The sequence below is a fragment of the Cervus elaphus genome, chromosome 26 (assembly GCF_910594005.1).
Source record: "Cervus elaphus chromosome 26, mCerEla1.1, whole genome shotgun sequence".
In the NCBI taxonomy this organism is placed as follows: domain Eukaryota; kingdom Metazoa; phylum Chordata; class Mammalia; order Artiodactyla; family Cervidae; genus Cervus; species Cervus elaphus.
In genome coordinates, this window is record NC_057840.1 from 21,733,782 (window position 1) to 21,877,960 (window position 144,179).

At 40.1% G+C, this 144,179-nt stretch overlaps 2 protein-coding genes across 2 annotated transcripts; both read left to right on the forward strand.

Annotated features, from left to right (window-relative positions):
* Positions 1-7,360: 7,360 nt before the first annotated feature.
* PEX7 (peroxisomal biogenesis factor 7) lies at positions 7,361-83,101 on the forward strand. Its single transcript, XM_043888410.1, has 10 exons — positions 7,361-7,674; positions 9,454-9,511; positions 10,545-10,695; positions 22,047-22,124; positions 22,512-22,620; positions 35,809-35,915; positions 37,521-37,634; positions 39,592-39,647; positions 64,277-64,376; positions 81,311-83,101. The coding sequence occupies exons 1-10, from the start codon at positions 7,545-7,547 to the stop codon at positions 81,377-81,379; spliced, it is 972 nt and encodes a 323-aa protein (XP_043744345.1). The 5' UTR covers positions 7,361-7,544; the 3' UTR covers positions 81,380-83,101.
* A 5,372-nt stretch (positions 83,102-88,473) lies between these two features.
* SLC35D3 (solute carrier family 35 member D3) lies at positions 88,474-92,030 on the forward strand. Its single transcript, XM_043888399.1, has 2 exons — positions 88,474-89,304; positions 90,303-92,030. Exons 1-2 carry the CDS (start codon positions 88,863-88,865, stop codon positions 91,130-91,132), a joined length of 1,272 nt encoding a protein of 423 aa, XP_043744334.1. The 5' UTR covers positions 88,474-88,862; the 3' UTR covers positions 91,133-92,030.
* The last annotated feature ends 52,149 nt before the right edge of the window (positions 92,031-144,179 follow it).

Here is a 144,179-nt window from a genome sequence, read left to right on the forward strand (position 1 = left end):
ATAGGCTCTGGGCATAATTATTCACTAAATCCTTACAGCAAGCCTAAGGGCTGTTATTGTGTCCATTTACAGAGAAGGAAACTGAAGTGAAGTGGCTTGTCCACAGTTGAACTGAGAGTGGTGGGACCTGGATTTCAACCCATATTTCCTTAGTTCCAAAGTGTTCTCAGCAATATTATTCTGGGTAAAACTGAATATACATAATTTCAAGGAGATTAAGAAACTTCTATATTATTAAAAAGCATGGGATAAAATTATGTGTGTTTATGGAATGGTCTACAAGATACACTGTGAGAATTTTTAACTGATATTTGCATATGGTAAAAAATTAAAAGATGAAAAAATATCCAGTGACTAGTAAGTCTTGATTACTAGTCCAGTGTCTTTTCCCTTGCTTTCCAGTGGCAACCACTATTATAAGTTCCCTTCTGTTTCTTTTCAAAGATATTCTATGAATTGAATAGCAGGACATGTACACACATACACATATTTTGAAGACACGAACGGTGGCATATTAAACACTGTTTTTCACTTTGCTTTTTTTGGTAAACAGGATATTTCTCTCTGAGCAGGGGCACTGAAAAGTTAGAGTGAGAAGGAGACTGCTTCTGTGTATGTTGTAAAACATATATGCAAGAAAACGTGCATATTCTTAATATTTGGATGAAGATCTTAAAAACAAATAGTTAGATTTTAAAGAAAACTAATTCAAGGCCATTTTGTATCTCTTTCTGTGGCATCTTTCTACATCTTGAGGAGAATGATTTTCAGCATCATTACTTTCTGAATTAAGCTTTGGGTTATAATGCTACCTAAAATCAACTCACATCTAATAGGAAATGTTATTCTGTTGTCTATGAAATATAGAATCCAAATTTTGGGATAACATGTGGCAACATCAAAGTAGTCTTACTTTGAATTAAAAAACCTTCATACAATAACTTTTCTTTATGACAAGTCTTGGAGTCATGATAGTAAAAGATAAAAAGAATTAGAATCTACCACACTTATTTTACGTGTAAGAGTACCAAAATGTAAAGCAATAAGTCCCAAAACGTAAAAGAGAATCTTGACATTCAGCCTACTGCTGTCTCCATTAATAATAATTATCCTTGTAAATATTTTATTCATTAAATTTGTCACAAAAAGGATATGATCCATACAATCCCCCAAAAAAAGAAAAAATAAGAAAAGCAATTACAACTGTTACAGATGATATTAGATGTGTGCTGTTTTCATATTTGGAAGTTAAGTTCTAGAGATGAGCTACAATTTCTCGAAGTATTCAACCTTGAGGGGGAATTTGGAAGAGGACAGAGAGTTAGTTTGTGGGATAGGAAAGCAAAAGACTTTTCCTGCGTAGGGGGTAGCATTAAAGAACACCCAGAAAAGTTAGTGGGTGTAGGGAACAAAAGGATCTTTCAGAAGAAAGCTGTATGCAGCAATCCGTGTTAGTGAGATGAGAGAAGGGAGATTTTATTTTCTTTTATAGCTTTTTGAAAGTTTTCTCTCTGAAGGGTAGTGGAGAATAAAATTAAATTTTAAGGCCTTTTGATTTATTTAAGAACATTAATTGCCATTACAGTTCGTTTTTAATGCACTAGACTTCCTATAAAATTAAGACTATTTTTAGAGCCATTTTAGGTTCACAGCAAAACTGAGGGGAAAGTACAGGAATCCCTATACCTTCCTTGCCCTGCACATCCATTGTTTCTCCCACATCAACATCCCCACTAGGTTGATACCTTTGTTACAGTTGATGAACCTACAATGACACATCTTAGTCACCCCAAGTCCATAGTTTACATCAGGGTTCAGTCTTGGTTTTGTACATTCTGTTGGCTTGGACAAATGCATAATGACACGTATCCATCATTATGGAATCATACAGAATATTTTCGCTGCCCTAAAAATCCCCTGTGCTCTGCCTGCTCATCTCTTCCAACCCCTCCCTCCTCTCCCGACCCAGCACCCACGGATCTTTTTATTGTCTCCATAATTTTGCTTTTCCAGAATGCCGTAGTTGGAAATCATACAATATATAGACTTTTCAGATTGTCTTTTTTCACTTAATAATATTTATATATAGTCCCTCCATGTCTTTTCAGGGCTTGATAGCTCATTTATTTTTAGTGTTGAATAATATTCCATTGTCTGGATACACCACAGCTTATTTATCCATTCACCTATTGAAAGACATCTGGGTTGCTTTCAGGTTTTGGCAATTATAAATAAAGCTGATATAAACATCCCTGTGCAGGGTTTTGGGTGGACATAGGTTTTCAACTCCTGTGGGTAAATACCAAGGAGCACAACTGCTTGATTGTACAATAAGAGTATGTTTAGTTTTGTAAGAAACCACCAAACTGTCTTTCAAAGTATTGGTACAATTTTGCACTCCACCAGTAATGGATGAGAGTTCCTGCTGCTCCACAGTCTCACCAACATTTGGTGTTGTCAGAATTAGACACTTTGATCATTCTTATAGGTATGTAGGGGCTTCCCAGGCGGCACCGGTGGTAAAGAACCTGCCTGCCGATGCACGAGATGCAAGAGATGCGGGTTCGATCCCTGAGTCAGGAAGATCCCCCGGAGAAGGAAATGGCAACCCACTCCAGTATTCTTCCCTGGAGAATTCCACAGACAGAGGAGCCTGGTGGGTTACAGTCCACGGGGTCCCAAAGAGTCAGACACAACTGAAGCGACTTAGCACACACATAGGTGTGCTAAGTGTACATACACATAGGTATGTAGTGGTATCTCAGTTCTCTTAACAAACCTCTAAGTCACATGGCTTCCAGATTCCTCATTGCTCTGCTTGCCCTTCTCAAGAAGCTCTATTTTATGAAGAAACTGAGACTCAAAGAGATAAATTATTGGCTTAAAAACATACTGTCAACATCTGCGCTAAAATGTGTATTAAGCATTATTTGCAATGAATTGAATTCATCTTCTTCTTCTTTTTTTTTTTTTTTTTACTGTGAATAATGCTGTACTTTAACAAATGTTACAGAGCCCGGGGGCTATGAGAAGAATGCTAGACAAAAATCTAAGATTCCTCTTTCACATGAAAGCATGCCTGCCTTTTTTAACAGTTTTGAAGTAAATCAGTGTTGTTTCTACTCCTCAGTTAATGAAAAGGGTCACTTTTGAAGAACACGCTATTTTCCTGAGCTAAGAAATCCAAGGCAGGTAATGAACATACTAAATTTTCAAAGTCTGATATTCACATTTAAGATGATCTTGTATATTCCTTTTGTACTTGCTACAAAAGCTGAAGCCCAGGTGGCTAAAGGGTAAAGAATTTTCCTGCCAATGCAGGACATGCAGGAGATGTGGGTTTGATCCCTAGATCCGGAAGATTCTTCTGGAGGAGGGCAGGGCAACCCATTCCAGTATTCTTGCCTGGAAAATCCCATGGACAGAAGAGCTTGGCAGTCCAGGGGGTCGAAAAGAGTCAGACATAACTTAGCAACAGCGCTAGCAAGCGCAAGCTGTTTCTTTACTTGATCTTATCTTTCTTAAGAATATGTAAACACATACACTGCATATTTGCCTGAGAGAATGAAATGTATGTAGTTACCTAGGTTTGTGTTCATTGTAAATGGTAAGATTTATGAGTTGCTGAATCAACCTTACCAAGAACCCGAGAAATGAGCAATTTTAATCTGTGATTCCTCCCTGAGGTCAGCTCTAGGTCATCATATTCTGAGTCTTTATGCCACTTAGTCATGATGGGAATTACAGTTGACCTGGATTTCCTCATTGACATTTCCACGTCATTAGCTCCATTTCATTCTAGACTTAAGCAGCAAGAAACTTCTGCTGTTCTTCTCAAATATGCCCTCAAATTTATAGAGTCAGAAGTCCCAGCCAAAAGTCACACCACAGACATTTCTGGCATATGATTCACCTATTGGGACTATGTAGGCACTACTAGTAAAGGAATTTTTCACAGGTCTCCAGGGTGTACTTAACAAATTAGAACCAGTTCTTGCTAATTTAAACTCATTGGACACAGAAAAGTCTGAATTAGCAAAATCTTTAGTCACATCCTTAAGAAAACCTTTTAATTGTAATAATTTCAAACACAGAAAAAATCACAAAAATAATACATGAAATGCCCATATATCTTTTACCCAGATTATCAAATTTTTAACATTTTAAACCACACTTGTTTTATCTTTCTCTCTATTGTGCCTGTCTATATGCTTCATTTTTTTCCTGCACCATTTGAAGAGTTATTCCTTTATAATTCCCTTTAACTCTTTTTTTTAATTTATTTGTATTGGTTGGAGGCTAATTACTTCAGGATGGGGAACACATGTAAATCCATGGCTGATTCATGTCAGTGTATAATTCCCTTTAACTCTTATTACTACTTAAGTATTTCCTAAGAATAAGGGCATTCTCTTATACAACCAGAGAACAGTCATCAAATTTGGGACGTGAACTGATACAACTGTTTTTATCTAACTATCATTTATATTTTTCAAGTATTCCAATAAGGTGGGCACGACGGACAGCAACTCTATTTACCTCAGTCCTCTTTGCTGTACAGAATCTTAGAGATCAACCTGTTTAATACCAATGGGTGTGTGCTAAGTCGCTTCAGGCATGTCCAACTCTTTGTGACCCTATGTACTGCCAGGCTCCTTTGTCCATGAAATTTTTCAGGCATGCATACTGGAGTGGGTTGCCATTTCCTTCTCTAGGGGATCTTCCCTACCCAGGGATAGAACCTGTGTTTTCATGTCTCCTGCATTGGCAGGCAGGTTCTTCACCACTAGCACCACCTGGGAAGCCCGTTAAATACCTATAAATGTTTTCATTTTTTTCTTCCCTGAGCTCCAGAAACATCATACTTTCATAAGCAGTCAATCTGAAATTAATATCAACATTAGAGAATGACTGTAACTACACTGCATTCATATAATCCCAGCCTAAAAACAAAGAAAATTAGAATTTCAGGCTGGCCTTTCCTGCAGAATTATAAATGTGCAATTCCTGTTTGGTTTTTGAAATATTTAGATCAGTTTCTCTAACCCTATTATAGTTTTCAAGACCACCTAGGTAGAAATGATTGATTCAGTTGAAACTTTTCCATTTTACATAGGAAGAAACAAGAATCTAGGCAAAGTTTATTGCTGAAAACTATAGGGCGAATTGAAATCAAACCTCAGTAATTTTTGTCCTATAGCCTACTTGTGTTTAAAAGAGGAATCTTTAAATATTAATCAATTAAAAAACTCACTGGTAATACATTTCTAGCATTGGAATTTCAGGCAGTTCTTAACAGGAAAACCAGGTCATTGGTTGATTAGAGGTAGGGGTAGCTTTGAATGAAAAGAGGCACAAGAGAACTTTCAGGTTAGCTAGGCTTGGAAAATACCCTAGTAGGTTAGACTCTAGTTAACTAGTTTTCCCTGAGAGCAGGTCTTATTAAGTCATATTTAAAAATGGTTCCTTTTCTACTCCTTCTGCAGAAGATGTTTTGTTTTGTTTTTTCCTTCTGATATTTACTATGAGAACCTGGCTACCCTCCTAGGAGTAAATCTCACAATATTGTAGAGTGTAACTCTCTCCCATTAGCATAATCTTTGTTTACATTCTTACCTTTTGCTGGAACTATTGCTAAAGTCTTTTAACTGGCCTTCCTATCCCCAATCACTGTCCTCCAGTTTTGTGCTGCTAGAAGATCTTATAAAATGAAACTTGGTCATTTAATTTCTCGCTTAAGAAATGATGGTGACCCATTGTTTAAATTGCAATATTAGTCAAATTCCCTTGGTATGACACACAAGAGTCTTCATGACACAACACTAGTCTCTCCACCCAATACTCTTCACTATACCTCTTCCCCGTGGCCAGGCTGATTCATGGCAGCTATAGTCTCCTATAGATCACGCTGTTTTAGGTCTCTTGTTGTTCCTGCTCCTGTAATGACCTCCATCTCCTTGTCCATTTAAAGGAAACCTTATCATCAACCCGCCTGCGAATGCTGGCGGTGTAAGAGACTCCGGCTGGATTCCTGGGGCGGGAAGATCCTCTGGAGGAGGAAATGGCAACCCACTCCAGAATTCTTGCCTGGAGAATCCCATGGACAGAGGAACCTGGCAGGCTACAGTCCATGGTGTCACAGAGTTAGGCATGACTGAAGCAACTTAGCGCTTATCATTATTTACACAAATATTACTTGCTTTCTGAAGCTTTTCCTCCTGTCCCCCATCCTCCAACACTGACAATTAGTTTTATAAAAAAAAAAATAGCCCCTATATCTTCCTCATAGCACCTACAGTATTTTGGTTACACTTAACTGATGACATGGGGCTCTATTTTCTTGCTTTGGAATCCCCAGTGCCTAGCACTGCACTTGGTGTATATTTTAAAGTGGCCATATAACTAGGTTTGTACTTGTTGACCTGGCTTAATTATTAACTGCACTCTCTTCCACTCTCAAAAGGGGCTTATTGGCAGATAAGTACTATATGGCCACTCTCTCTATGGTATAGATCTTCCCCGGTGGCTCAGCGGTAAAGAATTTGCCTGCAATTCAGGAGCCACAGGTTCGATCCCTGGGCCCGGAAAGATCCCCTGCAGAAGGGCATGGCAACCCACTCCAGTATTCTTGACTGGAGAATCCCATGGACAGAAGAGTCAGATATGACTGAAGCGACTTAGCACACTATATTGGTATGTGAAGTGAAAGTCGCTCAGTCATGTCTGACTCTTTGCGACCCCACCAGGCTCCTTTGTCCATGGGGATTCTCCAGGCCAGAATACTGGAGTGGGTAGCCTTTCCTTTCTCCAGGGGATCTTCACAACCCAGGGATCGAACCCAGGTGTCCCGCATTGCAGGCGTATTCTTTACCAGCTGAGCCACAAGGGAAACCCTATAGGGTGTATGCCTGGTAAATATTTGAATGGATGAATGAGCCTTCGTTTTTCTTAATCAGCTCCAACATCTGAGCAGTTAATTCTATACAACAAATATAATGAGAATTTAAAAAAATTTTTTTAAAGTTAGTTGCTAATGATGTCTCTTTCCTGAGCTTCACGCCTGTGGATTTAACTATGCCTTAAGTTTCCCTGAGGAACAAATCACTCAGTAGCCTTTCGGACTCGCGGCATGGTTTCAGACTTTGCTGTAACTTGTCTCATTTTGTAATCATCAACCACATTCCCTGATGCCAGTTTTTCAAAAGATCAATGAATTAATAAGAGCCAGATAGCCCGCGGTGGAGGCTGAGACGTAAAAACAAAAGGTGTCAGAATCACCACTTAATCCTTGAAAAACTACCTTCAGGTTTAATTCGTTACAGCCGGCGTCAAGCATTTGTTTTGCCCAAAACAAGCATGGCCTCCATCAGAGTCAATTCCCTTTCCCTTGGGGACCAATCGAAATCTAGCATTCAGGGCACCCGGTGTCCTCACTTCCGCCTTGGCTGCTAGAGTCTAACTCCGGTAGCGAGTCCGGACGGTCCGCCTCCCATTCGGAGCGGCTTCGGCGGCCAAAGCGGCCAGGGCCGGAGTCAGCGAGCGGGATGAGCGCGACGCCCGGCGGAGGCGTACGGACGCTGCGGGTGCCCGGCCGCCACGGCTACGCCGCCGAGTTCTCCCCGTACCTGCCGGGCCGACTGGCCTGCGCCGCCTCGCAGCACTACGGCATCGCGGGTGAGGCCGGGTGGCGGCGAGCCTCCGGGGCGAGGGCGGGTTCCAGCCAAGCTCCGGCTCCTCCCCGTGGTCGGAAATCACTTCCGACTGTAGACGGCGCCGCGAAAGAACGCCAGGGGTAGCCAAGGAGTTGGCTGGCTTCCTGACCGCTTTTGTCCAGTGTGCGGAGTTGGTCTAGAGTAGAGTGCCTCACCTCTCCGCTTACTGTGCGGAAGCAGGATGTGGAAGGTGCCTAAAGCCCGTAGATCTTACTGTTAAAAAGCGCACCAGTTCCTTCGCCCGCATGACACACACCCCGCCGGGTACGAGTGGCTCTGCGGAGAGCTGGCTGAACCCGTGTGGCTCCTCCTGCCGGTCCGACCGGACCCGCAGCACTTGGAAGACGGTCTGCAGGATCACCCCAGTACCGGCTAATTGGACCACATTCACCACAGGCTGTGCGTCCTAAGGATGCACCCTGTTCAGTTCAGTTCAGTCGCTCAGTCGTGTCCGACTTTTTGCGAACCCCATGGACTCCCGCACGCCAGGCCTCCCTCTCCATCCCCAGCTCCAGGAGCTTGCCTCATGTCCATCCAGTCGGTGATGCCATCCAACCATCTCATCCTCTGTCGTCCCCTTCTCCTCCTGCCTTCAATCTTTCCCAGCATCAGGGTTTTTTCCAAGGAGTGAGTTCTTCGCATCAGGTGGTCACAGTATTGAAGCTTCAGCTTCAGCATCAGTCCTTCCAATGAACAGACGCTAGGAGTTTCCCCGCAAGAACCAGCAAGAAATTCATCAAGCGCTGAGTCCTTTGTTGTCTCGGGAGGAATACAGATATATAGAGGCAGTTAGAGGCTCAAGTTAATTGTCTCTGATTGAAAGGAAGGATTCCTTTCTTGATTTTGGACTTTCTTTTAATTCATTTCCTAGCTATTGTTTACACACTGAAATTCTATGAAACAATTCATTGCATAATATCAGATCGCGATAGTTTTTTTTTTTTTTTTTTTTCCGGTAGAATCATAGTTGGAAAAAAAGTGATTTCTGCAGCTCAGAAAGAGAGAAATACTTGCTTTTTATGTTTTCACCATTAACTTTTAGTGGTTGCAAATTCAGATTTGCAATACTTGCCCACCTTTAAGGTTGAAGACTCGTGAGTTTGTAATGATATTTTAAATTAAATCCTTAAAAATCTCTCTAAAAGGAGTTGGTATGTTTTTCAAGTCAATCGTGTATAAATAGAGCTTTGTTTTTTTTTCTTCCAACCGTGTAACAAATATCTTTTTAAAATACACTGATCCTTCAGTAAAATAATTCCTCTTTGGTAGGTAATGGTATATTGTGTACAGCACTTTATTGCCAAGTATGTGGTAAAATCCACCAGGTATTTGTTTTAAAATCACACACAATGTATTTTAGGTTTTTTGTGGAGGCAGTGTGATGTATTATAGTAGAAGGGGCAGTCCCTGGTGTCTATAAGCCTGAGTTTTCTCACCTGTTTTCTCACATGTTTTCTCATGCATGTTTGGGAGGTTTGTGTGCATGTCATCCTGGCCATAGAGGATGCACTTAAATCTCTCTCCCCTGTTGAGCTGTGTCTGGAATCCAAGCTTCGGTGAGATAGTAAATTTAATATTTAATTAATGAAGTACAATGTAGAGAGACAGAAATGGAGAGCACAGTCCTGATCATTTTGTTTATGTGGTTTCAAGAAACTTTAGGGGAGAAATTTGTGACTGTAGTATTGTTCTCAGTTCTTGATACCCCTTTGCCTTGACCTCAACTTTTTTTCTCCTTTAGGCAGTGGAACTCTGCTAATATTGGATCAACATGAATCTGGGCTTAGGCTTTTTAGAAGGTAAGATGGTTCTATTAAAATTATATCTTTTATATATATATATCTTTGTGATCAGTAAGATGTTGTAATTTGTAATATAAAAGAGCTTTCTTTTATGTAAGTTATAAAAGGATTTGCATAATGTAGAACTGATTTTTGCCATTAAGTTGTGATTATGTCACTTCTAAATCTCTTGTTCAGTATTCACTTATCAGTGATAAAACTTAGACATACAAAAATGTGAGCTAGTTGGTATCCTGTTTGACATTCCTATCTTTGCTGTCTTTTTTTTTTTTTTTTTTGATTTATTTATTTGGCTGCATGAGTCTTAGTTGTGGCACACAGGATATATGTTGTGTCATGCAGAATCTTTTGTTGTGGTGTGTGGCCTTAGTTGCCCAGAGTATGTGGGATCTCAGTTCCCAGACCTGCATCCTCTGCATTGCAAGGTGGATTCTTAACCACTGGACCACAAAGTCACCTTTGTGTCTTAGTGTAGGTTAGCTTTACTCATTCAGGGACTAATTATTACCTCTTTCCCTTTCTTCGTTCTGTACTTTTCTTACCTATGTGACTGTTAGACTCATTAACACCTCCATCAGAGTTCGTCAAGGGGGGAGAAAGGAAAGGAAATTTCCTCAGAAAATAACTACCTGCTGATACCTCAGGTGAAAGATTTATGGGAAACACTGAAATTATTGATCTAAAGTGATATTTTCAAGTGCTTGCTGATCCCTCCTTTGAACCACAGAACACAGTGAGCTCCCAAGTGTGGCAGCGTGTTCTCACGTAAACGGTGCCATATTTCTAGTTGGAAGCCCTGATGTTAATTTGCTGTGCCGTTCTCTGGCCTCGTGCCTGGGCTGTTCTTTTAAGGTTCTCTGCACTTGTTTCAGCATCTATCAAGTGCCTCCTCCACGAATCTCCCATATTTGTGAAGACATTGTGAGATACTGTGTTAAAATATGTGATCAACTGGAAAAAAAAAAGATTGTTATTGTATGTTCAGCTGCCTATGTAACTAGATTTTTTGGTTTTACTTTTCCTGGTGTAGCTTTGACTGGAATGATGGTTTGTTTGATGTGACCTGGAGTGAGAACAATGAGCATGTGCTGGTCACCTGTAGTGGCGACGGCTCCTTGCAGCTCTGGGATACCGCCAGGGCCACGGGGCCGCTGCAGGTCTTCAAGGAGCACACTCAGGAGGTAGGAAGGATGTCTTTCTGGGCTGATTATTTTTCTTTGGTTGAAATCCATTTGGGGGTGGACACATGGGGAAATGTCTTCAGGGGACAAGAAGTCTTAAGTTTTAGTGTTTCTTGTACATGTTGGTTGTCACTGGTTGTTTGATTATCCAACCATCAAGTACCTCTTGGACTAAGGAACTGGGAAAGAAGAAAAGGTCAGGCTTCTCATTAGTCAGTAAAAACGCCTCTGGTAGGAAGTTTACTGTGGCACTGTTTCCTCCAGAGGTCCATTACTGTCTTTAGGCTTTAGAAAGGCTATGCCTCCATACACTGCCTTAAGATAGAAGTAGGCGGACTTTTCACCCAGACTTTGTAAGACTTGCCTTTAGGGCTTCGCCAAGGATTTTCAGAATATATTTAAGCATGAGCATGAAATCCTGAATATAAAGCAGAGCTTACCGAATAAGTTTAAAAACTAAATCTCGTTCATGTACTAGATACTGTCTGTGTATATGGGTAGCATAGAAAGTAGTTTGGTTTTCAGTCATATTAAAATGCATATATACTTTTACTGAACATGGTAGTAAAAATTTTTTCCTTGGGTGTGTTTTAAAAATTTTCTTAGTAGGTCCTTCAAATGAAGACTTGCAAATTTACTTTCAAATTTGTGTCCACCACAGTTCCTGGCTTCAGTAAATGCTTATTACATGCAAGAGTGTTAGTTTTTTGTAATAGCAGAGTAGTTATGTGAAGATTCTAAACGTCATTTTCATCGCTCTAGCTATTAAAAATCATAATTTCTGAGATTGTGATGAAAATAATAGAAAATTTCAATTCTTCCATTTATTTCGTGAAGGAGGATCTTTGAGTAGATGTAGTTATGAATGATTGTATTTTGATAGAACCACTGAACACTAAGACAGCTTTGATAAAGGAGGAACTTTAGTTTTAGGATGTTCAGTGCAAGAATCCTCACAAAGCAGCGTGTCCAGAATTCAGTCGTTTTTGTGGTACCTTCATAATTTGTACCATTTCCATGTATTACTTATAGTTAACCGAATGTTTTTTCTTTCTTTTTTAAAATTATTTTTCCTCTCAAAAATTTTTTCTTAAATCTTTGGGCCTTGTATTGCCTATCTATATAAATTCTAGGGTTGTAACTAACAAATCATAAAGTAATATATCCAGTTATGTTAAACCGGAGATACTGATTTAATGTTTTCCTTTAAATGAACTTTACATTGCTATTTCACTTATCCTAAAACAGCATGTATTCGTGAAACCATGGAACTGATGGCTAACTTAGCATGTACATTTATTTCATGTATGGTAAAATGAATACATAATAAGATTAAATGTAGGTACCAGTTAAAATCATGTCTTGTACAACCAATGACGTGTGTGTACTGCTACAATTCTGAAAAATACTGTTCTAGAATGTTCTTTGTGATTGCAACTCCATCTTTACTTCATCTCAGTGAAAGTGAATTTCATTGTCTTATGTGATGACTTATTTGGCTTTGTTTTTTGCTTATTTTTTGACTGTGGTGGCTGCACACAGGCTTTCTCTAGTTGCAGCAGGCAGGGGTTCCTCTTCTTTGCGATGTGCGAGCTTCTCATTGCAGTGACTTCTCTTATTGCAGAGCACGGGCTCTAGGCACATGGACTTCAGTAGCTGCAGTGCGTGGGCTCAATAGTTGTGGCAGAGGGGCTTAGTTGCTCTGTGGCATGTGGGGTCTTCCCCAACCAGGGATCGAACTCATATTGCCTGTGTTGCAAATTGGATTCTTAACCGCTGAACCACCGGGGAAGCCCCTCTTGGCTTTTTGATTGCTCCATTGGTTAGACAGTTGCTTTCTTAAAACCAAATCTATCTTCAGTATCAACCCACTATTGCTTCTAATGCCTTCCTCTGACATGACGAAACCAAGTCCTGTCCCCCCTTGCAAGGAGAACCCTTAGAAGTAGCCATCATGCCCTCTCTAAGTTTTCTCTCTTCCAGACTATGCATTTGTATTAATAATTCCTTTGGCCTGTCCTCAGGTCATACAGTCTCTTTATCTTTCACCCTCCTGGTAAACCCCTTTGGGTAATCTCCTGTTTTACAATGTTGCTTTTAACGTTGTAAGCCTAATTTATCCCAGAAATATGATTATTGGTGTTGAACTTTTTATGACTTTGCCACCATGATCTTAAGCCTCTAGTTCTAACTTGGTCTACTTAACATGGTTGTAATATTTTCTTGAGCCAAGTTGTAGTGCTGGGTTACTTTTAGTCCACTTGTAAAAAGTACCTCGATCTTTGTTATTTGAGTTACTGTTAAACTAGTACTTTACTAGTTTTTTTATGTAATTATATAACTGGTTTTTTTTAACTGAAGACATGTTATTACTTGTTTTTTCAGACTTTTATTCTAGGTTGTCCTTCTTCATTTTCTTTTCAAATGCAATTTTTGATAAACATCTGTATCAGCTGCCTTGGCCATTAGAATAAGAGAAAACCTGAGTAAAAATGCATTGAACAATCAGAGTTTATTATTTCACATAACCAGGCATATGGAGGTGGTATGGGTCCAGGTTTGGTTAATTTAGGCTTGACATTGTCATCAAATACCCGGTTTTCTCCCACCTTTCCACCCTGCTCTCCTCAGTGGGTTTCTTTATTCTTACACTCCCTATGGTTCCAGTTATTAGGTTGCTGCAAACGTAATTGTGGTTCCAGACCATGAATTTTAAATCATTATAACTAGACTCTTTAAAAAAAAAATCTTTATTATCAAAATCAGAAGCATTAAGAATCAACACATTTTTGCCATGAGAAAAAACTTTATTCCTGTAACATAAAAATCCATGCTTTGGTGGGATGTAATGAACTCTTGGAAAGCATTTTCTGCCTCCTGCTGGTTGTGGAAGTGTTTTCCCTGCAAAAAGTTGTTAGGATGCTTGAAGAAGTGATAGTCAGTTAGTCAGCGGTCTGGTGAATATGGTGGGTGAGGTAAAACATTGTAGCCCAATTTGTTCAACTTTTGAAGCATTGGTTGTGCAATGTGCAATTGGGCGTTGTCAAAGAGAAGAATTGGGCTGTTGCTGTTGACCAACACCGGCAGCAGGTATTGCAGTTTTTGGCAGGTCTCAGCTATTTGCTGAGCATACTTCTCAGATGTAATGGAATTCAGAAATCTCTAGTGCATCAGACCAACAGCAGACCACCAAGCAGAGACCATGACCTTTTTTTGGTGCAAGTTTGGCTTTGGGAAGTGCTTTGGAGCTTCTGTGTCCAACCACTGAGCTGGTCAAGGCTCGTTGTCATATAGAATCCACTTTTTGTCACACATCACAATCCGATCAAGAAATGGTTTATTGTTGCATAGAATAAGAGAAGGTGACTCTTCAAAAGAAAATTGTTTTGATTTGTGGTCAGCTCATGAGGCACCCACTTACTGAGTTTTTTCACCTTTCCAATTTGCTTCAAATGTTGAATGACCATGATCAACATTGAGTTTTTGGCAGCTTCTTGTGTAGTTGTAAGAGGATCAGCTTCGGTGATGGCTGTCAGTTGGTGGTTGTCATCTTCTGATGGCTGGCTACTATGCTCCTCATCTTCAAGGCTCTTGTCTCTTTTGCAAAACTTCCCGAACCACCACTGCACTGCCTGTTAGCAGTTCCTAACAAATGCGGGCCAAATGCGTTGTTGATATTGCAAGTTGTCTCCGCTGCTTTATGACCCATTTTGAACTTGAATAAGAAAATTGCTTGACCTTGCTTTTTGTCTAACATCATTTCCATGGTCTAAACTACATATAAACAGCAAGTAATAAGTCATTAGCAAAAAAACATAAAGCAAGAAATGTGCATTTAAATGATGTATAACATAACCGCATTTGTTTAAGAATGGATTTCAACATCAAATGGCACATTTCGACAGTGCAAAAAGCTCAATTACTTCTGCACCAGCCTGGTATCATCTCACCATATGCCCAGTCTCAACTCTGGTCACTTGTGAGGGAAACAAGCCACCACTCGTGTGCTTTCACCTGCGTAAGATCACCCCTGGAACGAGTGAGGAAGGGACAGAGCTTTCCCTGAGGACAGAGCTGTGACTCAGTGAGCAAGGTGAAAGGGAGATTGGTGGTTGGGAAGGCACCCGTCAGCGCGTGCTGCAGTATTACTTCTTGTCTTTCTCATGCTGGTTAGTAAAAGTCAAACCACACCAAGCAGGGTGATGAGTGGAGGACTGTCAGGCCCTCAGAAAGGTCGTCCTCCATGAGATTAAAGAATTTCTGGTGATCGGCCTAAAAGCTCAGTATTAAAATACCAAGTATCTGGCATTTTTCATTAGAGAGAAATACAGCATTTATTTAGTGTTTGTCTCTTACACCAAGTATGCAGAAACACTTAAAAGGACTGATTTAAAATCAAACAGTTTTGCGGAGCTACTAAATATTCATTGAATATTCAGCAAACAGTGTTGAATAAATTAAGTTCAACCATTAGTTTTCTGATAGTCAGATGAACAGTCACTGAAGTAAAAATGAGACATCCAAGTCCTAGATGTATTTTAGGCCTAAAGGCATGAAGGTGAAATGAAAAGAAAGAAACACATGGACATTTTCCCTTTGCATGGCTTCTAAACTTAGCATCAAAGCAGGAATTTTCTCTATGTTGTTTAACTGTAGAGGCCATTGTGTCTTTTGAGCCCCATAGAATGCCTTTAGCTTAGCCTGCTGTTGAATATATAAGTGGAATGGAAGAATGAGAAAATTTTAAAAGATTCAGCAAGAAGGAGAAAAAAGTGAATTTAGAGTTTTGTTTCTGACTTCATGGCTTATAGCATAGTACTGTTGAGAGTGAGTTAAAGTGACTTTAAAGATGACAGATTCAGTTTAGTACTTCAACATCTGATTCTCGGTGTGCTTATTAAAGTTTTTAAAAATAGTAAAAGTTTGTCTTCATTGTCAAATAGGCGTATCAGTTTGCTGAAAAACTTTAATTAAGAGATATTTGATCCATTTAAAGTCTTTCATCATGAATTGATAAATAAAGAATGAAGGCATTTATCCTGCTTTTCCTGTATGAATTTCATTGTGGGGTAATCAAATAGTTGGTGTGGAAAATTTCTTGTAATAGAATCTTCCTAATACACTAGGAAGCTAAAAAAAAAGACTGAACTGAATGGAATCAAGCCTCTAGATCTAAATTCCAATTTAAATAAAATAAGAAGGGTAGAGGAAAAAGTTGAACACTACCATGAGGAAACAAGTCAAATTCAGAATGTAGAACATTCCGTAGGACCAATAACTTTGTTTCTTCAACAAATAAATGTCATTGGTGGGATAAGGCGGCAGGAAAACCATGGTGGGGAGGGAATTTTCTTAGATTAGAAAAGATTTAAGAGACATAACAGCTGAGTATAAAATGTGAACTTTGGATCCTCATTCAGATCTGTGTGTGCGTGCTCCATTGTGACCGACTTTTTGCAACCCCATGGACTGTAGCCCACCAGGCTCCTCCTTCCATGGAATTTTCTAGGCAAGAATACTGGAGTGGGTTGCCGTTGTCTCCTCCAGGGGATCTTCCTGACCTAGGGATCTAACCCACATCTGTTGCATCTCCTGCATTGGAGGTGGGTTTTTGTTGTTTTTTTTTTTAACCAACTGCACCGCCTGGTAAACCAACTAGAAAAGATGTTTTTTATGCAGTTAGGGAAATAGGAATATGGACTAAGTATTAGATGATGTTAAGAAACTGTTGTTACACTAGGGTGCGAAAATGGCCTTGTGCTCATGTAAAAGGTGGAAACATTCTTACTTCTGAAGTATTTGTGAATGAAATAGTCTGATGTTAAAATACTCCAACAGTCGTTCAGTCAGTAACGGAACAGATGAAATAGGATGGGTAAAACGTTGATAATGATGGATACCTGAGGATTTGTTATGCTGTTTTCTCTACTCTTATGTGCATTTTAAAATATCTATAATGGAAAATACTTTTTAATTTGTTTCATATTAAAAAAATGTAGCCCTTTCTAATCGCTCAGTAATTAAAATTCAGTGTCCCTTTCCTTTGTATTGATACAGATAAGTATGAACATTCTGGATATAGTTTTTATTTGATGATTTTTAATTAAATAGACCAACTTGAAAAAGGGCAATACTGTGTGGTAGATTAAAACTGAGCTCTATGGGAATTGGATTCAGTAATAGAATTTGTCCTCCTCAAACTGGTTTTGATGAGATTCAGATTTCATAATGCCCCACAAAGTATTGTTCCATTTTTTTTTTTCCCTTTTGCAATTTCCCAATTAATTTTCTTCACCACTACCAAGAGTAATTTCATAAGATAGGCCTTCAGAGGACCCTGTTTTTAAAGCATAGCTGCATATCACTCTTCTTTTTATATTTAACTTAACCATTTGCCATGTCCGCTTTTTGATTGGGAGTGGAGCCGGGAATTGGGACTGGGGAAAAGGTAGACGCGGAGACTAATGTGAGATGTACTTTCCATCCAGATTGCTTCTGTTCCTCATTCAGTCCAAAAACTTTGATTAACTCTGTCTGCAAGGAACTGTATAAAGCCTAACAGGGAAGACGAACAGGTCAGGCAAGGTCCTTGCCCTCTCTGGGAAAGAGAGGCTTGAGCTGCTAGGTTATCTCATGTGGAATGTAATACATGCTGGGAATGTCCAGAGTGCTATGAGAGGGGAGGATCTGGTCTGGGGGAAGGGACCAGGAGGCTATCCTTGAGTCTGAGGAGACAGTAGGAATGAACTATTCAGGTGGAGATGTCAGAGGACAGGTTCAAGGAGAAAGAAAGTGCTTGCTTGCAGGGGTAGGGCTGAGTCTGTGTGCCTGGAGCAGTTAGCATTTTGGCTGTTATGCTAAGATCAGTGGAAGAATACTGAAGATTTAAAACTTTTCCTATGATACATTTTGTGCATATAAAATATATGTGAGTTGTAAAAATACAGAGTGAGCACTTACATATTCATCATTTAGGTTAAGAAATAAAGCATCACCTGTACCATTGGAGCCCCTGGTTGCTGCTTCCCTTCTTCCCCTAGTTCTTTTCTCTGAGTCAGTCCTTCATCCTCCTTTTTTTCCCAAGAGCAACCATTATCCTGAAATTTCTGTTTATATCTTCTGTATTTTTCCTTTTAGTCTTATGCATATACTTGCACTCCTAATTCATGCATAGCTTTGCATGATTTTGACCTTTGGCTAAAAAGCAACAGCATGAGTGAATCTCAGTGTTGAGTGAAGATGGTAAGTTGTAGGAGCCATGTAGTAACCACGAGGAAGCCAAGTGGCAGCAGAGGATGAGATGGTTAGATAGCATCACCAACTCAATGGACATGAATTTGAGCAAATGCTGGGAGATAGTGGAGGTCAGAGGAGCCTGGTATGCTGCAGCCCATGGGGTCACAGAATCATATACCACTTCCCAACTGACCAACAGCAAATGGGTAATGGATTGGAGGTGAAGAAGAGTGGAGGAGGGAGCCGTTAGAAGCGTCCTATAGGGTAGGTGGTTGCTTACAGTTGATGGTTGTAGCCTCTTCAGAGAAGTTATATACAAACTCATGGCCCGTTGGAGTCTCGTCCCTCTGAACTGTTTGACCTTGCTGGTCTTAAGGTGTGATGAGCTTGTTTCCTACTTCAGGCTTGCTCTTTGCTTTGGAAACCTTTCCTCTCAAATCTGCAGGGTTCTCTAGACTTACTGCACTCAGGTCTCTGTTCAGAGACATCTTCACTGACCACCAGCAGTGACCTGCCCCCTCTCCACCCTTGTTATTATTTTCTAGTCTTCTTACTCTGCATTATTTTTCTGAATAGTTTTTTTTTTTTAATTGCAAACCTGAAATTATATACTTACAGCACATCTTCCCTTGCTAAAGTATAAGATCCATGAAGGCTGGTACTTTATCTGTCTTGCCTAACACTATACTCTTCGTTCCTTGTTCATAGTAAACATTTATTGAATAGATTTGACTTGAGATTGGGATAATGGAATCCAGTCATTCCTTTTTGGCTGGCTCCCAAACATCTCTCTTGCTGTAAATTTTTTTCAGGGCTTGAGGTTAATGCCCAAACCCTGTCCTTCCTAGACATTTCCACTTGACTATCAGGCTGTCACCTCAAACTCACCATGTCTAAAATTACACATTATCACTCTTCCTCCAGTCGTCCTGTGTTGTTAATGCCACCATCGCTGACAGTCCCCAGGCACAAAACTTTGGTGTTATCTTGCAGCGTTCACTAGTCCCCATCCCGAGGGAGCTTTATGCCCCCATTTATGTCTTTGAGGGAGTTTTTAGTCACTGTTTTCACCTCTGCCTTCTGCTATTGACATTTTAGCCAGCCTTCAGGGCCTCGCTAAGATTCTTCTCTTCTGGGCATCAAGCTGAATTTTCCATCCCACCAGCTTTTGTATTCATGGTCTACAGTTTTTGTGTTTTAAACACAGTATCCTGGCTTACACTGTTACATTTCCATGTCCTAGTATTTTAAACAGTAAAGCAAACAAAAAGTATTTATTGATTGAGTCACCTCTATCTCCTTGTTTTTTATCCCATTTTAAACCTCACCGCGTGTGAACGTTCTGTGCTCGGTCTTGTTGTCCTAGACCTTTTTTTTTTTTTTAAATTCCAAAGAATGGTATCTTTAATGAGTTTTTAAATCATTGTCATTTAAAGTTTTATTAAAATGTATCAGAAAATGCAGATATTATTTGTATATAAACGCATATTTTAAATCCCATTGAAGCCCACTCATTTAACCTCCTACAGCTGCTATTTTGTTTTGATGAAAGATGAATAGGGGATAAATAGAAAGCTATTTATGCTTTCAAACGGATCTACCTGTAGAGTGCCCGGAAAAATCTAGGTCTGTATCCATATTATCACCCAAATATGCAATCACTCAATACCTCAAGCATAAATGATGTTTCCTACCAAAAAAGAGAGAGAGAGAGGAGGAAGGCAAATTGCAGATCTTGAATTTGGCACATACTAAAGGAAAGCTCCAGAGAGAAGCCTGAATCATATTTGTTCTCAGACAAGAAGGTGCTCCTGTGGCCATCACGTAATGGATTCCACTTGTCCTAGACCTTGATGCTGGTCACTTTGTCCTGTGTCACACAGAAGAGCTGGCAGCAGCATAGTTTTCCTATGTCCTATCTTTTGTTATCATTGGGGCTGGATTTTCTCTGAGCTCTTGAAGTTTTAAAAATGAGAAGTCATAAGGTTTCAAGTCCTCTGTCACATTGGAGATGTGTAGGGGCAGAGGAGTCTGAGCTAATGACGTTAGCAGTAGCTCTTTATAATTACTTAGCAACGATGCAGGTTGTGGAGATAAATTTGGTTTTTTAAATCATTATATTGCAATGAGCACAGACTCTTTAGGTCTCAAGATCTTCTCTGATTGCCTCCAAGCTTGTCTTTTTCCATCTGTAAGTGACAGATGACTGCAGCACCTCTTTGGGTTTTGCTGGCCCCGCTGTGTACTTTATGAGCTACTCTGTTGCTGGGTTGTGATTTCTTTACTGTTCCAACTGCTCTTCTCTCTTTTGTAAGAATACAGGCTGCAGCTGGGCCAGAACTAGAGTGGTGAAGTGCTTACCTTGGGTATATAATTCAAGTGAAGTGAAATTGAAGTTGCTCAGTCGTGTCTGACTCTTTGCGACCCCATGGACTGTAGCCTACCAGGCTCCTCAGTCCATGGGATTTTCCAGGCAAGAATACTGGAGTGGGTTGCCATTTCCTTCTCCGGGAGATCTTCCTGACCCAGGGGTTGAACCCAGGTCTCCCGCATTGTAGGCAGACACTTTACTGTCTGAGCCACCCCAAAAAACTTCCCAAGTGGCACTAATGCTAAAGAACTTGCCTGCCAGTAAGGGAGACACAGAGACACGTGTTTGATCCCTGGTCAGAAAGATCTCCTGGAGGAGGAGATGGCAACCCACTCCAGTATTTTTGCCTGGAAAATTCCACAGACAGAGGAACCTGGCAGGCTACAGTCCATAGGGTCGCAGAGAGTCCGACAGGATTGAGGGACTGCACACAAAAAGCTCAGGAGTCAAGATAAATACTCTCTTGTGTTCATGCTAGTTTGCTTCTGTTGGTGTCAGACTCTTTGTGACCCCATAGACTAGAGCCAGTCAGGCTCCTCTGTCCATGGGGTTTTCCAGGCAAGAATGCTGGAGTGGGTTGCCTCCTCCAGTGGGTCTTTCTGACCCAGGGATTGAACCTGTGTGCCTTGAGTCTCTTACATCTCCTGTGTGGGCAGGCGTGTTCTTTACCATAAGCGCCACCTGGGAAGCCCTAAACAATCTCTTAATGCAGTATTTTTTAAATCAAAATTAACGTAAATCTACAATGAGCAAAATATCAAAGTTTTAAGTAAAGGCAGAATCAGTGTTACTAATTTTTTTGGTTTTAAACTCAGGTTCCAGTATGGCTAGGCATAGCATTAGGCAGCAGAGAACAGGTGACCCGTACTTTAGCCGCCACAAACTCCAGACAGTCATACTGCCTGCATAAATATGTTAGAGTTTTTAGATTCAAAATAAACCTGCTGGCTATTCACACTTAATGGCATATTCTTGCGTCTGGGGCAGGATTGCTTTTGTGAAGTTTAATTATGCACATAATTTAGTTGAACTTAGCTTCCAGTAGTGATCTGTATATGACCTGTTGTATCTGATAACAGGATTAGAACTGTTTCCATAAGTTTTCAAATAATTCACTTGAAGTGGTTTACTGAGAGCAGCATTAGATAACTGAAGCTGTTTACCAAGAAATCTGAAAGGAAAACCTCATTCCTATATGCTTTTATGAAGAAAGACTAAAAAAGGGATATTAACTGAATACTTTCTGATAAACATTGACCTGGCAAGTGTTTTTAGATGACTGACTTTCTAATCTTCTCTGATGTTTCTTCAGGGTGCTGCAGACAGTGATTTATTGGGAGGTTTAAACATATGTATAATTTGTTTTAGTGAAGAAGGTCTTGGAAATACTCTGTAGGATTCTCATCTCTGTAGAATGGAGTTTTATCTGTTAGGGGTAGGTCTAGGGGAATGGACACAATGACCTTTCTCTGACACCATGTGGAGATTTGTAGAACTTTGATCTTTTAACCAAGTGAATTAGTTGTTCTAACTGACTATTCTCCTATAAACAGATAAAATGTAATGTTGAACTTGATGCTCTTTCCCTTTTTTTTATTGAATTAATTTATTTATTTTAATTGGAGGATAATTACAATACTGTGATGGTTTCTGCCATACATCAACATGAATCGGCCACACGCATACATATGTCTCCCCCGCCCCAGCTCTTTCGCTTTATAAATGACACTTTTAAATGTTTTAGGTGTACAGTGTTGATTGGAGCCAAACCAGAGGTGAACAGCTTGTGGTGTCTGGCTCATGGGATCAAACTGTCAAACTGGTATGTCAGCATTACTGTATCTAAAACCAAATATTCCCTTCCCCAGAGTGTCCGCTGAAGTTTTTTATTTTCTAGAACATACTTCTCTTGCTTTTCAGTTAGACAGCTAATTTTCTTTTCAAAAAACATTATACTAAAGCATTTATTAGAGTTTAAAAATTTCTAATCTTTGAGCTATAAATTAATAATTAGCTCAGCTTTGATTATTTTGGCCTCTTAAATACTATATTGCTTTATATAAAAATATACTTTACATAAATCCTTGAGATATATGTGTATATTGTATGTGTATATACATATTAATATATATATGATATATATAGTATATATAAAGCATACATTTTAATTTACTTCTGTTAAGTAATTGATCTGTTCCTTTATTTGTAGTGGGATCCAACTGTTGGAAAGTCTCTGTGCACTTTTAGAGGCCATGAAAGTGTCATTTATAGCACCATCTGGTCTCCCCACATCCCTGGCTGCTTTGCTTCATCCTCAGGTAAATGATATTTACCAAAAACCTTGTTTGTGGTGAATGGTGGCCTCACTTTCCCCAGAAGGTGGCGCTGTGTACCTTAGGTTTAGAGAAGAAAGCATTCCTACTTGAACTCTTCAGACTATTTCATTCTTTCTCAGTCTCTGAACAGGAATTAGCCAAGCCTGCTTCCAGCCTTTTGCCTTAACACGTACTCTTTTGGTGAGGTGAGAGTTAAGGGACAGAGTGAGGACTCTGACATCAGACTTGACTGAATTTGGAAACTCTGAATCAGTGGTCGATTGTGGGACCTCAGGGTGAAGTGATGACTTTTCTCATCAGTAAAATGGGGCTAAGAATGTCTGACTTGTGGAGTTGTTCTCAGGATGAAATAAGGAAACACACAAAATGTCCCGCACATAGTTAACCTCCTTTGCTTGATATTTACCCCCCTTTTAGGGATATTCTCTTTCATTCATTGCCACTAAGCCATAGCAAGACTGTATTTGGTATGATCATTTTTCCTGTTTGCTTTTAATTTATATCTTCAATTCTAAGATTAAGTAGATACATACATTTATATATCTCTTTTTTTATGGATAGAAGTCATTTTATAGAAGTTTAAAAATTAGACTTTGTATTGTTTGCATGAGGGTTTACAAATTTGGTTCTTTAGGCCGATTCATAAATCACGTATAATCTGAACAATATAACATACATAATTTGTAAGAGAAACATCACACAGCTTGTCTGCAGTCCATTTAAAACAACATGGGCCACCTGCCAAATGGTCACTGAAATAGCTGTCCTCCTCTTCACTCGCCCCTGGCCGCTCTAGGGCACCTCTCCCCTGGCTATTTGCGCCTCTCTCATACCCTGCAGCCCTGCCCTCACAGCTCTTGTACTTTCATTCTTTTACCTTTTTTTCCCACCAGCCTAGCCTGTCATACTTCTGTGGTCCTGGCTTTACACGAACAAGTTCAGTGGCAGGGTCCTCCCAGAGGGTGATGGGGAGAAGAGGCTTGACACAGCAAGAACAATTTTCCTTTCTGTCCCTGGTTAGAAGGAAGAGTCATTTCCAGTGGGGAAACAGTACGTTGGAAGTCAGAGTTATATTCATGTGGTTTAGAATAGAATATTAATTCTTAGTAATATATCTGTCACACCATGACTTTTCATAATGTAAATTTGACAAGCACAACTATTAATGAACAAATATGGTTTAATTAATGATTAATTCTTTATTAACGGTCTGTCTTAGGTAGATCATAACCAGTTATGAATCTTTCCAAGTTGGAAACCAGTCTAGCTTCGTTTATTAGTTACTGAGCTGCTTTGGCTTAGATAGCTTTATCTTTGGTTTATCAGAATAAGGTTGCTAAGTCTGAGTAGCAGTTACAATAATGTGTAACATGTGTTAATTAATCATAAATGTTTGTGGTGATTGACAAGATAATATCAGCACTCCTTGTTTCTTGTATAACTATCAAAAAGTAAATTTATGAAGAGAAAACAGAAATGGTATCCCTGAAAATTTCTTATTTGAGCATATACATAGTAAAGAAATTCAGACAACACAGAATGCCAAATAAAAAGTAAGTGCTCATTCCCCCTCTCCTACAGAACTGCGGTTATAGCATTTTCTTGTATTCCTCCATAAAAAGTCTATGCCCATTCCAAAATGTATGTTCAAAAGATTTGAATTATTAATAGGGAAGGTATCTTTAAAGGCTGAATTTGCTTAGTGATGTTAGGTTTTACATGCTCATAGCTACAGAACTTTGGTTGTTGAAAACTGTATTTTCAAATGTTTATTTCAGGGCAGCAACATGTTATAGATTAGACAAACCAATAACGACAGCCTTCTTGGTGTAAGTGATGTCAATTTATTCTGATAATAAGAATTCTAATATTGTCAAGGTAACAGTTATTTTAAGATTTGGACCTGGAAATGGTATGTCGCCTCAATCTTTTAAATGTTTGCCAATCTGATGAATGAAGATGATACCTGATTGTTGTTTTGATTCGCGTATTTGATTACTGGGGAGAGTGAATACTTTTTGTATGTCACTTGGCTGCCATAGTTGTTCTTCTCTGAGTCACTTGTCCATGTCTTCGGCCCGTGTTTCTACTGAGAGCTGCTCGTTGTTGTTTTTCTGTGTTGATGTATGAGCTCTTTTTATATAGGAATTAGTACTCTGTATCTTATATCTGTTATAAATATTTCCCCATTTTTTTCTGTCTTTCAAACTATTTATTATATTTTAATTTTTACTCTGTTAATGTCAAAACTTTTTGATAGTCAAAACTGTTAGTTTTTTGCTTGATATAGCCAGGTGTAATTCGGTACATGTTATTTAATTCAACCATGTTAGTAAATAAATTATTTTTTTCCATAAGGCAGTTTGGGTCAGAATTTCTTTTACGTTCAACCAAAGATGTCCTGACTGGATGACCACTGTTTACATTAATTTCTAATACAGCAAAGGAAGGTAATGTCTTAAGCAGACAGTCTTTTTTCCTATTAAAGCAAGTGGATATTCTGTTGATAAAAGACTGTTTTTATAAACTATCTGTTTACAAAGTATGGATAGTCAAGTTTTATGATTATACTGCTCACTGTCTACACACAGTTCATCTTTTTCTGCTATTCAGTGTTACACACAGAGTATCCTATATATAGTATCCAGAGTCAGTATTCTGTATCCACACTACACAAAAGGCCAGTGTAATACAAAGAGTTGTGTGTGTGACTCAGCCCAAATAAAGGGCTCATATATATGCAATTCTGCCTGACACTTAAATCAACTGTATCAGTTCATGGTCTTGTCACTATCAGATGTATACATTGTAGGGGGCCAGTATTAACTAAGCTATCTCCACATCCAAGGCTTAGAATAAATCAGAAGGGATTTGATCAAAGCCTAGTACTGGACCTGTGAGCCATAACCTATGTACCTTTAAAAAACATTGAAATTAGTAAAGCCATTTTCTGCCAGCTTTTCTGATTTTGGAAACTCCTTGGAAGGTTTATTTATCAAGCATTTGACATTTTCCTGAAATATTTCTTCATGATAATTTTCCAACATTAGCTTACTTAATAAAGTTGAAAAGATGTAAAGCTTACCTCCACTCTACAAAAGGAGGGTTTGTGGCATAGTAAAAGCTGGGGTAAGCTCTAAAACTCTCACTGTGCCTTTGCCATTTCAAGAGAGACAACAAATTTGCTTCCCAAGTTGTGTACAGTGCACTTCTTTGCATATTTTCTTTGCTTGAATTGTTTTCATATATTTCCTATAGGGCATGTGTCTTCTTCAACATAGCTGAGTGCCTTACACAAGCAAACACTACAGTTTTTTGATTACTATTATATAAGCTATGGAAATAAACATATTATCAAAATTTTTAAAATATATTTAAGATTAATTTTGATTGTTGAAAGGGATATTGTTGGTGAATCATTCAGCTCTTAAGTGATCTGCATCACTAAATTAGCAACAGATCTGCTGTTGTCTGGGCACTGAAGTTACATTGAGCATGTAGTCCAGTGGGGAAGAGAGATGCTGAGGAAAAAAGCCTAGGGGCAGCAAGGATGAGGAGCGTGAAGTTCTCTGAAAAAGAGGTCACAGCACTGTGGTTAGGGACATGGACTCTGGAGCTGGACTTCCTGTGATCAGATTCTCCTTCCACTGCTCCTACATGGCTTCAGTCACACTCCTTAACCTCTGTCTCTTCATTCCTCATTTAAAAAATAAGAGTGATAATAATAACTCGTGTTGTGGAGTTTTGATGAGGATTAAGTGAATTAATTCAGATACAAGCTTAAAGGCTTAGGACAGTGCCTGGCACAGAGTAAGGCCTTTCTGGGTGGTGCCTCCTGTCATTCACATGTGTGCTCAGGATTCCGTGGGAACACAGCAAAGGATTCTGGAGCCTGAGTGGTCGGTTCTTGAGCTTGTCAGAATTGGCTGGTCAGAGCGGCTTCCCTAAGGAAATAGCGCTTCAGCTGCTACCTTGTGAACAAGTAGATGAGGAGATGAGAAGTGGGAGTAAAGCGATGAATGTGGAGAGCACAGGCCATGTCGGAGGAGGATTTGAATGGTCTTTGCATGTGTTATGTGCTGCAAGGATAGAGTCAGTGCTTACCTGGGAACTAAAACTCTGGGAACCAAGGTGAGGGTAACTTGCTCCAGGTAGAACCTGAAATGTATGCTTGTATAATCACATACCTGTCCAGTGATCCTGAAACCTGGCCCACCATCGCAGTCTGTTGCTGTGGTTTAGTTGCTAAGTCGAGTTTGGCTTTTTTGCGACCCCCATGGACTGTAGCCCACCAGACTCCTCTGTCCATGGGGTTTTCCCAACGAGAATACTGGAGTGGGCTGCCATTTCTGTCTCCACGGGGTCTTCCTGACCCAGGGATCAAACCCGTGTCTCCTGCATTGGCAGGTGGATTCTTTACCCCTGAGCCACCAGGGAAGAGGAAGCTTAAAAAACAACAGAATTCTAGCCTTCATCTTAGTCCTGCTGAATCAGATGCCTCTGAGAGGTATATTTTTTAATCACCCTAGCCAAGTCTAGTGATGAGCCTGATTTGGGAAACACTATGCTAGTCTGTGATGTTGCTCTGTTTAAGATGTCTAAAGAATAGCTTATTTCTGTTGGTGTGATGGAAATTTCGTGTTTATTTTTAATAGAAATATACTATCTCTTAAAAACTATAAAATGGTTTCAGTGCTGAATTCAAAGAAGAAGCAGTTTCCTAAGATTGAGAACTTGGTTTTTTTCCTGAGTTTTGTCAGTTATAGTTTGAGATATATTATAGTCTTTTATCTATTAATTCTCTTTGTTTTCTTGCTTACAGACAAGACTTTGCTATGAAACATACTATAATATTTGCATAAAAATCATCTCAACTGCAAAATTCATGGTTGAGGAACACAAAGTTGTAAAATATTTGTCTTCACAAATATTAAACATGATAAGCAGCTTATATAATTGGCAGTCAAGGTGTAGCTTTATGTCTAATCCTGTGGAACACATATAGCTAATTATATCATTCAACTGCTTATAACATTTATATTTTAAGGTAGTATATAATAATATGGGCTTCCCTGGTGGCTCAGATAGCAAAGAATCCCCCTGCAGTGCAGGAGATCTGAATTCATTCCCTGGATCGGGAAGATCCCCCAGAGAAAGGAATGGCTACCCACTCCAGTATTCTTGCCTGAAGAAGAGCCTGGCGGGCTACAGTCCGTGGGTTTGCAAGGTATTGGACACGACTGAGCAACTAACACTTTCACTTTCATGAGAATATAATATTTAAGTTTTTCCAAGAATTTGATCACTTTCAAAGTTGTAATACTAAATTTATCATTAGCTAAGTTAAGACAAACCAAAAGGAAGGCGTACTTTAAGATGTAGATCTTCCTTAGCAGAGTTCTCTAAGGGCATTGGTTTTGTTTAGTTCGTTAAAGTTTTATTCTTACATAATTCACATTTCCAAATTATATGAGATGGAAGGGAAGAATATTTGAGCTCTTTGAGGAGGATTAATATGAAGTAAACTTTCTTTTGAACCAAGAAAACTAAATTACTGCTATTACTGACTCCATATAATTGCATAAATCATAGCCACGCCTGAATGTGTGGAGTCCAGTAGTTTGAAAAAAACATCATTCTACTCTAAGAAAAAAGTCATCTGATAGGCATCTGGCATTTCTAATAAATTAAATTATTTGGGCCCAATATGAATCTTTTGCTGTTCATTTCACTTCCTGGCTTCAGATTCCCCGTTGACACTCTTTCTCCTTGCCCAGCTGCTGCTTAATGCCGCAGCTTGAATTACACATGGTAGTAGCCAGCACTTCCTGTGCCATATATGCACTTAAATTCACTGGTTCTGTTGCCAGTGGCGAGTCTGCAACTGATAAGAGAAGCTGGTAATTCAGGTGGGTCTATGGCACTGCCCCAGGGCCCTGGTAAACGTCTGGCTGACAATGAAAGGCCAGTTGTCTGGAAAATGCAATTAAAAAAGCAATATGAATATAGATGTCCTGGTGGCTAAAAGAGTTGAATGAGTCATGGTACCAGTTGGCCAGAAGGCCTCTCTCCTGCCTGGCAGACAAAGTGAGGAGGAGGAAGGTGTGCAGCAGAGGTGGGATTCTCAGCTCCCTCAGAGTGCTGCTCTTTCTTTGTGCTCTGTAAGTTAACTGCCAGAGGGGGCAACCTAAACCATGGTCTTTAAAAAAAAAAAAAACTTTGCCTGACTATGCTGGTGAAGAGCCAGAATATTGTCCCAGAGAAATTTGATATAGGCATCCACCCAGCCTTTGTGGTTGTTATTTGTTTCATCTTTTGTTGCAGTATGTAATATACACACAGAACAGTGCCTAATTATAGCATGATGAATTTTCACAATGAACACACCTGTGTCCTGGGGCTTCCCAGGTGCCACTAGTGGTAAAGAATCTGCCTGCCCGTGCAGGAGACTCCAGAGACCTGGGTTCTCAGGACCCTGATCAAGAAACAGAATGTTCTCAGAGGCCCCTCTTACATTCTTCCAGTCATTACCCACCCCTGTCCATTCGAGGGTGATCTCTGAACTGGCTCCTAATAGCATCGATTAATGTTTCCTGTTTTTATGTTGTCTTGGTTTCTTTTGCTTAGCATTATGTTATGTGAAATTCATCCATATTGTTGCTGAAATTACTAGTTCTTAACCTCCTAGTCCATGTTTATTGTAATGTTTTGATACTGTACAGCATCACATACACCCACAGAATGTAATTATTAGGATGAACATGAGCTCACTGAACTTTAAACAATGCTTTAGTCATGGTTATATAGCAGACTTTATGGTTTCAGACCTAATGAAGTGTTAGTAACTCAGTCTTGTCTGACTCTTCGCAACATCATGGACTGTAACCTGCCAGGCTCCTGTGTCCATGGGATTCTCCAGGCAAGAATACTGGAGTGGGTTGCCATGCCTACTCCAGGGGATCTTCCTGACACAGGAATTGAACCTGTGTCCCCTACACCTTCTGCACTGCAGGTGCATTCTTTACCATCTGAGCCACGAAGGGAGCCACTCAGACCTGATCAGTTCAGTTCAGTTCAGTCGCTCAGTCGTGTCCGACTCTTGGCGACCGCATGGACTGCAGCATCCCAGGCCTCCTTGTTCATCACCAACTCGGACACGACTCAGCGACTTCACTTTCACTTTTCACTTTCATGCATTGGAGAAGGAAATGGCAACCTGCTCCAGTGTTCTTGCCTGGAGAATCCCAGGGACGGGGGAGCCTGGTGGGCTGCCATCTTTGGGGTCGCACAGAGTTGGACACGACTGAAACGACTTAGCAGCAGTAGCATGTCCATTGAGTCAGTGATGCCATCCAACCATCTCATCTTCTGTCGTCCCCTTCTTCTCTTGCCTTCAGTCTTTCCCAGCATCAGGGTCTTTTCAAATGAGTCAGCTCTTCACATTAGGTGGCCAAAGTACTGGAGCGTCAGCTTCAGCATCAGTCCTTCCAATGAACATTTAGGACCTGATTTCCTTTAGGATGGACTGGTTGGATCTCCTTGCAGTTCAAGGGACTCTCAAGAGTCTTCTCCAACACCACAGTTCAAAAGCATCAATTCTTTGGCACTCAGCTTTCTTTAAAGTCCAACTCTCACATCCATACATGACTACTGGAGAAACCATAGCCTTGACTAGACAGACCTTTGTTGGCAAAGTAATGTCTCTCCTTTTTAATATGCTATCTAGGTTGATCATAACTTTCCTTCCAAGGAGTAAGCATCTTTTTATTTCATGGCTGCAGCCACCATCTGCAGTGATTTTGGAGCCCCCCAAAATAAAGTCTCCCATTGTTTCCACTGTGTCTCCATCTATTTGCCACGAAGTGATGGGACTGGATGCCATGATCTTAGTTTTATGAATGTTGAGCTTTAACCCAACTTTTTCACTCTCCTCTTTCACTTTTATCAAGAGGCTCTTTAGTTCTTCACTTTCTGCTATAAAGGTGGTGTCATCTGCATATCTGAGGTTATTGATATTTCTTCCGGCAATCTTGATTCCAATATGTGCTTTGTCCAGCCCAGCGTTTCTCATGATGTACTCTGAATATAAGTTAAATAAGCAGGGTGACAATATACAGCCTTGACGTACTCCTTTTCCTATTTGGAACAAGTCTGTTGTTCATGTCCAGTTCTAACTGTTGCTTCCTGACCTGCATACAGATTTCTCAAGAGGCAGATCAGGTGGTCTTGTATTCCCATCTCTTTCAGAATTTTCCGAAGTTTGCTGTGATCCACACAGTCAAAGGCTTTGGTATAGTCAATAAAGCAGAAGTAGATGTTTTTTTGAAACTCTCTTTGCTTTTTTGATGACCCAGCAATTTGTTGGCAATTTGATCTCTGGTTCCTCTGCCTTTTCTAAAACCAGCTTGAACATCTGGAAGCTCAAGGTTCAAGTACTGTTGAAGCCTGGCTTGGAGAATTTTGAGCATTACTTGACTAGCATGTGATATGAGTGCAATTGTGTGGTAGTTTGAGCATTCGTTGGCATTACCTTTCTTTGGGATTGGAATGAAAACTAACCTTTTCCAGTCCTGTGGCCACTGCCAAGTTTTCCAAATTTGCTGGCATAGTGAGTGCAGCACTTTCACAGCATCATCTTTTAGGATTTGAAGTAGGACAACTGGAATTCCATCACCTCCACTAGCTTTGTTCGTAGTGATGCTTCCTAAGGCCCACTTGACTTCACATTCCAGGATGTCTGGCTCTAGGTGAGTGATCACACCATTGTGATTATCTGGGTCATGAAGATCTTTTTTGTACAGGTCTTCTGTGTGTTCTTGCCACCTCTTCTTAATATCTTCTGCTTCTGTTAGGTCCATACCATTTCTGTCCTTTATTGAGCCCATCTTTGCATGAAATGCTCCCTTGGTATCTCTAGTTTTCTTGAAGAGAGCTCTAGTCTTTCCCATTCTGTTATTTTCCTCTATTTCTTTGCACTAATCACTGAGGAAGGCTTTCTTATCTCTCCTTGCTATTCTTTGGAACTCTGCATTCAAATGGGTATATCTTTCCTTTTCTCCTTTGCCTTTCATTTCTCTTCCTTTCATAGCTATTTGTAAGGCCTCCTCAGACAACCATTTTGCCTTTTTGCGTTTCTTTTTCTTGGGGATGGTCTTGCTCCCTGTCTCCTATACAATGTCATGAACCTCTGTTTTCATCAGGCACTCTGTCTAACAGATCTAGTCCCTTAAATCTATTTGTCACTTCCACTGTATAAATGTTAGAGATTTGATTTAGGTCATACTGAATGGTCTAGTGGTTTTCCCTACTTTCTTAAATTTAAGTCTGATTTTGGCAAAAAGTTCATGATCTGAACCACATTCAGCTCCTGGCCTTGTTTTTGCTGACTGTATAGAACCTTTCCATCTTTGACTTCAAAGAATGTGATCAATCTGACTTTGGTGTTGACCATCTGGTGATGTCCATGTGTAGAGTCTTCTCTTGTGTTGTTGGAAGAGGGTGTTTGCTATGACCAGTTTATTCTCTTGGCAGAACTCTATTAGCCTTTGCCCTGCTTCATTCTGTACTCCAAGGCCAGGTTTGCCTGTTACTTCAGGTGTTTCTTGACTTTCTGCTTTTGCATTCCAGTCTCCTATAATGAAAATGACATCTTTTTTGGGTGTTAATTCTAGAAGGTCTTGTAGGTCTTCATAAAACTGTTCAACTTCAGCTTCTTTAGCATTACTGGTCGGGGCATAGACTTGGATTACTGTGATGTTGAATGGTTTGCCTTGGAAATGAATAGAGGTCATTCTGTTGTTTTTGAGACTGCATCCAAGCACTGCATTTTGGACCCTTTTGTTGACTACAATGCCTGCTCCATTTCTTCTAAGGGATTCTTGACTACAGTAGTAGATATAATGGTCATCTGGGTTAAATTCACCCATTCTAGTCCATTTTAGTTCACTGATTCCTAAAATGTTGATGTTCACTCTTGCCGTCTCCTGTTTGATCACTTCTAATTTGCCTTGACTCCTTGGAAGGAAAGTTATGATCAACCTAGATAGCATATTAAAAAGCAGAGACATTACTTGGCCAACAAAGGTCCATCTGGTCAAGGCTATGATTTTTCCAGTGGTCATTTATGGATGTGAGAGTTGGACTGTGAAGAAAGCTGAGCGCCGAAAAATTGATGCTTTTGAACTGTGGTGTTAGAGAAGACTCTTGAGAGTCCCTTGGACTGCAAGGAGATCCAACCAGTCCACCCTAAAGGAGATCAGTCCTGGGTGTTCATTGGACGGACTGATGCTGAAGCTGAAACTCCAGTACTTTGGCCACCTGATGCGAAGAGTTGACTCATTGGAAAAGACCCTGATGCTGGGAGGGATTGGGGGCAGGAGGAGAAGGGGACGACAGAGGATGAGATGGCTGGATGGCATCACCGACCCAATGGGCATGAGTTTGAGTAAACTCTGGGAGCTGGTGACGGACAGGGAGGCCTGGCGTGCTGCGATTCGTGGGGTCACAAAGAGTCAGACATGACTGAGCAACTGAACTGAACTGAACGGAATTTGCCTTGATTCATGGACCTAACGTTCCAGGTTCCTATGCAATATTGCTCTTTACAGCATCGGACCTTCCTTCTATCACTAGTCACATCCACAACTGGGTCTTGTTTTTGCTTTGGCTCCATCTCTTCATTCTTTCTGGAGTTATTTCTCCATTGATCTCCAGTAGCATATTGGGCATCCACCAACCTGGAGAGTTAATCTTTCATTGTCCTGTCTTTTTGCCATTTCCTGCTGTTCATGGGGTTCTCAAGGCAGGAATACTGAAGTGGTTTGCCATTGCCTTCTCTAGTGGACCACATTTTGTCAGAAATCTCCACCATGACCCGTGTTATATGTTATATCAGACTTGATATAACATATAAATTTTTGAAATCTGGTGTACATCATTTAAACATTTCCTATGATTTTACTGGAAGCCCTGTGCTGAATTTCATCTTTTTCTCTGGCACTAGGCTTTGAGAGTCTGAAGCTTCAGGTGAATTCCATTCGCTGCTGCCATGATGATAAGGAATCACCTCTGCCTGCAGGTGGTAATAGTAGAACTTGAGCAACAGTAGGTCTTTGTAGAATTTATTAAAAAGCAACGCCAGAAGGGGAACGGATGCTTAAACAACCTCAGGACACATTGTCTAATTTGGACTTTTCTCTGCTGGGTGACTTGAGTGTGCAGGTCAATGTTCTCCATACAGTGAAGCACATGGCCACCAACAATTCCTCAGTTTTATATCCTCTAAATTCTCCTGTGTGAGGGGGACTAGCATTATTTTTTCAATTATAGTTCAGAAAAATCCCAAATATCTCCTTTTGGCCAGTCTAGCTGTGCCAGGGGCAGCTTTGTAAGGCAGATGTGTTTTTGTGTCTTTTGAAGTATAGTTGGTTTACAAAGTTATGAAGTTGCAGGTGTACAAAATAGTGATTCACAATTTTTAAAGGTTATACACCATTTATAGTTATTATAAAATATTAGCTATATTCCCTTTGTTGTACAATATATCTTTGTATCTAATTTTATACATGATAGTTTATACTTCTTAATCTCCTACCCCTGTATTGTCCTCCTGTCCTTCTCTCACCAAGCTGGTGACCACTGATTTGTTCCCTGTGTCTGTGGGTCTGTATGAGGCAGATATGTTATCATAGGTAAGGAAAGTGAGCGTCCAAGACATTAAGTATCTTGACTGAAGGTCAACAGCTACGAAATGATTGAGCTGGACTAGAGCTAAGCTCTGAAGCTCCAAATCCCCTATTCTTAAACTCTACATTTCATTACCACAAGCAGTTTAATTCTTATCTTTCTTAACTTGAAAAGAAATCAGAAAAAAATTGTCTGAAATTATTGAACTTAGTTAAATGACAAATAATTTTGAATTGGGATGATAGGAAATTATATATAGGTAGCTAAAGGAAATGTTTAAAATTTAATGTTTTTATATACCACCTATTAGCATATCTGCTCGGAGAAGGCAATGGCACCCCACTCCGGTACTCTTGCCTGGAAAATCCCATGGACGGAGGAGCCTGGTAGGCTGCAGTCCATGGGGTCGCGAAGAGTCGGACACGACTGAGCGACTTCCCTTTCACTTTTCACGCTTATGCATTGGAGAAGGAAATGGCAACCCACTCCAGTGTTCTTGCCTGGAGAATCCCAGGGATGGGGTCTCACAGAGTCGGACATGACTAAAGTGACTTAGCAGCAGTAGCAGCAGCATATCTGCTATATGCTAGAGACCATTCTAACGCTTTACAGAAACTTTATTACATGAAATGTTTTTCTACCATCCTCCATCCAGGCATCCTGAGGAACTAGTCTCAGAGACATTATACAGCTTGCGCAGGGTCACACAACTACTAAATGGAATCAAGACCATGACTGCCATCACACCGTTATTTTTTTTGCATTAACCTGAACTGGCTTTCTCAGATGATCGGTTATTGTTTGTAATTTACTTTTGATGGAGATATACATGTAGTCAGAATTTTTCACCTGGTCATTTCGTTGTTTCCTCATATCTAGAACATTTAATCAGGGTTGACATCTAGAACAGTTAATCAGGGTTGACTCTGCGCAGCTAGGTGGTATAAATCATCTTTGTAGTAATTCAGAGTACAGTCCTTACATTTTCTCCACTTGTTTCTTTCAAGGTGAAATCCATACCTTTGGATGGCCCTTTAAAATGTAATCAATGTAAAAGCTAAGATTTGAAATTATCCATTCTGATGTGGTAGACTTTGCACACATTTTACAGTAAAACTGTTACTGTTTTGCTTCCTGTAGAATATGCTGGTATAGGCTGCTAACGAGGATTTTCAGAGCCTTTTCCTTTCCTGAAGAAAAATGCACTGGGTGTGTGCTCAGTCACTGCTCTGCTTGTGTCCATGTGAGATTCAGATTGTCCTGCTTTGAGTAGATCTAGAAACTTAATATGGTGCCTTATTTTTTGTAGTTGTCACTTTTAGTACTTATATATTATCATAGTATAAAACAGTGTATATGTGTATATGACATACAGATGGCAGTGTCCTGATAATGGAAGTGGTGTGTTTTCCCCGACTTGTCATCATGGGTATCAAGCATCCAAGTGGTGTGATAAAGGGTGATCAAGTCTTCCTCTTTCACCAGGCGATCAGACTTTGAGAATTTGGGACGTGAAGACAACAGGAGTCAGAATTGTGGTTCCAGCACATCAGGCAGAAATTTTGAGCTGTGACTGGTGTAAATATAATGAGGTACCCTATCTGGTTCTATCCTGAGCTACTGAGCCCTTCCTAACGTTGAAATGTTCTAGATTTTATCTTTGTTTATGTGGACTTGGATAGTGTTTACGGGCCATTAAGTTAGATTCAGTCCCTTTCATTTCTAATTGATGATTGTGAGTGACCTGCATTAGCATTAATTGGATTTAAGTGCACATAAAACAGGCTGAATAAGAAACAGAAATTCTGAAAAGTTCAATAGTGCAGCCTTACTTGTTTGTTTGGGAAACTGCTTTACAATCTATGTAATTTTTTACTTTATTGCTCTTAACCCTGCCAATTTGTATCATCTTTTGCCTTCATTTTTTGTGCACTTTGCTATTGAGGCTGCTGAGCTATTTGTAACTTGATTTTTAATTTGACAGTTCATCGGTTTTAGGAATTTTCTGTTTCATTTTCCCTTACAAGCCTAACCAAGCTTCATGTTTCTGGAAGAGAGCAGTGTCCATTTGCAACCTTTTGCAACCTTCAGCTAACCATATGGGCATATGAATTAGAAATAGAAATGGATTAAATATGTGTTGATATGCCGTTTAAATATATTTATCTATCTGAAGTGGTCTGTTGACTGTTACAGTTAAGTATAACATATACTTTGTTTTTTTCCCAGTTTTAGTCAATGAAAATTAAGGGAACATTGTATTGGCTGAGTTCTTTAATTAAAAAGAAATAAATTAAAAGAAGATATAGAACATATTCAAAATAATACTTGATTTTAATAAAATTTTCAGTGCTGATGACTACAGTTCAGATCTCACCCATGAATTTTCCAAATAAGAGAATGAAATCGTGGACTGTATGTTATACTTCTGGGAATTCTAAAAAAGATGCTGATACACACTTGAGAGTTCTTTAAAATTTTTTTTAAAACAATCATTGAAGCTTTTTTAAAATGAGCTTATATTAAAGTCCAAAATGTTCAGACAATGGATAACTGCCCTGGTCTATGTGGAATGCGGCTGAGTGTGGACCCAGCTCTTGGCCTCTTCAGCCGTGAACTCTGGGTTCACCTAGGGTTCTAGATAGGAGACTACCCACTATTTGCATAAATTCTCAGATAGAGTTAGCTATTACATTAAGACCATGGTCCATGAGAGTTAGGAGCAATGATTGATTTAGAATTAGGTAAACAACATTTAATTTATACCTTTGCCCTTTCAAATATATGTGAATTAGCAGTCTCTTGCCTTTTAATGCCTGGTAGAAACCTCAGAGGATGCTGAAGAGACAGGTGGGCTCTTTTGTCTTTTGTAATTTTTAATAACTTGTGTTCTTATTAATATCGCTAAAAGTAGATGGAGAAGCTACAGTGTTGTTGAGACTAAGCCTTTTTCTCTTGTATGCTGTGTTCCTTCATATGCCTGAGGCATATTGAGTTCCTTTTCTTTCAAGTCATACTAAGTTTTGCTTTTGCTGTATGTTTTAACCCCTTTCTATAATGTTATGTAACTTTTCAAGAGTGACTCCTGGGTTCAGATTAAATAAGTACCAGAAAATAGACACTATTTCCAGTAGGAAAGCTTGGCTACTGCTTAATTGTAACGAGGCACACTTAACCTTGTTTTAAATTGTTTTCAGAATTTGGTGGTGACAGGGGCGGTCGATTGTAGTTTGCGAGGCTGGGACTTGAGGAATGTACGACAACCTGTGTTTGAACTTCTTGGTCACACTTACGCTATTAGGAGAGTGAAAGTAAGTTTTTATCTTTTCTTTTTCTACACAGAACAAAAAGATACAGTCAATGAAGTACATTTAAAAGGTGTTTAAGGGATGGGGTTATTGATTTTTTTTTAACATTTTGTTACCCAGTGAATGGTAGTAAACATTGAAAGCTAAAATTAGGTAAAATACTGGAATGATTATTGAGTGACTTATAACAATATAGTCAGGTGGTACTCAGGAGTGAATAAAAATGTTTTTCGCATTGTCATCCCCATGCTACTATTTCTTTTAAAACTTTATAACTATAGTAATTTACTTTTAGTATTATAGTCTTTATAATTTTTCATTCAGTGGAAAAGTTTATTTGGTTGAAACTTGTACAGAGAGGTGGTTAATTCTTTCTTTTCCCTAACATGATTATATATATGAATGTTCACAAAAGTTGTAGTATAGAAAAATTTCCACTTTGTAAATAGTAGAGAGAATTTTTTTCTCCTGCTTCTCCTGAACTTGTCAGGTTATAAAGTGACCAGCGTTAGTTTCCCAGTTTTCTTTTTGGTGTGTTGGGTGTTACTCCGCGGGGGCATTCTCTAGGTACGGCAGGCAGGACGTCCCATGTGGCGGCCTCTCTTCTCTGGACCCGTGGGCTCTGGAGTGCAAGCTTGGTAGTTGTGGTGCGTGGGCTTCGTTGCATGTGGGAGCCTCCTAGACCAGGGATCACACGTATGTCTCCTGCATTGGCAGGTGGAGTCTTAACCAGTGAATCGCCAGGGAAGTCCTTCCCAGCTTTTATTTAGGTAAATTTTGCTAAGTCACTGTGGAAAACATCTTATTAAGGGACATCTCCCAATTTCACTTTCGGTTTTTTACATTACAGATAAGTACCTTTTTGATCTTTTAATTAAGATAGTTATGTTATTCCTGTTTTAGAAATTCTAAATTGCAGTTAACATTTAAAATTTTTCTGGTTATAACTCAAAATATGAGACCCAGTGCCCAGATTTTTTTTTAAATGGCACACAAGGTTTGGTAGTTAAAAAATATTTTCTGTATATATTTCATAGTGCTTCTGAGAATGAAATAGGGTAAAATAGTGAAAGTGTTTTGCAAACTGTGAAGAACATTCAAATGTAAGTATATATGTGTATATAAACGTTAAAGTACTGGTAAGAAATATTCTGAAGAAATAAAATTACAGTGGGCAGCCAGTTAAAAGATGTATGTTAATACTTGTACATAACTTGTCTTTAAAATTTGCAGTTTTTGACCTTGATACCATTTTCATTAGATGTGATATACAAATAACATAAAAATTATTTAAAAACTTTTAACATTTAAATGTTTGATGCTTGTGCTAATAGCAGTCATAAAATGTATTCACAAGTTTGGTAAATTATATAATTATATGTATGAATCATCACACACTTATGTCCTTTAGATTTGTATAAGTTAATTTTGGATAGCCAATATGAAATTGTGCTTAATTTTTCCGGAATAGCAACATTCAGGGAATATTTAATTCTAAATAAGATTTTAAAAGCTTGAGAAATGACTTTCTTTGAAGAATGTAAAAACAACCATTTTCCCTGTAGGTGGATACTTAAAAGACTAAAAGATTTTTGCCTTGAATTAAAGTGTAATAAGGTTTGGAAAAGCATACTTAAAAAATTTTTTTATTGGAGTATAGTTGAGTTACAATGTTGTGGTAGTTTCATGCGTACAGCAAAGTGAATCAGTTATACGTATATATGTATATATCTCCATTCTGTTTTAGGTCATCTTCCCATACACGCCGTTAGAATACTGAGTGGTGTTCTCTGTGCTGTATAGTAGGTCCTTATTAGTTGTCTATTTGACATATAGCAGTGTCTGTACTTCTGACAGTCCTGTCTAGACTTTGTAATAATATTCATGGGAATGATCTTGTGAAGTACCATGTTATAGTTACAGTTAACCTCAAAAAGGATTTTTTTGTTTTCTTTTGTAGTTTTCACCATTTCATGCTTCTGTGCTGGCCTCTTGCTCCTATGACTTTACTGTAAGGTAAAATGGATTTTGATATGTTTCATTGTAAAACACCAAGTACCATTTGCATCTTTGTAACTTTTATTAAGGATAACATATTTATTTTGCTAATATAAAAATAATCTGAGCTGGACACATGAGAATATTTTCTACTGGGATTAATATTATATTTTCCTGTTTTTATGATCTGGTTACATGGATGAGTGAATTCTTTATTATTTAAAGATTTGCTTGATCTTTCTGTTTAAGTCTTTTTTCCTGACTGTTGTTCCTAAAGTAGTATCTTCCTATGCCATAGATTGACTAGCTAGTACCTTTTAAAATTTAGATTTCAAAAGTTGTGAAATCTTATTTGCTTAGGTCTAATTATATGAATCTTACGGCTAAAATTGATATTAAAAAAACATGAGCGAATGTATGTTTGTGGATGACTGTATGTATGTGTGTATACATGTGTATCTATGTATGAATATGTATATATGTATCTCTAATCATAACCCGAGTTCTGATCCCACACCACACAAGGTTCATTCTACTTTTTCTCCTTTTCTATATTTATAACTCCTGATTTTTATCATTTACAACATTTTTACTTACTTGCTATTCTAGAATTCTAGGAAAGTACTTTGGAAATCATTTTGTATCAATTCATAAAGATCTTTTTCATCCTGCATGATAACTCCTTTATGTACATATATAATAGTTTATTCAGTTATTCTCCTATATATGGTTATCTAACTTATTTCAAGTATTTTATAAATAACAGTGCCACAATGAGTAATAACCTTGTATGTGCGTATGTTCACATCACTAGAGAATTAGCTTCAGAATATATTCCCAGAAGTGGGATTGCTAAATTAAAAGGTAACGATATAAATATATATCTTCTGTTTTGTTATAAATTCCTATCCATGAGGAATATTCCAGTTTCCATTCCAAGCAATAGTGTTTGAGAGCCTATTTCTCTACCATTTAAGGATCATTGATTCTTTAGGGGTTTCCAAGTTCATGATCATAACATCTATAAATATAGTTTTACATCTTGAAGTTCTGATGCCCCTAATTGATTTATCTAATTGCCTTGACAGATACCTCTATTACAATGTTAAATAGTGTTATAGTGAAGTGAAATTCAGACGTAAATTGCAGAAAGTAGGGAAAATCACGAGACCATTCAGGTATGATGTAAATCAAATACCTTTTGATTATACAGTGGAAGTGACAAATAGATTCAAGGGATTAGACCTGTAGAGTGCCTGAAGAACTATGGACGGAGGTTTGTGAATTGTATAGGAGGCAAGGATCAAGACCATCCCCAAGAAAAAGAAATGCAAAAAGGCAAAATGGTCGTCTGAGGCGGCTTTACAAATAGCTGTGAATAGAAGAGAAGTGAAAGGCAAAGGAGAAAAGGAAAGATATACCAATTTGAATGCAGAGTTCCAAAGAATAGCCTTCCTCAGTGATCAGTGCAAAGAAATAGAGGAAAACAACAGAATGGGAAAGACTAGAGCTCTCTTCAAGAAAATTAGAGATACCAAGGGAGCATTTCATGCAAAGATGGGCTCAATAAAGGATGGAAATGATATGGACCTAACAGAAGCAGAAGATATTAAGAAGAGGTGGCAAGAATACATGGAAGACCTGTACAAAAAAGATCTTCATGACCCAGATAATCAGGAGGGTGTGATCATTCACCTAGAGCCAGACATCCTGGAATGTGAAGTCAAGTGGGCCTTAGGAAGCCTCACTGAGAACAAAGCTAGTGGAGGTGATGGAATTTCAGTTGAGTTATTTCAAAGCTTAAAAGATGATTCTGTGAAAGTGCTGCACTCACTACGCCAGTAAATTTGAAAAACTCAGCAGTGGCCACAGGACTGGAAAAGGTCAGTTTTCATTCCAATCCTAAAGAAAGGCAATGCCAAAGAAAGCTCAAACTACTGCACAATTGCACTCATATCACACGCTAGCAAAGGAATGCTCAAAATTCTCCAAACCAGGCTTCAGCTTCAACAGTATGTGAACCATGAACTTCCAGATGTTCAAGCTGGTTTTAATAAAGGGCAGAGGAGCCAGAGATCAAATTGCCAACATCTGTTAGATCATCAAAAAAGCAAGAGTTCCAAAAAACATCTACTTCTGCTTTACTGACTATGCCAAAGCCTTTGACTGTGTGGATCACAACAAACTGTGGAAAATTCTGAAAGAGATGGGAATACCAGACCACCTGACCTGCCTCTTGAGAAACCTGTATGCAGGTCAGGAAGCAACAGTTAGAACTGGACATGAACAACAGACTGGTTCCAAATAGGAAAAGGAGTACATCAAGGCTGTATATTGTCACCCTGCTTATTTAACTTATATTCAGAGTACATCATGAGAAACACTGGGCTGGACGAAGCACATGTTGGAATCAACATTGCTGGGAGAAATATCAATAACCTCAAATATGCAGGTGACACCACCCTTATGGCAGAAAGTGAAGAACTAAAGAGCCTCTTGATAAAAGTGAAAGAGGAGAATGAAAAAGTTGAGTTAAAGCTCAGCATTCAGAAAACTAAGATCATGGCATCCAGTCCCATCAATTCATGGCAAATAGATGGGGAAACATTGGAAACAGTGTCAGACTTTATTTTTTTGGGTTCCAAAATCACTGCAGATGGTGACTGCAGCTTTGAAATTGAAAGACACTTGCTTCTTGGAAGAAAAGTTATGATCAACCTAGAAAGTATATTAAAAAGCAGAGACATTACTTTGTCAACAAAGGTCTGTCTAGTCAAGGCTATGGTTTCTCCAGTAATCATGTATGGATGTGAGTTGGTCTGTGAAGAAAGCTGAGTGCTGAAGAATTGATGCTTTTGAACTGTGGTGTTGGAGAAGAGTCTTGAGAGTCTCTTGGACAGCAAGGAGATCCAACCAGTCCATCCTAAAGGAAATCAGTCCTGAATGTTCTTTGAAAGGACTGATGGTGAAGCTGAAACTCTAATACTTTGGCCACCTGATGCGAAGAGCTGACTCATTGGAAAAGACCCTGATGCTGGGAAAGATTGAAGGCGGGAGGGGAAGGGGACGACAGAAGATGAGATGATTGGATGGCATCACCAACTCAATGGACATGAGTTTGAGTAAACTCCAGGAGTTGGTGCTAACGGGGAGGCCTGGCGTGCTGCAGTCCATGGGGTCACAAAGAGCTGGACACGACTGAGTGACTGAACTGAACTGAAGTGAAAGTGAAAGTTGCTCAGTCGTGTCTGACTCTCTGCGACCCCATGGACTATGTAGTCCATGAAATTCTCCAAGCTGGAATACTGGAGTGGGTAGCCGTTCCCTTCTCCAGGAGAACCCAGGTCTTCCCAACCCAGGGATTGAATCCAGGTCTCCCACATTGCAGGTGTATTCTGTACCAGCTGAGCCACCAGGGAAGCCCAAGAATACTGGAGTGGGTAGCTTATCCCTTCTCCAGTGGATATTCCCCACCCAGGAATTGAATCTGGGTCTCCTGCATTGCAGAGGGATTCTTAACCAACTGAGCTATAAGGGAAGACAAGTGTTAACAAATAATGTCTTAATTGATGTGTTTAGTAAAAATGCCTCTAATGTTTCCCTGTTTAAAGAAGGATGCTGACTTTAAAACAAAGTGTATTTATCATGCTAGGAAAGTATTCATCAACTCTTGTTTTGTTGAGTGTTTGACTGTTTTTTTAGAATCAGGAATGGGTCTTAAGATTTGTTGAAGGCTTTTTCAGCATATATGGAGATGATCATGATTTTTTTTTTGAGCTATTATATGATGTGTTTTATTAATGGATCAAATTAGCCTTGCATTCTTAGAGTAAATCTCTCCTGTTCTTTGTATATCATTATCTTATACATAGAACAAGATATTTTGTTGGATTTTGTCCGCTAATATTTTATTTAGAGCTTTTACATCAATATTCAGAGGTGATTTTGGCCTATATGTTTCTCTAATCATATGTGTGTCTCTAATCATAACCCTAATTCTGGATCCATACCACACAGGGTTTATGTAGGGATTTTTTTCCTGTTTCTTTTAAAAAATGTTTGTGTATCAATGTTTAAATTGCTTCATAAAAAAGAATTAAGTTTTTCTACATTTTTTAAGCTTCTGAACAATTTTTACAACATAGAAGGAATTTGGTTTTTGCAGCTTTGATAGGCTTTCCCTGTGAAACCATCTGGGCATGGGTCTTTTTGTGGAGTACTTCTTGATAACTTCATTTCTCCTATGGGAGTTTTTCTCTTTTAACTTTCTGTCTGTAATGTGATCAGTTTAGGAAATTATCCTCTGCTATGGCTTTTTACATTTCTTTATACAGATGTCTATAGTGTCATGACTTTTTCATTTCTTCTTATTCAGTGGTATTTCACTCTTATTATTTTTGATTTTGGATATTTGTGATTTTACTTCAACTTATCTAATGGTATGTTTATTTTGTTATTTTTTTCTTAAGCATACAAAATTTTGATTTGTTTAGGAGAACTAATGTTTTTCTATTCAGTACCTCATTAATTATTGCCTTAATTTCCTTCTTGGTACTTTGTTTTGGCTTTTTCCACATTTTGAACTGGGAATTTACTTATTTTTATTCTTTCATCTTGTTAATAAGGTTTTTAAGACTATAAATTTTCTTCTAGTTTTTATTTCATTTGTAACCCATGAATTCTGATACATAATATTTTCATTATTGTTAAAAAATATATAACTTCTATTTGTATTTCATGTTTCTTCCAAGAGTTGTTTAGAAGGAAGTTATTTAATTTCCATATGAAAGTACTTTTTAATTTTTGAAAATTTGTGAGTAATTTCTAGTTTTATTGCACTGTGATCAGAGAATACTATTTTTTAGTCAATCTGTTTTATGGGGGAGAACCTAATAAAAGGTCAATTTTTTGAATGTTACATATGCAGTTGAGAAGAAGCTTTATTCTCTGCTTTTACTTTGTAAAGTTAAATATATAACTATGCATATGTACGTGCTAAGTTGCTTCAGTTGTGTCCAACTCTTTGCGACCTTAAGGACTGTAGCCCACCAGGCTCCTCTGTCCCTGGGATTCTCCAGGCAAGAATTCTGGAGTAAGTTGCCATGCCCTCGTCCAGGGGATCTTCCTGACCCAGGGACTGATCCCAGGTCTCTTTTATGTCCTGCATTGGCAAGCAGGTTCTTTACCACTAGTGCCACCTTGTAACCATAAGCTCTACTAAGTAATTATGTTATTTGGATCATCTGTATCCTTTCTTATTCTTAGTTCACTTAATCTGTTTTGTACTAAGAGTGGAATATTAAAAAATCCTATTATCAGTGGGCCTCTGTGTATGTCTCCCTGAATCTCTTATAGTTTTGACTTCATAAAGGCATATGCTGTATTATTTGGTGCATAGATATTTATAATATACATTTAGTGAACTGAAACTTTTAACGTAAAAGAGAGTCTACCTTTGACAAAGTTAGTTGTTTTTAATTTTAATTATACTTTATCTCTTAATTGATATCATTGCTCCTGCTTTCATATTGTTTCCATCTTCCAGATATCTTTTTCTGTACTTTTAGTATTTTTGATCCATGTTGTTTTTGGTATGTCTCTCGTATAGAGCATATATTTGGGTTTTGCTTGGTGAACTAAATAAAAAATCTTTTTATTGTAATATGCAAGTTTAGTTTGTTGCTTACTCATGTCTGACTCTTTGTGACCCCATGAATTCTAGCCTGCCAGGTTCCTCTGTCTATGGTATTTTCCAGGCAAGAATACTGAAGTGGGTTGCTATTTCCTTCTCCAGGAGATCTTCCCCACCCAGGGATCAAACTTGGGTTTCCTGTATTGCAGGCAGATTCTTTACCAACTGATCCACCTGGGAAGCTTTAACTTATTCATATTTTTTGATAAAAATATGTTTGATAGCAAGTCTGTTGTATTTTGTTGCGATTATTATGTCATATGTTCTGTTTATTGTTCCTGTATGTGATATATTTTATGTTGTAATTTGATTTTTTGCTCTTTTATTTAAAAAATTATATTTAGGTAAGGTTTTTTTTGCTTTGTTTTAGTGGTTGCCTTTGGTCTTATAAGTTTTGTAATGCTTTTATTCCCTTTATTTTATTTAAATTTAAAGGAAAAAAAAAACCCAAGCAGTTCACTCAATTCTCATATTTGCTGCCTCTGGCAACCACCAATCTCTGTTCTCTGTGTAAGCTTGTTTTGTTTTTGTTTTTGTTCATCTATATTGTTGCAATTGGCACAATTCCATTCTTCTCTTATGGCTGAATAGTATTCCACTGTATTCATATGCCACAATTTCTTTATCCGTTCATCTGTTGATGGACACTTTGGTTGTTTCCACATTTTGACTGTTGTAAATAACGCTGCGAGGAACATGGGGATACATATATCTTTTCATGTTAATGTTTTTGTTTCCTTCAGATAAAAATCCAGAACTGAAATTGTTCAATCATATGGTATTCTATTTTAAAATTTTTGGGGAACCTCTCTTCTGTTTTCCATATTGACTACACCAATTTGCATTCCCACCAGTGATGCACTATGGTTCCCATCCTTGCCAGTAATTTCAACAGTAAGCTCATCAAATCTTGTTCAATAGATTTATAGAACTTTATTTCCAGCCCCTCCTCTTCTCTGGGTATTCAGTGGATGGGGCTGAAAATTCCATCCCTTGAGTCACATGAGACTATCTAAGGACTCCATCTTCAGTCACCTTATTAGCATAATCTCAGGTGTGCTTCAGAGGGAGTCCTTATAAATAACAAATACATTCCTTTATTTGGGCTTCCCTGGTGGCTCAGAGGTTAAAGCATCTGCCCACAATGCAGAAGACCTGGGTTTGATCCCTGGGTCAGGAAGATCTGCTGGAGAAGGAAATGGCAGCCCATTCCAGTTCTTTTACCTGGAAAATGCCATGGACAGAGGAGCCTGGTGGGCTACAGTCAATGGGATTGCAAAGAGTTGTACACGACTGAGCAACTTCACTTCTTCCTTTATTCGGCAATTTCCAGGGGTTTTAGGAGCTCTGTGCCAGGAACTGCAGGTAAAGATCAAATATAATTCTTATTATGTTATACTGATCTAGATCAAGTTTTTTTTGTTTGTGTCTCCAAATGCTTGTTTGGAGATATTAGTTCCATTTAGAATGTTATATTACAGTTTTCTTACACTTTGCTATTTATTATTTTGAGGCGATCTTTTCTCAGGTGAATTGTTTGAGTTTATGACATCAATTAAAAAATTTTTTTTTTACAGTAGAGTAAGACTTTATATGTTTCTGCATATCTGTGTACAGGATTGATGCTTTAGGACTGGTAGCTTTCTTTCCTTTTAGTCTTCTTTTCCCTTTAAACTATTAACTTCCTAAAATACCACCTTGTATCCTGCGCACTTTGGAATCTGTACTGTATTCTATGCTAAGCTTTTTCAGTATTTTCACTCATAGGATGGACTTTCTCTTTGTGGTGGTAGCTTTAAATCAGTTTTTGACCTGATCCTAGCTCTTCTCTGTTCTATTCAGTTTTTCCCAAATTCCCCTTGCTGTTCAGTAAAGCTTAGATCTAGAACATGGGAGAATGCTCACTGAGATTCTGTTTTTATTCTTTTTACGTGTAATTACAAGTTGGGATTTGTTAAAGGCCTGAGTTTTATTTGTTCTTTTTGCTGTCCTGTATTGGTTTTTGTGAGGATACACTAAGAGGTTTGGATTTACATGGCCTCATTACTTCAATACCCAGTATTCCTTTCTCCTTTAGTTCTAAGTCAGTATTTGATATGGCAGAAGCTATGTAACTTTATTTGTGTGGAATGTAATTCTAATAGAATAAATTACAACAATGCCTGAGGAGAAATTACATGCCCTAACTCGGTTTTTTTTGGACTGATCCAATACAAGCAGGCAGACACACTGGGAAGTATAATCACACTAAGTCTTCCAGCTCTCAATTAAAAGGATACCATGACCAATTTTTTAATGTAATAGTCTGTATAAAATAGTCTGAAGTGATTATAGAATTTTTAGCATGGGAGCCAAAAAATGGCAACATGGTAGACAGGAGGAAAACCTATCAGTTGTTCACCACCCACCCCAAGCTCTTCCAGACTGCACCTATGGAGCTAGATCGTTGGCTGGAGGTGAGGGCTGTAAGCATGGATTTGAAGGCCATTAACTTAGATGGTTTAGTCCAGAAGAATGCATCAATCAAAGGGAGATAAGTTTAGAGAAAGAAGAGCAAGCCAAACAAACAGTCGGGAGGGAATTAATGTTGGACGGAAGAAGGGAACAGGTTACCCAAAACAAGAGGAGGCCTCAGAGCATGCAGTATGTCAGAGAAACTGCAGGCGAGGATGTCAACCCCACGTGGGTGGCCTACGTAACATGAGATCCTCCAGGGAGACTAACAAGACCAAGAGTGAGCTTGGAAGCTTCTCTCTCACATAGTGTCACTTGTGGGCTCAGAAGAGATTTCTGAATATAGAATCCAGTTCTTGGATTTCAGAATCTCTTCTGGAGTTTGAAGCTGATTGCCACAGGCTTGACAACTGAAGTGGGGGCATTAATCTTGGGACATCTTAAATCCATTTCACTGACCTTTTCTAATTAAAGGGGAAAACCTAGTGACTGCTTGTTCTTGCTTTTCAGAATTGTCATTATGATCTTAATTTTACTGACCACTCCCTGTTTTATCTATATACTTAAGTATCCCTAAACACACAGTTGGGAGATGCCTCACTTTTGTTGATGTAGGTTTGTCTCAGGAATATTTGTCCAGACTGGGCTTTTGAATGCAGACTGCAGTACTCTGAAATCTTGTAAGTACCTAACTATGCTCAGATATCATTGCAGTTTTGTGGCACAGAGTCTTCCCTCTACTTTTTAACTGAAGTATGGTTGATTTATAATATTGTATTAGTTTCGGGTGTATTACATAGTGATTCACTACTTTTATAGATTCTTTTTCTCTCCACTTTTAAGAATTAGGGTTTTTTTTTTTCTTAATCCTGAGCAGGACTAGAGATTGGGGGATAGATATTCAGTGCTTCTAGGGAGAGAGAGATGGCTTAGGTCTTGGTTCTGTGACATACTGCAAGATCAGAAGCATCACTGGTAAACATTTGGCAAGATTGTGATCATAATTAGGTTATGTGAGATCTTTAACATCATTGAAAAAGACTTCAAATAGGCAATTTTGTCTATATAACTAGAGTTTAGGTTTCTTTACTATGAAAGTGGAATGTCCTCACAAGCTTTCAGAGTGATTGAAGAACTGCATAAAAGGACATACTTGAAAATACTGTGCTAATTCTTTATCTAGGTTTCCAATCTTTACTTCTCAAGTCACCTCCCCTGCCCTATTCTCTGCACCTTCAGCAAACCACCTTATCTCTCTCTTTAAAAAAAAAAAAATTGTAGGGCTCTAACAGAAATTATCTTAATTTTTTCTGTGCTGTGCTTAGTCATTCAGTCGTGTATGACTCTTTGTGACCCCATGGACTGTAGCCCGCCAGGCTCTTCTGTCCATGGGGGTTCTTCAGGCAAGAATTCTGGAGTGGGTTGCCGTGCCCTCCTGTAGGGGATCTTCCCAACCCAGGGATCGAACCCATGTCTCTCATGTCTCCTGTCTTGGCAGGCAGGTTCTTTACCATCTGAGCCACCAGGGAAGCCCCAATTTTCACTGCAAACCTGTAAATTTATCTAAACCTGTACATACCCATTTCTTCTGTGCCAGTCAGAACCCATGCACCTGAGTGGTTTTAATCCCATACCCTTCTATGTCCTTCTGAACTTTTTTCCGTTAAATGCCTACTTTCTGTTGTATCATCCGTCTGCAACTCTCTACTGACTTTCTCCTCAGCCTGTAACTTCCTCCTGTGTCCTGTATTTTCCTTTAAGTTCTCTTTGTTTCTCAGCCAAGCTTTGTCGTTGTTTATAGTCGCTAAGCTGTGTCTGACTCTTTGCAATTCCATGGGCTGTAGCCCTCCCGACTCCTCTATGGGAGTCTATGGGATTTCCCAGGCGAAAATACTGGTGTTGCCATTTCCTTCTCCAGGGGATCTTCCCAAATCAGGGGTCAAACCTGTGTCTCCTGTGTTGGCACACAGATTTTTTTTACCACTGAGTCACCTGGAAGCCCTAGCCAAGCATTAGAGCCCCCTGAAGCTCCATTCGCCAAGACCATAAAAAGCTCAGCAGTCCCAGGGTGCTCTGCTTGGAGGTCTTACTTAGCCTATCTCATTTGAATCTATAAAATGGATCCACATCACTGATTCAACAGGGCTAATTACCTTGAAAGATTTGTATGCTTTGGCTTTTGAAGTCATCTTGCAATGAGTGGCTTACTTGTGATGGATTATGATTTCTTGGCAATCATTATGCTTACTTAGGAATTTTGGGAAAGTAAAAAAAGATTCAACTTAAAAATTGTTTTTAAATTGAATGAAATGTTTAAATACAACACTTAATTAATAATGTTAAATTTATATGTATTTAATTAAAAATTGATTTTAATTGTCAGCTCTCAGACATTCTTGTAGATCCTTGAAAGCTTATAGTCCTCCACACTTAGGGCGATATGTCCATTTACTCCTAAGCCTAAAGCTGGCTTAGCCCCACTTCTTTACTGAAATAGCTCTGGCAGAAGCATCAGTGACCTCGATGATACCACATCCAGTCCACTTGTCAGCACTTGTCGTACTGGACCTTGTTGCTGTATTTCGAATTGTTGATCAGACTTTCCTTCTTAAAACTCCTTACCTTAGGGATTCCATGTTCTTCTTTTTTGTTTTTATTTTCTCATCCTCCCCAGCCCTTCCTTTCTGTACTTCATCATGGAATCTTTTTCTCTCCCCTTTAAGCTTGGTAAACTCTGGCTCAGTGTACTTTTACGTGTGCATTCTAGCTGGTACTGCCCACCCCCTTGTCCAGCTCAGACCTCTCTTGCCCAGCTCAGGCCCGCTTCTTCAGCTCTCTGCTGGATGCAGACAGCTGAGTGTCCACACAGGCATCTGATTCTTTATTTATTCACTTCCTTCACTCTGCAAGGTTTGCATATTTCTCTACGTTATTTGTCTCAGTTATTGAGGACAGTAGCCCTAGTCAGATCTAAACCCTGGAGTTCTCCTTTTTTTCTATAAAATTGAGAAACACTTTCCCAATATGAAGTGGAATAAAAAAGATTTGAACCCAGTTTCTTCACTGGCAGTATATAGAGACAAAATCATTTTTCTTCCAGAAATAGGATTTTAATTTTAACATATAATTTTGGAGGAACTGGCATCCCACCCCAGTATTCTTGCCTGGACAGAGGCGCCTGGCAAGCTGTAGTCCATAGGATCACAAAGAGTCAGATCACGACTGAAGCAGCTTAGCCTGCTTGCATAGCTACTACTGTTCCAGCTTCATGCAGGATGTGACTAGAAGCTACTAGTCATATATCCCAGTATAGGGTTATCAAAGACTTTCTTATGCAAAGGAAGATGAATAGAAAAATCAAAATGATTTGAAAAACTTAAATTTTTTAATGTATGTATATATGTATGCACATGTGTAACTCTCAACACATGTTGAAAATATGACTTTAATTGTACTAATTCGTTGTTTGACTTTTGTCTCTCATTACTTGTGAGTGGTGACCACTCACTGGAAAGGTCAGGAAAGGTGCATTTTGGGTAGATTTTTACTCCATGTGGTGTTAGTTAAATTTATCCTCTGAAGAATTTTAAATCTCATTGGATTGATAATATTTTTAGTGACAGAAAAATTATTTTAAAACAAACAAAAAAAAGATCTGAGACATAAGGCGAGCAGTCACCTGTTTAGTTTTTAGCACTGATAATTTTAGCGATAGCATGTAGATTCTGTGTGGCTAGTTTCTCTAACATAGACTCTTCAAATATATATTTTCATTTACTTGTCAATTTATATTTTGTTCAGTTTTTAAGCTTTTAAAGCAGTTTATATGGTGGGCATTATATCAAAACTGATGCTATGGCAGATATTTTAGTTTTATAAAATTAAAGTTCTATATTTTTTTATGTGGGTAGATTATCATATCTAACTGGGAAAAGTTTTAAGTCCTTTCTTTACCTGTAGAGCAGCTCATTATGTTTCGTCAATTAAGTAATAACAATCTAAAAATGTAATGTATAACATAGATTTGAAATTATTTAGTATAGTTTAGGTTAAATAAAAACTCCAATCTTTTGGAAAAAATATCAGAACTCCTTCAGCTGATGGGCAATATATTCTATAGAAATGCGCATTTGGTTCTTTCTAAACTTCCCTCAGAATAGAACTTAATTTTAAAATATTTAATAGTGAATTATTTACATTCTTTTATGAATGTTATCATCATCGATGTTAGTGTGTTACCTTTCTTCTGATATACTCTTCATTAGGTTACTGCTTTTTCTGCCAAGGCACGTTTGCTGTACCAGCCACACTTAAGTATGGTTTGAGTTCTAAATGCTAGTATTTGGTTTTATACCTATAGATCATTTCATAAACACAGGCAGAAATCAACAAAGTAGATATGTATGAATCCAAGCAAAAGTAAAAGCTGCTATAATTGTGTTTCTTCATTAGGAAGGATGTTTTGTCTCTTCCATGTATATAACAAATACTTCTCAGATAAAGATACAACTTTCATAAATTGATAAAGCTAAATGATTAGTCTCAAACAGAGTAACACTTTTCTGTTTCAGGATAGTTTTATAAATATTGTAACTTTTAAAACATTTTAAAATCAGTGCACTTTGATAACAATAAACCAAACAGCAGGGTTTTTTTTAGACTTTTTTAGACTTAAATTCTTTTTGCAAGAAAAATTTGAAGTGCATTTTAATTCCAGTGTTTTCAAACTGTACTTATCCACAGCTTATATGAAACTCTTTGCTCATACCAGCAGTTTTAATGTTTCCAACTGAACTGTTAAGCTCTTTTTTGGATATAAAATGGTACAGCTGTACTCTGCTTTTAAAATTTAGGCATATTTTACAGAATGGCTGTTATCTGCCAGCTATTGTAATAAACAGTTTGGAGTATCTTGCTGAGGAAATAATAAGAGCAAAGACTTAAAGAGGAGAAATAGAAGCACATAAAGGAACCTGAAGCATGTCAGTTGTGTTGGCATAGTGGGAGATACATAGTCACAAAAACAGATGCGGGGTGGTGAAAGATACATTTGAATAGACTGACTGTACATTGAATAGACTAACTGTGGGTTGGCACGTTCTCAGGTAACATAGGAGTTAGGACCACAGACTATGGAGCCAGATTGCCCTTTACTTCCTGTGTACGTGTGAATATCTGTAAACTGGAGATAGTAATAGTACCTACTACGTTAAGACTGTTGTGAGGATTAGGTGAGTTGATACACACAAATGCTGGCACATAGCAGACACTATATAGGTTTTTGCTACTGTAGTCATTATTAGTGTTGAATGGATGGTGACAGAAGAGCGTCTGTATGGGGTTGAGGCCGAGTCCAGGTCTAGTCTTCAAGGGTAAGGTAATAATCTTTGTTTACGGCCACACAAAGAGTGAGCCCCAACCTGGCCTTTGGTGGTCCTCTGCATCCTTGGAGTTCAGTTTCCAGTGAAACAGTGTGAACCTTGTCAATATGTTCTCCGGTGCATAACTTTGAAATTCAGAGTTCTAGCCTTGAGTTCTAAATATATATATATATATAAGGTAATAGTATTTTTATGGTATTTTTTATCTGTGCTTCTTTTTTGTGTAGACCTGATAGTGACAGCATTTGAGTTTATTAACAATTTATAGAAAACAGTGAGGGCTGACCGGTGGTGTGGTGATAGATGTTTAACAGCCAGCCATCTAGGTGAGTGGGGGGAGCCTGATGTGTAGTGTTTGAAGTAGGAGTTCAATGGTGCAAGTACTCCGCGCATGGCAGGGTCAAGCTACCAGTGTGACATGATGTCAGTAAACTTGGGGTCAAGAAGAGACATGCATACCAGCTCTCACAAGCCAGTGCCCTCCACTGGGGCCGGCCCTAGACCTGCATGATTGCTGTCTTCGTAATTGTTGACTCTTTAAAACTTCTGTAATCACCGGGTTGGCCAACCCAATGTATGTTCATTTTCACTGAAAAATGTCTGAAAAGGAAAGGTATACACCAGGTGAACTTTTACTCAGGCATTCTCTACCTCCTCTCCTTCCAGTGGCTTTCTGCCCCCTGGGCAGAACATTTTCTTCCCTGCAGTGCATCTTAGATTTCTCGAACCTTCATATTGTCTCCCTGGGCTTTCAGAAGAACATTCTTACCCTCCCTTGGAGGTAATAGGGCCCGAGGCTTGCTGTGCATGTTTTCTAGTTACATTTACACTCTGAGTTACACCTGTATGCATTCCTAGTGGGGGCGTAGTTGATTTTTGGCAGTGGTGGGCAACCCTACCGGCGTTTTGTTGGCAGTGACCATGCGTAAGGCCCTGCAGTGGCCATGACAGTCCTTACAGTTATGAACTGACTCTCCCTCTTCCACTGTCAAAAGTGCTCCGATTTTTGAGTGGGGTAGGGCCAAGAGTAGCTAAGTCTTTATATGCCAAAAAATCTTTACACATCAGTATCTGTTCTTACATTTTAATTTTAAGTATTTTCACACACCACCACTGGGAGGGTGTGCCCATTTATCCAGAAGACAGTTGACTCAGACGGAAAGACTGACTGATGTCACATAGGTGGCAAGTAATAGACCCAAACTTGAACCTAGACCTTCTATTTCCAGTCTGTTTATATTACCTGATACCTGAAAATTTCTTGTTAAGCCCAGGGATCTTTTATTTCTGATCAGAATTGCTAAAAAAGACTAGCAGAATCACAGAAACACTCAAATGTCTGTGAAAGTTGCTCAGTCGTGTCCAACTCTTTGTGACCCCATGGACTATACAGTCCATGGAATTCTCCAGGCCAGAGTACTGGAGTGGGTAGCCTATCCCTTCTCCAGTGGATCTTTCTGACCCAGGAATTGATCCAGCAACTCCTACATTGCAGGCAGATTCTTTACCAACTGAGTTGTCAGGGAAGCCCTCATGATGTCTGTAGTTTATTTTTAGATAGTTCAGCAGAGCTATTATTTTATATGCATATGTGTAGAGGGAGAAAAAACAAATGTGGCAAAATCTTAAGAACTGGTGAATCTCGATGAAGAGTATATGGATGTTCAATAATATTATTTGACTTTTTCTGTGGGTTGGTAATTCAAAATAATTTTCTTTTGAAAGAAAAATAAGCAGTGTTTGATCATGTGAAATAAAATGCTTAAAATGTTTCTTATTATCAATACCTTCTAATAAATGTGATAATTATAATGTTTCATCATAAAATAAGATAAATAGCTTTATTATGTTGTGTAAGCATGAAAATGGCCTTTAGGTGAATTGTAGTAAATTTGAAAGCCTAACAAAGCAGCAGACACAGAAATGCCTTTTATCTTTGTCACATTTACTCGCCGGGGATTTGCCTTTATACAGTAAGTGTCTTAACTTTGGTGTGCATGACAGGCTTTTTTTTTTATCCTTATGATTATTAGCACAGAGATTTCCACAAGCAGATACTTCTCTTTCTTCCCCTTCCCCATAAAAAAAAGGTCAGCCAAAGCAAACAGATAGTATAGCTGAATATGTACTCTGTCTCACAAACCTTTATTTCAACTTTACCCAGTCCCCCTTACTCACAAAAAAAAAAAAGGTCAGTCAAAGTAAACAGATGAGAAATGTGAGGAGCTGAACGTGAGCGCCTGCGCCGCTTCACATGATCATTTTACTTCGTTGTTTTCAGACAGTTGCTTTTAGTTCCTCTACATTTGTTCCTCCAACCACAAGAAATTGTGTGGCTAACCATAGGATGCTAATTGTTAGTTTGTTGGAATAGATTCTTAAAATGATCAGAGTTGTTGAATGTTCCATGGCTTTCAGAGCTCTTAGGTATAATATGTTTGTAACTCTCATCACTCATCACATTTTTTGCTTTGTGACAAAGGTTCACTAAACGTCATCCCTGGTGTTAAGAAAGCATCTTAATGTAGTCGTCTCTGGTTTGCTTTTTCAATAATGAGAATATTTGCGTTCACATGTTTCTTTAATTCTTGGAAGGATATTTTAGTACTGAATACATTTTGTGTTAGTAAAGCATGTTGCCCGATTACAGGGTCAGACTCATATCTCTTTCTTCATTTTGTCCCTGGCACCTGGGGTGTGGATATACTAACATAATTGTTTATGAATACAAGCAAATTTAAATTATATGAAAATTTATGATATCCTTTGGACACGCTGACCTTAAGAGCCTGCAAACAGTTGTATATAAATTAGGTTTTCACTTTGTGTTTTAAGTAGTAATTCATAAAACTGAATTTAAAGTAGAAAGTCATACTGTGATAAAAAAAAAATGATATTTACCAAGGAGAAAGCTTGCTGTTCTCTTGTGTTTAACATGTGTGTGCGCTTAGTCACTAATGACTTGATTGCAAAATTTTACTATTGAACAAATTTGGAATCTTTTATTGGTATCCTGATTGTTAACTGAAGTTACAGAAATATATTTTTGTCTTTTTCTGCAGTTAATTGTAATATGCACTTTACTGTTATTTCTCTCTAAGCTTTATATACCTAATGGTTAAGATATTTGTAGGTATGAACCAGTAACTCTCAAGCTTGTTAGTATGTTCCCAAAGATTTTTTCCATTTGACTTGTTTAAATTAGAAAATTCTTAAGGTAATTATTGTCATACTGGAAAGATCTTTTGATGAAGTGAAGCATAAATTTGCTCATTAAATGCTGGGTGAAAAAAATGAAAATAATTTCCTATAAAATGAAACAACATATTAGAAAAAAAATACTTGTAAGACTTCGGATTTTAAGTACCTTGATTCATAACTGCAGAATATTTTTCAGAATTATTTATTACTAACATTTTTCTGTAAGAATCACCAAATCCATGTCTAATTCATAACCTAATGCAAGTGCATGAAGAAATAGATCTAAAAGGAGTGAGGAATGTTAAGCCTTAGCTTAATGCAGTAGAAGTCACCGCTTTGAACTTTGAATTGTGCTGATTAGTTCCAACCGAAAATTTATGGATTTTTGTCAGTTAATTTGCATTATAATTTAAAAATTCTGTTGTGCAGTGTCAGGAAGGCAACTGACTGGATTTTGTTGTGTATGTTTATACAACATCGAATGTAGATGTTGCTTTGCCTCATCTTCCATAGTAGGAAGTCAAAAGATAAAAATCTAAACATGAAAATAATCAGTGATTTCTGTGTGTGTATTATTTAGAAATATGGAATAAGAGATCAGAAGAAACAGCTAAAAGAATTTAAAGTGATTGCCTCTGAGGCGAAGGGTTGAGGAGGTGCGTCAGGAAGCATCTGCTCTTTGTCATGAACCTTCCAGAAGTGATGGGCTCTAATCTGTGCAGTTATCATTTTTAAGAAGAGGGTTACAGAGCAGAGAACCTCAGTGTTTTCTTCTGTTATTTGCATGCATCATTCAGTTCAGTTCAGTTCAGTTGCTCAGTTGTGTCCGACTCTTTGCGACTCCATGAATCACAGCACGCCAGGCCTCCCTGTCCATCACCAACTCCCAGAGTTTACTCAAACTCATGTTCATCGAGTCGGTGAGGCCATCCAGCCATCTCATCCTCTGTCGTCCCCTTTTCCTCCTGCCCCCAATCCGTCCCAGCATCAGGGTCTTTTCAAATGAGTCAACTCTTTGCATGAGGTGGCCAAGGTATTGGAGTTTCAGCTTCAGCATCAGTCCTTCCAATGAATACCCAGAACTGATCTCCTTTAGGATGAACTGGTTGGATCTCCTTGCAGTCCAAGGGACTCTCAAGAGTCTTCTCCAACACCACAGCTCAAAAGCATCAATTTTTCAGCACTCAGCTTTCTTAACAGTCCAACTCTCACATCCATACATGACCACTGGGAAAACCTTAGCCTTGACTAGACGGACCCATAGTAAGTCTTTATTTTGAACAAGTCTTTATTTTTAACCTGTCAGCTATTATAGTTTACTCTATTCCTGAGAACTCAGGGATAAATAATTCACCCTTGAGGTCTGTCCTGAAACCCTAGTCTAGAATGTACCAGCACTAAATGTTCTAAAATTGAATTCTTAGAGATTTGACCTAATAGATTGAACTACATAGAGAATGCAAAGAAATAGAGGAAGACAATACAGAGAATAAAAACCAATAGTTATTAATGTTTTCATCTTAAAACAAAATTCAGTTGCGTCCCTTTTCTTTCTCCAGTATTAGATCCTGTGTTTGTATGTGTGTGCACACGTGCTTGCATGCGTGTGTGCATGCATGCAAGTGTGAAACAGAAACCATCTTGAGCTAGCTTCAATAGAAAAGGAATATTTCTCAAAATACGGTTCTCATGAGGTTCTCAACCTGTACTGCGCATTGTAATCACCTGGAGAATGTTTGCACCTTCCTGTGCCTGAGGTGCACCTCAGATGAGTTAAGTTTCTCAATTGATGCCGGTAGTCAGGGTTGAGAACCACTGCCCTATTAGCCTCCCTTTCCGCCTAAGAGCTCTGCTGTTTCTCATGGGAATTTGTCACATTGGTATCTTGAAATAAGTTAAGCTTAAGAAGTACTGCTTTGGATGGTGATTCCCAAACCTAGTTGGTTGAGCATCAGCATTTCCTGGGGAAAGGTTTCTGGGTTCATTTCTGATCTACTCAGAATTTTCAGGAAAAAATTCCTTAGCAAAGCTGGGGAGTGTGTATTTTTTGAATGTCTAGTATAAGGAGTTTTGGGTCCATCATTTGGGAACCAGGTCTAAAGGTGATTTAAATGTTACCTTATTTGTGAGGTTGGCCTTTGTTATTTCTCTATCTCGTCCTTTATATCCTCACTTAATTTTTTTATTCATCCATTCATGAAACATTCTTCGGGTGTCCATGTGTCAGACAGACATTTTTATACATGTAAGAGATACAAATAGGATACTGTCCCTGAATTCAAGGAACCTACTAGAGGAAAATGTGCTGTGCTTAGTCACGTCTGACTTTGTGACTCCATGGATTGTAGCCCGCCAGCCTCCTCTGTCCACGGGGATTCTCCAGACAAGAATACCGGAGAGAGTTGCCATGCCCTCATCCAGGGGATCTTCCCAACCCAGGGATCGAACCCAGGTCTCCCGCATTGCAGGCAGATTCTTGACCATCTGAGCTACCAGGGAAGCCCAAGAATACTGGAATGGGTAGCCTATCCCGTCTCCAGGGGATCTTCCCGACCCAGGAATCGAACTGGCGTCTTCTGCGTTGCAGACGGATTCTTTACCAGCTGAACTTCCAGGGAAGCCCCACTGGAGGACAATAGATCTGTAAATAAATGTATAGTGGAAGCATTGTAAGTATTATACTAGAAGCCAGAAACATGGGAATCAGCCTTGATTTCTTCTGTCCTATTAATTCTGCCTAAATTTATCTCCATCCTACCAGCCTTTCTTCATCATCACTACTAACACCTTAAATGCAAGCTGCTTTTTCTGCTTTCCACCTGGCTATCTCCTCAACCTTCAGATTTCAGCTCAGGGTCACTTTCCTCGTGAGTTCATTCTTACATCCTTCTTCATTGTCTTTTGGGGGCACTTGTCAATTGCAATTACATTTGTGTTTTTGTGACTTTTTTTTTTAAATGTCAGTCTATCCCACTGGACAATGAGCTGCAGGAAGTCTGAGGTCAGCTCTCTTGCTTCTGGTGCTTGTACCTGGCATATTCTAGGACTTACAAATTGTTGAATAAATAAGTAATTAAATAATGAGAAAAGAAGCCATTGTGACATTTTTGCTTATCACTGCTAGACCCAAACAGTGCAAACAGAGGGACTTTTAATGGTGCAGTTGTCTTAAAATTTTAAAAACATGAGAAGACCATGACTCACTAATAAAGGACCTAAAATGCCTTCTGATCCCTAAAAAATTAAATTATGAGCAGTGTGAAAACAAAAGCCTCATGATTAACTAATTAATTAAAACTAATGTACATATAAGACATTGAAAAGTTGCCAAAACATTTTCCCATCTTTTTCTTGTAGTTAGGAAAGACAAAGAGTTAATAACTCTAAAGTTGAAAACAGAAAAGGAAAAGAAAGAACTTAGAAAAATATTTTAAACCTTCTGCTGAACTCACCTATAGGCTAAATTTCAAAAGCATTAGTATAGAGTTTTCAAATTACATTTAAATAAGTAAAAAGTAATTTCGGCTTTATTTTTGAAATAATTTTGATGTTTTGTTTGACACAGTACTACATGTTTGCTGTGTTCATGAATTGTAGAGTCAGAGACAAAAAGAAACTCAACCCAGACATCATACTATGATGAATTTTTCTCTTTTTCCATTTCCAGTTTAAATGAAAAATGTTCCTACAGTTCTGTAGTATTTTTAATCATTGGAGGCCTTTCTAATATATTTACTTCCCATGAGTCAGTGATTTCATCAGCAGAGACAAAAAGGCACCAAGTAGTATATGTGCTAGACCAAAACAAACATTTCACTTTAATATGTCTTATTGGACCACTCAATGATATATGTGGCCTGACTTCTCCCAATTAAAAGGAGCCAATTTTACTGGCATGATAGGCATATGAAAGTCCTGAGATATTTAGAACTTCTGGAGCCCTAGAATCCAGAGGAAGGCTGCAGGAAGAGAACTTGCCCACTCCCTCCATTGCAATTGCAAGAAAACCTGGAGAAAAGCTCACCTCCTCTTTACAGTTCACCCCTTCCTGTTGCAACGTAACAGAAGAATTCTGGCAGTGTATACGTATCAAACTGTTAACAGTGATTGCCATTGGGAGGTGGGAATGAAGAAAAATACATTTCTTTTTGTTATTTATTGAAAGAGCCATTTGCAATTAAAAAACAAATTACATAGTCACATGGCTCTGCTTTTGGTTTTCTCAACTGATTTAGCTTATGCAGTTTACTGTGTTTAACTTGATATTTTTGTTAAGACATTTTAATTTGGTTAAAATTATTAATATTAATTAAATCTGAAGCTTGGGTTCTCTCTATTTAGCAGATCCTCTGAATGCAGAAACTGGTGTCATTGTTCCGCATCCATTTCTGGGTTTCAGTGTTCACATGGTTTTTACCTGAGTGTTCCTTGCTGATGCTTTTGTGAAGTTTTTCTGGTGTGTGTTTGTTTTTCTGTATTATGTAGGATTTGGGGTTTTTTCCAGTAGGAGTATTGGTCTAGGCACCTAGACCAATAGGTCAGCCATTCTGCTAGGAATGCATGTCTCATTGTTTTTGCACTGTAACACTTTGTATGTTACATCATTTCATAATCACATTAGAGTAACAGTCAGTAATGCTATTAGGACATTCACTAGACTAACCCTCCTTTCACCAAATAGTAACCTTAGAGTGTTAGCATGCATTTTGTTTCATGAGGGTTTTGCAAAATGCACAGTAATACTTGATGGTTTCTCGTATGTTAAAATTAGGATGGTGTGAATCTGTGGTGTGGAACTGGGTGGGGCCATGACCGCCCATTAAACTGTGTATTAGAGCAAATTCAAACTTTTTGAGTAGAATTTCAGCCTTCCTGCACGTGTGACTTTCTGTGTCACACTTGTTCAAGCTACAGTTGGATGGTTTCACACACATGCCCTTATTAGTAGCCAAATTTTCTTAAGGCCTTAAGGTCTTGTCCTCAGTGCTGCCTTATCCTTTAACTGGCCTAAAATAACAAAAGAACAATAAAAACTGTTTTCCAGAACCTTGTCAGGAGGGTATAAACAAATCCATGTTCAGTTCAGTTCAGCCACTCAGTCATGTCCGACTCTTTGTGACCCCATGAACCTCAGCACACCAGGCCTCCCTGTCCATCACCAACTCCTGGAGTCCACCCAAACCTATGTCCATCGAGTCGGTGATGCCATCCAATTATCTCATCCTCTGTCGTCCCCTTCTCCTCCTGCCCTCAGTTTTTCCCAGCATCAGGGTCTTTTCCACTGAGTCAGCTCTTTGTATCAGGTGGCCAAAGTATTGGAGTTTCAGCTTCAGCATCAGTCCTTCCAATGAACACCCAGGACTGATCTCCTTTAGGTTGGACTGGTTGGATCTCCTTGCAGTCCAAGGGACTCTCAGGAGTCTTCTCCAACATCACAGTTCAAAAGCATCAATTCTTCGGCCCTCAGCTTTCTTCACAGTCCAACTCTCACATCCATACAGGACTACTGGAAAAACCATAGCCTTGACTAGACGAACCTTTATTGGCCAAGTAATGTCTCTGCTTTTTAATATGCTGTCTAAGTTGGTCATAGCTTTCCTTCCAAGGAGTGTCTTTTAATTTCATGGCTGCAATCATCATCTGCAGTGATTTTGGATTCCAGAAAAATAAAGTCTGACACTGTTTCCACTGTTTTCCCCATCTATTTGCCATGAAGTGATAGGACCGGATGCCATGATCTTAGTTTTCTGAATGCTGAGCTTTAAGGCAATTTTTTAACTCTCCTCTTTCACTTTCATCAAGAGGCTCTTTAGTTCTTCTTCACTTTCTGCCATAAGGGTGATGTCATCTGCATATCTGAGGTTATTGATATTTCTCCCGGCAACCTTGATTCCAGCTTGTGCTTCATCCAGCCCAGCGTTTCTCATGATGTACTCTGCATGTAAGTTAAATAAGCAGGGTGACAATATACAGCCTTGACGTACTCCTTTTCCTATTACATTTAAAAAAATTTCTAAAAGAAACCATTTTTTATGGTTTGTATTTAATTCATTGTACTGAAAAAAAAATCTAAATCTCAAATGAAGTTAAGAGAGCTGGTACCTGGATTAAATGACCTTCCCATAGAAGGATTCTGCTAAACCATCGTTTGGTATAATGCTGACTCACGAGGAAGAAGCCATGAAGCAACATCTCTGTGTTTCCTTAAGGAATGTTGAGGATGCTGTTCATTACCTAAGTATAGGATTAGGTAATGTGAATTCCCATGGATGAATTTCCTTCTGAAATTTCCAAGAGCAATTTGGATGTAGACACTATGAATTCAGGGCCTGGTCAAGTCTCCTATTCTGTTTTGACTGCTGCAAGGCTTAGCATCTCAAGGTCCTCCCTGTCAAGTATATACAACTTCATGAATATATATTTTTGTTTACCACTCTCACTACAGGTTTGAATTGACTTTCCTACCCTTGCTTTTCCTTTAACTTATATATTTTTTGCCATATTAAGTGCATATTTTCAAAACCATTGTTAACGTTTTTTGGAACAAAGTGGGTATGTACAAAATCATTTGATTATTGCCTCAAATAATGCAAATCAGTGGATAACCATGTTTCAGGAATGAAATGATACAATTATATATTTACTTTTGCTTATAAACATTATCAAGATCTAGAAAATTAGATTTCAGTACAATTCTGTCTCTAGATCCAAATGAACAAATATGCAAAAACAGCAGAGACCACTTTTATAATTTCTGAGAAAGACCACAGCCTGTACCCTCATTTGTTTGGACAAGAAATTTTTCAAAAGTAAAATCACTCTCCTTAAATATTGTGTAGATTTCAGTGATCTGATAAATGGGCTGTTTATTCATTGTCTCTCTGGTACCCCACAGTGGATTATCCATAGCAACAGTCCTTTTCAAACTTAATAAGACCAACTCTGTATTTATTAGGGAAATAATAACCACCGGGTTAAACAAACTGACTGTTAGTTCTGTGTATTTACTCTCTTTCAAAGAGATCTGCTAAACCTTCAGCGTGTCCCATGTTGTAGATGATTAGGCAAGCTGAATTGGTATGATTCTGTGATTCTGAATATGCCATTTTTGTGGTGTGTGTAGAGTCAAATAATAAAGATGATGAGCAAATAAAGCTTCAGACATAAAGTACTATTTTGTGCTTTGAGAACAGGACAAAATTCTTCTCTGTACAGTAGAAATCAGAGATATATTATGATAAATATTACCACTCCCAGTCTATAGAGGATAAATAGAATATTTAATTTTGGCTAAGGAAAACATATTTCAGTTTCCCTTGCCTCTAGAAATTACATTGATGTGGAATCTATAAGAAAAGCCCTGCCTCAGAAAAAAGATAATTTCAGAATTACAGAGATTTTCATAAGAGAACAGATTCTTTTTAAAGACTTTGAATTGCTGTTGAAATGTAAGTTAAACCTACAATCTGTTCATGTCACTTGTTGAGAAATGAAGTAGTATTTAAAAACACAAAATGTTAAGAGTTCATGTAATCCAATATCCTTATTTTACAGCCATGAATGCTTTTAGAATTGCTAAAAAAGCCTAGTGTCTCTCATCTCAAATGTCCTTGGACAATATTAAAAAAAAAAATGAACTATAACTTCTGTCCTATAAAGTATACTAATGGGAATATAATAAACTTCTACGGGAGTGCATTGATTAATAATTCCATTTGGTTTTTGTCTTTTTATATACAGTAGAAAATACATTTTTTTTCTTTATTAGATTTTTACGTAGATTAATAGTGGGGCTCTGCATTTATGAATTGGTTGAGCCTGTTTTGATAAAATCTTTGCTATGTTTAGTATCTGTTTTTTCTTAAAAGTTTTTTTGTAGTTTTAATATTTAAATTATTTATTTTTCTTTATATTCACAGATTCTGGAACTTTTCAAAGCCTGACCCTCTTCTTGAAACAGTGGAACATCATACAGAATTTACTTGTGGTTTAGATTTAAGTCTTCAGAGTCCTACTCAGGTAATGGATCAATCTCCTCATATTTTTTCCTACCCATACAGTTTACAAATAGCTCTCCGTGTGGCATGCATTGCTTTTATGAACAAAATTCTTGCCTTTAGGGCAAGGTAAAGTACATTTACTTAAGAAACCTGACCTTTTTCGCTGTGTAAACTTGAGCATTTGAAATACTAGGGAAGAAGAGGTATCCAGAAACTTGACATACTTTTTTCCTCTCGAAGGGTTAACTTTGCTGAGAGGAAAAGGAAACTTCCCCCAAATTATTGTGCCTAGCTTGTAGACCTCTTCCAATGGAAAGGGTAACGGGAGAAGAATGGAGTGAGGAAGGATCGACCCCAGAGGTTGATGGAAGTCAAGAGTGTGTGGCCCTGGATTCAGCTGTCCGCTAAGCAGTCGAGATTATGGGCCTGTCATTTCCCTCTCAGGACGGTCACCCTCATCTCCTCAGGCCATGTCAGAAGAGAAGCTCCACATGGGGAGCAAAGTAGAGGAGAATGGCTACTGTTTTAGTTACCAAACTTCATCTTTTCCCCTTTTTGTTCTCTTGAGGACTTTTTTGAATTTTAAATATTCTTCAGATTTTTTAATAAAGCAGTTTCAGTTTTGGAAAGTGTAAACTCAGATCAGAAACACTTGACTACGTTGAGTGATAAGATACTTTAATAATGCAGGCTATGTGAAAATGCCATCATATTACTGAAACAAAATAATATGTGGAAATTCTACTGTATGACTAAGAAGTTAAGCATTTATGATAACTTTTAGAAGTTAAACACAAAGCAAATTCTGTTTCTCATTACTGTGTTCTTAAATTTAAATGAATACATGGGTTTCTTTTTATTTTAGAAATTCAAGACATAATTCTAAGTTTAAAATATTCCCATTATACGTTAAAATATTCTCACTAGCATTAGAATAATTGTTTGAAAATGACTTAGAAGCATCTAAGAAGAGAAGAAATTGAAATAATGATGAGTGAAATGGTATGATCCTTAATGTAAATACAGTGTGCCTTAAATATATTAGTTCCTTTTCTGAGAAAAACATTTATCATAGAAGCTACTTTTAATAAAATAATTATACATGTTTGCTATTCCAGTTTATAAAAATGTTGTAATGTGCCTATTGAAGCATGACAATACCCCAAAAGGGACCCTAAATTAGATATTTTCCTTCTCGTATATTTCCGTTGACCCATCTCTACAATCCCCAGCCTGTGGCCTGAAGCAATACATGTGCATCTATGATGCATGGCAACTCCTCATCCAGGTCTTGGAGAGTGCCAAATGTCAAATTGGTGTTTTCACTTTCTTCAGATAAATACCGAGAAGTGTAATTCCTGCATCATATAGTAGTTCTATTTTTAATTTTTTGAGGAATCTTCATTTTTCCCCCCATCGTGGCTGTACCAATTTGCATTCCTACTGACAGTATATAAAGGCTCATTCTTTTCCACATCCACGCCACCACTTACTATTTCTTGTCTTTTTGTTAAGAGCCGTTCTCACAGGTGTGAAGGGATGCCTCATTGTGGTTTTGATCTGCATTGCCCTGCTAAATAGTGACCTTGAGCACGATTTCATGTGTTATACCTGTTGGCCATCCGTATGGCTTCTTTGGGAAAATATCTATTCACTTCTGCCCATGTTTTAATCAGATTATTTGTTTTTGGTGCTAAGTTATACGAGTTCTTTACATATTTTGGATAGTAACCTCTTATCAGATATATGGCTTGCAAACATAGTCTCCCACTCAGTAGGTTATCTTTTCTTTTTTGATACTTTCCTTCACTGGGCAACATTTTTAGTCTGATGTAGTCCCACTTGATTTTTTTTCGCTTTTATTGCCTTTGCTTTTGGAGTTAGAGCCAAAAAATTACTACTGGGACCAGTGTCAAGGAGCCTACTGCCTATATTTTCTTCTGGGAGTTTTATAGTTTCAGGTCTTACATTCAAATCTTTAATCCATTTTCATTTTTGTTTATGGTGTAAGATAGTGGTCCAGTTTCATTCTTACTGCACGTGGCTGTTCTGGCTATTGAGGGAGAACAAACCACAGGTGTGACTAGAAATATAAAGATGGAAAGATTCAGAATACATTTCTAAATGTTTCATATGATATAACATTTTCAGTGATTAGTTTATACTTTTCTTCTCCCTGTAAATTTATCTTTTTCCCTTTATTTTATTTATATTCTGTCTTGCACTTTAAACTTTCCTTTCAAACTAAGTTTTTTTAAAACCAACATTTTTTTTTAAAAGAGCATATCTAAAATCATCACATTTTAATGCAAGCATTTTTTAAATTTATAATATTAATGTATAGCTTTACCAAGTAACATTAAACTCCTTTCCATGGGGAATAAGCATCAAGTTCTTAGTTCACCTCCCTGTCTTCCTCTCACTTATCTTATCTCAGTTATCTTTTGCTAACAAAACAATAAAAAAAACAACAAAAAAAGATTTAAAAAGTTCTCTTTTGTAACAAAGTCCCTTATAACCTAGTAGTTTAAACAACAGTTTTCTTTGCTTACAATTAATTCTGTGATTCAACAATCTGCACCAAACTCAGCCAAGTAGTTCCTTTATTGATCTCACCTGGGGCCACTCATGTGACTCCAGTCATCTAGAGACTTAACCAGGGCTGTGTGGTGGCTTCACACAAATGCATAGAGTATGGCACTGGTTTTCTTCTGAGCCACGTGTCTCCAGATGAGTCCAGGCTGCTTTACCTGGCAGTTGTAGATTTCCAGGAGGGTGATAGCGAGGTGTCTTCAGGACTAGACCTCAGAGTCACACAACGTTCCTTCTGTTGCAAAGCAAGTTAAAAGGCCAGTCAGATTCAGAGTGACAGCGGGACTCCACCTCTTGTTGGGAGTAGGTGCAAAGAATTTGTAACCATTTTAAATCTACCACATTAACCTTTTGTTGGTAGTTTAAGTTATTTTTAACATGTATTTATCCTTTATTCTCATATATATGTATTCGAGATTACTGATTGCATGTTAATTTAATCTCACTCTTTGTTCATAGTTTATTCTATTAGAAAGTAGTTTTCTCTCACCTCTTAGAGAATACCTTTCAATCTTCTTTCAAAAACTTGTCATCTCTTGTGTTGATTTTAATAGCTACGAGACTTTGCTGACATACTTTTGGACTTCCATGCTTTAATATATTCCCTGTCTTAAAAGAGATTTTTCTTGTATTTATAATTTTCTTTTTAGCTTCTCCCTTCTTAGAGATCTGAAAAATGAGATCCAAAGAGATTCTTGTGTTATAACCTCCTTTCTTTTTGACTGAGTGTAAGGTCTTGTCTTTAAAAGTTTAAAACTTGACAAATAAGTGTCTGGGGTCATTCTTGAAGGATAATTGCTAAGAAATACTCTATGCCCTCTTGTTAACCAGACTGAAATCATCTTTCACTTCAGAACATTTTTCTTTGAATTTTTTCCCTCTGATCTTGATTTGTATAGTCCTGGCATTTTCTCTTTTCTCTCTTACCCTTATTATTTCTAAATTGGAAACCTTTTTTTCTGTCTTTAGGCTTATGATTCTAGACCTGTAATATGTGTCCATTGGTATAATTGGAATTTTCTGTATTAATGTATTTTTAGAATCCCTGACTTTGTCTCTTCAGTATCAGTTCTGCTCATTGATACTTAGTTTAGTATTTATAAGCTGGGTATAGGTTTATGTATCATTATGCATTTGGAAGATAGTTATTTCTCTTCTAAAAAGCAGACATTACTAGTTCATTCCAAGATACCTCATCTGTGTGTTTAATAAATATATCTTTTTTCCTTTACGAAATTGAGAAGTTATATTTAGAAGAAAGTATAAAGATTATCCATGGTTTTGCCACTCTAGAAAGAATCTGTATCATACCTTATTAACTTGTTTCTTTTCAGCCTTTTTCCAGGAATTTTTTTTTGAAGTGTAATACATACATTGGAAAACACACGTATTTTGCATGTAATTCAGTAAGTTACCAAGTAACTACACATGTGTAACAACCATTTAGGTTAAGTATGGAAGACACTGCCAGCATCCCAAAAAGCCTAGTCATGCTTCCTTCCAAATCTCACCCCCTCTCTCCTTCCCAAAGGGAAATACTCTTCCGGTCATTTTGTGTACAGGTTTTTCATTGTCGTGATTGTATCACATGTGTGCATTTATCTTCTGGGACTCCAAAATATCAGTACTTGGTAATCATAATCTTTAATGAATGAATTTGCTAGTCTATCCATGATAGGAACGTGTAGGTACTATAAAGTGTGAAAGTGAAAGTGTTAGTTGCTCAGATGTGTCCTGCTCTTTGTGACCCCAAGGACTGTAGCCCTCCAGTCTCTGTCCATGGGATTGCAGGCAGATTCTTTTTGAACCACCAGGGAAGCAAGATTTTTCCTTAAAATACAGCAGAAGAAATTTTGTGTATTTTCATTTGGTGTCAGTGAAAGATGCTTAGATTTGGTTCTCTCTGTGTGTGTATATAAGATAATTTTATATATGTGTGTGTGTGTGTGTATATATATATATATATATATATAATCATTATGCTCTATACCTGAAACTGATGTTAACTTGTCAGTTCTATCTCAGTTAAAATAAAATAATAAAGAAACAACAGAAATACTGGGCTGTCATTAAAACATTCAGCTCATGTTTTGATTGAGATCCCAAGTTTAAAGGTTGACAGTAGATAAAATATTTTAAAATTCTCAGTATGAGATTGGAAAATCAGGTTTTAGAAGACAGCTAGCATTGTTGGTAGATGGGATGTACACGTCCTGTCAGCTTTAGCCTGAGGTGGTATTTGCGCTTCTGTCTTAGACTGGCTCTAGAGTTCAAAAGAGCAGGTGCCAGAAGCACCCAGTGTTCTCAGGCACTAGGCTCTGTTGTTGCCTCTCTAAGGCTTTCATAACTGTGTAACATTTAGCTTAAAATTGTATAACAAGTGCTTGTTTTCCCCCAGCCACAAAACCTTCCCCTGGCCCAGCTCTGCGGGATCTTGGTGTAATCCTGTTTCTGTTGCCCCCCTGCACTCCATAAACAGTCTTTGCAATGAGAGGTTCTGAAATTGTTCCCACCTTAGCCTCTGCTGTTTCTGGGTTCCCTTCCTGAATCAGTCATTCACTGTCTTACTCATTTTTCTTTCTCTCGACTATGGTGCATTGCTTCTTAAAAAACAGGCAAAATTGCTGACAACACACAGCAAATTACTTTTTCAAAAAAACTTCCGTTAGGCTCTTGCTCCTACTCAACTTGCCTCTGAAGGCTTTTTGATTTTCCAGTCCATTCTCCACAATATCTTCCCCCAGCCTTCTGTGACATCATTAACACTCTGAACATTTGTCTTTACCTCCTACCTTATTGTATAAATAGACAAGAATGAATGTCTCCTTTCAGTTCTTTAACCTCACAATATTTATGTTCAGCTCTGTTTTCCCCCTTTCCATTAGGTTCCTAATTTTCTCACTGGCTTTCTCATTCATATCTTTGCTTCCTCAATAATCCACTGTGGGATTTCGTTTTTGTTTTAGATTTCCAGTCAGTTCTTTTCTCTATTTTCAAAACTCACTTGACCCCACTGTCTTACCTCCCTACCAGTAAATTTAGTTTCTCTTCTATTATTAGACATCAAGAATTAGTAGCTTAACTGTTGCTTTTACTTTCTCAAAGTCAACACTCTCTTTTTAGCCCCTGTACCTGTCTCCCTTTCATCATTCAATTGAAGTTAAGTCCCAAAAGGTCGCCAGTAAAAGCTTCTGAAAACCAAGTTAGCCTTTTCTCGGACTTTTCTTTTTTTAGCTATATAATTTTTATAAAAGAAAATCTTCCCCTCCTGTTGCTTTAATGTAAACCATGCTAACCAATTGTTCCTTACTTCTTTGCTAAATATCTCCATCTCCTATGCCAGTTTCTTCGTTACCATCCTTCCAAAACCAGATGTTCTCCAGTATACAAGTGTTAGTCCTCTTACTTTTACACACCTTCCTCTCTAAGTTGGCCTTTAATTGTATGTCAGTGATGCTTGACCTATTTATCCAATTGCTTTTGCTGTGTGATCTCAACAGATGTTTCATTACTTTTCTTTCAATATTCCTAATGTTGCATCTTGGAGCCAGACTCAAGACCTGGCAGACCATCCTAGTTTTCTTGTTTCTCTTTGCACCCCTAAAATTCACTGGGCATCAAGCTTATGGATTTTTTCTTAGCAGTATTTCTGAAATGTGGGCCATTCTCTTCTAGCTCTGCTGCCTTAGATAAGCATTTATTAGTATCTCTGCCATGGATGACTGCATCTCCTAACCGGTCTCTAAGCTCTTTCCATCAATTTCTCAGGGCTGCTTATTGGCAGAGCTCTGCATCATGCAAATCTGATTTTTCTTAATCCTTGACCTTAAATATATCAATGGCCCCATTGAAGACAAGATGAGTTTTGCCACCATTATTACTGTTAATCAACATGGTTCTAAAATTGTTACCAGTTAGTAATAGGAGAAAACAAAATGGAATATAAAAGGTAGAAAATTTTTAAAAGGTAGAAAATTTTATCTTTGTACTTTATATAATTGTCAAGTGTTATAATCTGAGAGCCTCAATTTTAAACCCATTAAAAATAATAACAGTTCAATAAAAAGAGCAATAAAATATATAAAAAATGAATGCCATGTAGATATACATAATCATCAGTTAAAGAGTAAAATAGGAAAATTATTTTTACATGGCAACAACTGTGTATTTGGTATGTATGATACATAGAAGAATAAAAGTTTTAAAATGTGCGGGACTCTAGATAAAGAAAATTATGTACCTTTACTAAGGGACCTTAAAAAATGACTGGAATAAATGAACAGACACATCATGTTCTTGTAGCAGAATACTCTCTTTTTTTTCTTCCGGCTATCTTTCTCATCTTATAAAAGATACTACATTTGCCTCCTAATAGGTCTTTCTCAGGAGAAGGCAGTGGCACCCCACTCCAGTCCTCTTGCCTGGAAAATCCCATGGACAGAGGAGCCTGGTAGGCTGCAGTCCATGAGGTCGCTAAGAGTCGGACACGACTGAAGTGACTTAGCAGCAGCAGCAGATCTTTCTCATCTGAAACACATGGTCAGCCATTCCTGTGACTGCTCTTTAAGGACTCTGACCATTAACTGTCTGCCATACTAGTTACATACTAGTTTTAATTTACAAATCAACTTAGTTAAATTGTCCTCTTCATCATGTCCTCCCAGCAACATTTCAAGAGGCAGTCTATTACCTCCAGAATAGTCTGAACTGTTAATCTTACTTTCAAGATTCAATGTAATCTGTATTGCTCTCTGATTTAACTTCTCACTATCCTATGTAATCTCCCTATTTTATACCAATCATATTTTATTATTTGTCATCTCCATGTGTTTGCCACTGTTTCCCTCTCTGCCCTCCACTTCTGCTTGTGCATAGTATTTCTGCCTTTCCAAGTCCTGGCCAAGGTCTTCTCCCCCTTCTCTCCTTTCCATTTTTTTGCTTCAGTAAATATTTGAGTGCCAGCCCCTTGCCAGAAGTTACATAAACTCCCTGATATGTAGGTACTGAATAAATGTTGAATGAATGAACGAGTGGATGAATGAAAAGACCCTTTTTTTAGTATACTAGTCAACACTTTTCTTACCTTTACTTAAACCCCATACTGATTAACATAATAAACCACATTCTTCTCTGCAGTCTCTTCCTTTGGGAAGCTGGTTGAGTAAATAAGACATGTTTTGTTTAGTCTGTAGTTTAATACATTGCAACATACTGTCTGCGCTACTTTTTAAAATTTAGATTTGACTCTTTGTGATTTCTTTCATTTTCTTTACATCCATCTGCTTACTTCTCTTGTCCATTTTTGCTAAAGATTTATAGCTATCTGTATGTATCATACAGATAATTATAATAGATTAAATAAATTTCCCAAGGGCAAAAACAATTGTGCACAAAATTGAGAGGAAAGAGTATAATGATAAATAAGAAATGGAAAACTTGTCAGTAAAGTAAACCTTTAATGGGTCTGTAGGATGTCCTTGTTATATTAACAGCTGTATTAATCAATTGAAATAAATTACCTTACCAATGGCATGTGTAAACATTTTAATAAAATGGAGAACATTGATAAACTAGGAATATAAATCATTTCTAAATTACACATGTATATAAAGTCTTATATTTTTATTATAATGTTTTCCAAAATTTGCATTTATAGGATCATTATTATTGACGATGCTTTATAACAAGTCTTACTTGACCCATCAATGATAAATTTTTATTATTAACTCCTTATTGACCGAATTTGTTTCTTTAATATCCTTGGGTCTACTGTGGAACTTAGCCTAGTACTTTACACATAGAAAATGGTAAAATATTTAATACAGTTGCTTTCAAACATTCCATGTATGATGTCATGATGTATATGCTATAGCTGAATTCAGAAATTAATAGGCTTTTTCGGTAGATAATAAGTTTCTATTCTGTTTTTCAAAAATGCTTCCTTACATGTTTTAAAGAAATTGATATGCTAGGATAATATCAAGAAATTCCTATTTCTAATTAATGTGCTTACTCTTAAAATTAGAAGTATCAAATGCACTGTTCAAAGTAAAATTGAACTAACAAAAAATAGATGTTTGTATGCGCTCTCACCTTATTGATTATTTCTCACTACCCCAGAAGATAGGAGTTTTTAAAAATAATAATGAAAAAGATTAATCTTTTCTTCTAATTTTACATTAAACAAATATAAAATATTCTAACAAACCATTTTTCCTGTAATGTTGATAATTTTCATTCTGAGTTTTATTGAAAAGGCTGGCATTTTGATCTCAGTTAAAGGAAGTTTAGAGGACATAGGGATGAGATGTACAACAATGGGAGCTTGCAGGGTAAGAAATAAGTTTTCCACTTCAGTATCCTCGGGCAGAAGATGCAGAGCCTGCCGGCTCCTATGCTATGATGTCCACATGCACGCCTTCGGAGGAGAGGGTCAAACAAGGTAGGCCTTGGCAGCCAGCCTTCAGAAACCCTAGACTCCCTAGATGGTAGTCAGGAGTCAGAAAAGCCTCTCTTAAAAGATTAAGGGTTTTATCAGAGGACTTATAATGCAATTTAGTTGCCTTTAAGCTAGAACTTTTTAGTTCCTCATTTATTCTTTTTTTGTTGCTGATGTATAGTTATTATTATAAGATAGTGGGTATAATTCCCAGATTCTGCCAAGACACATAATCAATGACTAAAAAAATTGTGTTTAGGTGTATTGGTACAGAAGTGTTTCCATCCACATGCGAACGTTGTTAGACAACAGAAGTTATATTGCCCAGAATAGTTTCATTTTCTCCATTGTTATTGTAAAGCAAAGAGCCCAGTTTATTATGCAGGTGTCGTAATATGATTTGCTCTGAAACCTGGAAGGTTTTGCTACATTTGTCCCCTTCAGAACAGATTTTTTAAAATCTGTATTTATTTTATTTGGCCCTGTGGGTTTATCTATAAACTGTTCTAACCCATTTGGAACTCACCAGGGTACAAACCTAAAATAAAATAAGTAACATAAAAATACTGTTATTCACCAGAGTTTAAATGAGTAATAGAATTTTCTAATGTGTTCAAGTAGAAATTCTGGATTCTTGCTTACGGAGAATCAGGTCAAGAAGCTACATAAACTTTTGGTTAAGAATGCTTCAGGTGTAAGACTAGTGATTTTCTTTAAAGATAGTTCAGTGTTTCTTCTTTCTTGGTCCTCTTCACAACTCACTGTCTTCCCATCACATATCAACCTACCAGATTTGAAACTTAGATTCTAAATAAAAATGTAAAACTATGGCCCAAGGTGTCTTCCATTGTATTAGTGGCAAATTAACCTCTTCTTTTCCTGCAAGATTGAAAGAGAAATCTTCCTTAAAAAGATTTTTTTCAATAATGCTAAATTTCCTTTTAGTTGATAACCAAAAATTCTTGCACATAAAGTACTTTCTCAGAACTCCAGGTTAGTGCACTGGACGAAAGCCCAGGTAATTGATATAGAGTAAACCTTCTGTACCATGGTTTCCCCATCCACAGATTTTCAGTTCAGTTCAGTCATGTCTGACTCTTTGCGACCCCATGGACTGTAGCCTGCCAGGCTTCTCTGTCTGTGGAATTTTGCAGGAAGAATACTGGAGCGAGTTGCTGTTTCCTACTCCAGGGGATCTTCCTGACCCAGGGATTGAAGCCATGTCTCTTGCATCTCTTGCATAGGCAGGCAGATTCTTTATCTGGGAAGCCATTCTAATGTACGCCAAAGCTTGAGACCACTGCATAGTAGAAATGCCTCTAGGAAACTGAAGTGTGCTTTTGTCTTATTTGAGGGTTGAGATGTTTATTTTTAAAACAGCGATATGAAGAATGATTTTTTATCTCTTTTAAATCTACTCTTTCGGCATTATATTGCTTTTTGTAACAGGGGTCTATTATGTATTTCTCTTATAGTCAAGTTCTAGAAAAAAACTTTATCTCCCCTGATGAACTGGTAAATTCATTATATTTGTGTATCTTATATTATTGTTTGCCTTTTTCACTTTTGCTGCCAGAATATGTAAATAGAGCTCAATTTCATACCCTATTTTAGCAATTATTCTTAGCCTCCTTTTTCTAGATGATTGTCAGCCCCTTATTCGCATTTCATGTTCTTTTAATGAAATGGCTTTTCTGTGGCCATATTCAAGGATAATTTTCAATATGGTAGTCATGGCTCTCATACAAGTATAATATGAACATGTGTCAAAGACCTTTTGTAACTTGTGAAGGATTTTACAGCTAGCTCAAAGGAACCAAAGAACAAACACATATAGGCAGCTGATGAATGTGAGAATGAATTTATAATAGGTGCAGAACTAGTCAGTATCCATGGACAGTAACACTTGATGATTAGAATCATCTCTCAGGAGACAGGACAAGGCATCGATTGAGTCTCTATAGGACAGCCTTCATTTGCAATTTTAATGGCTGAGAATCATTTGATTACTATCAGTTTCTATAACTTTAGAGTTGTAAAATAATCCAGTCAGAGCCAGTGGAAGGCATAAGACCCTTATAGATTCCAGTGATCCTGTGAGGCTCTAGAACAATGCCAACATTCCACTGAAAGAACACCTAGCAGTCTATCTGCTCATTACAATCTTTCACAGTTTTTCCTGACAGCAAGGTAATGGGCAAAGAAATGAGTCCTCATATATAGGAGCCTGAAACGGAGAAAGAGGATCTTCGGTAGATGAGAAAGGAGATATCCTGTTATTGTCTTCTCATTCTCTGTCGTGAGTCTGGCCTTGAAGGAGTCTTCATGTCCAGGAGTGAATTCCTAGAGATGGGAGGGAAAGATGGCTTTGCCATGGAGAAGCGGGATGGGGGCTGGGAAAGATTGCTTGCTGTATTTGACAGGCTACTGCAATGGGTGGATCTCATCCAGTAAAACAAGAGTATTTATTACCCATGTCATCTGATTTACTTACTTATTTTTTGGTCTTTCTGTTAACCCTAATTTTTAGCAAAGTCTTTTAGGCAGGCTTCAGATAGGTAGCATGGGACATTAAGAAAAGGCCCTGTTTACCCTAATTTATAGAACTAAGTGGGAAGCAGTCCCTTCAAGGCCATTGCAGTTGTGATGGTCATTAATGAGCACCCCACTGCGGACCCCCAGTGACCTCATGGTCACTTTTCTTTATCAGGAAGTCTCGTCTCTACATTGCCTGTCTTAGAGAATCTGGAGCCTTGTTGTTAGTTTAGTAAAGTGCTTTTCTTTCTTACCTTATTATTATTTTTTTTTTTACTTGTTAGCTTTTTAAAACTCACAGCATTCAATGTTGTTTATTTAGTCGCTCAGTTGTATCTGACTCTTTTGTAACCCCATGGACTGTAGCCCGCCAGATTTCTTTGTCCCATGGATTTTCCAGGGAAGAATACTGGAATGGGTTGCCATTTCCCTCTGCAGGGGATCTTGCAGACCCAGGGATTGAACTTGTGTCTCCTGTGTTAGCAAGGAGGAGGATTCTTTACCACTGAGCTACTGGAGAAGCCCAGCACTGGATGGGGTTTAATTAAATAGTTAATTAATTAGTTAATGTGTAAAGAGTGTTTGCATTAATTTGAATCAGTCTATTCATGTGTGCTCAGTCATGTCCAACTCTTTGCAACCCCTTGGACTGTAGCCCCCCAGGCCCCTCTGTCCATGGGATTTTCCAGGCAGGAATACTGGCTGTGTGTGCATGCTCAGTCATGTCCAACTCTTTGCAACCCCGTAGACTTTTGTCCACCAGGCCTCTCTGTCCATGGGGTTTTCTAGGCAAGAATACTGGAATATGTTGCCATTTCCTTCTCCAGAGGATCTTCTCGACCCAGGGCTCGAACACATGTCTCTTGCATCTCCTGCACTAAGAAGCGGATTCTTTACCACTCACGCCACCTGGGAAGCCCATAATCTAGTCATGATTCTGTATCCTTGAAATTTTAGGTCTTTCTCATATTATCAATTAATTTAGTGTAGAGTTATGAACATGTGCTGATTCAGTGGCCTTGACATTTGTTATATATATATATATATATGTATATATATATATATGTATATATATGTATATAAATAGAAGTTCTCAGTAGGTAAGAAGCTGGATTGAAGAGTGCTGAATAAGGATTCAGAAACATAAGTTACAGATACGTTATATTAGAAGCTTAAGTCTCATTTCTCTGATTCTCTTTTCTGTAATAGTTGACACAACATACAGAAAGGCCCAGCACTTGAAAAACTATATACATAAATGAGACAAATAAATTTGTATAATAATCTTTGTGTTTTGGGTTGCAAATTTACAGTTGCAGGATTAGGCAGATAATGAGTGTTTTCAGCCTTTTGTGAGGCCACAATATTCAGTGGACAGACTCAGCAGTGTTAGGTTCTGGTTCCACCTCGGCTGCTGTAGTGTGAATATGAGAAAAAGTTAAGCTCTGCAATCTTAATCTATAAAACTCATTATTTGAGCTAATCTTTTTTTGAATCATTGTTAAGTTATAGCACAACATGGTCCATGCCCTCAAAGAGCTGGAAACATCTGTTAATAAATGAGCACAGCTGATACATTATAGGTACAGTGAATGACTTCACAGAGGAGGTGATGCTTAAATGGATTCTTCTGCAAAGAGGTGTCATCTCCAGGCAAAGCAAGATAAGGGCCAGAGAGGAAGGGAAGGAGAAAGGTTATTCAGGGGAGGCGATCAGTAAGAGGACGTGCGCACAGAGGCATGGACAAGATGCCAGGATTTGAGTGTGTGAGCCTGGTGCATGGAGAAACAGAAGTAGGTAGCAACCAAATCTTGAAGAGTCTAGTTTTTAATGCTTAAATTTTAAAAGTTTGACTAAAATGTCTCTCATGCTTTCTCTAGCTTGGATTCTGAGCTGAGATACTGTTAGTGAATGATAAGGAGTTTATCTGTTCTGATTGGGCTTACTTTGTGACTCAGCTGGTAAAGAATCTGCCTGCAATGCAGGAGACCTATGTTCGATCCCTGGGTTGGGAAGATGCCCTGGAGAAGGGAAAGGCTACCCACTCCAGCATTCTGGCCTGGAGAATTCTGTGGAGTGTATAGTCCGTTGGTATTGCAAAGAGTCAGATGTGACTGAGCAACTTTCACTTTACTCTCTGTTCTGATTAATCTCTGCAGTTCCTGTATTCTATAGTGACAGCCAGGTAATTTGATTGACCGAGACTTGGAGTTCCCTTGTGTAACTTTCAGCCTTTGCAACCATTAAAGGACGGGAAATACAGTGCAAATAACTTTGGTCAAATCCCTCTCTTGCTGCTTCATCCTTGATGTTACTGTCTACATTTTTTCATTTTCTTCTCTTACTCTGGAAAATTTCAAATGTATAGAAAGTAAACAATAGGATAATACAATTCCATTATCCAGATTTGACAGTTACCAACATTCTTGTTTTGTTTATTCTTCTACTCATGTCCTCATTCAATTTTTATTACCATCATTATTATTCTTACTGTTTCTAGGTGTCCTTTTCATACAGTGAAATGTACAAATCTTATATATAGGTTTTTGACGAACAGATACACTTGTATAATCTACATCTCATTGCAATCCAAAACAATTGCGTCTTCCTTTCAATTTTCTTGTTCTCCTTTCCAGACTCTCCCTAGCCCCATCCCTCCCTCCAGTGGAAAAGACAAAACAACCATTTCCTTAATTTTTTATTTTGCCTGAGATTAGTTTTGCCTGTTTTAGAACTTACATGATGGCATCTCCTGTGTGCACTCTTGTTTCTGTCTTCTTTCACCCACTTACTCTCTGTGAGATTCATCCATGTTGCTCCCCCCTCCATCAGTAGTTCCCTCCGTTGTGTTGCTTAGCAGCATTCTATTTGAGTTTACTGCAGTTTGTCAGCCATTCTTCTGTATGTCTTATGGTCATTTCCAGTTGTGTGCTATTGTGAATGAGGTTGCTGAGGACATGCTTATATACACTGTTTTGTAAACATGTTTTCAGTTCTGTTGGAAGCCCCTCTAGGAGTGAAATCACTCGGTGTGTGTTTAACTTTATAAGAAACAGCCAGTTTTCCACAGTGGTTCTACCAGCACAGGCTTCCCAGGTGGCGCTAGTGGTAAAGAACAACCAATGTGGCAATGCAGGAGACATAAGAGACACAGGTTCCATCCCTGGGTTGGGAAGATCCCCTGGAGGAGGGCATGGCAATCTACTCCAGTGTTCTTGCCTGGAGAACCCCATGGGCAGAGGAGCCTGGCGGGCTACAGTCCATAGGGTTGCAAAGAGTTGGACACGACAGAAGCAGCTTAACACACATAACAATGAGAGTTACAGCTCCTCTGCATCCCTTCTAAAATTTGATGTTGTCTATCTTTACCTTTGGGGCTTCCCTGGTAGCTCAGCTGGTAAAGAATCTGCCTGCAGTGCAGGATAGCCCAGTTTGATTCCTGGGTCGGGAAGATCCCCTGGAGAAGGGATAGGCTACCCACTCCAGTATTGCTGGGCTTCCATGGTGGCTCAGATGGTAAAGAATCCATCTGCAGTGTGGGAGACCTGGGTTCGATCCCTGGGTTGGAAAAATCCCCTGGAGGAGGGCATGGCAACCCACTCCAGTATTCTTGCCTGGAGAACCCGAATGGACAGAGGAGCCTGGCGGGCTACAGTCCATGCATGGGGTCACAAAGAATCAGACACGACTGAATAACTAAGCACAGCACAGCACATCTTTAATTTTAGCCATTCTTGTGTAATAGTATCTCATTGTGGTTTTTATTTGCATTTCTATGCCTAATGATATTGAATGTTTTTATGTGCTTACTGATCATTTATATATTCTTATCTGCTAACAAAGTCTTTTGCCCATTTTTTAATTGGGTTGTCTTTATTACTGAGTTATAGTAATTATTTGTATATTCTGGATACAGGTTCTTCGCCAGATGTCTGTTTTGTGAATATTGTCTCCCACTCGCTTATTCAGTTTCTTAGCAGTGTCTTTGGATGATCAAAAGTTTTATTTGATTGAGTCTATTATCTAATCTTTATGGTTATTACTTCCTGTTTAAGAAATATTTGCTTGCCCTCAAATTGAGACTATATGTCTCCTGTGTTTACTTCTAAAAGCTTTATACCATTAGCTTTTATATTTCAGTCCGTGATCCATCCATCTTAAATGAACTTTTGTTTTATGGTGTGAAGTTGGGGTTTAATTCTTATTTTTCCATATGGCCATCCAGTTCTAGCATCATTTGTTGAAAAGACTTCTCTTTCCCTATTGGATTGTTTTGGAACATTTGTTAAAAAGCAGCTGTCCAAGTGTTGGGTCTGTTCCAGGCCTGTGTTCTGTTCCTTTGATCTGCTTGTATATCCTTCTTACAGTATTGCACTGTCTTGATTGCTTTTATGATTAGTCTCACCTCCAGTAGTGTAAACAGTATAACTCTTGTTCTTTTTCAAAATTTTTGTGGCTATTCTAGATCCTCTGTCTTTCTACATAAACTAAAAGTCATCTTCTACATTTTTTATTAAAAAGCTTGCTGAGATTATGAATTTTTTATAGATCATTTAGGGGGAAAATTAACTTTTTAATAAATATCAAACCCATGATCATGGTATCTTTTCCATTTATTTGGGCCATCTTTAATTTCTCTCAGCTGCGTTTTAGGGTAGATGTTTTGCATACCTTTTGTTAAATGTGTTTCTAAGTATTTTGTTATTTGATGCTATTCTAAATAAACTTCTTACTTGCAGTTTAAAAATTTTCTCTTGGTATACAGAAATACGATTGATTTGATGCCCTGAGATATTGCTATACCTACCAATTTTTTAACACACATTTCCTGAGCACCCTGAACTATCTTCCCTTCATGCTTTTATATGACTTTTTAGACTTGAATGTCTATGTCTACCCCATATCTGCCCCTGAAGAGGGCCAGTGTGAATGCAATGGCATTTGTGAAATCTTCTGACACTTTCCCAGCTAGATTCAAAGAATTGCTTCCCTGAGAGTCTATTAGAGCACTTTCCACTTTTGGTTTTGAATGAGCCATTCTTTGAAGGCAGGCACTATGCTTTACCTTCTTTTTTATCCCCGTAATAGCTGGTATGGTGTCTTGGTTCACAGTTTAGGAATGTACCTTTTCAACATTGATCTCAGGAATTATGTTAGCTCTGGTGGGAAACCCTTACAGGCAACTTCAGTCAGTTGGAAACAAGCCCCAAAGTGTATCTTAAAAAGGGGAAATAGACTTTTTTCCAGAAACGCGTTCCTGTGTTCCTCCTATTTAAAGATCTGTTCTGTGGTGGATGATCTACTTACACTCCAAGTGACTTAGGCTTTTTTTTCCCAATTTTGAATGTTTGTGGATTATTTCTTCTCACTTCCTTTTTGTTTTCCAGGTGGCTGACTGTGCTTGGGATGAAACAATAAAAATATATGATCCTGTTTGTCTTACCATGCTGGCTTGAGACAAACTTCTCCATTCAGAAACCAAGGAGACTGACTGAAGAACTGCTTAGCAGAAAATTATTGATAATATAGATTTTATGTTTTTATATACTATTCATATTTCAAATTTTACAAATTCATTTTGGAATCAATTTTGAGGCAGCTGATAAAGACTTTGGCTCACTATTTAAAGCCTGGTACATAAGCCATATTTCTTAAAAATCTTAAGAATAATTGAAGTTATGGTATATGGTGTATCTTGTAGTATCTATTAAAAATATAACCTATTATAAAATGGATTAAAATATGGGAGCTCTGTAGATTATATTGATAGTGATATATTTCACTTTTAATTTGTCATTTGTGATTTAAAATATAATGACTACTATTGAAAAAAGTCACAATAAACGGCATCTCTTGGTCATTTATGATTTTATGACACCCCCACCAAGGTTACTTTTTCTAATACAGTGTATCTATATATAACACCATATAATATAGATACATCTATGGTTATAGTAACAGGGCTCTAAGAGCTGCAGATTTATTCAGCGATTATTTATTGAGCATCTACTATGTGCTTGACACACAGAATGAATAGGAGTCTCTCAAGGACTGGTGTCCATCATACATAAGAACATAGGAGCTTTCCTGGTGGCTCAGGCGTAAAGAATCCACCTGCCAGTGGAGGTGACTCGGGTTCAGTCCTGGGTCCAGGAAGACCCCACATGCCGCAGAGCAACTAAGTCCATGTGCCACAACTTTTGAGCCTGTGCTCTAGATCCCGGGAGCTACAGCTCCTGATCCCACATGCCTGGAGCCCGTGCTCTGCAACAAGAGAAGCCTCCACAGTTAAAAAACCTGCACACAACTAGAGAGTACCCGCCTCACTGCAGCTTCAGACAGAAGCCTGCACAGCAACAAGGACCCAGCAAGCCAAAAATAAGTGAATAAAATTATTTTTAAAAAAAGGATGCTGAGAGTTAAGAGCTTACATGTATTTTACTTTTATTCAAATAGTTTTAGATATTATACCCATGACCCTATATTTCTCTCTTCCTATTTCTCTATAATCAAATTTTTGAAAAACTGGTCACTGGGCAAGAAGTCTTAGGTCCTACCAAGGTTTCAGGAAATTACCTTAAAACTAAGTAATGAAATACTTAGTTAATTCATAACTATTAATGAAATATCCTAATTAATGCCATAAGCCCTCTTCACTACCTCCTTAAGTTGTGAAAAACCTTAAGGTGTGATGATCCATAAAAAATTAGGTTAAAAAAGAAAAAGTAATAGAATAGACAACTTTGTTCAGAGGGAGGGGATATATGTACGCCTGTGACTGACTCCAGTGGCTCAGCTGGTAAAGAATCCGCCTGCAGTGTGAGAGAGCTAGGTTCCATCCCTCGGTTGGGAAGATCCCCTGGAGAAGGGAAAGGCTACCCATTCCAGTATTCTGGCCTGGAGAATTCCACGGACTGTATAGTCCATGGGATCGCAAAGAGTTGGACATGACTGAGCAACTTTCACTTTCACATGGCTGATTCATGTTGAGGTTTGACAGAAAACAGCAAAATTCTGTAAAGCAATTGTCCTTCAATTAAAAAATGAATAAATTTTTTAAAATGTTACAAATGGCAAAAACTGTCATTAAATTTTTAACAAGTTTTTGAGAATTTGTAAAGAGCAAAATACACTTGTAGTTATCAGAACAAAAATAAAATATATGTATATTGTCTAATTTACATATTTCCTGGTTTCTGCAGAAAAACAAGACACCTTACAAGATACAAAGATTAAAAAAAAGGAAACATAAAGTGGAGCAAAGCGTGGGCTTGAAAATATATGTTTTCTGAGAAGACGTTTTAGAAAGTTGCTACTGGAAGCATAAATGGAAAGTCTGGTCAAGTACAGGATGCTGTGGCCAGGGCCTGAGGGCAAGGACCTCGTTCTGGCTTGGCCCTGGCACTGTGCCCGGCACCCAGAAAGTGTTCAGTGAATATCTGTCAAATGAATGAATGGTCTCATGGAAAGTATTCACTGTTTTTGGTTCTTAGACCCATCAGGACTAACTGTTTTTGAGAGGCCCCCACAGAGAGGACACTGCTTCACACGACTGTCTTGTAAGGTGCAAGTTGCTCAAGCACATGCTTAGAGCTGGCACGATGATGAGGTCAGTTCACAAGTTGCTTTTCTGTTGCTTCCCTCCGTAAGAAAGACGAACTGTTGCACCAAGTGTATGCAGCTCAATAAAAGCAGGTTCACAATTGGTATTCTCTGTATGGGCAGAATTTATAATAGACCTTCTAAAATACCTAACCCAGATCATGTTTACAATGAAAGGAAATGACTGACTTTCCTTTTAGAATGCAAGAGATTTTATTAAAATAATTTACCATGTATCATTTGAAACAGACACTGGTCATTTAAAAACTAATATCCCTCTCGGGTTTTTTCCCCCCGTCTGTTTTGGGAATGTTAGAGCTGTTTAGAACACTACTTCATAACACTTACCTTAGGTGCTTGGGGTCTGTTAATCTGAAGGAGGGTGGAGGAACATTTATTCAGTGAGTGCCTTGAGCTAGGATTGTCAAGCTAGAGGGAAAGGAGCTGGATTCTATCCTGAAAGAGAATGCACAAGATTTTTGAATTCTTAGTAATTCACAAGCCAAGCCGCCTCCTGACTGTGAGGACAGCCAGCCTGTCTCTCTATGTTGGGAAAATCAGAATTTGTCTCCTGGCGGCTGAGTTCTCGAGTTTCATCCCCGTCTGCCTCTCCCAGTTCCTCCTGTACCTGCAGCCCTGAGGAGTGACTGCAGGAAAGGGGTGCTCGGGTCACTGGGCATCGTCTGTGACCTGGGCATCACACGAGATGCTTTCTGTATCTTATTCCCTTTAATTTTTATGACATCCCTGCAAGGAAGCCCTCCCATTTTCCAGACACGGAAACGAAGGCGCTTAGGAGCCATAATTGCCAGGAAGTATGGAGCTGGAATTTGAAATCAGCTGTGACTGGATCTGGTCCTGCCACATGGCCTTTGTCTTAGGAATAACAGAAATTAGCCCACTGAGAAATAGAAAGTTGTGGGACTCTCTGGTAACTAGATCCTCATCATTGCTAAGAGAATTGCTTCCAAGTCTAAACTGACAAGATTGTGTTTCCAAGTCTAAAGAGCTAAGAAACACCGTCGTGGTCCTGGGGTGACCCTCCTAAAGCATCTCTCATCTGGGAAGACCCAGGTCAGCTTGTCCCTTCTGCTTTTGGCAGTGAGCACTCTCTCTGTATCTTAGCTATAATTTGGCTCTTCCAGAAATGAACTCATTAATTTCTTATTTAATAGGCCTCTTTTTTGAAAGAGATAATCTACTTATATGTTCTTGACTTCCATACTGACTACTCCTGAATCTCCTGCCTTCCCACCTCGGTCTCCCAATTTAACCAAATTCATCTTGTTCACTACATGGGCTCCTCCTGCACGTGCGTTTTTCATTTGTTGTCAGTTCAGTCCACCCAGGAGCTCACGCTAAACTCCTAATGCCATCCTTGCTCCTTTCCTTAGTCCCACCTCTCCACTCCAAGACACATCAAATAAGTCACTAAGTCCTATCCCTTTTACCCGCTAAATACTTCTCCGCTCTGTCTCTTCTCCTCAATCCAAACACCACTGCCCTAGTTCAAGCCCTCATTAGCTTTTTCTCTGGGCAATTGCTGCAGTTTCCAAATGATGTGTCTGTTTCGAGTTCTGGGCCCTCAGAGTCATCCTTCTCAACGCAGCTGCCGAAGGCTGATCTACAATGCAATGTGATTACATCAATTTCAGTGTAGAACCTTTCTCTGCTTATAGGGTTGCCTACAGGACAAAGTTTAAGCTCACTAACCAGGCAGCCAGGGCCCTCTGGGGCTAGCCCTCGCCTCTATCTGCAGCGTTGCTTCCCTCAACACTGTCACAGATTTGTGCCCCAGGAACACCAGCATGCTCACAAACTCCCTGTGTAAATAATGCCTCCAAAGTCACCCAGGTGATTGTTAGCTTGCTTCGGATATTGACCGTGTAGAACCCTCCACTGGCTGAGTGTCCCTGAAACATGGCATCTGGCTTTCCCTGAGACACTGATATAAGAGAAAGAAAATTCAACGTGGAAGCCTCAGTCTTTTTACTCATCTCCGGAGTGACGCCATCATTTCTGCTGCATCCCTCAGACCACCTATGGTAGAACGTGGGAGGGGGCTCCCAGGGTGTAAAGATGAGGAAGCCAGCAATCTTTAGGGACTCTCTTAGAGGCTGGTTGCCACAATGTGCTTTTATAGACAGGTGTGTATGATAGCGTAAGTTTATTTTTTTTGAAGGAGGGCTTATGTATGCATCCATATATGCACAAGAAAACCTGAAATGTTCATGTCAAACTCTTAATAGTAGTCAGCTCTCTCCAGTGGGCCTGGGGGTGGGAAATATTGAAGACAGCACGTTTGCTTATTTATAAATTTTGTTTTCCTCTTACATAGTACAATGAGCATGCCTTATTTTTGCAATTAAAATAATGAAATAAGACCTTATTTCCTTCTCCAGGAAGCCTTCTCTGATGCACTTCTCAGGCTGATGTTGCTGCCCTCCTTGGCACTCCCCTGGTTCTGGCACAAGCCCCCACTGTTGTATGTCATTGTGTTACCTTATCTCCTGCGAATCCCTTAAGGACTAAGATGGGCGTTTATCTTTGAATCCTCTGTGGCTAAGAGATGGCCTGGTACAAAACACTAGCTGGATATATTCACTGAATAAATGAACTAAAGGATTTATTTAACACTGTAAAAATTTATTGTGTGGCTCCAAAGAAAATGGAGGTTGAGCCTAGACCTTGGATACCAGTAAGTCAAATAAGTTTTTTGACCTTCAGATTGACATTCATGTTCAATTAACCTTGCTAAGAATGGTATTCTTATTCCCACCCACCGCCCATTTTTTCTTCAGGAGATTTCCCATTTTTTCTTTTAGGAGCTTATCTAGTAACTGGTGAGGGAGATGGTATTAACTTTTTTAAAAATGAAAGCCCTAATGGAAAAGAATTATCTGCAGTAAAGTGGAGAAAATGTACTGTTCTATGCCAAAGCAGGTTTCAAATTAAGCTAAATATTCTTGCCTAAATGAGAAGAGTAAGATAGCTGAATCAGCCTCAAATCTTTTACTTAATGTTAGCATCACAAATGGAAGCAATTATAATTACTGGCAGAAATGAATCATTCCAAAACTAGGTCTGTGCAGACAATTCTTTATACTCACTTAATATGGCTTAAAACCACCATTCTTTGATTGGAACAGCCCCTAGAAGTAGAACTGTGGTATTTGCTGATGCTGTCTTTAAAAAATCAATTTTCAAAGTTTTTATGTGTACTTTGAATATAGGCTTATACCACACACATAAATGTCAACTGTTGCTTCAAACCTCATTTTCTAAAGAAATAACATCAACAGTTGAAGAACAGAGTCCCTGAAATAGCCAATGGTGTGTAACCACAGATTGTAGGTACACACACACAAAAAAAACCCCAAACCCACGAATTCCCCAGGGAACCGGAAGCACTGCCTGTAAGTATAATACTATCCAGTGTTGTTCCTGGAAAATTGACACAGGGGCCATTCTGAAGACATTTTCTTGAATACTCACCTGTGGGGGGTGGGCAGGGAGGTGGCCCTGCTAGGCCCTGGGCATCCCAGCGAGAGACAGGTCTCCCACCCACGTGAGCTCCCAGCACACACACAGCGGGCAAGGATGGAAGATCGCTATGATGGTACCTATCCCCGACGTAAACAGTTCTTTTCCTTCTGGCACCAATAATAATCGCGACTTCAACATCTGGACTGGAAATGATGCGGTGGAAGTGTGGAGGACAAAAAAGAATTGCTGGGGGAATGTGTCGTGTGTCATTGTCGTGGTTAGAAGACTGGGATCCTGGTGGGTAACAGAAGTGAAGAAAAGGAGAGGGCGGGCGCCGCGATCTCGAGCGCTCTTCCTCGCTCGCAAGCCCTGGTCAAGCCTGCCATGTTTAAGTAGCGCGAAAACCAAACTGTGCTCACTCTTAGCGGTGACCTCGGCTGGGCGAACCCCTCTGATGCTGAGTTTACAGGTCCGGACGTTCCTTTACAGAAAACGAAATTCAGATCAATGGAACACACAAGTGTTGCACCTGCAGAAATTAAGAATTTCATTATTTTTACTCTGAGCCAAATAAGAAGTAAACAGCCCCGTGGGAGGCGGACATCTTCTGGGCCGGGGAGCCAGGAGGTAGGGGTTGTCCTGCTTCCCAAAGAGGCCGGCTGTCGGTTGCGCGGATCCAGAGAAAGCTGTATCAAGTCTCATCCCGGGATCCCGCCCTCGGGACTGTGCCCTCCCCTGCCTCCATGCCCGCATCCCCCCCAGAGCCTCCAGTCGCTCCCGGCTCACCCCTGGGAACCGGCGATCCTCCGTAACCATTAGACACTACTGGGACTCAGATTCTGCTTTTTGGCTTATTTCACATCGTTGCCTCGCTTGCAATAGATGTCCATGCCCCCCGCCCCCAGGCTTTGCAGCCCCGCAAGGCCACGGCGCCCCCCGGAACATCCCTGCCCTCCTAGCCGCGAGCGTAACCCCGGGTCCCTCCGTGGAAGGCGCGTCGCCTGAGACTGGAAGGGAACGGCTCGCGCCCTAAGTGAAGCACGCCCCGGTGGCGTCCTTGGGGGGCTCTGGGTTCCTTCAACGTTGGGGCGTTGGCACCCGAGCATCCGGGAGCCCGGCAACCCGCGGGCACCGAAGTTTCTCTTCCCTGGCAGGCAGCTGAACAGGGTCCCGCGGCTGCGCCGGGAGAAACCGTGGGTGGAAAAGCCGGTGCATCTCGCGGGGAAGGGGGCTGCGAGCGCTGTCACTTGTTGCGGCTAATAAACGCGGCGCGGCCCCGGAACGCTGTTGTTTCTAACATCTTTAACTGTGCCCGCGATCCTCCAGCCCGGATCCGGGAAGGGGGGACGAGCGCGAGCGGCTGGCAATGCAGAAGCGGGGCCCGCGCCCCGATAGCCGGCCGGGGCGGGTGCTGGGGCGCCCGAGGGGAGCAAGTCCGGTCCCCCTCGCGGCAGCTGCCGGGGTTTCCAGCCGCAGAGCGTCCTCCCTGCCGGTGAAACCGCGCGGGACACAACCCATCGCCGCTCGTCACCTACTTACAAGTCTCTGTCGCTAGGATTCCCGCCACTCCTCTCAGACCAGCCCCCCCACCTCTGCCACTTTTCGGAGTCCCCCGCCCCCGTCCCTGCCTCCCCGGAGCTGCGGGGCAGTCGGACGCGGAACCGCCGAGCCGCGAGGACGCCTGCCTGGAGCTGCCTTCTCTCCGCAGCCGAGCCGGCGCCCCCTGCCCTTGGCCGCGGTGTTGGGCGGGCGCCCCTGCCGCCCTCGCTCCGCTCATCCCGGCCTTCTTCCGCGCTCTCCTCCCGCCGGACCCGGAGCTTAGCCACCGCCGGGTGCGGCGGGGCAGGCGCGATGCGGCAGCTGTGCCGCCGGGGCCGCGTGCTGGGCATCGCGGTGGCCATCGCGCACGGGGTCTTCTCCGGCTCCCTCAACATCCTGCTTAAGTTCCTCATCAGCCGCTACCAGTTCTCCTTCTTGACCCTGGTGCAGTGCCTGACCAGCTCCACCGCGGCGCTGAGCCTGGAGCTGCTGCGGCGCCTGGGGTTCATCGCGGTGCCCCCCTTCGGCCTGAACCTGGCTCGCTCCTTCGCGGGGGTCGCCGTGCTGTCGACGCTGCAGTCCAGCCTCACGCTGTGGTCCCTGCGCGGCCTCAGCCTACCCATGTACGTGGTCTTCAAGCGCTGCCTGCCCCTGGTCACCATGCTCATCGGCGTCCTGGTGCTCAAAAACGGAGCGCCCTCGCCGGGAGTGCTCGCGGCCGTGCTCATCACCACCTGCGGCGCGGCTCTGGCAGGTGAGCTGGACCCGCGCGGACCCCCGGCCCACCCCGCCCCACCAGCCAGAGACCTCGGGGATCACTCAGCGCAAAGCTCTCCCTTCCAGATAGGTAGACTGAGGCAGAGAGCTTGGAACGCGGTGGCTCCGCTAGCAGATGAGACCCCTGAGACCCAGCCGAGTCTTCCTCTGCGCTCCGGCCTCCTCCTTTAGAGCCCCCACTCTCACTTCTACTCCGGGTTTCCGACCCCCCGCGCTTGTCTCGCTCCGTCACGCCCTTCCCTCCTCGCCCTCCCCCTTCCGTCTTCCCCCTTTATTTCTTCCTTCCTCCGGGAGGGGGTGGGCGAGCCGCCCTGGAGCTAGAGCCCCCAGGCCGAGACGGAAGGAGGGGGCCGAGAACTTCCCTGGGTCACGCGGGGCCGGAGTGGGGAGGGACGATGCGAGCCAAGCTTAAACCCCGAGGCTAGCTTGGGGTCTCCGGCGCCGCGCGGGGGGCTGCGGACGCTAGGCAGAGGTGGGCGGATTGAGACTCGGGCAGGTTGGGCGCGGAGGACTGGGCGAGATGGGCGCCAGCGGAGCGGGAAACCTTCTTTCGAGGGCCGCCCCATGCCCAGCCTGCCCGGGGAGAAGCCACGAGTCGGGGCCCCTCTCTCTCTTCTGTGCCCCACGGAGGCGGCAGCCGTACCACGTACCACGCGGGAGGCGACACCCGCGCCAGCTCGGGGAAGCCACAGCGCCTACCCCGAGGGCATCGGTGCTGTCCTGAGCCTCTGTCTTGGAGAGAGGCAGACGGGACGCCCCCGAGGATAAGGAAGGGAGGGCGCGCCTCTCCTGCCTCGAACTGGGCAATTGACTGTACTTGGCTTTTCCTTTCGATAGGTGTGGGTAGAGCTAGGGCGCACACCCTACTTTCCAACCTACGCCGTTGCCCCCAGTGGATACCAACTCCCGCCAACCCAGTGTCTTCTCTGTTTCCTTCCTGCCCGCGTTCCTCCGACCTCTCTCGATGCGCTCCAGGAGCCGGTGACCTGACCGGCGACCCCATCGGGTACGTCACCGGCGTGCTGGCGGTGCTGGTGCACGCCGCCTATTTGGTGCTCATCCAGAAGGCGAGCGCAGACACGGAGCACGGGCCGCTCACCGCGCAGTACGTCATCGCCGTGTCCGCCACCCCGCTGCTGGTCGTCTTATCCTTCGCCAGCACCGACTCGATCCACGCCTGGACCTTCCCCGGCTGGAAGGACCCGGCCATGGTGACCATCTTCGTGGCGTGCATCCTGATCGGCTGTGCCATGAACTTCACCACGCTGCACTGCACCTACATCAACTCGGCGGTGACCACCAGCTTCGTGGGGGTGGTGAAGAGCATCGCTACCATCACGGTGGGTATGGTGGCCTTCAGCGATGTGGAGCCCACCTCTCTATTCATTGCCGGCGTCGTGGTGAACACCCTGGGCTCCATCATTTACTGTGTGGCCAAATTTTTGGAAACTAGAAAGCAGAGCAACTATGAGGACCTGGAGACTCAGCCAGGGGGAGAAGAGGCGCAGCCGAGTGGAGATCAGCTGCCCTTCGTCATGGAGGAGCTGCCCCCAGAGGGTGGAAGTGGCGGGTCAGGAGGTGGGAAGGCAGCAGGTGGCTCCACTCAGAGGGGTGGGCAAGAGGCTAGGGGCAGCCCCAGAGAGGTCTCGCTGTTGGCTAGGAGCTCGCAGATCTCAGACAGCCCTGAAGAAGTGGGCAGGAGTTCATTAAAGGATGCTTACCTCGAAGTGTGGAGGTTAGTTAGGGGAGCCAAGTATATAAAGAAGGATTATTTGATAGAAAATGAGGAGTTACCCAGTCCTTGAAAAGGAAATGCACGTGTGTATATATGTACATACACTTATTTTATATGTGAAAGATGACATATTTTAATGAGGAGCCTCCCAGTTTCATGCTTGGAGGAGTGGGGAAGGAGAGCAAAGAAAGAAGCTGAAACGCCTGACTGCAACAAAATTAGTACCCGTGTCAATTATTTAGCCTGAGAATACCAGAGGCATCACAGAGGCAAAAGAATGGGAAGGTGACCAACAAACTAAGGCAGGGTTTCAGCTGCAGACTCCTGGCACATTTTTGGTCATTATGACCATAACCAAATATCTGCATATATGGAGAGTCCTTCAACCACCCCCTCCAAAGATGGAGCATAGAGATGATGGCAGCACTTAATTAAGTTCAAAGATTACATGCAGGGGCACCTTTTTGAGGATAGTTTGAACTATAGTTTTTATGGCCACTTTGGAAGAATATATTATTGAAATGACGTACTTAAATACACTGAATTGATGTTTACTGTTTGAAGTCACCTGAAATATGTTTACTCTAGTTTTCTTCACTTTGAAAAGATATATAAGTGCTCTACTGTTCTATTGGTAGAAAATGTTAAAACTATTTTGAAACTGAATTCTTAGCTTTAATCATGAAGTTTAAAGTTGGCTTTTAGTAATTAAAAATATTTGAAAGGTTGTTTTAGTTCATTGCTTTGTAATATTTGTTATTGACTGCCATAACCTTTTTCAAAAACAGTTTTACTGTGTCCAGTTTTCTTTCAAGCAAGTGCAATGGCTGATGTATAATTCAGTGTTAACTGAAACCCAAACAGAAATGAGACCGTTCAGTTAAGCTAGGCCTTTCAAGTCGCACTGCACATCCTAAACCGTGTTACAAAAAGAGCAACTGCTATATTCACTTTATGATATTTTTCTATCTTAAATTTGTCAAAATAAAGTATGAGTCTCTGCTAAAAGGTATATTGTCAGAAATTTGCCTTGGACTCGTCTGTGTTCTGTTGTCACTCTGTGGCTTGTGTTTGCCCCCTATGAGTGGTGTTTAGTATCTGGGGCGCAGGGCCCACCCCCCACCAGGAACTTCCTAAATTAGCATGGCAGTTTGGTGTCAAACAACAACATCAAAAACACTCCCATTTCCCAGTCAAGGAAAAGTAAAGTGAAAATAAAGTCCTGCCTCATGCTGTCTTGTGAGAGCCAGCCACAACTGACTTCAGTTAAATGGAGTTTGAAACGTCATCAAAGCGGGAAGCCAGGGGGAGTCTTTCTGTCAGCCCCCTCCCGGAGAGGTACTTGGAGGGTGAAGACAATCATTATTTGCCAGCATGCTTCTGAGACTTTATTTTTCTTTATTTTCCAAAGATCAAAACCAAGCAAAAAGCAGAGGCATCAGTCTGTCTCTACAAGCTTGTAAGTGTCATTGTGATGGTTTATGATTGGTTCTGGCTTGCTTGTTTTCATCAGCAATTGATGTTTCCATAGGTACCTCTAGAAGCCATTTAAGTGGTAGGAGCTGTCATATGGCTGCAGTTAGAAATGGCTGACTAGAGTTATAATGACTTCTTTCAAAATAAGCATTAAAGGTAATGCCAGCATGCCAGAAGGCAGCATCCTGTAGCTATTCTATGAAGCTGAGAATTCATGAAAAGCAGCAAAGCTGAACAAAATATATATATATATTTTAAGTCCACTATCAGACAAATCAGTACAATGATTGTTTTTCACTGAAAAAATTCCCTTCTGGTTAAAACTGTGGGTTTGCATTTTTGACAAAAAAATTAACTCTTTTCTGTCAATAGACTTGTAGAAACATTTGTAGAGACACTCCAACCAGTCCAATGGAAGCATTTCCTCTACTTGGATGGATGAACTCCATTCATTCAGGGATGGTCCTGGGACCTGTCAGAGGCAGGAAGGTGCAAAGGTACTTTTGGTAAGACTTGAGTTTCCTATTTTTCTCTTCTGGGCTTGCCTGGTGGTTTAGCAGGAAAGAATCTGCCTGCCAGTGCAGGTGATGCGAGTTGGATCCCTGGGTTGGGAAGATCCCCTGGAGAAGGAAATGACAACACACTCCAGCATTCTTGCCTGGGAAATCCCATGACTAGAGGAGTCTGGTGGGCTACAGTCCATGGGGTCATAAAGAGTCAGATGCAACTGAGCGACTAACCAACATTTTTCCTTTCACTGGCCTTGAACCTAGGAGGGTAGGGTAGGGGTGGGGCAGACATACTGTTGTCATCTTACCACCAGGAAAAGATACAACAGGGAAAAGTCAATCCAGAGAGGTGGACCAGGGTGGTAGAGAGAGAGAGAGAAACTGAGTCCTGAGTCCTGGTTTCACAGGGTCCTGGCATTCAGACGACTTTCCTGTAAGTTAGCACTAGACCTCAGATTATCAGATATAAAACAAGGTCTTTTTTTAGAATTGTTTTTATTTGCTTTAGTCATTAAGTTGAGATTTCTGCCACTTTCAACAACAAAGAATCCCAAGTGACACAAATATAAATGACTGGTTCTTAGCAACAACGTGGGGTAAAAGGACTAAAAAGAGGTTTTTTGGTTTTTTTTGCTTGTTTTGTTTGTTTTTCATTTTTCACCACACAAGCTTTTACCCCTACCCCTGACTAGGGATTAGATATGCCACTCTGGTCTCTTAAAAATTACCATCTATTCTGTATCACCCATGGTCTTAAACAACCCATGGTTTTACCTATCATCCTTGTCTTCAGTTTACAATTCAGATGAATCCTACATTCATGCTTCTCAAATGCACTGGATGTTGGAGCGATGTTTTGTATTGCACACTATTATAAATAACAATATCTGAGGTTTATTGTTATAGTCCTTGCTAGGTGCTAGGTGCTAGGTGCAGTTCTCAGTGTTTTACATGGACTAATTCATGTAATTCTTACAATATTTCTACGGGTTGGCATCAGTATTATCCCAATAATACAAAGAGTAAACTGCAGTGTGGAGGGCTAAGTAACTTCCCCTGACCTCTTAGCTGGTAACCTGTAGATGTGGGAGCGGACTTGAACCCGGGCAGTCTGACTCCTGTGCCCAGCTGACTCGCCATTATGCTATCCTGCCTCTTGGTGAGATGCATTCAACCTGACATCCTAAAGCTGGAGAACGTGGGAGTGCTGGTGGGTAGTTCCAGTGGGTAGTTCATTGCAACTCAGTGAGGACCATAGAGTCTGCTGTCCTCAGAACGAGAAAGGCTACAACCTATATGTGTGTGTATGAAGAGTGTCCTGTTTGTGAGCACCAAGGGACCCAGGGAGCAGTTGAGGTACCATGAAAACAGAACCAAGAAAGGGCTTGCTATTGCTATTATAGCCAAGTCCCCAAGATCTCCAGACTTTCCAGACCATCACTCATTTAGTATGCAAACAAGTCAACTTAATCCTTCACCTTAAACAACCCTGAGAAGTACAGACCTTCAGACTAGTGTTTCTGAGGATTCACTGAGCATGCCCAGTGTTGCTGACTACTTCCTGTTCCCAGCTGCTGTGTTGATCCTTTTAAAAACAGACTTTATTGAAATATAATTTACATACCATAAAACTTGCTCGTTTTTAGTGCACGATAGTCATTAGCATGTTTATAGAATGGTACAACTGTTACCACTAATTCCAAAACATTTTTATTGTCCCGAAAAGAAATCCTGTACCCATTAGAAGTCACTATCCATTTCCCCTGAATCTCCCCAGCCCCTGGCATCGCTAACCAACTTTCAGCCTCTGTGGGTTTGCTTCTTCTGGTTAAATGCTTTCTGCTGTCCTGAAATTGCTCTTTCAAGCTGTTCTTCCTAACCTGCTCCTGTGCTCCATGGTTTTTTTTTTTTAACACCAGGTACTGCTATTAATAATAAAAAGTTGATATTGGGATGCAGTTGATAAGATTTACTGAATGCTTACAACTATCTATCCTAAGGACATTTCGGTGCAGGAAAAGAAAACTTAAAAGTCAGTATCGGGTCTCTGTTCTTGGGGTCTCTGAGTGGTCCTCTGTCACCTGGGCCCTGCCGGCTGCTCTGTGGGGCCCACTCCTGCTCAGAACAGTGCCTTCCCCACAGTCACACTTACCTGAGGCTTAAGCCCCCAAGATGCTTATTTTCCTATTATTTTTCTGAAGAAGTACCTGGAAGAGCTCTAACACTAAAACAAAAGAGAAATCATTTGATAATATAATTCTTCTCTTCCAAGAATGTGGAAAAACCATAGTTATCAAAAAAATATCATCCATGGGGCTTCCCTGGTAGTCCAGTGGTTAAGACTCTATTTCCCCTGCAGGGGGCAGGGGTTCTATCCTTGATAGCAGGGAAGATCCTGCATGCCATGCAGTGTGACCAAAAAAATAAACAGGCTTAATTTTTTTTTTTTTACACAAAACGCACACACAGGCACTTATAGGAGGTATAGATAAATAGAGAAAGTTATTCTGGAAAAGTTTGTAACTAGTGCAAAGTTGGCTGTCTGCCCACCTGTTGGCTCCCAGCCCCTCCCACACTCTTTCTTCCTTCCTTCTAAACTTGTTTGAGTACAAGCAGCAATGTGCTCAGGGAAGGTGGGTCAACCCCCTGTTGGATTAATCATCATTTTTCTAAAGCCTTCATGGAGGACCCATAGCTCTTTGCCAATGATTGGTTTAGCAGAGGGCCTGTGATGCAGCTAGAGAAGGAGATGAATAAGTATGCTAGGAAAGGGGTTCTGGGCAAGTTCTCTATGATAAGAAGATGCTCTTCAGAAGATGCTCTTAACCCTTTATCCTGCCTTTGTATGCAGTCGGTAGGGATGTGATTTCTGAAGCTACAACAGTTATTTTGCAGCCTCAAGTGGACAACCCTAAGTGTGAACAGTGATGTGTTCAGGGCAAACAAGAAAATGAGGGAAAGAGTCTGTTTCTTGATGCCTTCATTGTGCTGCTCATTTAGCAACACTAGAGCTGCCTACTTCAGGCATCTTGTTACAGGAAAGGATAAATTCCTATTCTGAAGTCACTAGTAGCTGGGCATTCTTTTTCTTTAAGCCAAATCTTCCCAACTGATATTAAATTTAAATTTGATAGTTGATTTTGCATCAAAAAGAAAATACAGTTGAAAAGCAAAATGTTTTTTCATTGCAGCATCAATTTTAATCCATCCACCCATAATTTATTCCTTGATTCAACAAACACTTAATAAGTTAATATTATATACAACTTCTGAACAGTTTATTTCCTTTTTAAAACTATTTCTTTATAATCAATGTAAGTAGTGATTTCTTTATACGTGAAGGATTCCTTCCAAAAGGGCTAATTTGAGGATGAAGACTAGACAAACATTCTTTGAAAGGGCAATAAAAACTCTAAGGTTTATCTTCTAAAGTTTATCTGAAGGACATAACTGGACAATGTCTCCCATAGTCAACAAGAGTTTTAAAAAAAGGATCCAGAAATGTGATGAAAAAGGGGCAAAGGGCATCAACAAAAAGTGTTTGGCAAAGGAGATCAAATAGCTCTTGTACAACGAAAGGATCCTTGTGTGTTTAATTGCTCAGTCGTGTCTATCTTTTTGCTACCCAATGGACTGAGGAGCCGGCCAGACTCCCTGTCCATGGGATTTCCCAGGCAAGAACACTGGAGTGGGTTGCCATCTTCTCCTCTAGAGGATCTTTCTGACCCTGGGATTGAACCGGCATCTCCCGTGTCTCCTGCACTGAAGGTGGATTCCTTACCCACTGAGCCATCAGAGAACTCCAACCTCATTTAAATAGGAAAAAGCAAATTAACCCACAGTGAAAACATGTGTGTCAGTGAGGCTGCTGGAACGGAAGTTTGTTCTTGAGCAAGCACATTAGTACCACCTCTGCAGAAAAGAAAACAGATAATAAACAATGCACATTATTATGTGCTGAATGTTAATGTCTCCCTCCTTCACCCCCAATTCATATGTTGAAATCCTAACTCTCAAAGCATTGGTATTAGGAGATGGGGCCTTTGGGGTGGTTAAGTCATGAGGGTGTGGCTCTTTTACCCGGGATTGGTGCCCTTATAAGAAAAGACAGGTGAATGTGCCTCCTCTCTCTGCTCTTTGCCAGGTGAGCATAAAGAGGAGCTGGCCATGTGCAATCCGGGTATCAGGCCCTCACCAGACACTAGATCTCCCGATGCCTTCATCTCATATGCTCCCAGCCTCCAGAATTGTGAGAAATAAATGTTGATTGTTTAAGCCACCCAGTCCATAGTATCCTGTTGTAGCGTCTCAGAAAACTGAGAAACTGAATATTCCTGTGAGTGTGGGTTTCTACCATTATAGTCCCACCCCTACATTCAAACTATTATGAGAAAGAAATGCACTTCTGTTGAGCTTTTGTATTCAGGCTCTTTTTTAGTTCAGCAGTTTAGCCCAGTATTCTTACCAAAACACTGTCATCTCACTTGTCACAGTGAGAAAGAATGATTTTGAAAAAAAGAGGCAGGGAATGAGGGCTTCCTCCTCCTCCTCTGTTCCTTCTCACTGTCATCCTGACCAACACTCCGTGTGTAACGTCCCAGACCCCACACTTCGTACACCTGCTACATCATCTTAATTTACAGCACTACTGAAGGCCCAGTACAGTATATAAGAGTGTGGCTGGTTTAGTCACAAAGTCATGTCTGACTCTTGTGACCCTATGAACTGTAGCCCACCAGGCTCCTCTGTCCATGGGATTCTACAGGCAAGAATACTGGAGTGGGTTGCCATTTCCTTCTCCAGGGGATCTTCCTGACCCAGGGATCACACTCAGGGCTACTGTATTGCAGGCAGTCTCCTGCATTGCAAGTGGATTCTTTACTGACTGAGCCACAGGGATGGCCATATATATATAGAGAGAGAGTAAGTTACTACTATCCATTTTTCCCATTGATTTCATTAACAGTGGATAGAAGTCAATGAGTACAATATTCTTTGCATGTTTAGTCATGTCCAACTCTTTGCAACACTTTGGACTATAGTCAGCCAGGCTCCTCTGTCCATGGGATTTTCCAGGTAAGAACATTGGGGTGGGTTGCCATGCCCTCCTCCAGGGGATCTTCCTGAACCAGGGATTGAACCCATGTCTCCTGAGTCTCCTGCATTGTAAATGGATTCATCACCACTCAGCCATCAAGGAAGCACAATATTCTTTAGTAGAACTTAAATAAGAATTAATTCATGGTTCACACCAACAGAAACAATTGAATGTATCAAGTGCATTCTAATGAGCAAAATCATTTTTTCCTTAGCTATCTGAGTAATGTCTATTTGTCATTTCTTTCTTTGATTTCACTACAGAAAAGATTGTGGAACTCAAAAGCAAATGAGTAGACCCATCGCTTTTCTGAAATCCATCCTTTATGGCAAACTAATTTGATAGATCTTCAGAACTTGCCAGAATGTAACAATGGATTAACTTCAGTGATATATTCTGAAAATAATCCATAAGATAAACTTGATGCAACAGAAAGAACAATTACTTATTATCAAGAGCAAGCATTTGATTTTATCTCTTCACATGCTGTAATATGTTTGGTTCTTTTCTGCCTCTGGATCAGCCTTTTCCTGTGGTGTGATGGGAGAGAGAAAATTTGATTTTAATTATTTGATGCCAAAATGCCAAAACACTTGTTGAAAAATTGAAAAACCTGATAATCCTGATGTTTTTCTATCTTGATGCAGAAGATCTAATTCAGAGAGGTCTGCACAGTGGACCAAATTTCTTGCTTTTTGCTTGGCTTTTGGCATCATACATAACATATGTGTGTATGTGTCCTTGCATCAAATGTCTCTCAATGGGTGAGAGATGCTATTGGTCTTGGACTGGCTTTCTGTACAATTATGATGAATCTAGAGTGCTAATCTATGGTGTGATTTAATAAAATAATACCAGTTATAAATCTCTGCTATATAACACCCCTGCCTTGGATTATTGGGAGTTAACACAGGTCATGTCTGAATTTCAAAAGTCCTGCCTGTATGTGGAATGCTTTCACACTGATTGCCCAGTTCTCTGGAGGGCTACCATTCTTTCTCATCAATAATTGCTGTGTAACCCTTAAAGAAGCCCATTGCAAGCAGCCCAGTTCACAAGACTAGTTTCCTGTTTTTCTTTCAAGAGGAATGTTCAATTTTCAAATGAATTGACAGGCAAATAGGGAAAAGTTTTACATTTTGCAATTTGCCTAGTGGCTGTCTTCCAAAATCTGCAATGTATTTTGTAAACGCTATTACCGACTTGGTAAGCGGCCATTTCTGTAGGCACTTATTGTCATTGTGATGGTATAAAGGGAAATTCACTTTACCTAATATTCCCTAAGCCTTCCAGAGCACTGCTGTGATCATAGGATGGCATTACCTCTTCCATGTGATAAATGTGAATGGCTTTGTAAGTAAACACTGTCCCCTTTAATTCCATCACCAAATGGAGAGATGATTGTGGAAAGGGGACCAGTAGGCCAGACAGTTCACGGCACAAAGGCGGGTATTCTACTGTCTTATCTGCCCTCCTCTTTCCCACCGCCCAGCACTCTGCCTAGAACGCAGTCTAGCACTCAATTAATATTTGTTGACTGACTGACAAAAGAAAGCCAAGTCAGGAGAAGTCAAAGCACAACTTCAGTTTTCTCATTCAATTATAAGCTCTTTTAAGATGGCCCAATTGGTAAGCCTGATTTCCCTAAAGTGCCATTCTTGGAAAATAAAATGCTGTAAATTGAATCTGCTGGATAAGGAATTGGCTGTGTAGTCCCTGCATAAAGGCAGAGGCAGGAAGGTTTGGTGCACTGTTTGGAGGTCTGCTCTGCAAGGAAGGAGCTCTTGCCCAGCATTTTTGGTGCCCCGGGGCTCCATGCAGTCAGGCTTTAGGAGACTTGTTGTGGCTCAATCTAATAAAAAATGTTCATAAAGAAACTTTTTTTTTGGCTAGGATGCTTGTCTTGAAAAATAATATAGAACACTGTTAACAATTCAGCCAGGGAAGATAGAAATAGGTCACACAAAAAAATGAAGAGTGAAGTCGTCCTGGCCTTTCTTTAATCTTTTGAACAGTGTTTGAAAGAGCTCTTGGCTGATGAACAAATGTGTTCTGTACTGTGGAGTTAATATCTGTGCCAGGGTTTCTGTCATCCCTCTGGGGGTGGTGATCAATATAACTAATAAATAGGAAATGACTAGACTGAGCCCTTTGGAGGCCAGCAATCTCCCTAATGGGAACACAGAGGAAGACATCCTGAGATACCTGTCACTCTGAGTACGGAGAAGTGTGGGTCTTAACAGAACAGTTAGTGGTTACTCAGTTAGCACAGTTATCTTAAGGAAGCCAGGTAACATCCAAGGATAACACTAAAAAAGAGCAAGAGAGTGAGCTTAGCTGACTTCCCTGCTGGTCCAGTGACTAAGACTCCAAGCTCCCAATGCAGGGAGCCTGGGTTTGATTCTGATCCCAGAACTGGATCCCACATACTGCAACTAAGACCCAGTGCAGCCAAATATATATATATATATATATATATATATATATATATATATATATATATCTTTTTTTTTTTTAGTAAGAGAGAGAATGCACCTAGTGATTAAGGGAAGAAGGGACTATGGAAGAGAGTGAACAAGCAGAAAACAAAGAAGCCTTTTTGCAAAACCTTTATTTTCTTAGAGCATTTTTAGGTTCACAGTAAAACTGAAAGCACAGAGATTTCCCACTTATCCTCTGCCCAACACATGCATGGCCTCTCCCATTGTCAACATCCTCCCCCACAGAGCAATACATTTGCTACAACTGATTAATCAAATTGACACATCATTATCACCCCAAGTCTGTAGTTTACATTACAGCTCAGTCTTGGTATTGTATATTCTATGGGTCTCAACAAATATATAATGACATGCATTATCATTATGCATCCATCATTATAATATCATAGAGTATTTTCATGCCCTAAAAATCTTCTGTGGTCTGCCTATTCATTCCTCTCACACACTCCCTGCCCCTGGAGAGCACTGATCCTTTGGTTGTTGCCAATGTTATATAGTTGGAATGTTATATAGATGGAATGATATAATACTTAGCCTTTTCAGACTGATTTCTTTCACTTAATAATATGCGTTGTAGTTTCCATGTCCTTTTTTGGCTTGATATTCGTATTTTTAAGTGCTGAATAATATTCCACTTTTGGATATACCATAGTTTACTTACCCATTTACCTACTGAAAGATATTTTGGTTGCTTCAAAATTTGAACAGTTATGAATAAAGCTGCAAAAACACCCATGTGCAGGTTTTTGTGTGGACTCAAGTTTTCAACTGCTTGAATAAATACCAAGGAATATGATTACTGGATAGTATGGTGAGCATACATTTCATTTTGAAAGAAATTGCCAAGCTGTCTTCCAAAGTGGCCATATCCTGTACTACCCAAAGCAATCTATAGATTCAATGCAATCTCTATCAAGCTACCAACAGTATTTTTCACAGAACTAGAACAAATAATTTCACAATTTGTATGGAAATACAAAAAACCTTGAATAGCCAAAGTAATCTTGAGAAAGAAGAATGGAACTGGAGGAATCAACCTGCCTGACTTCAGACTCTACTACAAAGCCACAGTCATCAAGACAGTATGGTACTGGCACAAAGACAGAAATATAGATCAGTGGAATAGAATAGAAAGCCCAGAGATAAATCCACGAACCTATGGACACCTTATCTTCGACAAAGGAGGCAAGACTATACAATGGAAAAAAGACAACCTCTTTAACAAGTGGTGCTGGGAAAACTGGTCAACCGCTTGTAAAAGAATGAAACTAGAACACTTTCTAACATCATACACAAAAATAAACTCAAAATGGATTAAAGATCTAAATGTAAGACCAGAAACTATAAAACTCCTAGAGGAGAACATAGGCAAAACACTCTCCGACATAAATCACAGCAAGATCCTCTATGACCCACCTCCCAGAATATTGGAAATAAAAGCAAAAATAAACAAATGGGACCTAAAGAAACTTAAAAGCTTTTGCACTACAAAGGAAACTATAAACAAGGTGAAAAGACAGCCCTCAGATTGGGAGAAAATAATAGCAAATGAAGCAACAGACAAAGGATTAATCTCAAAAATATACAAGCAACTCCTGCAGCTCAATTCCAGAAAAATAAATGACCCAATCAAAAAATGGGCCAGAGAACTAAACAGACATTTCTCCAAAGAAGACATACAGATGGCTAACAAACACATGAAAAGATGCTCAACATCACTCATTATCAGAGAAATGCAAATCAAAACCACAATGAGGTACCATTACACGCCAGTCAGGATGGCTGCTATCCAAAAGTCTACAAGCAATAAATGCTGGAGAGGGTGTGGAGAAAAGGGAACCCTCTTACACTGTTGGTGGAAATGCAAACTAGTACAGCCACTATGGAGAACAGTGTGGAGATTCCTTAAAATACTGGAAATAGAACGGCCATATGACCCAGCAATCCCACTTCTGGGCATACACACTGAGGAAACCAGATCTGAAAGAGACACATGCACCCCAATGTTCATCACAGCACTGTTTATAATAGCCAAGACATGGAAGCAACCTAGATGCCCATCAGCAGACGAATGGATAAGGAAGCTGTGGTACATATACACCATGGAATATTACTCAGCCGTCAAAAAGAATTCATTTGAATCCGTTCTAATGAGATGGATGAAACTGGAGCCCATTATACAGAGTGAAATAAGCCAGAAAGATAAAGAACATTACAGCATACTAACACATATATATGGAATTTAGAAAGACGGTAACGATAACCCTATATGCAAAACAGAAAAAAGAGACACAGATGTACAGAACAGACTTTTGGACTCCGTGGGAGAAGGTGAGGGTGGCATGTTTCGAGAGAACAGCATCGAAACATGTATATTATCTAGGGTGAAACAGATCACCAGCCCAGGTTGGATGCATGAGACAAGTGCTCGGGCCTGGTGCACTGGGAAGACCCAGCGGAATCGGGTGGAGAGGGAGGTGGGAGGGGGGATCGGGATGGGGAATACATGTAACTCCATGGCAGATTCATGTCAATGTATGACAAAACCCACTACAATATTGTAAAGTAATTAGCCACCAACTAATAGAAATAAATGGAAAAAAAAAAAACAACAAAGTGGCCATATCATTTTGAATTCTAGCAGAAATGGATGAGAGTTCCTGCTGCTCCATATCTTCATTAGCATTTGGTGTTCAGTGTTCCAGGTAATGGCCATTGTAATACCTGTATAGTGGTATCTTCCTGTTGTTTTAACTTGTATTTCCCTGATGATATGCGATGTGGGACTTCTTTCCATATGCTTATTTGCCAGCCGTATACCTTCTTTGGTTAAGGTCTTTGGTCCCATTTTCTTAATGGGGTTGCTCTCTTGGTGTTGACAAAGGACACTTTTTTAAGGACAACAGAAGAGTTTGCTGATATTGGGAGTAAACCAGTGACCCCAAAGGTGTCTCATGTATATATGTATACACACACACACACACACACACACACCTGCGCTTCCTGGGTGGTGCTAGTGGTAAAGAATTTGCTTGCTAATGCAGGAGATGCAAGAGATGCAGGTTTGATCTCTGGGCCAGGAAGATCCCCTGGAGTAGGGAATGGCAACCCACTCCAGTATTCTTGCCTGGAGAATTCCATGGACAGAGGAACTGACAGGCTACAGTCCCTGGGGTCACAAAGAGTTGGACATGACTGAGCATACATAGATATTAACAACCAGTGCTAACACAATCTAAGTCACATCCAAGAGAACCTTTGATTAAAACACAATGATAAATAGAGAAATATGTAGTCACCAACTCAAGTGCAAGGAAGAAGGTGCATATTGTTAGAGGTATTGTTTGAGAATCCAATAGAAATTCTGGTTTCAATAGAATTTTAAGGTTTAATGGTTCAATAAGAAAAGTTGAGGAGGTCTTTCCCTTTGGAAGACGACTGACTGATTGCTGAAATAGAAATCAAATCTAGTTACCAAGTCTTCATTCAACATTAGGAAGAAGTTAAAGAGGTGTGTGAAGAATTAACTGCAAGGCAGGAGCTGATGCTTTATACCAGGCTCCCATCACTACCCAGGGTGGCCTCAGATTTCCTCTTTGAAAACTGGGATAATCAAAGAGATTCAGTAATAAGTTTTATGTTTCTTTGTTTTTGTTGTTTTAAGAGCTATGTATACACCTTGGTTATTTTTAAAGGCTTAATATGTCAAAATCTGATTAAAAACAAAATCAATGATTTGCTTTACAGATTCTAAAATGGTTTGGTTAGGTTAGAAAGTTACTGCATTGGGGACTTCCCTGGTGGTCCAGTGGCTAAGATTTTTCGCTCCTGACACAGCGGGCTGGGTTTGATCCCATATTAGCCGCAACTAAGAGCTAGCATGCCACAGCTAAAAAACCCACATGCTGCAACTAAGACCCAGCACAGTCAAATCAATAAATATTTTTTTATAAAAAGAAAGTTACCACATCTACACTGGAAGAACCTATTCAACTTCCTCAAGCTTCCCCTAGTAAGATCCACATCAACACCTGTTAGAGGACTCTCCCCTCTCATCTTCCACCAGTTATGTTCTTATTTATGTTTTTGTATTTGTGTCTCCAATATTCTGAGCTTCCATAGAATAGGGTTTGGGTTTGTTCATTTTGTATTTCTAGTGACCATGTTCTTCCTAGCACTTACTATGTATTTAGTAAGTGTTGGCTCAATGCATGAATTCCTTCTGTGTCGAAAATGTGTTTCAGTCAAAGAAACACTTGTAATAGAGTTACAGGCCCTTCAAAGGCAGACATCGAAAAACAGTGATGCTATGAAAATCCTCCTTCAATTTCCTGCTATGGCATTGTTGTCACAATATTAAAAACCAAATTAGGCCACAGACCTTTAGTTAATTATTCTTCCCTTTTTACTAATTTGGCCATGCATTTCTTACTTGCAAATTATGTTGTCCTCAAATCTGGGCAAGTCATTGTTACTCAAGCTGGACTTTCACAGACAAAGAATTTGGTTTTTGTTGTTTTGTTTGCATGTTCAAAATGGAAAAAGATCCTCTGGGAAACTAGGAAAGCAGGGTGAGTAGGAAGAGTCCAGCTATGGAAAGATAGAAAAGGTGGCTTTCTAAAGTGGCTTAATCAATGGAACTAAGGCTGAGGATACATTCAAATGCCTGCCAGAGCCTATTAGTTCTGGATGAACAAGGCAAGCTCTAATTTTTGTTGGCTTAACTTTGAGGATCTTTCCAAAGCCGGAGATACTCTGATTAAATCTCCAAATTTGTTAATTAACAAACATTCTTACGCAGGCTAGAATTTCTCCTGATTGAACACTTTTAATATACAACACAGAAGCACAGGTTACCTCAGTAGATAATTATTTAAATGAGGTGCCAAATACTTGTGTTAAACAGACATCTTAATTAGCAAAACAGATATATTCATATTTTTGCATATGAAATACTTAATAATACCACCATTCAAGATTTATAAAGAGTGTCTTCTCTGAGAAGGTCAATGAAGTCCCTGCATTGTTCATTTCCATGCATCCCAAAGCACCTTTCTTATTTCCTGCTTTTCATGTCGTTTCTCATAGAGGTCCTTAAGAGGTGTTGCACTTGGCTGAGAGAATAATTTTCATTGTCAGATATGTAAAATGATGTTTTCCTGGGACTGTACACGTTGGCAAAGCTGAGAATAAGAATATGACCTAAAATATTTTGTGGAGCAACATTTAGCTTGTTTGTGACGCTTTTGTTGGCTGCTTATGGGAGAAAAGGCTTATCTTTTCTGAGATGGATTATGATGGCTGGTGGCTCAGATGGTAAAGAATCTGCCTGCAGTGTGGAAGACCCAGGTTTGGTCCCTGGGTTGGGAAGAGCCCCTGGAGAAGGGAATAGCTACCCACTCCAATATTCTTGCCTGGAGAATTCCATGGACAGAGGAGCCTGGTGGGCTACAGTTCTTGGGGCCACAGAGTTGGACATGACTGAGCGACTCTCACTTTCATCTGAAGCGATTATTAGAAATATTAAAGGAAAGGTATTAATCTCTCTCTCCTAATATTAAAGGAAAGGTATTCAACTTTGTTGGATGGTTGAATTGTTTAATGTCTGCAACAGTAGTTTAATTTTGAAGAAGACTGGATTTATACAACTACTATGACAGATCAAAATTAGAGAGTATATTTCTACATTTAAAAAATATGAATATGATCTCTCAGGCTTTTTCTTTGACCAGTCATCCAGTTAACAAATATTTCTTAGGCACTACATTGAGTAAGACACTTTGGGCACACAAAAAAATGTAAGTAAGACTTAGTTCCTGCTCTCAAGGAGCTAACATTCTCCTTGGAAAGATAAGACATATGTACCTGGCGAGTGACCTAACAGTCCAAAATAGTACATAAATCAGTACCAAAAGCAAAGCAAAGCAACAGACTATTCACTTGCCAACGATAGATGTTTACTCCAAGGCAGAATAAAGTTGGTAACTACCAAAGCTGGATTAAATTTTACTCCCTTAGTAAGTCTGATCTTCTGTGACCTCAGCCTGCAAGTCTTGAAGTAGGGCTTGGATTCCCAGTCAGAGATAGGGTCTGGGTCACAGCATGAAAACACCAAATCCTAGCTACTAGACCAGTGGTCAGTGACAAGGGCCCTGGACCTTCAGTTTGCAGAAAAGAATTTCCACAAAGACAGAAAGTATTGATGCAAATAAGTATTTGTTAAAGGAAAAATAATACAGTACATGTGGATAGACACATGGGCAGACTCAGGGATAGTCCCTGAGTTGCCCCCTCGTGGCAGTTTAAATCACTGATATGGGGCATGCCTTCTGGGTTTCCTTTGGCCAATAATTTTGATGTGCCTAATTCACAGTCCACATTTGGTATATCTCAGTATCTTCCCGTGTGTGTGCACGCACCTCTTAGCCAAGATGGATTCTCCCGCCAAGGCCTGTGGGTAGCCTGGCGTTAGTTAGCATCACTTCACTTTGACCTCTAAGGAGGCTTTCTGTGCTTGTGTGGTCAGGGAGGTCTCCTGACTTCAAGAATGAGAAATATGTGGTCTGGGCAAGGCCCAGCCTCTTCCCTTAATTGTCCTGCTATTCCTGTCGTGAAGTTTCAGTCCTCAGGGTATGAATCTCCAATCACCTTATCCTGGTGATATACCAGTTTTCTTAATATACATATATTTTTAAATGTTGACTTGTCATTAATATGTACTGTACATTCACAACAGTGCACACACCCAAAGTGTGCAACTTTATCGATTTTCACAAGATGAACATATCCTTGAAGCCAGCACCCAAATGGCTGCCTCATTTTGAAAAGTATTTATTCTTTGTTTCCACAGTTATAAAGCTTCCTTGGTAATTCAACTCTCTACCTCACAGTGAATTTAGAAGGGCTAGCTAATTAAAATTATAGCTTTAACTATAGTAAAAGATTAGAGGTGAACAGACTGGCAGTGAGAACTATTGGCCTACAGACAGTTCAAGTTTAGATTGTGAGCTAGATCTTTCAGACAGGTTGGTAAGTGGAAGAAAAATGAATTTATTAGAGGTAATGTGAAATGATTAGATTTTTCAAAAGAACTAATGGAAAGGGGACCAATCATTCTAGCAATTCCCAGTCAGGCTGGAATGATTGGACACCAAACATCAGTAAATAGAAATAATATTAAGGAGATTCCTTCTTATGTGCCACAAAAAGCATTTTTCTTCCTCCATTCATATCATTGTGGAATAACCACAGTAGCTGATGCACTATTTATTGACTTTCTTGTGCAGCTAAGTTATCCTTTCTTCTTGCTGCTCACTCTGAAATTCTCTAGATTTTACTGTCAGAGTCTTTGTCACATAGGGGGTTCTCCCTCCCCTGTTCCCCTTGAGAAGGTAGTAGCATCATCCTCAAAAGATGATTGCTTTTCTGCTCACTTGTCCCACATTGAGATGAGTCCTCCTGAGTGGTTTCAAACCATGCCCCTCCAGATTGGAAATGACCTAGAATTCCTTGGTGGCTCAGATGGTAAAGAATCTGCCTGCGGTGTGGGAGACCTGGGTTTGATACCTGGGTGGGGAAGATGTCCTGGAGGAGGGCATGGCCACCCACTCCAGTATTCTTGCCTGGAGAATCCTCGTGGACAGAGGAGACTGGTGGGCTACTGTCCATAGGGTCGCAAAGATACTGTCCATGGGGTCCCAAAGAGTCGAACACGACTGGACGACTAAGCATAGCACAGCACAGATTGATTTCAGACTTTGAGAGGTGGCCCACGCCTGGAGAAGGTTAAAATCTGAATGTGGCTCTATACAAAATATTATTAACAATGCCTGAAAACCAGTAGTTGAAGCCAAGGACTGGTGATAACCAACCATATGACCAACTTGTAATACATGGAGGTTTTAGGAAACCGTTATTACTTTCAAACACAAGATTTCCCATAGCTACAGAAAAAGGAATGTAGACAGTTATGAGAAGGGAAGGGTACTGACTCAGAACTCCAACAGGAATATTTCAGGTTACAAGCTGCCTCACAATAGTTTAAAAAATTCACAAGTCTCCATTAAAAATGAATTTCAAACACATCTCTTTTGTGATCTGTTAATGAGGACAGTTTGACATTTTCCCAGGTGAAATAATTTAAGTAGAAACCATGTGACATTATAATCAATTTAAGCAGCTCTCTAGCTACTTCAAGTTTGTCAAAGTGTTTTACAGTTAAAGCTATAATTAGCTAGCCCTTCTAAATTCACTGTGAGGTAGAGAGCTGAATTACCAAGGAAGCTTTATAACTGTGGAAATGAATAAATAATTTTCGAAAAGTGGCAGCCATTTGGGTGCTGGCTTCAAGGATATATTCATCTTGTGAAAATTGATAAAGCTGCCTACTTCGGGTATGTAAATCTCTGTGAATGTATAGTACATATCAATGACAAGTCAATGTTTAAAAACATATCTATATTAAGAAACCTGGTATAAAGAGAAAGAAGAAAGATCTCCTTCCAGGCTAACTTTTCTGAAACTACCCAGGGAAAGTTTTTGTGTTTAGTGTAATGGGCCTTCATCTTGCCGAGCCAGTCGCTTAGGTTGCAGCGAACTCAATTCCTCCTAGACTCAAATTGGTATTTGAAAAGAATAGAATTGTGTGCTCAGGTGTGTGTAGATGGGAGTTTAAGTGGCAAGAAGATAAACAGATGGATTTTCACATCATGCATTTACCGAGCCGTTTGCTTCTTGGACGGAGCTCTTGGGTCTTGACTGCCTAGTGCACCAGAAGCAAGACATGATTGTGATCTCTTGGTCCACAGCTTTCATTTCACAGAGAAGGAACCAGGCTCCTAGAGGGGGAAGCTGCTAGAGAAGGGCTGACCCTCTCACTCCCAGGACCTTGGTGCTCCAGATTCACACAGAAATGGAACCAAATTCCAGCTCAATTGTTTACATACCCTGGGCTGTGGGCAAACCAGGGGACCTTGCTGATTCAGTTTCCTGAGAAGTTGAAAGAGAGAGTCTAATAACGCCCATGCTGCAGAACCGCTGGGATGATAAAGGGGAGAAAACAGACAAAGCTCTGATGGCAGCGAGTGTTCTGTGAATTCCTGCACCACAAATATGATTCTTCTTTCATTTAAAACCTGAGTATTGGATTAGATGAGTCCCAGAGTTCTCAGCGGGCAGGAAATAAAAGGTGACTGCGCCTTCTTAAAGCAAAACTCACCTCTCCCTCCCTCCCTACCCTTCTACACACACACACACACACACACACACACACACACACACACACTCCTCCTGGACCTGGGTCTCTTGTTTTCTGCCCCTTCTTTCCCCTAGCTTTCTATACTAGGCCTCCTGAAATTCGTGTCTGCTTTGTCGTTTCTGCTTTTCCTTGTCCCATTTTGTCTTCAGAATTTGAGGTCTAGATTCGAGGCTGACCACTGCACTACAACTGCTCTGCAGAGATCCTCAAAGTGTTGCGCTTACAAAAACCAAGTTCCTCCTTTAGCTTGATCGTCGTTACTTTTCGGTGGCATTTGTCCCTGTCAATCACTCTGTCTCTGAAACATGTTCCTTCCTTGGCTTTTGCATGGTCCTTTGTTTTCGTTCTGCCCATCTGGCCTCTCCGTCTCAGTCTCTTTTTTAGCATTCCTGAAATGCAGGTGGTCTCTGGGCTCTCTGTTTCCCCTTGGCCTTCTCCTACCTGCCGCGTGGTACCCAGATGTGCCTCTCTGTCCTGCCCGGGCTCCTGACCTCTGCATCTCTGTATCAGCTGCCTGTGGGATGTTTCACTGAGTAAAATCATCTCAACTGTGTCCACTGTCTTCGCTTCCTCCTCCTCTATGATTTTCCATATTCCTGAGCCCTGAATTGTACCAGCAATTATGCTGTCATTTTACCTTTCTCTCTCTACTAGCAGCCAATCCGTCAACAGCTTTGGTACCCCTCTTTCTTATAAATCCTCTTGAAATATACGTTGATTCTTGGTCCTCACACTCACTGCTCTAGCCCTGCCTTTTATCCTAGTTTGGTTCAGTTCAGTTCAGTCACTCAGTCGTGTCCGACTCTTTGCGACCCCATGAACCGCAGCACACCAGGCCTCCCTGTCCATCACCAACTCCTGGAGTTTACTCAAACTCATGCCCACCGAGTTGGTGATGCCATCCAGCCATCTCATCCTCTGTCGTCCCCTTCTCCTCCTGCCCCCAATCCCTCCCAGCATCAGGGACTTTTCCAATGAGTCAACTCTTCTCATGAGGTGGCTAAAGTGTTGGAGCTTCAGCTTCAACATCAGTCCTTCCAATGAACACCCAGGACTGATCTCTTTTAGGATGGACTGGTTGGATCTCCTTGCAGTCCAAGGGACTCTCAAGAATCTTCTCCAACACCACAGTTCAAAAGCATCAACTCTTCAGCACTCAGCTTTCTTCACAGTCCAACTCTCACATCCATACATGACCACTGGAAAAACCATAGCCTTGACTAGATGGACCTTTCTTGGCAAAGTAATGTCTCTGCTTTTTAATATGCTGTCTAGGTTGGTCATGACTTTCCTTCCAAGGAGTAAGCGTCTTTTAATTTCATGGCTGCAATCACCATCTGCAGTGATTTTGGAGCGCCCAAAAATAAAGTCAGCCACTATTTCCACTGTTTCCCCATCTGTTTGCCATGAAGTGATGGGACTGGATGCCATGATCTTAGTTTTCTGAGTGTTGAGCTTTAAGCCAACTTTTTCACTCTCCTCTTTCACTTTCATCAGTTAGTTTTCCTGATTGGTGTCATTTAGAGAGGAGGTGACAGGCTAAGCACTGCACTGATGCTGTGAACGCTAGTCAGGGTAATCCTTTCTTAAAAACACTAGTCATCACTTCCCATCAACTCCAGAATGAAGTTCAAACTTGTAGTGTAGCCTTCAAGACCCTCTAAGATTGCCCCAGTTCCTTTTTCCAAATTTAACTTTTTCAGTTCATATCTTATATCCTGCTATTGTACAACTGGGATTGCTAGCAATATCTTTCCTTTTTCTTGAACAACACCTGTCCATCTTTCAAAACAGTCAACTCCAGGAAGAATTCCCTCTCCTTCACCTTCTGCAGTCCATCCCCAGCTGGGTTGGATGCCTGGTGCATAGCGTCCATCTCATAACAGGAGACTTCCCTCTCTGTATTTTGGTTATCTGGCTCCTTGTCTGACTTTCCTATTAGAGGCAGGAAATTTGTTCTTTCATCTGTTTTTCCAGGGCATAACGTGATGCCCACCGGTACCAGTCCCTCCATAAATGCAATTTGAGTGAGCGATCAGTTGGCTACAGCAAGTCTGTGGGAAACTTTGGTGAGGCTGTGGAGGAGGGGGAGGTGTGAGTATGTATGAATCGGGGTAGCTTATCGACTCCTCCACAGTCTAGAACTAGCTCAAAAGTAATTTAAATACAAAATGAGAAGTTCATTTTTTTTCCCCCCATCCACCCACATTATCATTTCAATGCTACCTGAAGACTAAAAACCATATAACTTTCTATTGCTTGCATGACCGCGTCAAGTGATCTGAAACATGTCATTCGTGAGCAGTGTCTCTGGCGGGGCTGACACCCACAGGAGCAGAATCTTCCCAATCTTTGCTTTTCCCCTCCTTCTTCTGAAACACATCATATATTCCTGTGAGCTTTGTCATCCTGGAACAATCCTCCTCTGATGAAAACATCCTCTTCATCTTGTTCCAACCTCCCTCTCCCGTCGAAAACCTCCATGGATAGAACAAAGGTGATGGCTCATTAAAAATTTTAATGAGGCACCCAGAGGAGTGGCAGAGAAGGAGATTTTAATATTATACTTAAAAGAAAAAAACAGACAATTTGTCTGAATCTTCTTTCGGGAATGTATCAAAGGGAAATACTTGGAATTCAAATGTAAATTGTAAAACAGAAAACAGAGTGTTTATTAGAATGAAATTGATGCTGATCAGGGGCCCAACAATCCCACAGAAACAAAGATGTTTGTTCCTTTGAAGTTAAATAAATGCTAATTATGCTGTTTTTTACCTCATCCATTTTCCTTAGAAATGCTAGTATAGAAGATAAAAATCCAAAGGCAAATGATTATACTCAATCTTATCTTTATTAGTAAGTGTCTTTATTGTTATTTTACTTCAAAGTCTATATCATCTTAATTCATAAGGAAAAGAATCTTTATTCCATGACCCTGTGATTAAGGAAAATTGTTGAGCTTAAAAAATTATTGGGCAGACAGAGAATGCAATGTTGAGGAAATTTGTTATCTTTTGTGGACATCAGTATCTGTAGATAGCTACCTTATAGTTATAAAACTTCATGCTGCTTAGGTGAGAGACTTAGAATTATTATTTAGTCACAGACCTCTTCCATTTTTTGTAGGTGTTTACTTATAAAATGGGAATATAAGAGTGATTGTTTGAGCAGTGTGTTTTATGGCTGATGACTGAGTCTATTTTTCTCTACAGAGTTAAGATCTCTTCACATTCCCTCTCAATCGCTCTCTTCCTCTCTTTCTCTCTATTCTGTTTGGTTTTGAGTAAACACAGCCGTTAATGCCTCGGCTATTCTGACCAAGCCCCCTGCCCCTCATTACTTGATGCTGTATTCTGCTGCTCTGGAAATAATTTCGTAAGATTTAGTCACTAAGTCATGTCTGACTCTTTTGCAACTCCATGGACTGTAGCCCACTGGGCTCCTCTGTCCATGGGATTTCCCAGGCAAGAATACTGGAGTGGGTTGCCACTTCCTTCTCCAGGAGATCTTCCCAACCCAGGCATCAAACCCACATCTCCTGCATTGGCAGGTGGATTCTTTACCACTGTGCCACTGGGGAAACCTCAATATAATTTACCAGGGAGAAAATAATGTAGAGAAGTTGGGAGGGACAACGTGTAGCAGAGGGACTCTTAGTAACACACATCTTCCTTGTCTGTTCTTATCCTTCATTTATCCAAATTCCATCCCTCCAGAGGTCTTCCTTGCCTCTCCCTGCAGTTCCATACCCTTCAGCAACTACATTCACATCTGTGCTTATTTACAGACTTTTCTCATGTCCGTTTCAGATTATTGGCCATCAGTAGGTTTGATTACCTCCAGTAATTTATATATTCTCTAGGAGATCTGGTTTCTTAAGTTGGGAATTAAGAAATAGAGCCATCTCTTTACTGACCCTCACTGGGATATCAAATTTACCATGAGTTTTTAGACTGTTGGTTTTGTAGTCTAAACACCACCCTTGCCTGAAGGATGAAGTCTCTGACTAGGCCAGTCATTTGAGGAAGATCTGCAGCACTTAGATGCTTATGGAAACTGGGGGAATCTATTGGGGTTTTGACCAGAGGGTCTCAAGAGGTCTGGGAATTAGCTCCCAAATGTTGGATCATAAGGTGGCAATGTCCACCAAGTAACTAGGCTGGGAGTAGAAGAGGCCAGGAGTCTGCAGCTTGCAGTTTGCCTTTGGGGCTGGATTAGTTGGCAGAGACTAGAGATGCTATGTGGAGTAAACCATGGCAGGATCAGATATTGAAGTCCAGTGTCAGAATATTTGTTGCTTATTTTATTCTCTGTATTCCTTTCTATTTTATTTTCTGAAAATATTTAGTAAAATCCCTTTGAAAGTTTGAGCTTTTTTCCCCCAGATATGTTAGGGGAACTAAGGGAAAAGATATAGACTTGAGTTACACTCTAGACCAGGAGTTGTTCTTTTTTCCCTAAAGGATCAGATAGTAAATGTTTTAGGTTTTGTGGGCCAGTGGTGATTGTCACAACTACTCAGCTCTGCTATTATAGTGCGAGAGCAGACATAGGCAATGCATAAATAAATGAGCATGACTGGGTTCCAATAAAACTTTATTTACAAAAAATAGGCAGCAAGCTGTCATTGGCCCACTGACCTTAGTGTGCTGTGGATAAGAAAAGGGGGTATGACCCATCCCTGAGGGCCAGGGTAGTGGTGGCAGAAGGAACCAAGTAAGACATGCAGAAGGCGCAGGTGGCTCAGGAGACAGGCTGAGATCTTCCTGGCTGCCAAAGCCTTGGGTGTTTGGGTTTTAATTTACTAAGAGAGATACTTCCCTACTTTGCTCCTCTCAAAAAGTCTTGAGAGCAGGGATTTTTTTCTACTTTGCTTCTGCTGTATCCTCTGCACCCACACAGTTGCCTGGCACTCCAAAACACTTGTTGATGAGTACATATTTGAGTGAATAAAATTATCTTACATAAAAGGGTTGAATGAACATTTTGTATCTCTTTGACTCTGGGCATGACTCAACATATTAACAAACAAGCATAAATACTAGTTTTGATATTGTGAGGCTAGAAAAGAGAACAGGGTTGCAAAGAAAGGAAATCACATATACCCTTTCAATTTAAATCTAACTGAAGGTAAGTGCTATGTCTACTCATCTCTGTATCCAGCACAGAACTATACCCTCTGTAATCCACACTTAGTGTTGGTAATGAGATGCTTATGGGTAGAACTAAGTCTTACCAGCAGACTCAAAGGGTCTGAGTGTTTCTGTTCCCTTCCTTCTCCCCCACCCCACCCTGGGATTTATATGTTAAAACCTAATGCCCAATATGATGGTATTAGGAGATGGGGGCTTTAGGTCATGAGGGTGGAGCCCTCATGAATGGGATTAGTGCCCTTAGGAAAGAGACCCCAGAGAGCTTTCTTGACCCCTCCACTGTGCAAATGGACAGTGAGAAGATGCTGTCTGTGAATCAGGAAGCAGGCCCTCAGTTCAGTTCAGTTCAGTCACTCAGTCGTGTCTGACTCTTTGCAACCCCATGGACCACAGCACGGCAGGCCTCCCTGTCCATCACCAACTCTCGGAGTCTACTCAAACTCATCTCCGTTGAGTCGATGATGCCATCTAGCCATTTCATCCTCTGTTGTCCCCTTTTCCTCCTGCCTTCAATCTTTCCCAGCAGCAGGGTCTTTTCAAATGAGTCAGCTCTTTGCATCGGGTGGCCAAAGTACTGGAATTTCAGCTTCAACATCAGTTCTTCCAATGAACACCCAGGACTGATCTCCTTTAGGATGGACTGGTTGGATCTCTTTGCAGTCCAAGGGACTCTCAAGAGTCTTCTCCAACACCACAGTTCAAAAGCATCAATCAGGTTTCTTTACAGTCCAACTCTCACATCCATACATGACCACTGGAAAAACCATGGCCTTGACTAGACAGACCTTTGTTGGCAAAGTAATGTCTCTGCTTTTTAATATGCTGTCTAGGTTGGTCATAACTTTCCTTCCAAAGAATAACTGTCTTTTAATTTCTTGGCTGGAGTCACCATCTACAGTGATTTTGGAGCCCCCTCAAGATAAAGTCTGCCACTGTTTCCGCTGTTTCCCCATCTATTTGCCATGAAGTGATGGGACCGGATGCCATGATCTTTGTTTTCTGAATGTTGAGCTTTATGGAAACTTTTTCACTCTCCTCTTTCACTTTCATCAAGAGGCTCTTTAATTCTTCACTTTCTGCCATAAGGTGGTGTCATCTGCATATCTGAGGTTATTGATATTTCTCCTGGCAATCTTGATTCCAGCTTGTGCTTCCTCCAGCCCAGCGTTTCTCATGATGTATTCTGCATGTAAGTTAAATAAGCAAGGTGACAATATACAGCCTTGACGTACTCCTTTTTCTATCTGGAACCAGTCTATTATTCCATGTCCAGTTCTAACTGTTGCTTCCTGACCTGCATACAGATTTCACCAGACATCAAATCTGCTGATATCTCCCATTCACCAGGACTGTGAGAAATAAATTTCTATTGTTTATAAACCACCAAGTCTGTGGTATTTTTGTTGTTGCAGCCTGAATAGACTAAGACAGCCAAAGGAGGAAAGGAAGACTTTGCCAATCTTCACCAGACTTCTGACAGAATTCTCCATTGTACCCATGTGGAAACCATCCTATCTGAAGATTTTAGTATTTTCACTAATAATACCTTTTTGAAGACCATGTTATTAGGTTATATTGTATTCTATTTAAAGTATTTTGTGGATTAAGTGCTTATATCTATGCACAAATGGAAGGTAAGTTCCCTTTTTTTCAGGTTTTTTTAAAAAGACAGGGGCCTCTGTGGGTAGTCTAATGGCTAAGACTTCCAATGCAGGGGCCGGGGTTTGATCCCTGGTCAGGGAACTCTGAGCGCTGAAGAACTGATGCTTTTGAACTGTGGTGCTAGTGAAGACTCTTGAGATTCCCTTGGGCAACAAGGAGATCAAACCAGTCAATCCTAAAGGAAATCAATCCTGAATTTTCATTGGAAGGACTAGTGCTGAAGCTGAAGCTCCAATACTTTGGCCATCTTATGTGAAAAGCCTACTCATTGGAAAAGACTGATCCTGGGAAAGATTTAGGGCCTGAGAAGAAGGGGGCAACAGAGGCTGAGATGGTTGGATGGCATCACCAACTCAGTGGACATGAACTTGAGTAAACTCACGGAGATAGTGAAGGGCAGGAAGCCTGGTGTGCTGCATTTCATGGGGTCACAAAGAGTCGGACATGACTTAGTGACTGAACTACAATGGAACTAGGTTCTACATGCTGTGACTAAGAGTTCAAATGTCACAACTGAAAATAGATTCTGCATGCCGCAACCAAGAGATCTCACATGCCGCAACTAAGACCAGGAGCAGTCAAATAAATAAATGAATAAATAAATATTATTTCTAAAAAGTAAATGACAGGGACATATTTGAGCAGGGAATGTAAGCACAGGGTAAACAGAGGTCAGAGGGCAGTGGGAGAGGACGGACAGAAGGACAGGGGGAAAACCTCTACCTATGAGCCACCTGGCTCTCTGTGCGCATATGTGTGTGTCTGCAACTGGGCACATGTGCACGTGTGTGAAAATGCTGCCTTTCCAAGAGCCTGCTGGAATCAAACCTTCTGAGGATAATAACCCTTTAAGTCTTTGAGTGATTATTGCCTCATTATGAATTGGTTTATAAGATCCTCTCCTTGGAGACAGAAAATAGCTGCCCTTTATTGATTAGTGACCGCAGACAGGCACTTTGCTAAATACTCTGCATGTTCCTTACTTTAATCCTCTATGGTGTAGTGGTCCAGAGTATACACAAAGCATTCTGGATGGTAATGCTAGGGAGGGAGAGGTATAGATTGGAAAAAGTTTCAAAAGCTATGCATTCTTTGCACCTGTTTAAGTTGATATCTAAAAGTTTTCAAATTTAGGTAGTTGCAAAGGATTTAATTTCCACTTTCATTTAAAATAAAACTGAGGGACTTCCCTGGTGGTCCAGTGGTTAAGACTCTGAGTGGGCACAGGTTGGATCACTGGTTGGGGGACTAAGATCCTGAATGCCTCTCAGCATGGCCAATAAGTTAAAAAATAAAATAAAAAAAAATAAAATTGATACGTAATTTTTAATGTAGTCAACAAAGCTTAAATCTCATAATGATAAGAAAGATATGGGCATAGACAAGGGGAACCTTGATATTCTCTTTTTGCTTCAACCTTTTGAAATTGTATTTTTATTCTATGTTCTAATAGAAATTTTATCCTAGTGTTGTCTGTGTTTGAAAGTCTTAAATATTTTTCTTAAAAAAAAGTATGTATGCAATTGAAACTAATTTTTTTGACCAACAAGATCCTAACTGTAAGGATTGTCTTCTAGAATTGAGTTATCAACACGATTACTATCAGGGCTCAGTGGGTTCTCAACAGAAATATATTACAAACGTTGATAGTTGCTAATTATAAAAATAAAGTTCTGTTAGAACTCCATCTCTTAATGATATAAATGGGGTGCTAAAAACTTATTTCATGAATTCATGAGTGAATATTACTTATGGTCAGAAAAAGACAGGGCTCAGCTCTAATTTTCATTATGCCATTTTTATAGGTGTGTTGAGGAATTTTGTTCACTGAATAAGTGAGTGGTAATGGAAAGAGTTTTGTTGTTAGGAAAGCCACTCACTTCTCCAAGATATATCCTGACAAAATCACATAGTGATCTATTGTGGAAAATTATTTCCAATGATTCATTAGCCCTATTTTCAAAAGAATAAGAAAGTACTTGACTTGCAAAAGGATTTGTTAGCCAGTTATTAGAGTCACAACACCAACGCTACTATTGAAATATAGTGGATTTACAATGTTTCAGGTGTGTAGCAAAATGATTCAATTATACACTTTTTTAGATTCCACATATAAGTGGGATATTAAGTGAATATCACATGATACTTGCTTTTCTCTGACTTACTTCACTTAGTATGAGAATCTCCAGACCCATCCATGTTGCTGCGAATGGCATTATTTCATTCTTCTTTTGGCTGGGTAATATGCCAATGATACACGTACCACAGCTTCTTTATCCATTCATCTGTCGACGGACATATAAGTTGCTTCTTGGCTATTGTACATAGTACTGCTATGAACATTGGGGTGCATGGATCTTTTTGAATTAGAGTTTTCATCTTTTCCAGATATATGCCCAGGGGTAGGATTGCTAGATCACATGGTAACTTGATTTTTAGTTTTTTAAGGACCCTCCAAACTGTTTTCCATCCAACACTACTATTTTAAGTTGATTTTGTTTTTGAGTGCCTCAGAGAGTTTTAAGCTTTCTGGTAATGCTCTGAATTGAGTCCTGATAGATGAGAGGTATACCTTCTTTTTTTTTTTTTTTAGGTGAGAAAAGGGTGCCTATGAAAGAGGAGACAGGAACAGAGAACCAGGACACATTGATCACAGGCTGTTTCTCGGGGAGAATGGTTTTAATAACAAGCTTCTATGGATGCTAAGGATCTGAGAATTGGTTCCTATAATACTACCTGTGCCCATTTTGAGGACCACTGGGATAGAGCATGATGGACATTCATGAAAGAGTTGATAAGAACTATTTCAAAAGTTAGGATGACAAGGGTGGAGGAGGGTGTGCAGAGGGCAGTGGGGAAGAGGAAGGCAGTAGCAGTCCAGCAGGAAAACGGGGAAGGACTGAAAGGGTAGAAAAGGGCGAATCCCCCTTTGCCTGTCACTGGCCCCTCTGTGTCATATATTGGGCATTGACTCACCCTCGCCAGCACAAGATTTAGAACCTGGTATTTTTGCCTTCTGTGTGTTGGATGATCTGATTTTTATTCATGGTTTCAATGAAGCAAGGAATTGATATTAGAATAAGTGGTTTACAAAATGGGTCAAGATTAGAAGATAGAGTTCAATTGGGAAAAAGAAGAGAGGACTTAAGATAAAGACTGGGCAGGCTGATTTTGTGTCCCTGGTTTGTGTCATTAGCACTGTTAGCAGCAGATGTTGCTTACTCTTCTCAAATTAAATTTTAATGTCCTTAGAGCTGGAATAATGCAGTTCAGTTATCTTTCAACCAGAGTATACCATCTCTCGGTCCTTTCAAAACTGCTAAGTGCCTTTATTTATGTGTAACCTTCATTTTGTGTGTACCCTTTACTTCGTGTGTGATATACATGAATGTTGTTCAGCGTCATTCAGAAACAGGCCATTTCTCTGTGACAGGTGGGCATCAATTCTGGGACATGTTTGCCCTCAGGTTTACATTGTTAATCCAAAATTACCTATGTTAAGATTAGGCTCTTTAAGTGGAAAACTCATTAAGCTAAGTTTTTAAAACTATTTTTGAATGAAAAGATGAAAAGAAATAAGATTAATTTTTAAAATCTTTGCTTGAATTCAAAGTTCATGACACTCTTTAGTGAACTTATATTTTAACACATAAGGTTAAAATTGAAGAAAATATTTGAAAATGTTTCAAATTATTTTTTAGCACTGATTTTAACTGGAATTGTAAAACTCACTTGTTTATTTGTAGAAATTGTACTTTCTAAATATGACTCAAGTATATGTATTTGTTTCATTGTTAAAATATATCTTCACAAGATAAAAGCAAGTGTTACAGTCACACAGGTATAAAAATATCCTGTGTATGTGATTTCTGTTTTAATAAGTCAAAAAAGACTTTTGAGACAGAACTTTCCTTATTAAATGTTTTATATAACACTCTCCTGCCGAATGCCAACTAGATCATATTTCCAACTGATGATCCAGCTGTTAATTCACAAAGTAGATGAGAAGGTCTCTCATCTTTAACTTTCATTATTTTAACTTTTTATTTTCTTTCTCTCTTCAAATATTGAACACAACTCATTAGCAAACGCCACCTAAGTGTACTTCCTTTGTGACTTTGCAGCTGTCATTGTCATGCTTTCAGCAGGCCCAAAGGGCTGCTCTTCCGTGTATTTCTGGAAAGCTATTCCACTGTTTAAGCTAAACAAATGGAGCTGTTTAAACTGTTAAATACAGTACTACAGTTTTTTTTTTTTCTTTTCTTTTTTTGCATCTTCAAGTTGCATCTAAATGAAAGGTCTGACTAATTGGTTCTAGGAATAGTATCAAAAGCAGTCGTAGAGAATTTCTCCTGGTAATTAAGCGGCATGCATTTCCGCTGTTCTCCCAGACCTCGCGCCGCAAGAAGGGCGTCCCCGTTTCCCCCGGTTGTGCTTATCGCAACCAGCTTAGCGGTGGTGGGCTGGGGTAGTGGGGACAGGAGGAAAAAAGATAAACGTGGCCCACTGCAGGCAGACCCGTGCTCGGGAAGGAAGGCAATGCTCCCAGCCAGAGCGGAGCTGGGGCCGGGCTGTCCACGTGGGCGGGCGACCCGTGCGGTCACTCAGGGTCCCGCGCCCAGAAGCCCCCACCCCCCACCCGCACTCCCAATTTCTGCTGTCGCTGTCTTGCCATTCTGATTTATCTTTGAATTTGTGCTCTTAAGAGGAGGCGACAGAGGAGAAGGGGACGACAGAGGACGAAATGGGTGGATGGCATCACTGACTCAATGGACATGAGTTTGAGCAAGCTCTGGGAGACAGCGAAGGACAGGGGGCCTGGCGTGCTGCAGTCCATGGGGCTGCAAAGAGTCGGACACGACTGAGCGACCGAACGACAAGAAGCGAAGTCCCTTGGGACAGTGAAGTTTGGACCGGAAACCCTGAAGCCTCCCTCCTCCCCTTCTCCCGCGCGGGGCTGGGCCAGGGCTGGGGAGGGCGGGGCCGTGCGTGCGTGGAGCCTCTGCTGTAAAGTGAAATATGGTGAAATATGGACCATGAAGGGATCAACTTCTTCCACACCCGACGCCCTCTCCTCTTGAAGGCTGCTTGAAAGATTTATTAGTGGTTCCTGGTTCTGTTTCCCAAAGGGTTGGAGCAATGCCCCGAGGGCTTGTCACTTAGGCGTTCGCCCTTCTAATCAGCCAGATGGCAGCTGCAGGAAGCGGCCGGGAGAGCCACAATCACCGCGAAGTGTTGACAGGCAGGTCTTCAGCCGAAGGGGGAGCAGGAGGGGGCATCTGCGCCCGCGAGGGTAGTGTTCGCTTGATTCTGTTCATTAACTGAGCCAAGATAGAAAAGTGCTTTTAAAATAGCCCTTCTAGATTACAATTTCATCCCAGAAACATCGATAATTTGTCCCTGCTCTTCTTTTTCTTTCAAATATTGAAAACATCTTTTAATGGTAGGCCACCGCGTTAACTGATAAATATGAATAAGGTAAATTACATGCTTATAAACTTATTTGGAGTACAATGAAAAGAAGACATGATGTTTCTCCAAATATTTTCTAACACACTTCTACCATATAATGTATTGTGGATTACTTCATATTGATCAAGTAAATATATCTTTCTAACAAGTTGCTTTATAAGTTTATCTTTGATTCTTGATTCTGTTTAACTCTTGACTTTCAAGGTGTAGAATTAAAAACATTCCCTTATTGTGATAATTTATTTACAGATTTCTCCTCTTTATAAACATATATCCTGAAACATAGTTTCAAAACAAGCTATTGTAGTTGGGAAATTGACTTGATTATTAAGTGCATCACTGCTCTTGATCTAAAAATTCTTCTAACTTTGGAAGTGGTTCAAGGTGTGTGGTGTTTGTATATTTATTTTTAAATTTTGATATGATAAATTGTATAAGAAGAAAAGTCACTCTGACTCTTTAGTAGCAACCTGTAAATCTCATAATTCTTAAGGAAAAGGGACCAGAAAAAGGGAGCTAGGAGGAGAGATGCTGCCTGCTTTTGTAGACCTAGTGTAGTCATTGGCTTCTCTCAGCAAGGGCAACAAAGCATGCAGATGTGTAATAGAAAGAAAGTGGACAATCTAAGGAAAATGCCAGTAAGCTCTTTGGGAAGCTGGCAAATAGAGTGTGTGATAGATGTGGACACAAGCTCCATTCATAGACCTATTCTAAGAATAGGGACAGTGTCTGGCGCCCTGAATTGCAGAAGGACATACACCTGCCATTTAATTGCCTCAATATCACCTGTGACTTATACCTAATCTTAGACTGCAAGATCATTTGTTCATTCAGTTATCTGTGTTTGTCCATCAACTCAACCATCCATCCAAAAGACTGAACGTGGTCTTTTAAAATTGTGCACAATAGGCTTCTTCTGTAGGTACAAATATTCCCTTTTGGAAACCATGAGGTGACATGATTTATGGTTAAATGGATGATATTTTCCTATCCAAATGGCATTATAATGGAGAGCTTGCTTATGTTCAAATACCAAAAAAAAAAAAAAAAAATGTAAACAGGACTCAAACTATTTGGCAAAAGCACCTCTAAAGTAAAACTGCACAAACCTCTATAATCTATAATATAGTAGAAGCATATTCCAAGACACAGACCCTTGGGGATGGCAGAGACTGCGATAATCTTTTGTTTGTTTCACAAGTGAGTAAACCAAAGCTGTGAGAGAGGGAAGGACTTCCTTGATGTCATCCACTTAACTCAAAAAAGTTAAGCTGAAATAGTTAATATATACTGAAATAGTTATAGGTTGTTATTCAACTAAAACTTTAAGTCAACTATACTTTGATTAAAAAATAAAGGTTGTTTGCTGTGTTAAGAACTACTAAAATATGGCAGGAACATGGAGGAAACCCATTTTTCTTAATAAAACTGTTCAGGAACATCTGAGCCAGTAACTCAGCGGACTCTGTTGTCTCCCCAACCAGGCTCCACGCGATTTTTCCTCCTTCCCTACAGACCCCGGTTGTATTTGGATTCCTGCCATGTCTCTGCCCCTTTGTGCCTGGATAGACCAGACCCTTTCCCAGCTACAGAGCTTGTCCCTGCAGGTCTAAGAAGAGGCCTACATCCTCCTTGTCCTTGATTGGTTTTGGGAAAGTCATGTGATAGTCAAATGGGACCCAAGGGGAAGAGTGTTGGAGGCTCTGGGGCAAATTTTCAGAAGATGTTCTCTGTCTGAGATTATTTTATCAGGACTGAGATTTGCACTGGCATCTCATACCCACCCAGGAGCTAATAACAAAGCAAGCCAGTGGTGTATCATTTAAGCCCATTGTTTGTAGCCCAGGAGTGCCTCCCTCCACCTCCCGTCCCTCCCTGGCCCCCCTTTCCCCTCTAGTATATTGTTATTAATCACTGATATCCACAGGTGTCCTCCTCAACGTGGAGGATGAATGTGAATTCAGAATCCCAGCCCCCAGAGTACTGAGAGCAGGCTTCCCAACTTTTTCCCATTATCATCCCCCTAAAGAGCCTTTTATAGATACACTTTTCAAATGCCCTATGTGTGTGTATAATACCTATCTGTCTCTGAGCTTTATACATTACAACAACAAGTTTTTTTGTCCTCCCCATCCCCACACTCCCGAGAAGCAATTTTTGCCTCCTTGGGAGTGATATTGCCTGTGTTGAGAATGATTCAGAGGTCTAGATGGAAGCAGGCAGTCATGCTGAGGACTGTTAGGATGAGAACATCCTCAGGATGGGAGCACCCATGCCCTCACAGAAAGCAGGGACACAGCAAACTCTTTCACAAAATACTCATTGCAACACACACAGTTTTAACAATATGACCATGGACTGTCAGTTCAGTTCAGTCGCTCAGTCGTGTCTGACTCTTTGCGACCCCATGTACCGCAGCACGCCAGGCCTCCCTGTCCATCACCAACTCCCGGAGTCCACCCAAACCCATGTCCATTGAGTCAGTGATGCCATCCAACCATCTCATCCTCTGTCGTCCCCTTCTCCTCCTGCCCCCAATCCTTCCCAGCATCAGGATTTTTTCAAACGAGTCAGCTCTTCGCATCAGGTGGCCAAAGTATTGGAGTTTCAGCTTCAACATCAGTCCTTCCAATGAACACCCAGGACTGATCTCTTTTAGGATGGACTGGTTGGATCTCCTTGCAGTCCAAGGGACTCTCAAGAGTCTTCTCCAACACCACAGTTCAAAACCATCAATTCTTCTGTGCTCAGCTTTCTTTACAGTCCAACTCTCACATCCATACATGACCACTGGAAAAACCATAGCCTTGACTAGACGGACCTTTGTTGACAAAGTACTGTCTCTGCTTTTTAATATATTGTCTGGGTTGGTCATAACTTATCTTCCAAGGAGTAAGCGTCTTTTAATTTCATGGCTGCAATCACCATCTGCAGTGATTTTGGAGCCCAGAAAAATAAAGTCAGCCACTGTTTCCCCATCTATTTCCCATGAAGTGATGGGACCATATGCCATGATCTTAGTTTTCTGAATGTTGAGCTTTAAGACAACTTTTTCACTCTCCTCTTTTACTTTCATCAAGAGGCTCTTTAGTTCTTCACTTTCTGCTATAAGGGTGGTGTCATCTGCATATCTGAGGTTATTGATATTTCTCCTGGCAATCTTGATTCCAGCTTGTGCTTCCTCCAGCCCAGCGTTTCTCATGATTACTCTGCATGTAAGTTATATAAGCAGGGTGACAATATACAGCCTTGACATACTCCTTTTCCTATTTGGAGCCAGTTTGTTGTTCCATGTCCAGTTCTAACTGTTGCTTCCTGGCCTGCATACAGGTTTCTCAAGAGGCAGGTCAGGTGATCTGGGATTCCCATCTCTTTCAAAATTTTCCACAGTTTATTGTGATCCACACAGTCAAAGGCTTTGGTGTAGTCAATAAGGCAGAAATAGATGTTTTTCTGGAACTCTCTTGGACTGTATTGGGTCTTAAATTCATCCTGTTCCTTTTTTTTTCTCTCTCTTTCCCCTTCATATTCTCCCACCACAGCCACCTTCTGGCCTGAAAGAAGAAAAGCAGAACCCAAGGACAGCCAGGGATGGGGAGTGGGTATAGGAAACAGGCTTTGAGTCAGAAGTCTCAGTTTTGTTGGCAAATCATCTTCTTTTCTGCCACGTTTCTGAAATCTCTGTCTCATTTTTGTCTTTTTCATTTTCTTTGCCACCATCCTCATAAGCCTGTGTTACCTCTGGTCTGGGCAATCATCTCTCTCTTTTTAAAGATTATTTACTTAAGACCAACTGTATTTTAAATACTTCCTATTTCAGTCTCAAGCAACACAACAACTATGTGGATTACGTATTAATGCCTCCGTTTTACAGACAAGGAAACTAAGGCTTAAGTGTTTCAGTGACTGGTCCAAAGTTAGACACCAGTTATACATAGACAGAGCTGACACTTAAACCCAGTTTGCCACCTATGTTCATGCTCCTTTGACTGGATTTTTGTAATATATTTTAATGTATTTTTAAAATTATACATATGACAAAAGAGTTCCTTCTCTTTGCAAAAAAAAAAAAAAAAAGATATTACAACTTAATTTTCCTACTAATCCTCTTTATTCCTATTCTTCTTGTCCTGACCCCGACACGTAACCACAGTCAGTTTGGCGTGGATCTTTCCAGGTCTCATTCTAAGTGTTTCATAGTAGTGGCGGCTGTTTGTTCATCCCTGCACTGAAGGGACCGACACAGTGCCCTCAGCCCTCATCTACTGCCTGGATGACCTCCCGTGACACAAGCCCGCATCTTGTTTGTAGCTAAGCAGCTCCACTTGGTAACTGGCTGGCGTGCAAACCCTTCTCATAAATTGCAGGTTGCCAATGTGCAGGAGGTTCTCTGCAGTGAATATTCACCAGATTCCTTTTGATTTATGTTTCCACCCCTTCTCCTCTTTACACCATTTCTCCTCATCCCCTTCTAACCAGATCACTTGGGTCCCTTTCTCTCTTTAGGGTAGCAATGTTTCTTTTTGTCATGGCTTGGGAAAAGTACTTAGGTAAATATCAGCGTGGGCTGTAAAACAAGCTTAAGATAGCACTTTTCTACTACAGATTTGTTAACTGCCTCCTCCCTTTTTGCACCTTTTTCATCAGTAACAGCACTTGTGAGCTAGAGGTGGAGAAAATAAGTTATTTTAAGGTTAACAAAGTCCCTGAAGTCAGCTCCGGGGATTATTAGCAGACTGGATATGCACTGTCGTCCCACTCCGTGTACATTGGTTCTGCCACCCCTTCATGGCCCAGCAGTAGGACATTTGGGAGGAAAGAGGGACATATTTGTGGGGGGAGAAGCTGGTGGTGTTGACTGTAATGGAGACAGGCATGTGGGGACTTGGAGGAACCAACCTTGGCATCTGTGCCGGTGGCCCCATCCAGCCTGGAGTCCTGGCTGCGTGCCCCAGACTCCCCTGCTCAGGCATGCAGATCTCTAGGTAGAAGATGGAGACCATGCACCTATCATATGGCCATGACATAACAGGGGGGAGGAGGCTCATCTTCCCTAGGGAATTCTCTGTGGCTCAGCAGTAAATAATCCACCTGCAATGCAGGAGATGCAGGAGACATGGGTTCAATCCCTGGGTTGGGAAGATCCCACGAAGGAGCGCTTGGCAACCCACTTTAGTATTCTTGCCTGGGAAATCCCATGGACAGAGGAGCCTCCCAGTTCAGAAGTTCACAAAGAATCAGACACCACTGAGGCAGCTGTGCACACACTCACTCATCTTCCCTGCAGGGACTGAGGTCAGAACCCAGGGCCACACTTAGCGGACTGTGGACATTTGCTCCTCGTTGGTATTATTTGAGGCACCAGTCAGGGGATTAAACAAGCTGGGAGGAAAGTGGAGAATGTTAAAGGAATCAGCTACTGCCTATATCACTTTTTGGCAGGGGCAAGCAGATGAGAGAGTGCCAGCCACTGTGGTCCAGAAACCACCCAGGCTCTGGGAGTCCCAGGGAGTGGTCACAGATATGCTGTCCTCCACCTAGGAGTGGACACCGTGCTGCAGGGGTCTTGTCAAAGCTCAGCTAGTTCCTGATGGAGGAGGGATGGGAGGAAGCTGATTGGTCTGAAAGATGAAAAGAATGGAGAGAGGGGAAGGAATCTGGGTGATGTTTTGGTCAAGTTTACCATTTCTATTCATCTCTATTCATCTTCTCTGTCTCAGGATTGCTAATACGAAAGCCAGTGGACATGCATTTTGCTCAGTGATTCGTCCCTAAGTCCTGCTGATGGGCAGAGACGCAATGTAATAACTGCTCCACAAGGTGGCAGATGCATCTTCTTGGCTATGCTCTACTAGCCTAGGGGGCACATTTCTTTAAGTGGAGAAGAAATGACTGTCTCTCTGCTTGTACTTTCAGAAACAAATTGCTCTTTGAGAACCCAAGGAGCTTCATTTGTACTTATCACAAGGAGTTTTCTGAATGTTTCTCTTTTCTTAATGTCTTGGAAAAAATGAGGTTAGGCATTAGCAGATGACTCTTCCGTCTTTTCCTAACAGCCAGTATTTAAAATCTAACCTCTCCTATTAGTGAAGCCCGTGGGTTTGCAATGGGATTAGGGGGACAAGGGAAGGTGACCAGATGTTCTAATTGAGGCAGACAGTCTTGGTTCTGGCAATGAGCAGGTGCTCTGGAAGAAGTCCCAGGCAGGCTCTGCTGTGCCCCTTATCTGAACCGAGCTGATGAGCTGGCCCCCTTCCAGAGGAGGATGACCAGAGCAGAGAGGGATCCAGAGACCAGGCGTGACAGGGACGCGTGGAGGGGAAAGGGAATGTTTGCTGAGGAAGAGATGACATGGATGCTGCAGTTAGATATTTGAAGGGCTGTCATGGGGAAGAGAGGTGGTTGGAATCAGATCAGTCAAGTGATAGTTATGGGAGGGACCTTAGAAATCCCATCGGACACACTCCCCAGTTTACAAAGGAGGAAAACGAGGCTGAGAGGGTTCCACTTTTCTGCTGTCACACAACTGGCCAGTCGTAGAGCCAGGACAGGACGAGAACACTGACCTTGAACTATACCCAAACATGGCCACCCAGCAGGTTGTAAAGCTGTACTGGATGTGGGGAGCGAGCGCGGCTGGTAGCCTCTGTGCAGGGCTGAAGCGGAAAATGAATGTCTGCAGACACAGATCCTGAATTGCACAGAGGGCTGGCCACAGCCCAGCCGCTAGAAAACCTCTGCGTTTACTTCTAAGATCCTCTGCTTCTGTGTGGTTGCTGTGGGACTCTTTCAATAACTGGCAGGTAATTCATGGTGCCGGAAAGTTTGTGTGTAGTTGGGTGAAGGGAGAGTTGGAAAGGCAGGCCCCAGGAAAGGTCTGGCCTTTAGAAAAGACCAGTTTTAGGTGCTTCTCCATAATAGGAGACTAGGGAGGTCTCCAGCCTGGGATCCCCTCACTCGAGACCCTCCTTGCCTTTGTAGAGTCCCCAAGCTTTGACTTGGAGGGTGGGTGGGGACAATGGAGGCAGGAGAAAGGGAGAATTGCAGGGTTCTCTATGAAGCAGCCAAGCCTTTGAAAAGGGAGTGGGACTACTTGTGATCTGAACTTGAAGCTCCCCTTGCCAGCTTCTCAGGACCCTACTCTTGTCTTTAACCCTGAAAAGTCCTTCTAAAGCACTATGTGATATTAATGTTCTATCAGCTTTCCATATATTGGTTTATTCTTTGTCAAGGTGCCTGCCTGACCTGGGCAAATGGTTTCATCACACCCTGGGTGCCTTTGTTTCTTTTTTAAAATTGAAATGTAGTTGATTTACAATAATGTGTTCAGCACAGTAATTGTAGATATAATATTCTTTTTCAGATTCTTTGTCTTTATAAGTTATTACAAGATATTGTATATAGTTCTCTGTGTTATACATTAGATTCTTGTTGTTTGTTTAATATACAGTAGTGTGTATATGGTAACCCCAGACCCCTAATTTATCCCTCCCCTCTTTGCTTTAACCATAAGTTTGTTTTCTGTGTCTGTGAGTCTATCTCTGTTTTGTTAATAAGTTCATTTGTATTGTTTCTTTAGGGGTTTTAGATTTCTACATATAAACAGTACCATGTGATATTTGTCTTTCTCTGTCTGGCTTACTTCACTTAGTATGATCATCTCTAGATTCATCTATGTTGCTACAAATAACATTATTTCATTCTTTTTATGGCTGAGTGAATATTTCATTGTGGGCTTCCCTAGTGGCTCAGATCATAAAGAATCCTCCTGCAATGCGGGAGACCTAGGTTTGATCCCTGGGTTGGGAAGATCCCCCGGAGAAGGGAATGGCTACCCATTCCAGTATTCTGGCCTGGAGAATTCCATGGACAGAGGAGCCTGGCAGGCTACAATCCATGGGGTCGCAACGAGTTGGACACGGCTGAGTGACTTTCACTAATATTCCATTGTATACATACCACATCTAAAAGACAACATACAAAATGGTAGAAAATATTTACAAACAATGCAACTGACAAGGGCTTGATTTCCAAAATATGCAAACAGCTTATACAGCTTAACATAAAAAAAAAACAAAACCACAAATTAACAACAAAAAATGAGCAGAAGCCCTAAATAGACATTTTCCCAAAGAAGACATGCAGACCAACAGACACATGAAAAGATGCTCAAAGTCACTAATTATTAAAGAAATACAAATCAAAACTACAATGAGATATCACCTCACACCAATCAGAATGGCTGTCTTCAGATGTCTGCAAATAATAAGTGCTAGCGAGGATGTGGAGATAAAGAACCCTCCTACACTGTTGGTGGAAATTGGTGAAGCCTCTATGGAGAATAGTATGAAAGCTCCTTAAAAAACTACAAAGAGAGCTCTCATATGATCCAGCAATCCCACTCCTGGACATACATCTGGAGAAAACTCTATTCAAAGAGATACATGCATCCCAGTGTTCATAGCAGCAATATTTACAGTAGCCAAGACATGAAAGCAGCCTAAATGTCCATCAACAGAGGAATGGGTCAAGAGGCTATGGTACATACACATGCCTTTGATGACCATCTGGATGATGAAGAAATGAGTGCAGGCCATTCCTTAGATATGAGACACTGCAGCAATTAAGCACTTGATGACTATTTTCTGAAGATGGATAGCAATGACAACGTTGTACAGAGGAGAATGATATCCTTCCACTGCATCTGACCAGAGCATGGGCTGGTCATGCTAGAAGAAATGAAGGCAATTATGTTTCCCAAATGTGTCCCACATACTATAAGGGTGCTGAAATGACTTAAGTGTGAAGAGGAACATTTCCAAATGGAATTGCTGTGTACATATTTTCAAATATTCTAGAAATACACAGCTGATGTTCTATACTAGATTTATTTGCTTAGAATGAGGCTAAGGAAATTACTGAAGTTAAACACGTGGGTAGGTTAGAAAAATAACATCTGATCTAAGTGTAATGTGCCTCAACAAATCTTTGTTGAATGGATGAATGGAAGAATAAGTAGCATGTGGTAGCTGCTGATTCAGGCAGAAGTCGTGCCTGAATCAGTTGGTACGTGGATGCCTGAAGCTTCGGAAGCCCTGACCTAGTTTAATGGTTTCAAAGTGTGTTCTCAGGAACCACCCTGGTGTTCAGGCCACAGAGGAGCCTGCAAGGCTGCTGGGAGAAGTGGGGAAGGTCAGGAGACAGGTTTCCAGCCATTCTGCAAGCTCCCACCAGGGAGGCTCTTTTTTTTTTTTTTAAATCAATTATTGCCCCTTCTCCCACTTTAATTTTTGAAAGTCTTTACTGCTGCTGCAATCAAAACAAAACAAAGCAAAAGTCAACTAAGCAACAAATCCACCTTGCAACGAAAACCTCCCACTTCCCAGTGATCCCCTTGCAATAACATCGTGATACAGAAGAAGAAACAAACAGGCCCAGAGAAGGAAAGATGAGAACAAAGCCAGAACTTGAATCCAGTCCTTCTGACCCTTTGCCCAAAGCAGATCCCATCACACTGAGAAAGTGATGTATGAAGTTTTGTTGGAGAACATCATTGTAGAACTGATGTCTGAGAGACAGCTATAAGGGCCAACCCTGACCTACATAGAGATGCCCTGTAGATGCTGGGCGTTTCCCTCCACAGAAACGTCTTAGGTTTCTTACATAAGGAACAGGTAATTTAGACACATGAATTTAGGAGGAGTACATGGAATTAGCCAATCTGATTTTTCAAAAAGGGTTTAGTATACATTGTAACAAAATATATTGCTCAAACTCGGTGACTTAATAAATCATAGTTCAAACCCTACACATAGATAAAAGATAACACTGTTACACAATACACAGGATATAAGATGAACTATAGACAGAAAGTGACTAGTTAAGCAATAGGAAGAAAGTGCTTCCAACTAAGATGATTTCACGGCTCTAAGATACTGGCAACTCCTGAGGGCACCTTGAAGGATTGATAGAATCTAAACATTCAGGATATAGGGAGGGGGAAGACTTCGGGGAAGGTGGGTAAGTATTTTAGAAAAACATTTATAATTGGAGTTGAGACATTAGGCTGGGTAGGTGGTGAATGTGGTAACATCCTTGAGGCAGAATGTCTGTTATATTGTTCATGGAACTAATTGACGTCAAAGAATCTTTAAACATTAAAATAATGTGAAAATCAAAAGGCAACATTTATTATCATTATAATAAAATTATTATTTAAAAATACAGTTTCCTTCAATTGTATGCAATGGAAGACTTTTATTCCTTAAGATCTATAATTGCTTTTTGATCGCATATTGGTCCAATTTTATGGAATAAATGTAAATTGTTCAATGTAAATCAATTTTAAAAACTGAAATCCTATTTCAAAGAAACTGGAGATTTTGTTACTTAACGTAATCAGAGTGTGAATTTTTATTGTTGTTAAGCGATGAATCACTGTACATAAAAATTATCAAGTTTGTATTTTGGAAGAAATAGGACTTGACGCTTTCATTCTAAAGATAAAACTTACTATGAAGAATAATTTGTAAGATTAGTAAGAAAGCTCAGAAAAGATGAAGTAGTGAGGGGAAAGATACAGAATATTAAATCAAAAACCTTAATAAAATAGCATTATATTCATACAGTAATAGACATAAATCAATGGAACCAAATAAGAAAATACAAATTTATAAGAGGTTTATATCTGCTGAAGAGGGTGCAATCATTTCCAAGGGCTGCTGTAATGAAGAACCACAAAATGGGTGGTTTTAAACAACAGAAATTTATTTTCTAACAGTTCTGGACGCTTGACGTTCAAACTCAAGGTATCTGCAGAACAGTGCTCCCTTGGGAGTTTCTGAGGAAGTACCCTTCCTTGCCTCTTCCCAGCTTCTGCTATTTGGTGGCCATGCTTGGTGCTCCTTGGCGTGGGCAGCATGCCCGCAGTCTCTGCTGCCGTCTTTGCTGGCGGTCTTCTCTTAGTCCTAACTTGGTGTTCTCTCTGTGTCTACTCTTTTCTTCAAATTGGATTAAGGGCCCGCTCCTACTCCTTAGCCTAACTAACTAGGTTTGCAATGGCCTTATAATTTTTTTAAAAATAAGGTCGTTTTGAAATACTGAGGCTTAGGACTTTCAACATATCTTTCTGGAGGACACATTTCAATCCATAAAAGGTGGTATCATAAAACTGTAGGGAAGGAAACCATTATTCAAGAAATGACAATTTATTTAACTCTTTATGAAAAAAAATAAAGTTGGTTGGATATTGTACATCTTAGCCCCAGATAAAATTCGGATTAAAATTTAATGTAAAATATGAAAAAGTAAAATAGAAAAATAGAAGAAAAATGACTACATCCTAGGAGATCAAAGACTCTTAACTATAGAAGCAGTAGTAGATGTTTGCTAAATTTGTTAGAAACCTTTAAAATTAAAAAAATTAATCAAACAAATTCTAAAGCCCTAAAAATGAAAAACTTATGCAGACTTCTTCAATATCAAGAAAAAAGTATTAAGGAAACAATAGAAAAAAGGTGCAAAATTCTAAACAGTTAGTGTAGTTCAATCAGACTTTAATGCCAGATGTATGTTTTACACATTCAAAAATAAATTAAATGTAAAACCTGCAAAAACAATAGGATAACTACATACATGAGTAGATATATGAGTAGAAAAGAGTTGAAGATAAATACCTTAAAATGTCAACATGGGTTTTCCCTTGCTGCTGTAATTACTGCTGATTTTTATTTTCTACCATTTATTTTCAGTATCCACCCAGTACACATGTATTATTTCTACAGATAAAAAATTTCTTTTAAAGGCTCCCCATTCCAATTTATTTTTCTGCAAATATAGATTGCTAAAATTGAATTGCTTAATGTAGAATTATAGCCCTGGTATACTAAATTAGTTTTCTAAACTGATGTGACATAAATCCAAAAATGACAAAGTTGGCTCAAGAGACTGCTAGTATGTCGGCAATACATGTGTGTAATATTATTGGTTTTATTGCATATCTGAATGTTCTGAATTTCTTTTTCAGAGCAAATAGTACACACCAGTCTTAGTTTTGAGGCTTTAAATGGGCCCTTTAAGTGGCTTGGCTTCCCAAGAGTTCTTTGAGAATCTGATTGTGGGAACCAGGGTCAGGTATATGCAGACTGACTCCAGGCAAAATTTGACTTTTCGATGACTTCTCCAAACTCTTTCATACTCCAGGGTGCTCTTTTTCTCTTCTCTTCAACAAGATTCCAGTTCTTGCCTTTCTAGTACATCTGGCTGGAGTATAAAAGCAAAGCAATTAGTCACTTAATCACCGGTGTGTTTCTCTGGTAGTATCTTAAATGAAGGCCTAAGGAAATTTTGCTTGTAAGACGCTGTGTGTGTGTAGGTTGTATAGAGGGTGGGGAGATGATTTTTTTTTTTTTTTTTGACTGGAAAAAAGTTTCCGGTAATCTTCATAGCCATTATTCTAATTTCTCTTTACTCCTCAAAAAAGGTCAGTGGTTCTTTGAATGAAGTTGCCCCAATTCACTGTGCCTGCCATTTGGGAAGTGACCAAAGACAGTAAGGAAACTATTCCTGTATATTAGAGGGTACCAAGTTTGGAGTAAATTGGCCACCATCCCTTTTGATCTGCAAAGTAAACTACACTCAGGGTTTCAGTGTCTTTAACCTACTGTTTCTGGTTTGTGACTGAGCTGGGGTCAGTCATTTGCACTTGCCTTTTATTTGCAAGTGGTATACTTACTATTTGCCTCATGAGTTTCATAGTTCTTGCCTTGATGGAATATAATTAATATAGTCAAATGGCATCACTAGGCTAGTTGACAATATATAAATTGTTAAATATAAATCCATAAGCAGAGGCTCGTTTTTTCCAACTAGCTCTACCTGATAGCAAGGGACACAGGACTGCAAAAAGCTAAGCCTATGTTCCAAAATCAAGTAATTATTCTGGGTGGAGAAACTTAGACAGGAGGGTAAAGCGGCAAGCCAAGCGTACCCCACACTAATGGGGTGTGTGGCGTGTTAAATTGCCTTAAATTCCCTTAAGTGGTAGGTCTCTGGCAGGCTGAAAGCAAAATCAGGAAAGTACTGAGTCAAAATATATTGACTGTCTCTGCAGGACAATCTGTATACATGTCCCTGGAAGACTTGTTACTGACCAGAGTTACTCGCCTCCTTGTGTGTGTATGAGCTCAATTGTGTTCGACTCTTTGTGAGCCCCTGGACTGTAGCCCACCAGGCTGCTCTATCCATTTGATTTTCCAGGCAAGAATACTGGAGTGGGTTGTCCTGCCCCAAGGGATCCTCCTGACCCAGGGATCAAACCTGTGTTTCTTTCATCTCCTGCATTGGAAAATGAATTCTTTACCACTCTGCCACCTGGGAAACCCAACTGACCTCCTTAGTCAATAGGAAGTGATCAGAGGCCGGACAAGAAATTCAGGTTTTATTGGGGCCCCTGCTACAGGAAGAAGGAGCGAGAACAAACACAGTTCCCTTGCTTGCTCACTACTTGAGCAGAGGTGAGCTTGTTACTTTTATGGGGTGAGGGGTGTGTCCAGAGGTCTGGCCAGGGGGGTAACTTAGATGATCTGCCCACCCTTTGTTGCTGTTGTCGTGTCTGACTCTGCGATCCCATGGACTGTCGACCGCCAGGCTCCTCTGTCTATGGGATTCTCCAGGCAAGAATACTGGAGTGGATTGCCATTTCCTCCTCCAGGGGCTCTTCCTGACCCAGGGCATCGAATCTGAGTCCCTCACGTCTCCTGCATTGGCAGGTGGAATCTTTACCACTGTCTCCATCTGGAAGCCCCTTAGGTGGTGTTGCATGTTGGGGGCATGTGCAGTACCCTCCTTTTGCTCCTGACTCTTCAGAAGTGGCAATTGTGTTTTCTTAAAACCTGAAGGAGCATTTTGCTTCTTAGTCACTGAACTGAAAGAGTATCTGCTTCCTAAACAGGGTAAATCCAGCGGTCTGTCTGTGCTTTTCTTCACGTACCCCAGACGGGGCATCTGGCAGTGACTGGTAATCAGATCATATCAAGGGACACTGAGCCATCTGCCCTGCTCTCAGCCTTAAGAACTGAGCTGTTGGAAAGGGTTTCAGCTTTTCATCTTGAGCTTGCAAGCCCACATGGTCCAGTCTTCTCAATGAGAGGATCGATTCAGGCCTTTAAAAAGAATTCCCAGGCTTTCTGACATCAAGGGCATGACCCATGCATCAAGGTAAAAGAGAATCAGGCTGTGAATAAAGTTATTCAGTTTTCTCTTACACATAAGACAAAAGTCTAAAATGCCAATAATGGCCAACAAAGAGCAGCAAAGTTTAGGACTTTAGGATCAAGAAAGTACAGTGTTGGGAGGTGATGAGGAGGTTAAAGGTAAGAAGCTGCAGTCCCCCTAGAGCCAGCGCCAGATTGGAGTGCTCCCCACACTACACTGGCTGTGAAGTATGAAAGATAGCCCTCAATCAACACTTTGGCTGACATCTATTAGTTTGATTTAATGTTATTTATTTGCCACCTGCATGGCTTGTGGCATTTTAACTCCCTGATCAGGGATTGAACCCGGGTCCCCTGCAGTGGAAGCTCAGTCCCAACTAATGGGCCATCAGGGAAGATCCGGCTATCATCTATTTTATATTCATCTTTTTAGTATCAAAATAGTGACATTTGCTTCCTATGAAATTGTTGTTGTTCAGTCGCTCATTCATGTCTGACTCTTTGCAACCCCATGGACTGCAGCACGCCAGGCATCCCTGTCCTTCCCTGTCCATCTCCTGAAGCTTGCTCAAATTCATGTTCATTGAGTCAGTGATGCCATCCAACCATCTCTTCCTCTGTCATCCCCTTCTCCTCCTGCCTTCAATCTTTCCCAGCATCAGGGTCTTTTCTAATGAGTTGGCTCTCAGGTGCCCAAAGTCTTGGAGCTTCAGCCTCAGCATCAGTCCTTCCAATGAATATTCAGGACTGATTTCCTTAAGGATTGACTGGTTTGATCTCCTTGCTGATCTTCTCCAACACCACACTTTAAAAGCATCAATTCTTTGGTGCTCAGCTTTCTTTATAGTCCGATGCTCACATCCATACATGACTACTGGAAAAACCACAGCTTTGACTAGATGGATGTTTGTCAGCAAAGTAATGTCTCTACTTTTTAATATGTTGATGAGGTTTGTCATAGCTTTCTTCCAAGGAGCAAGCATCTTTTAATTTCATGGTGACTACAGTCACCATCTGCAGTGATTTTGGAGCCCAAGAAAATAAAGTCTGTCACTGTCTCCATTGTCTCCCCATCTATTTGCCATGAAGTCATGGGACCGGATGCCATAATCTTCGTTTTTTGAATGTTGAGTTTTAAGCCAGTTTTTTCACTCTGCTCTTTCACCTTCATCAAAAGGTTCTTTAGTTCCTCTTTGTTTTCTGCCATAAGCATGGTGTCATCTGCATATCTGAGGTTATTGATATTACTTATAAATTTCAAACTAATAAATATATGTTTATTTGGAGTATCACATTATATTTGAAGTATTTAAAAATTCCTGGGCTGCTATCAGATGGGATATGTGAAGAGGGATGGAGCTCTGCATGATGCAAAGAAGGATACCTTTATTCTCACTAAAGACCTGAATGTATAACAAATATCAAAACTGACTGGCTTTTAAATTACTTTTAAATTTGTTAGTATCTTAGTTTGCTATAACAGAGCATCATAGACTAGATGACTTAAACACAAACGTTTATTTATCATGTTTCTGGAGGCTAGAAGTTCCAGGTCAGGGTGCTGGCACACTCTTGAAAGTGAAAGTTGCTCAGTTGTGTCCTACTCTTTGAGGCCCCATGAACTGTACAGTCCATGGGATTCTCCAGGCCAGAATACTGGAGTGGGTAGCCTTTCCCTTCTCCAGGGGATCTTCCCAACCCAGGGATTGAACTCAGGTCTCCTGCATTGCAGGTGAATTCTTTACCAGTTGAGCCACAACGGAAGCCCGACATACTCTTACTGAGGGTTTATATGGTTACGTGAAGTGTTCCAGTCCCCTGTGATGAAAAGGACATCTTTTTTGGGTGTTAGTTCTAGAAGTTCTTGTAGGTCTTCATAGAACCATTCAACTTCAGCTTCTTCAGCATTACTGGTTGGGGCATAGACTTGGATTACTGTGATATTGAATGGCTTGCTTGGAAAGGAACAGAGATCATTCTGTCGTTTGTGAGATTGCATCCAAGTAGTGCATTTTGGACTCTTTTGTTCACTACAATGGCTACTCCATTTCTTCTAAGGGATTCTTTCCCACAGTAGTAGATACAATGGTCATCTGAATTAAATTCACCCATTTCAGTCTATTTTAGTTCACTGATTCCTAAAATGTTGATGTTCATTCTTGCCATCTCTTGTTTGACCACTTCTAATTTACCTTGATTCATGGACTTAACATTCCAGGTTCCTATGCATTATTGTTCTTTATAGCATTGGACTTAACTTCCAACACCAGTCACATCCACAACTAGGCGTTGTTTTCATTTTGGCTCCATGTCTTCATTCTTTCTGGAGTTATTTCTCCACTCTTCTCCTGTAGCATATTGGGCACCTACCAACTGGAGAGTCCATCTTTCAGTGTCCTATCTTTTTGCCTTTTCATACTGTTCATGGAGTTCTAAATGCAAGAATACTGAAGTGGTTTGCCATTCCCTTCTCCGGTGGACCATGGTTTGTCAGAACTCTCCACCAAGACCTGTTCATCTTGGGTGGCCAAAGAATGTTCAAACTACTGCACAATTGCACTCATCTCACATGCTAGCAAAGTAATGCTCAAAATTCTCCAAGCCAGGCTTCAACAGGATGTAAACCATGAACTTCCAAATATTCAACCTGGATTTAGAAAAGGCAGAGGAACCAGAGATCAAATTGCCAACATCCATTAGATCATTGAAAAAGCAAGAGAGTTCCAGAAAAACATCTATTTCTGCTTTATTGACTACGCCAAAGCCTTTGACTGTGAGGATCACAACACACTGTGGAAAATTCTGAAAGAGATGGGAATACCAGACCACCTGACCTGCCTCTTGAGAAATCTGTATGCAGGTCAAGAAGTAACAGTTAGAATTGGACATGGAACAACAGACTGGTTCTAAATAGGAAAAGGAGTACGTCAAGGCTGTATATTGGCACCCTGCTTATTTAAATTCTATGCAGAGTACATCATGCGAAATGCCAGGGTGGATGAAGCACAAGCTGGAATCAAGATTGCCAGGAGAAATATCAATAACCTCAGATATGCAGATGATACCATGCTTATGGCAGAAAGCAAAGAACTAAAGAGCCTCTTGATGAAAGTGAAAGAGGAGAGTGAAAAAGTTGGGTTAAAACTCAACATTCAGAAAACAGATCATGGCATCCAGTCCCATCACTTCATGGCAAACAGATAGGCAAACAGTGGCTGACTTTATTTTTTGGGGCTCCAAAATCACTGTAGGTGGTGACTGCAGCCATGAAATTAAAAGACACTTGCTCCTTGGAAGAAAAGCTATGACCAACCTAGACAGCATATTAAAAAGTAGAGATATTACTTTGCTAACAAAGGTCCATCCAGCAAAACTATTGCTTTTCCAGTAGTCATGTATGGATGTGAGAGCTGGACTATAAAGAAAGTTGCTGCTGCTGCTGTGAAGTCGCTTCAGTCGTGTCTGACTCTGTGCAACCCCATAGACGGCAGCCCACCAGGCTCCGCCGTCCCTGGGATTCTCCAGGCAAGAACACTGGAGTGGGTTGCCATTTCCTTCTCCAATGCATGAAAGTGAAAAGTGAAAGTAAAGTCGCTCAGTCGTGTCTGACTCTTCACTACCCCACGGACTGCAGCCTACCAGGCTCCTCCGTCCATGGGATTTTCCAGGCAAGAGTACTGTAGTGGAGCACCGAAGAATTGATCCTTTTGAACTGTGTGTTGGAGAAGACTCTTGAGAGTCCCCTTGGACATCAAGAAGATCAATCCAGTCAATCCTTAAGGAAATCAGTCCTGAATATTCATTGGAAGGACTGATGCTGAAGCTGAAACTCCAATACTTTGGCCACCTGATGTGAAGAACTGACTCATTGGAAAAGACCCTGATGCTGGGAAAGATTGAGGGCAGGAGGAGAAGGGGACAACAGAGGATGAGATGGTTGGATGGTATCACTGACTCTATGGACACGAGTTTGCGAAAGCTCCAGGAGTTGGTGATAGACGGGGAAGCCTGGTGTGCTGCAGTCCATGGAGTTGCAAAGAGTCAGACATGACTGAGTGACTGAACTGAGACTGAGATGTGGGTGGTTATGTTCTCACGTGGCCTTTTCTCGGCATGTTCGTGCATACACACACATACACACACACAGATTGACATCTCACATCTCTTTTTCTTTTTATAAGGACACTAATCCAATCATGGGGACTCCCCACTTAGGATCTAGCTACCTGTTTACCACCACCAATCAAACTGGGGATTGAGGATTTCAACAAAAGAATTTTGAGAGGACAGAAACATTCAGCCCATAGCACTTGACAGTATGTATTCTATTCAGAATCTTTGGACTGCATCTTAGGTTCTGTTTCCCAGAAGTAGACCCTGAGATAAGGATCCATGGAAAAGTAGTTTATTAGGAAATGTTCCAGAAGAACTTGGGCAATGGGATTGTGTAAGAGTATTCTATGAACATCTCACGGGCATAAGTCTTTCTTAATTCTCCAGTAAGGTAAACCATCCAGAGTAAGGCAAAGGTTACAAATAGCACCAAGGGGATGTAAATTCCCCTGCAGTTACAGCTCTTAAAACCAACAGCCTGGGCAGGCTGAGAGTAGCCTTGCAATTAAGAGATGCAGGTAATGATTGGTAGGAGGAAAAACACGTGTAGGAAAAAGACAGGCTATGGATGGCACAAAACTAGCAAGCTGCAAGAAACAAAAACCCACCCAAGCTAATATAAGCAAAAGGATATCTCAATTACGATTTCATTTGGCTGCATATAATAAAAACCAGATTCAGTGCCTAACCCAAAGAGTTTATGTTTCTACTACAATAGGACATTCAGGAGTTGATGGTTTGGGGTTGGTACAGCTTCTTTCTGTGTTCCAGTTCTACCTTTTTGCTTATTGCTTCATGATTGCAAGATGGCTTTTCTACCTCCAGCCTCAGGTATACATTCCTGGTAAGAAGAAGAGGAACAGAAAGAAGGCCATATGTGTATCAGGAAAGCGAATATTTCCAGAAATCTAGAGCAGCCTTCTGATTACTCTTCACTGGCTCTGAGTTGCATAATTACCTTTAGATGTAAGGAATTCTGGGAGGTGGCCTGCAGCTCCCCTGAAAAGAATAACTTTTCTTTTAGTACAGAAGAGAGAAAGGACAATGACTGGGAATCCTGTGGTGTCTAACAATAGGGAAGTTTTCACAAAAATACAGTGGATGCCATCTTACTGGCACAGCTTGGATCCCTCAGGGATGGTGACAGAGCTCGCCAGAGGGGTTTGTGTTTTATAAGTTAAGTCTTCATAGATAATGGAACATGAATGTGCAAAGAGGAGATATATGAACTGCACACGCACGCACACACGCACACACACTTAGGCAGGCTGGCTTAGTCCTATGTCACAGTGAGCAGTGGTTAGTGTACATGCCAAGTGGTTAACCTGGCTGCACATGCCAAGGGTGGGACCAGGTCCATAGTGGGGGCAATGATGGGGACGGCAGCAGCTGAAGCAGCAGCAGCAGCCTCAGCCCTGGGAAGCAGAGGGGCTTCTTGTGAGAACAATGCTCGGATCAGTGGTGGGAGGCCAGTCTGCTGGTCTGGCTGTGGAGCCTCTCTCTGGGGCACTGACACAAATCTTAAATCTTTGGCCTGGAACCACTGGAGCTCAGCTGGTAAAACTTGGCCAGCAAATTAATACTAAATAGAAAAATACACGTGGGCATTGCAATAAAGCCTATCAGTAAGTTATTAGAACTCTATATAATTTAAAATATCTAGTTTTGAAAACTGCTGCAACATTGCAAAATAAATATCCACAAGCTTAGAAACAGAAATTGAATTTAAAGATGATCACATTTGATGGCAAAGGACACTATTGACATGTGAAGCATCAGATGAACCAATTATTGATCAAAAAGGTAATTTTACAATTGTCTCTTTTGTACTGGAAGATACAGTGATACAAGACATAGATAGGTGTTTGAATTACATACAAATCATAAAGTCAGATTTTTGTGTAACCTGCATAAATCATAGGAAATATTAACATGCTGTTGTTCAAATTTACATTTAAAATTAGATCCAGACTCACATGAAAGGGATTTGTATGAAAGACTACATTTTTAAAGAAAAATTATTCTTCAAGAATCATCAGCTTTTTTTTGTGCTGATGTGCTGTTATTTGTATTTCAAAATAAATAATCAGAAAATTTCCCCAAAGTTTTCACAGCTTATAACATACTCTTAACAGCTCCAGTAACTGGAGTTACCTCAAAATGAAAAATATTCAAAAATCATTTACAATCCTGAATTTTCCAAGAGCAACTCACATTGCTTTCAATATCATTAGAAAATAAAGTTGCTAAAAGTATAAATTTTGATGGCTTAATAATTACATTTACAGATGTGAGCCAGGAAAGTCTTAGCATCAAGCAAGCTACACTAATAAAATATTATTTATTGTGTTATATAAGATTGTAATACCAAACATATTGTTTTGTTCATTTTTTAAGTTCAATTTGTAAATGATTCCTATATATCACTATTATTACCTTGTTACAGTCTGAATTCTGTCCCCTGTCCCCAATTTGTATGTTGAAATGCTAACCTTCTCTGTGACTGTAGTTGGAGACAGGGCAATTAAAGAGGTTGTGTTATTGTTCAGTTGCTATGTCTGACTCTTTTTGACCCAAGTCCTTATAAGAGGAGGAAGAGACACTAGGCATCTCTTTTTTTGTGTGCACAGAGGAAGGGTTATATGCGACACAGTGACAAGATAACTGTCTGCAAGCCCGGAAGAGAGGTCTTACCAGAAACCCCAACAACACCCTGATCTTGGGCGAATAACCTTAAGAACTGTAAATTTTGTTGCTTAAACCACCCAGTTTGTGATATTTTGTTATGGCAGCCTGAGTTGACTAATACAGTCCTGTACAGTTTATAAACAATGGTAAAGGAAAAATATATTGTAATAACTTTAGTGCCATACCCTCCCAACAGTTGCTTTTGAATAAGGGGTTCCACATTTTCATTTTGTGCTGCACCCTGAGAATTTTACAGCTGATCATTCTCTGAATTGAGGTTGCCTCTGAGTCTCTCCTAGGGCTTCAGAGCGGATCTTCTCTCTGTTTTCTTTCTCTCTAATTGGATTTTCCTGGTTGCATGTAGCCCAAGAAGGCACTTCCATCCTGACTCTATTGTCCTCTCAGATCAAGCGTTCAGTATCAACCCATTAGTTCTGTGTCAGAGCCCTGACTTTGTATTTCTAAAAGAGAGAATCTAACTGGCTTGGCCCAGCCTATGGATTTATTGGTCCAGTGTTAGGTGTCCATCAGTTCTAATGGACTGGGGCCACACATGTGGACCTGATTAACCAGGCCTCCAGCTGCAGGAGCTGAGATGGAAGGCAATTGCAAAGGTTGTGAAGTGGGCTTGTGCCCTCAACTGAGGCAATTAAGACGCATACCTGCAGGATTACTGGCTTCAGTTCCAAGCTCATCTTCTTTTCTAAGGGTGTGCACTATCGTCACTCCTAAATATAACCAACCATAGTTTAAAAAGCAAAAACCACTGCTCTGTGCTAACAAGTATTTCAGGGCTGTATTCCTCAGTTCTCTGCTGACAAAGAATCCATTAAGAATAGGATTAGGTAGGTGGAGATTTTCAACAGAATAATGCAATGTCCATGCATTTTTAGTTGAGGGTTCTCAATGCATTTCTACAGGGATTTTTGACACCCTTCCTCATTTAACATTAAACTGTATTTGAAAAAATTAAAAA

Excerpts from the sequence above, each read along its gene's own strand:
- SLC35D3 (XM_043888399.1), top strand. The coding sequence starts at position 88,863 with ATGCGGCAGCTGTGCCGCCGGGGCCGCGTGCTGGGCATCGCGGTGGCC. Across the intron at positions 89,305-90,302 it reads CTGCGGCGCGGCTCTGGCAG|GAGCCGGTGACCTGACCGGC; the intron begins GTGAGCTGGACC and ends GATGCGCTCCAG.
- PEX7 (XM_043888410.1), top strand. The coding sequence starts at position 7,545 with ATGAGCGCGACGCCCGGCGGAGGCGTACGGACGCTGCGGGTGCCCGGC. Across the intron at positions 10,696-22,046 it reads TCAAGGAGCACACTCAGGAG|GTGTACAGTGTTGATTGGAG; the intron begins GTAGGAAGGATG and ends TAAATGTTTTAG. Across the intron at positions 39,648-64,276 it reads TCCTATGACTTTACTGTAAG|ATTCTGGAACTTTTCAAAGC; the intron begins GTAAAATGGATT and ends TTATATTCACAG.